This window comes from Stenella coeruleoalba (assembly GCF_951394435.1).
Source record: "Stenella coeruleoalba genome assembly, chromosome: 4".
NCBI lineage: Eukaryota > Metazoa > Chordata > Mammalia > Artiodactyla > Delphinidae > Stenella > Stenella coeruleoalba.
Genome location: NC_137149.1, coordinates 23,981,181 through 24,125,359, shown reverse-complemented (window position 1 = coordinate 24,125,359; position 144,179 = coordinate 23,981,181). Strand labels below are relative to the sequence as shown.

General features: G+C 36.2%; 1 protein-coding gene across 2 annotated transcripts; it reads left to right on the top strand.

Moving 5' to 3' along the window:
* The first annotated feature begins 63,250 nt into the window (after nt 1-63,250).
* Nucleotides 63,251-122,553, top strand: LOC307185984 (uncharacterized protein). Of its 2 annotated transcripts, none has more exons than XM_079920631.1 (4): nt 63,251-63,833; nt 65,668-65,772; nt 99,959-100,092; nt 122,436-122,553. In XM_079920631.1, exons 1-2 carry the CDS (start codon nt 63,411-63,413, stop codon nt 65,695-65,697), a joined length of 453 nt encoding a protein of 150 aa, XP_079776757.1. In that variant the 5' UTR covers nt 63,251-63,410; the 3' UTR covers nt 65,698-65,772; nt 99,959-100,092; nt 122,436-122,553. The 2 variants fall into 2 exon arrangements, with proteins under 2 accessions (XP_079776757.1, XP_079776756.1); XM_079920630.1 differs by having other exon boundaries at nt 99,933-100,092.
* Nucleotides 122,554-144,179: the final 21,626 nt, after the last annotated feature.

Sequence of the window (144,179 nt, the reverse complement as noted above, 5' to 3'; positions counted from 1 at the left end):
AGAAAATAATCTACTACAGTGATCATAATAAAAACATCAACAACAAAAGTCAAGGAGCCACCTTTTTATTCTGTGTATAAACTATATATATTATACATAGCAATGCATTTTGGGCACACTAATTCTAGAATCTTACCATCTCCCTAAAGTATCTGGACTTTCTCCATGGCTGACTGGACATGTGACTTGTAGAAATTCTTGACTTGGTTCTAATAGGTTACACAGCAAGAAGCTAGAGAAGATGGTCAATATGTCAGCCAATGCTGGCTCTTATTATTATTATTTTTTTTTTTCGGTATGCGGGCCTCTCACTGTGTGGCCTCTCCCATTGCGGAGCACAGGCTCCGGACGCGCAGGCTCAGCAGCCATGGCTCACGGGCCCAGCCGCTCCGCGGCATGTGGGATCTTCCCAGACCGGGGCACAAACCTGTGTCCCCTGCATCGGCAGGCGGACTCTCAACCACTGCACCACCAGGGAAGCCCAACTGGCTCTTATTGTGACTGTGGCACTAATGACATTTCTAATTCTTGGTTCCAAAAAAGGAGATATATCTGTGTCAAAGGATTTCATGGGACAAATCATGGTTGAAAAGTATTGATCCTCCCCCTCCCACCCCACAAATCTAGACAGTATAGGAGCAAGACAATAGGTAGCGCAAAGGTTGGGAGGCTGATGAGACCAGAGGTTCAGGAACTTCAGCTCTCTTGCTTTGATCCTGTATGGACATTGTCTCTTAATTCTCTGAAAATCCTCCTTTCTAAGCAGTTAATTGCCATAGAGGTATCAAAGCTAACCAGGGAAGGACCAGAAGTGTAAAGACCTAAGGAAATGTCTGGTTCTGTAGAGGCTGCAGAACCTAAATGTAAATAATTTGTAAATAGTTGCCAAAAAAGCAAAGCTAATTCAAGCTTTGCTTTTTGGAACTTTCTGGATTTTTTTTTTAAAGAAGTATAGTTGATTTACAATTTATGTTACTTTCAAGTGTACAGCAAAGTGATTCAGTTAAATATATATATTTTTTTCAGATTCTTTTCCATTATAGGTTATTACAAGATATTGAATATAGTTCCCTGTGCTAAACAGTAAATCCTTGTTGTTTAGAATGTTTAAAAATATTTTAGATCCACAGTTGGTTGAATCTGTGATTGGAGAACCGGGATTTGAAGGGATGACTGTAGGTTATTTCATTAACCAGTGGGAAGGAGCTTCAGATATTACAAAACTTGGTCTCATTGCTTCAGCCACAATGTAGGACTGAGACAAGTGAAGTCAAAACAGCCACTCCTGGTGCTGGTAAAGGCTCCAACTGGAGTAGGCTGATACTGGGAATCAATAAATCAATAAAAACATGAACAAATATTTGGGCCTTTTGAAAGTCATTTAATGTGACATGGTAACATGAAGGGGCTGAACTTAGATCAAGAAACAAAACTGAAACAGCACCTAAAACACTGATCCGTTTAAACTGGTTTTGCTTTCTTAAAACAGATTGTTGAGTAATGAAACCTGGAGTCATTTTACAGACACAGCACTGCACATGTGCAAGACAGGAACCCTTGTCTCTAGGATGACCCTGGAACCAAGAATCTTCAATCTACGGAACCTAAGAATAGAAATGTTGCCACCGGAGCCCTTTACGAAGGGAGAAGTGCTTCAGTAAGGAAAATCTGGCTTCCACCAACAGGAGTAGCTTATATGGACTGATTGGAGACTAGCCAGTCAACTCCCGAGTTTGAAATTCCTCGAACTCCTTAAATTTTGCCCAGAACCCTGGATCAGGGAGACAGTTTTGAGAGTCCTGCCTTCTATCTCCTTGCTGGTTGACCTCACAATGAAGTTCTCTCTTAGCTCAAAAGCCAATGCGCCTTAGTGTTGGCTTCTATGCACCTCGGACAGTGAGACCTTGCTTGGTGACAACTTTGGTGATCATAAAGGGACTTAGGTCTTGCGACCGCCTGCCCCAGGCACTGTAGCTCCCGGCAAAGTATGGGCCGTCACCACCAACCCTGAATGGCCACCTAGACCAACTTTGTCCAGGGAGTCGGCTGTGAGGTTCCTGCTTCCCTGCTGCTGTGCTCCAGGCTCTTTGTGCTACTTTCACTTTTTAGAGAAGAAACAGCTCCTGGATCAGACGTCTTTTGGTGAGTTAACGTTGTCAAAACGCGACTGTGCCTAAATTGTCTAATAACCTCCTCGGGATTGTGGGTTAGAGTCCCACCCTAAGGGAGACAATGTAAAATGTTGCGGCCGCTGAGGTACTCAGATGATCAGGTTACTGTCCCAAACCCTGGATTAGAGTCTCAGGCCTTTGGGTCTCTTTGTCTGTGTCTCTTTTATTTGTTAGGATTGGATAATAGGGTTGGCTCTTGGATGACTGTAGCGAAATATTATTGGGCCTGATATTCTTGAGGGCTCTCTGACTGAGGAGATAAAAGGCTTTGCTGGAAACCTTGCCTTATGGAGCTGTTGTGGGGGAGAGGTTATCCATGCCTAATATAATTGCCTGGCAGTATTGATGCAGGTGTGTATCCTTAATAAAACCAGCCCTGATTACCTTGCTGGGTGAGAGGGTAAAGGAGAAAAGAGGGAATGTCAAGCAGGAACATTCTCTACCCCAAAAGAACATAGGCTGTGCCTGGGTTAAATGAATTTTGTACAATTGGACACATTTTGGATTTTTCCTCATGGATCATTTTAACTATTCTTTTTATATGAGCCAAACTAGCAGGAAGTTAGCATTGAACTGTTCTCAGGGTGTGTGTGTGTGTGTGTGTGTGTGTGTGTGTGTGTGTGTGTGTGTGTGTGTGTGTGTGTGTGTGTGTGTGTGTGTGTGTGTGTGTGTTTGTGTGTGTGTGTGTGTGATGTTTAAAAGGAAAGTTTGCCAGGAGGAACAAACCCTGGAACATTGGTGGTGCTAAAGGTCATGGGCTGTATGGGGGCCTTAGCCTGGATGTATTCTACCTGGAAGTTGCCCAGACATCTAGATGAGTTTGTCTGTGATCTCTGCTGTGGAGGTAAAATGTTTTGGTCATCTATCAGAAATATTAAATCCCAACATGCTCAGAAAGGAAGTGAGGACTTCAGTATTTCAACCTGTAGACTCCTGAATTCCTTTCTCAAATCCAGTTCTAAGACAGCTTCCTCACTTTGCTTTTGTCCCCTCTTCTACCCTCCTCTTCATCAAGTAAGTTTTTCAAGGTGGTCACTGAGGCAGAGCCTGGACATTCATAGACCCCTCTGCAGTAGGCAAGCCTGCCTTCAGCCCATGACAGGGAAACTATTAAAAGCCTGTGACCAAATTGGCTACAATCTTGGAACTGCTTGGACAGATTCCTTGGAAACTGAGTAGCATGTGTGACTTTCAGGCTACAGTTCTTGACAACCATCTCTAATGGATAGTATTTCAGTGGTCCCTTTGTGAACCCTCAAATCCAGGCTGGGCTAGTCATCTTTGAGACTGTCCATTCTCCACTGTGGCTCCTCCAGGGAATTCTTACAGCCAAGTTGTAAGACGTGTTTACGCTACTGCCTTTGCTTCTTCCCAGAAACCAAACTAGGAGATGGGATTAAGGGTCTTGTTTTCTATTGAGGCTGTTTGGTTTCCCTCTGCCTTTTTTGAGGGAGTGAGGGAAGGCCATTTTCTAGAAATTTGCAATCCATAGACTGTTCTTAGCTCTTGGGTTTGAAACCTCAGATATTGACTAAGCCTTTGACTTAGGGGTTTATGGCTAGGGCTCTCTCTCCCCCTCTCTCTCTCTCTCAACACCTATTCTCACACAGGCCGGAAAACCCCTCACAAACAGCATTGAGGTGGACAGTAGTTGAGGGGACAAGCCACTAGCGTGCCCAGGTGATTCCCACAAAGGAACAAAGTGTGCTCTGAGCCACAGATTTGCAAACCTTGGTTTGCTCTCCTTCATCTTTCACGAATGCTAAAGTTTTCCAGGTGCAGCCAACATTGCAGCATCACACAGACCTCGAGTTTCCAATAAGACTGCTGATTGACGTTGGGCCCAATCCATGAAGGCTGGGAAGAGGTGGCAGGCATTTGCTAAAGGCAATTGTTCAAGTCTCTTCCGTGTTCTAGCTGGCCAAGGAGTAAACCATTTTGAGCACTACAGTGGAAGAAATCCAGTCAGCCAACTGCAGAGCTCAGCTTCACTACTGACTTGTTTTCCTTCAGAGGATGAAGTCCCAGGTGGAGAACTCTTGGCTGGCTTACCATCAGCTCTGCCTTGCACTGTGGTTATCAACTTCCCTTGGATCGAGAGTAGGCAAGTACAAGTAGTGGGCTCACAACATTTGACCTTGACTGGTTTTCCTAAGTTTCTCTGCAGAATAAGAATTTGCAGAAGAGATGTAAAATTATGGTTCAGAGGGAAGACCCTCAGAAAAAGCCTGTCAGGGCTGATTCAGAGCTTAATGATGATCTCAACTTAGTACATTTGGCTTCTCCTTCAGTGCCTCCCATGGTTCTTCTACTGCATGAAGGGGGAATCCCTACAAGTAGTACCAAATCTTATACCAACAATCCTTCTAGGGCTACAGGTCTGGTCCTAGTCCTGTATCCTTACTTATCAGATAGTCAAAAGTGTGCAGTCTCCCTTCCCCAGGGTACTCAATTCAGCCCAAGGGGGACTCTGCTTCAGGAAGGGCAACATCCCTTGAATTAAGTTCCGCAGGTCTAGACGACCACGGTCAACACAGGGGATTTGTATATGTGCACTCTGCGTTTTTTACTTCTCATCTATATAATTGGGAAAAAAGTTAAAGTAAAGCTTTCTGCATGTGCCTGAATGCCCAATTTCCTTGTTGGGGTGAGAGCTAACAAAATTCAATGACTTTCTCACCACAAAAAGTAGACATTAAAGTACTCTCAGATCAAGGCTATACCCTCCAAGCTGGGCTAGTACAATTGGGAGACAAGCCTCAGCCAGAAGTCCCTGATGAAATTTTACAAAAGGTAAGAGCAGATGTTTGGTAAGAGTCAAGACAGCTAACCCAGTAGTAGTAAAACTCCATTCAAGCACCAGGGCTTCAAATTTAAAGCAATACCTTTTAAAGAGGCATTTGAAGGAATGGGTAAAGCCTCTGATAACCACCTTTTTTTTTTTTTTTTTTTCGGTACGCGGGCCTTTCACAGCTGTGGCCTCTCCTGTTGCGGAGCACAGGCTCCGGACGCGCAGGCCCAGCAGCCACGGCTCACGGGCCCAGCCGCTCCGCGGCACACGGGACCTTCCCATGCCCCCTGCAACGGCAGGCAGACTCTCAACCACTGCGCCACCAGGGAAGCCCAACCACCTTTTTTAAATGTCAATTTATCTGACCTTGTCAATCCCTGTAACACTCCAATCCCACCAATACAAACATCTGGGACTTGAGATCATCATTTTGTACAGGATTTGAGAGACATTAACCAAATAGTAGAGGACATACATCCAGTGGTGCCGAATTCTTATACTTTGCTTACAACTTTATCTGGAGATATTTGCTGGTTTACAGTTCAGGACTTAAAAGATCCCCTTTACTGCATGTCTCTAAGTCCTGAGTCCCAGGAACTGTTTGCTTTTGAGTTGGATGATCCAGAAGCTAATATAAAATAACAATATTGTAGAATGGTACTACCCCAAGGATTTAAGAATGCCCCCACTATCTTTGGGGAAGCCTTGGCCAAGGACATAAGGGATCACCAATTAAATGAGGAAGTCTTAATCTAATGTAGATGATACTAATTGCTAGTGAAACTAAGGAAGCCTCAGACCAAAATGCAATCCACACTTTAAACTTTCTGGCACATCAGGGATATAAAGTCTCCAAGGGAAAAAGCACAATTTTTTCAACCAACTGTAAAATATTTAGGATTTGAGTTATCAAAAGGACAAAGAAACTTATTGCTGGATCAAAGGGAAGCATTAGCTAGGGTGACTATACCCACCACCAGGAGACAATTATGAGGATTCTTAAGAACGGCTGAGTTTTGTCATACTTGGATCCCTAACTTTGGACTCATGGCCAAATGCCTGTATGAGGCTCTTAAAGAAATGACAATGAGCCATTAAGCTGAACTGTGGGATGCTATAAGGTATTCCATACCATACAGATAATTGAAGTCTATTCTAGCAGACCTGACCTGACTGATCAGCCTTTAGAAATCCATATGTGGAAATGATTATGGATGGGGACAGCTTCAATGGACCACGGTCTCTGAAAGGCTGAGTATGCAATAGTAACTCATTAGGAAGTCCTAGAAGCAGAAACCCTCCTCCAGGTATATCTGCCCAGAAGGCAGAGCTCATAGTCCTCCTGAGGGCCCTGTACCTTGGAGCTAAGAAAAGGTAAACATCTATATAGATTGTAAGTATGTCTTCTCCGTCGAGCATTTACATGGGGCCATTGTGGGAAGAGGTCTGCTAACATTAAGAATAAAAGATTAAACATTCAAGAGGTGGTATTGGCTTTACTAGACTATTAACAGTGCCAGAAGTAGCCATAGTACATTGCCCAGGCTACCAAAAGACTGATAGCTATATATAGCTAAAGGAAATAATTTGGTTGATCAGGTCACAAAACAGGCACTCAGAACCAAAAACCCAGATCCTAAGGCCCTAGCACTCATTCTGAGTGTGAATCTATCTGTGTTTAAGCCTCGGGATTTAGAGATGGATCTAGAGAGAGCAAACAAATAGGGATTTCATGCTGACTCTTGAGACTTAGATGGTGATCAGTACCAAACAACCAGCTTATAATGAACAAGGACTAGTGCTTATACCCAAGCATTTAATGGAAAGAATTATCAATATTACTCACCTACATCAAGGAACCCATTATGGGAGGCATGCAACCTATTGCTGGCTACAAAAGTTTATGGTTGGCTCACAAAGGCAAAGAACCATGCAAAAGTTAATACCAAGTTGCTTAATCACCAGAAACAATCATAAAACTGGGCCAACCCCAATAACAAAAGGAGTGCAAGCCTGAGGGACAAAATCAGGAGATGATTACTAAATAAACTTTACTGTTATGCCAAGAACCTTAGGAAATTAGGTATTTGATATCTGTAGACACCTTCACAGGATGGGTAAAAAAATTTTCCATGCCAGACAGAGAAGATGTCTGAGGTACCAAAAGCCTTAATTTAAAAATTATCCCTCCTTTTGGCTTGCCTCTTTCAATTAAAAGGAAAAATGGAGATGCCAAGGTAACTCAAGTGGTGTCTGGGGCCCCTAGAATACAATGGAAGTTACATGCTTCATGGGGACCTCAGTCTATGGAGAAGACTGAAAAGATGAATCACACAATAAGGACAATAGTTAAACTATGTCAAGAAACCAACTTAACTGGGAATAAGGTCTTACCAGCTGGCCTGTTTAGGTTAAGAGTAGCCCCTAAACCAAGCGCCAATTGAGCTCTTATGAAATGTTATATGGGAGACCCTACCTTAAATCTACCATTGCAGTCTTAAATGATCATATGCCAAAGGAATTAGATACTATAAAATGTGTACTGTGTCTAGGAGTTTATCTGCTATATATAAATAGGCTTCTAGTTGGTTGATGTTTCCCTCAGACATTCCCCTGAGCTACATAAGCTCAGGGGATTGGGTCCTCCTCAAAACTTGGAAAAATCAACACCCTAAAGATCAATGGCAAGCTAAGTGGAATGGACACTTCCCAAACAGGGTGCACTCTCCATAGACAGGAGGAAATAGGAGAACCCAACATCCTAACACCTGAGGGAAACCCACTACCGACTTCTTGGCCCCCAATTATACTTGTGAATCCTTAACTGACCTTACATTACTTTTCAAAAAGAAACATAACAGCTAAGACTCTCCCCAGCTGGGAAGATAAGATGTAGAAATCTCAAAAGTAGACTGCTTCTGCCCAAGAGTCCAGACCAGGCCAATATAAACCCAAATTCAATGACTACATGTTTTCATGTATTCTGAAAGGAATGAGGTCTGTTTTTTGAAGAAATATTGGAATTTGGACTCCTAGTTCTGTGTATTTTAGGATTAATCTTATTCATAACATTTTGTACTTATTATCCTGTACTTTTAAAAGGGCTTCCCCCACTTGCATGATTGCCCAAGACTTAAGAGTTCAAGATGGGACTCATATATTTACAAGTAAGTGCCAAACAATTTCATTACTCATAAAAATCCACACCTCCTAATCAGCAGGAAGTAGCTAGAGTTGTCAGTGCCTTATTTCCTTCAGCGTTGAGGAAATGTACAAAGTAAGGAGGGAATTGAAACAACACATAACATATGGATCAACTTAAAGTGGTTTTGCTTCCTTAAAACACATTCTTGATTGCTCAAACCTGGACTTATTTTACAGACACAGCACTGAACATGTGCAAGACAGGAATCCTTGTCTCCAGGATTATCCCAGGACTGAGAATCTTCAGTCCACAGAACTTAGTAGAAAGGTCACCCCCAGAGCCCTTTACCTACAAATGGAGACTACCTTCAATAATGAAAATCAGGCTTCCAGCAACATAAGTATCTTATAAGTACTGTTTCAAGACTAGCCAGTCAGCTCCCAAGTTTGCAATTCTCTAACCCCTTAAATTTCACCCCAAACCCTGGATCAAGGAGACAGATTTGAGAGCCTTGCTTCCTGTCTCCTTGCTTGTCGACCTTGCAATAAAGCTATTTATTTTCAAGAGCCAGTACCATAGTATTGGCTTTTGTGAGCATAGGGCAGCGAGCCCTTGCTCATAACAAAAATATTACAAGTACTTCGAAGTGCTAATGGGTGAAATGGAGGCATAGAGAAGGGAGTAATCTATTTTACCTGTCCCAGGCATAAACAAGGTTCCCAGTTTTATAACTTTTGAAAGATGGGAAGAGTTTTAATCATGAAGTGCAGCGATTGGGGGATCAGTCTGAAGTACACTTACTAGGATGTTGGCTCTGTCATAACTGGCTGGGTGACTTTGGGCAGCTTGGTTAAGGATTTTATCAGCTTCCTCTTTATTTATGGGTACAGCAATAGAACTTGCGTTTCAGGTTTCAGCTCACATTAAGCACAATGTACGTGTTAGAGTTACCAGCCACTAAGATGCGGAAGACTGCAGATAGAGCAGGTTTAGGGGGTGAAAAACAAGGGTCTAACTTTACACATACAGAGTATAAGTTGTCTATTATATACTCAAGTTCATAAGTACAGAGTGAGATATATATGAATGAGTCCAGAAAAAGTGGGATGAAAAGAAGAGTCCTGGGGCATTCCAATATTAAGAGATCAGGGAAAAGAATAATTAGTAAAAGAAGCTGAAAAGTAATATTCAATAAGGTAGGGAGAAGTAACAAAAAATTGATTTTAGAAAGTGAAAAAAAATACCTAGGAGGATATTAATGTTAAAGAGTTCTTAGAATTGACAACAGATTTCTGCAATATTATCTTTAACCTTGACATGAGCAGTTTTATTGTAGTGGTGTGAGTGAAAGCCTAGTTGGAGTAATTTTAAAAGAAAAACAGAGTTATTATAAATCTTTTGAGTTTTGCTGGAAGGAAGAACAAAAAAATGGGTTAATAATTGGCAAGAGAAAGAGGACCAAGAGTGTTTTCTTTTTCTTTTTTTCTTTTTTCTTTTTTTTTTTTTTTTTTTGCGTTACGCGGGCCTCTCACTATTGTGGCCTCTCCGATTGCGGAGCACGGGCTCCGGACGCGCAGGCTCCAGATGCACAGGCTTAGCGGCCATGGCTAACGGGCCCAGCCACTCTGCGGCATGCGGGATCCCCACGGACCGGGGCACGAACCCGTGTCCCCTGCATCGGCAGGCGGACTCCCAACCACTGCGCCACCAGGGAAGCCCTTATTTTTCTTTTTATCTCTTATTTTAAAAATGTTTTTAGGTAGGAAAAACAGCAACTTATATGCATGTTGATGAAATTAATTCAGTAGAGAGAAAAGTGATATTATGGAAAATGACTGGGCCGACAGACCAGAGGAGAGCATGGAAACTAATGCTCAAAGGAAAGGACTGACCTTAGGTATAAGCATTGATAATTTACATATAAGCATATGGGTACATATCAGGGAACAAGTTTTCCAAATATCTGTTCTGATTGATTCACCTATTTTGCTGCCAGCTTTTCATTAAGTATTCTAGGCTCCTTAAATACCAGAATCAGTATATAATTGAATCTCCAAATACAGAAATGGGCATCATACTGAGTTAGCAGATTATTCTCACAAAGTGAAACTGAATATATGGAAACCTGAACATATAACTCACTTATAAATGTATTCAGAGTTACGTCTACCACAGTTCTCTAAGCCATTATGAGGTTTATCCATGGGGTCCTGTACTTTCATATACTTCAAGTCAAAGGGTTCTGACAAGTTTTTAGAAAACACTCAGGAAACCAAATGAGTAGCTCCAAGAGCAAGTATAGAAGCCACAGCATGTTGGATAGCAAACAGTGGGCACTCAATAAATATTTGTCAAACAGGATTCTATTTGGGGGTTCTGCTTTGACGTTCCAGGCTCTGGTGTCAGGTTCATAATGTCAGCAAATGTAAAACTGAATACTTCATTTTGCTGACGAGATTTATAACTGCAACTCTAATGCAGCCAAATACCACCTAATGTGCATTAGCTTTTATAGTAAGCATAATAATTACCCTATAGGTGTCCAATTTCTAATCCCAGAACCTGTGAATATCTTGTTGTATATGGTGGAAGAGACTTTGCAAGTATGATTATGATTAAGGATTATAAGAAAAGGTTCATAATTATTCATGTGGGTCTGATGTAATCACATTGAGAGAGCTAGGAGGGTCACGGTCAGAGGACATGTGATGACACAGCAGAGGTAGGAGTGATGTGGCTACAAACCAAGAAATAAAGTGTGTTTATCATTACTGTTTGCAGTGATAGTAACCCTGATCAAGGCAGAGGCAGAGATAGTTTATTCTATGCTGTGACACATCAGTTTTAAAGATTATAGAATAGGGGGTAATGTAGTTCTTCTGTGATAAAATGAAATCATTGATAGAATTCAGTGATGATCATTTGGAGGAAATATGAGAAAGTTTGAAATTAAAAACTCAAGTGCATAGAGTTAAGTCTAATTTAATGCAGAATCACTGGAGAATCACAATTTCACATGAAAAATAAGGAAAATGATAAATTCAGGGAAATTCAGTTTAGAATTACGAAAATCAAGAACCATTGTTAAATATATCACTGTATAATTAGAATCAGTGAAAAATGACAGTTAAGCCTCTTGATTTGTTTTCTGGACTGAAAAAAAAATTCCCCCCCCCTTTTTTTTTTTAAAACCACAGAACTTTATTGTCTCATAGTTTGGGGGGCTATAAATTGTCAGCAGGGCCATGCTCTCCCTGAAACCTGAAGGGGAGAATTTCTTGCCTTTTCCTAGCTTTTGGTGGTAGCCATCAATCCTTGGCATTCTTTGGCTTGCAGCTGCATTACTCCAGTCTGTGCTTCTGTTGTCACATGGCCATCATCCCTCTTAGGTGTGTCTCTTATAGGGACACCAGTTATATTGGATTAAGGGTCCACCTTACTCCAGTATGACCTCATCTTAACTAGTTACATCTGCAATGACCATGTTTCCAAATAAGGTCTCTTTTTCAGGTACTGGGGGTTAGGACTTCAACATATCTTTTTTGGGGGAACTCAATTCAACACATAACACCATCCAATGAGAAAAAGAATAGTCTCTTCAACAAAAGGCATTAGGACAACTGGATATCTACATGCAAAGGAACAAAGTTTTTAATGTAATTTTATACATTATGCTTTTAATGTAATTTTATAAACTGTAAATGAATAGGAATGTTTATTGTAGGAGGATTTTAATATAGGACCAAATTGACAGTTAGTATTTGAATAGTGCTTAGTATAGGTAATCAGTCATAAGAGCAAAATTTCCCAGTTCTTACGATTGTGTATGTCATGAATATTCTTGTTCCATACATGTACTCACAGAAGAGAAAACCTTCTCTTACTGAGGCAAATTGACTTCTCAAAGTGACTTCCATTTCTGCCTTTTCATACAGGAAACAATAGAGCCTCATTACCATTTTAGAATTTATTCTGTAAGCACATTTCTCTGTCAGTTTCTTAAGAGCTTAACTGCACTCAGCTTTCACTGGCTCTTTGAAGTTGGTAAGAATGAAAACAATGTCAAAAATGAGATACAGTTTTTATATAATTAATCCATTTTCAACTGCTTATTATGCTTCATATCAGAAGTACAATTGCTTAGGAGAAGCAGAGCATAGATTTATTTAGATTTTCATTTAAACCAAAAAGCGTTGTGCATTAACAATGACAATATCATTTATTAGAATCAAAAGGTGACAGTGTTTTCCAAAGATTTTTATTCTCATAAAATAGTTAAAATCTCATTATCAAAAGCTACATGAGGGAAATGACATTTAAATACCATTTTTAATAGAGGGGAACGTCCTCAACTTGATAAAGAATGTCTTCAAAAAAGTTAACATCCTATGTAATGTCAAGAAACTCAAAACTTCCCTCTCTAAGATCAGGAATAAGGCAAGGAAGGCTCCTCTCACTGCTCCTATTCAATATGGTACTGTAAGTCCCTGCTGATGCTATGAGACAGGAAAAGGAAATAAAATGTGTGCAGATTAGGGTGGAAGAAATGAAACTGTCTTTGTTTGCAGATGACATAACTGTCTGTGTAGGAAATCTCAAGTGCACACCGCAAAGCAGGGTAACCCTGATTCAAAAGTTGGTTATTTTTGCCTCATTTTATGCCCACTCCACACAGATTTCTCAATTTGCTGACAATGTAAGTATTGAGAACATGAATTTTTAAGGCAAATGCCACCAGACATTTTTCTATGGAGCACTAGGCAGAGTTGTCCAGGAATCCAGTTTCTTCATTATTTCTCAATGCACATTTTCCAGTTTTGTACTATTCTAGTTACATTGAAATGGCTCTGATTTTCTCTTTCTAGGTCAGGACAGTTTTAAAATTTTGCTCTCATGAAAGAAAATGGAAGATGTATTCTATCTTTTTTTATTCCCAAGGTTGAATCATACTAAAATGGAAAATTTTCTCACTCTCTGCAACTTTACAAGTGAGATATAGGTGCTTTGGAATCAAAGAAATGAGAGAACTATTGAAAGAATTATCATAAAGGTTCCCTTTAAGTTTTATCTGGCAGAGCCCAGGCCACAGCGCATGTAGAACAATAATTATCTTCCCTTGAAGAATAGGGCTACTATTGAAGGACAGCAGTGCCAAATCCTCATGGAGTTTTACAGAAATAATATAGCATAGGAACATGAGGATTAAAAATATGCTGACGTCTCCCATTCCTGCTCTGTCAACAAATTTAAGATGTAATGAGAAAGAAAGGCATGAATGAGTCTAAAATATTATACAGAGGTTTGAGGGAAATTTAGAGAATAAGGTCATGGAAACCAAAGGAAAAACTAATTTCTGCAAAGAATGAAAGTTTTGTAAGTAAACTTAAATCAAGGAGAAATATGCTTAAAGGAGATTGTAGACTTGGTCGTTGATAAGGCTTATGTGACAGAATGAAGGGGGATTTCACCAAGGTAAAGGTCAAGAATTGAAGAGTATCATTTAGCATGGATTTTGAACACATGTGCTCTTCTCTGATTTCTCCTAAAACTTGAAATGCCTGTAATGAAATTTTTAAATGTATGAACCCATAAGTATATAGAATAGTAAAGATGACAGCAGGTGAGAAGTATCACGTGTGTTCTGGAGATGGAAAGCAGAACAATAAGGGGTAAATGATTTATTGAACAGATAAAGCTAAGAGTTAAGTGCCTGCAGGGGAGGGTTTCAAGAAGAAGCAAGCTGTATTACAGGAACCATCACTGAACATTTCCTATCCTGGAGACATAAAGAACCTCAGTGAAGTAGGTGTAACAGTTTCTAATAGTCTGTTGAAGGAGGAGTTGGATTGTTCAAGATCCTCCCCAAACCAACAGACATCTGAATAGCCCTTCTTGACAAGGCAATGGATGAATGTTCATTCTCAGAAAAAAAAATGAGTCAAAGTGATCCCAGTCTCAGGAAAATGAGGGATAGCTGAGGGTGAGGGTGAAACAGTTTCCTGACTATCAAGGAAGTAGATGAAACTTCAAATTAAACTGTATAGTTGTTCCCATCCTGTTTCTCTTATCAGTTACCTCTATGAAAGCAGACAGATGTGTAGCACCAAGCAAGAGATTTGGAAGTTCATCTTTGTATAAATGAACTGCCTTAAAAAGACTCAGCAAAAGAGCAAAAACAGCAGACAGTAACCACAGCAAAAAAAAAAAAACTATAGACATAGCAACTTGAGATTCCACAATAAAACTTTATTATGAGAGAAATCCATCATCCAACAAGCCCACTTCTCCACGCATACACAGGAACACACACAGAGCCTCAAAAAGCTTTTTAATGTCTCACTCTAAATTATGAATCAAAAGCCAAATATCAATAGACATTTCATGAAAACCTATAACATAATAAAGTTGAGACAATCTCCCAGAAAGTAGGAAAAAAGGCAGAGATTAGAAAATAGAAAAGCAAAATGAAATATTACGGTAGGGGTTGCAAGTTCAACTAATGTGTGTTTTAGGAAGAGTGAACAGAAAAATGGAAGAGTATTTGAAAATTTCCAAAATAATGAATATATGTGTCCAGATTAAAAGATCCCACCAACTGTCCATCATCACAAGTGAAAAGAAAAGCCTTGTATTAGTAACTATTATTCTAAAATTTCAGAAGAGAGGGATTTTTTTTTTAAATCCTAAAAGTAGCAAAAGGAAAAAAATCCCAAAAAAGTAGATTTCATATAATGGAATAGAAATAAGGTTGTTATTAGCCTACTCAAGAGTATTACTGAGACAGAATACAATAGTTCATGCCTTCAGAGGCTGAGAAGAATTGATTACCAATCTATAACTCTATATCCAAATGTCCGCAAAGGTGAGGAAGACAACATATTTTTCTCACATGAAGATTTACAAAATCTTACTTCCCACGTAAACTTCCTCAAACTACTATGGGGTAAGCAGCCTACTAAAGGAAGAATAAGTCATAGATGATGAAAACGTAAGACTCAGACAACTGGGAACTGAGCCCTGGAGAGAGGTACAGGACAACAGGCAGAGGCGGTGAAGGGAGGTTGTTTTCATGGCTGTGCAGTTGGCTAGAGGTCACCCAGGGTGGACTGGAGTAGCTTCAAACGAAGGATAGGAAACAGATTATTTGATTACTTCAACTGTGATGAGAAGGACTTTTGCAGTTTCTTTCAATATATTGGGAGAATGAATGAAGGTAGGGGCAGAATTACACAGCTATATTTTCATAAGATGGTAGGAAATACATAGATAATTCATGAGAGACATAATAATAGCAGTATAAGCATATTATTTAGCAACATAGAGGAGACTATCAGAAGAAACCAATAAATAATTGAAATGAGTTTGCCTCTGTGCACAATTTGCCCCACTAGGCTGGAGCTTGGAGCAGGCTAGCTAGCGGTTTAGGTTTTAATTATTAGTATTATTAGGCTGTTAGTGTCATTTGATTTTAGAGCATGTATTACATTGATAAAATCATAATTCATTATTTTAAAAGTTATAAGAAAGTAATATCTATTATCATAAATCGCTTTGATAAGATACCTTAATAACTTAGTAGTTAAGGAAGGACAGAGTAACTGGAAATATGGAGCAATGTTAAGAGTTGATATTTTGGTTTCAGGATGGAGTAGATGAAAATGCATTTGTGTCTTTAAAGTAAAAATTTCAGTGGATTAGAATTTGAATTTCAATCGATGATTTGAATAAAAGAAGACATAAATAATGGAGCTAGTTTCTGGAGAAGAGGGAAGAAAATGGGCTCAAAAGTCATGGGTACAGGAGTTATACCCTATAATAGTAACAGCCTTCATTAATGTTTATTTTGTGCTAGTCATAAAATATTTCATTTTATCATCACAATAACTTTACGATCTAGTCATTATGAATCCCATTTTACAACATGAAACCTGAGTCTCAGAGGTTAAGAACAAGGTAGAACAAGGACTTGAACAGTCTCAATCCCAAGTCTGGGAAGCTAAGCTTTTTAAGCCTCGATTTCATCTGTAAAATGTGGGGAATAGTAGTACCTCCTTTACTGGGTTATTTTAAAGATGATTAAAATATGTAAAGTGCCTAGTGCCACAGCTGAGTGACAGTGAACGTTCAGTATTAGCTCTCCTCATCATTTTTATTATTGCCATCAATATCCCAACGTATTTGCAAATTGACAATTACAAAGAACCTTAGTCTGGTGAATTAGAAGTGAACTTGTAGCTACATTCACATTATATTACATGGCTAAAGTAACATTTTCAGGATCATGCCAGAGATAAATTTCAAGTAAGCTCCTGTTCAGTAAAGACACAAAAAGGAAACAAGTACATGCAAACGTTTTCAAGTCAGACATTTTAAGACATTTAAGCAATCACAACTAATCTGATACCTTTGCCAAAAAACACAAAAAATTTTATATAAAACCCATGAATAAGTGAGAAAAGATGGATTTCCAAAATATTGGCCAGTTACAATTGAAAATTAATATATGCATTTAGCATGAATACTTAAAATGATGTGGGTATGCATGTTGCAGTTGGGTATATAACATACAGAAAACGATGCAGTAAGTTAGCATACCAGTATTACTGTCATATGCTCATTGGCCTGTGAGTGGCCTCAGTACCTCAGTACCTCTGAAATCATATCATGGCTCCTCTTTCTAATTCCATCATATGTGTTTAACCTCCCTTCACTTCTTAAATTCTTACTTATGTGTCAATGTCATAAAGAATGAGCCTACACAATATCCCAAACAATAAAGCTATGTAAAACATTAGTACATTACTAATAAGTTACATGATGTGTACCGACAGCGCCTGCTTTGTCTCCAATTCATTTGTTATGTAAATTGCATCCACTTCTACTGATGAATCAACAGCTTTTCAGAGCTACAGTGGAAAACACAGGCTAAATCATAACTACTTGGCTGCAAAAAATAAAGCTGTCAAGGCCAAAATTATTTTGTGAAGTAAATTAAGTTTTCTTTAATTGCAAATACAAATTATATTAGTTATATTATTATAATACAGTATTTGCTGCTGGCTTATCAGTGCATTTAAGTATTTAAGAAGGATTCTTTACAAATTCTTTCTCTCTCCTAGACAATAGGTTGCATTAGCTACTCAGTAAAAGAACATGCCATCAGCTTCACTTTTAATAAATGGTTTTAGTTTCTTTAATACACATTAACTTGTGCCAATGTTATAAAAATTAATACCAGAGAGTCACATTTGGAATGCAAATCCTGGCATTTATCAGGCAATAACCCTTGGCTTAATATTTATAGCCTCAAAAGAAAACTAAAAACGTGTATAAACCATCTGGTCCAACAACAGGTGTACCTAGAAATTAGGAGTTGCTATTCTACCTGTGCAGGAAGAGCCTGCCTTACTGAGCTGAGGTCACTAGTCTGTCTGGCAACATAAAATCAGTAACCTCAGGGGAAGTTAGAACCAACTCAACATGGTGCTTCCTATGGAAAAGAGGCTGAGCTGGAACATCTGATGGCTCTGTGTCAGCTTTTCACTTTACTAAATTACACATTATTTCTCTCCTCTAACATGCTGAAGGAAATGAAAGACGTATGGGGTTGTCAGACATCTGGGACTTGGCCATTCATTAGGCAAGAAGTGTTACATCACATCAGTGATTTTGCCTGCCTGAAATGACCTGCAGCCTGCAATCACCAAGGAGGGTACCACCTATCCCTGTCCTACACCATTTAACATGAGGCCAGGTTTCATCGCTATGAATATTGACTCCTGCACTCAGGACTTTCTGAGTGTGTGTGCACCTCTGTGTGTGTGTGTGTGTGTGTGTGTGTGTGTTCAGTTTTAAAAATCCTAAATTTTAGTAGAGGTGTTCCAGCTGTAACTAAAAATATAGTTTTGGAGCGCAGATGAGTGATCAGGTCTAAAAATGTAGATTTTGTATTTTGTTAACCCTTCTATTGACCGAACACACCCTGTTTACTCTTAAGTGAAACCTGTCAAGAAAAGATGTATAAATTTTGTATGGAGCAGCAAATACATGACAGGGCTCAAGATTTACTTTACTTTTTGAAAATCAAAATACTTTGGAAAAACTGTAAAGCGAAAGAATACATACCTTCTCTTTAGAAATAGAAACAAGTTGAAAGAGAACTAAAAAGGGAAACATGAAGAAGGAGGGAGGATATAAATGGCGTACACGTTCTCTGCTTATCCAGGATAGGATGCATCTTTTAGTTTGAATTGTATGAGTTCTCTGAACATTAGAAATACCCATTTTTAATATAAGCACACAGTTATATTCCGCTTTTAATTACCTTTTTTTTTTTTTGGTTTGTATCACTCTTGCTCTCTATTGCTATATATAAAAACAGAAATTGATTATATTTTAAAGAAGAAAAATATTTCAATCCTCATTGTTTATATGTATGAATGTTTTTAATTATTACTAAAGAATCATCAAAATTATATATTTAATACCATACTCTAGACAGGGCCCCAAAACTCAATCATGGGAAGAAGAAACCCATTACTTTCAGTAAAACTGTTGCTTGAGGAGGTAGCACTAGACTATCCATGAAGAGGTGAGGTTTGAAGGTAAGAAGCTTCCTTTACCACGCTTGTCCCAAAGGGAAAGCTTTAAGGAAACTACAGGAAAAAAGTGAAATAGCAGAATGTTGCACACATTATGTCAAGAAAATGAATACATTATCCAGGAAGTCAGCTGTGATAAAGTACTAAGATTTGGAGTCTAAATAGACATTTAACTGCAGAAATCAAATGGGTTTGTATGGAAAAGTGGTCAAAATTCAACCCGTATACCTTGGGGTAATCAAGAAATAAGTCATTATGATCAAGCTTGCCCTCATGATTTATTAAGATTTCTATAGTATAACAAGGCTTATTAAAGTATTTTTAAACCAGGAGTGGTGTATTTAAAAGGAGTATTCCTATATAAGTTGTTTGTTATAATAATTAGTACTTCAAGGAAAGGAAAAGATACACTTTGGTTAGATAGTTTAGCAATCTAAGTTTAACATAAAAGATATAACTATGCTTTATAAGAAGTTTATGAATGAGTATAAATCAGCAAATGAGTTTTCAATTTAATCAGATACACAACATAACTCAGGAAAGGAAAAAATAGAAAAAAATTTAAATTTCTCATTGCAATGAAAGCAAAAATAAGGAAAAAATTAAATTAATTGTTCATCTTATGACATTTTAAAAAATTGAAGTGTCAGCAAATTCTTTAAGTTTTTATTGTTTCCAAGTTTACTCTGATTTTCCTTATGGTAAATTATATGAGTAGAAATTCTCTAGGGGGCTTCCCTGGTGGTGTAGTGGTTAAGAATCCACCTGCCAATGCAGGGGACACAGGTTCAAGCCCTGGTCCAGGAAGATCCCACATGCCGCAGAGCAACTGATCCTGTAAGCCACAACTACTGAGCCTGCTCTCTAGAGCCCACAAGCCACAACTGCTGAGCCCGTGTGCCACAACTACTGAAGCCCGTGTGCCTACAGACTGTGCTCCACAGTGAGAGAAACCACCACAGTGAGAAGCCTGCACACCGCAACAAAGAGTAGCCCTAGCTTTCCCCAACTAGAGAAAGCCTGTGAGCAGCAATGAAGACCCAACGCAGCCAAAAATAAATAAATAAAATAAATAAATTTATTTTAAAATAAAGAAAGAAATCCTCTAGGAGTGTTGGTTGACATTTCCTATTACCATAGCTATAAATTTTCTATATAAACACTTGAATAGTCTTTCAAAATTGATGTTCTGGAATACCAAGGGAACAATGGTCTCGAGATTGTCTTAGGAATAATGTTAAAGACAGCATTTAAAATAGAAAATTTATAGATTTTCAATTTATAATTTAGAGCTGAAATTAAGATTTATTATTTGTTGATGGGTAATATGAAAATAACTTAGTTCCAACCTGAAGAGTACATAGTGTTTAAACAAAATAACAGCATGTAGATGGAACTTGTCATTCCAGTGGATGACTCAGTGAAAACTGTTCATAAAGTAAATTGGAATCTAAATAGGTAATCCTAGCATAGATTATTTATTATTGAGAAAATGGCTGTCAATTACTATGCAAGGCATACATAGGCTTCACCCATTTGCAGAGATGTTGTACTGAAAGCAAGAGCGTCACTTGCTCCCTCAGTTTTAAAGTAACACAAAGAAAATTTCAGCAGAGGTGTAGGCTGGATCAATTAAAGAGATACTATTCATACACTCCACCATTCCTCAGAAATCTTCTGGTGTTTAGCAAAACGAACAACAGCATCTATACTTACTAGAAAGTTTCTGAAATTCAACACAATCATTGGTTTCCTTCCTTAAAGCTTCATATGACTACAAAAGAGAATGCTGTGTTTCTCCTTTTCATGCTACTATTTTCCACTTAAATTTGTTGGTCTCTTTTACTATCAGTGATACATATTTAAAGAAAGGACAGAGAAAAAAGAACAGTGAAATACTTTGGCACATTTAACATCCTACACAAGGTAATATTGTTCATTCTCAGTCAAGAACCCTTGTCCTTTAAAATAAATACACAACAATATAACACCACAAACATCAGATGAAAAATTTAATAGAGCTTAGAGGCTTTTAATTTCAGTAAAAACATATGATTTCTTTTGAAAGACTATGTTGATAGTTATTCTCATAGCACTTCCTGCTGTCTCACTGTGTAATTTAGCACAGGTCTTCCTAAGCCCTCATTTCCACATAAGTAAAATATAAAACTTTATTTAAAGATGTGAAAAAAATCCTTTGATGCAAAACGATGCTTGTTGAAGTAATAACTTGCTAAAATCATGTAGATATTTTGAGGGATCTCTATAAAGTTGTAGAGAGCACTGAAGTCTATAAGAAAATTGTAGAATGTTCATATTTTTAAGGTATGGTGACATGTTTAAAACTATAATCCTATGTTTTGTTTTAACAGAAAAATATCAACTTGAATAATCCTCATACTGTCTATAAAATTGGGTAAAAATCAGACTGACTTGCTAACGATGCATACATCTTCTTAACTGTCCTACGATTAAATGAGACAATGAAGAATTCAGTAAAAGATTTAAATACTCTAAATTTAGTGCTAAAATATAGAATATAATGCTCATTGCTAGGCTATTTTCTCTCCCTCATCTTCAACTTATTTTTTTCTCTATCTTCCTCTCTTCTGTATGTGTATAGCATTCTTTCTGAACCTAACACAACACTCACCTCTAGGAATTCTTCGTTTAATCATGAGACACTTTCTAAATACCTCAAGCATTTATGAATTTCATAGCATATTATCACATATACTCTGTAGTATATTGATAGATATATACATATTCACATGCCTATATGTATATTAATATGGACATCTAGATCTAGATCCAGACATATATATACACATACACTCTCCAAAAAGGCTTATAAGGTACCATATTATCTCCTAATTACTATTCTAGAATATGCACAAATGGATACATACAAAGACACAACTTAAACAGTGAATTGACTCTGTGATTATTTATTTATTCTTCGTTTCTAACAAAGTGACAGAACTGATATAAAAAGAAGTGATAGAAGTAATCTGTTTTTATTAACCATAAACACATCACCAAACTGAGAATAAACTAAGAGGAAATGGGCTTAAACTACAACAAAAAAGTTTGTTTGCTATTAATAACAATTCTATTTAGAATAAATCATATTTATGAAAAAATCTATACAATGCATGATCAGGCAGATAATTTTCTCTGTATAGTTAATTTATTATACATTACAGCCTGCAAAATTTATACATGTTGAAAAATGGAAATACCTATACAAAGATTGATATAAGGCAACAACTAGAAAAAAGTAATAAATATAGTAGATATTAATGCAACTATATCAATAATCTAATTGGTGAATTTAGACCATTTATGTTCAAATTCAACAATGTAAAAAATACTTATGTACCACAACAAAGCGAGATTTCTCCAAATTATGCAAGTCTGGCTCAACATTCAAAAATCAGTATTGTAATCTATCACATCAACAAGCTAAAAAAGGAAAATCACACAATCATATCAATAGATCAAGAAAAAGCCATTTGACAAAAGCCAACACCCAGTTATGATGAAAACAGTAAAGTATGAATAGACTGGAAACTTTCTAACTTAATGAAGAATATTTACAAAAATCCTACAGCTAACGTCATATTTAATCATTAGAAACTTGAAGTTTTCCCACTAAGATCGGTTACAAAACAAGAATGTCCCCTCTCACCACTTCTTTTCAACATTGTCCTAGAAGTTCTAGCAAATAAGAAAAAGAAGTAAAAATTAGGCAGATTTGGAAGAAGAAATAAAACTGTGTTCACAGACAACATGATTATCCACATAGAAAATCTAAAAGAATCGGGGGGAAAATAAGACTCCTGGAACTAAAAAGTGATTATAGCAAAGTTGTAGGATATAAGATAAATATACAAAAATCAATCACTTTCCTGTATACCAGCAATGAAAAAGTGAAATTTGAAGTTACAAACACAATACGATTTACATTAGCACTCCCCCAAATGAAGTACTTACATATAAATCTAACAAAATATGTACAAGATCTATAAGAGGAAAACTGCAAAACTCTGATGAACAAAATCAGAGAAGAACTAAATGAATGGAGAGCCATTCCATGTCCCTGGAGAGGATGCCTCAATATTGTCTGGATGTCAGTCCTTCCCAACTTGATGCAATCCCAGTCAAAATCCCAGCAAGTTATTTTATGGGTATCGACAAGCTAATTTTAAAGAATGTATATGGAGAGGCAAAAGACCCAGAATAGCCAACATGATATTGAAGGAGAAGAACAATGTTGGAAGATAGACACTACCTAACTTCGAGACTTACTATAAGTAAAAAAGAGTATGGAGTTGGTGAAAAAATAGACAAATAGATCAATGGAACAGAACAGATATTACAAAAATAGACCCACATAAGTATAGTCCACTGATCTTTAATAAAAGAGCAAAGGCAATACAATGGAACAAAGATAGTTTTTTCAACAAATGGTGCTGGAGCAACTGGACGTCCACATGCAAAAAAAAAAAAAAATCTGGACCCAGGCTTTACACCCTTCATAAAAATTAACTCAAAATTTATCACAGACCTAAATGTAAAACAAAAACTGTAAAACTCCTAGAAGATAACGTAGGAGAACACTTAGATGATATTGGATATGATGATAACTCCTTAGGTACAACACCAAAGACACAATCCATGAAAGAAAGAATTGACAAGGTTGAATGCATTAAAGGTAAAAGTTTTTGCTCTACAAAAGGCATTGTCAAAAAAAAAAAAAAAAGGCATTGTCAAGAGAAGGAAAAGACAAGCCACAGACTGGATGAAAGTATTTGCAAAGATATATCTGATAAAGGAGAGTTATGCAAAATATACAACCAACACTTAAAACTCAACAATAAGGAAAAAAACATGATTTAAAAATGGGTCAGAGATCTTAACAGATATTTCAACAAAGAAGATGACAAAATAATAAAGACAGATGGCAAATAATCAGATGAAAATTTGCTTCACCTAATACGTTGTCAGGAAAATAAAAATTAGGACCACAATGACATACCATTATACCACTAGAATGACCAAAATGCAGAATACTGACAACACTAAATGCTAATGAGGATGGGGAAAAACAGAAATTTCATTCATTGCTGGTAGAAATCCAAAATGGTACAGACACTGTGGAAGAGAGTTTTGAATTTCTTACCAAACTAAAAATACCCTTAACATAAAATCCAGTGATCATACTCCTTGATATTTACCCAAATGAGCTAAGCTGAACATTTAAATTCACACAAAAACCTACATATGCATGTTTATAGCAGCAGTCTTACTCATAATTGCCAACACATGAAGCAACCAAGACAACCTTCAGTAGGTGAATGCATAAATACATTGTGATACATCCTAGCAGTGGAATAATATTCAGCACTAAGAACAAATGATCTATCAAGCCATGAAAAGACATGGAGAAAACTCAAATTGATATTATTAAGTAAAATATTATTATATGAAAAGGCTACCTACTGTGTGATTCCAACTATATAACATTCTGGAAAAGGCAAAACTATGGAGATAATAAAGATATTAGTGGTTGCCAGAGGTTAGTGGTAGGGGAGTAAATAGGCAGAACACAGAGGATTACACATTTATCCAAACTCAAAGAATGTACAACGCCAGGAGCGAAACCTAATGTAAACTATGGACTTTGGGTGATAACGATGTGTCATATAAATTTTAACAAATGTGCTGCTGTGGTGTGGGACGCTGATAATGGGGAGTCTATGCATGTGTACAAGCATGGACTGAATGGCAATCTCTGTACCTACCAACATTTTTTGTGAACCTAAATCTTTTCTAAAAAATAAAGTCTATAAAAAAGATTCACATACTTCAAATACTTTTCTTGAGACTGTCAGTATTTCAGTGGGGGAAGCTTTCCTCTAATGATCCTTATTGTTAGGATACATTTTCACTGGAATAGATCTGACTTAGATGTCACCACATAAGTATCAAGGATAGGACAGAAAAGTACACTGTCTTAAATGTTACATCATAACTTTTAGTATATAAATATTTGTTTCCATGCACCCAATTTCTTGTTCATATAAAAATCAAACAGTTGAAGGAAACTATCATGAAGCAATTTTCAAAAATGTTTTAAAAATCAGAGGTCGAGTAAGAAATGATGCAGCTCAAGTAAAATTAACATGCTTTCCCTTTTAAAACTCTTCTACACATGGTCGTTTTGTTGTCCAATATCAAAGAAGCACTCCATGATCAAGGAAGATAGTTAATAAAGTTATAAATTTACACTTTTTTAGTACCTGTACTTTTAAAGATTCTAGTCAATTCAACATTTCCATTCATTCTGAAGTGATCATTTGACGGCCACATATACATAACCAAATCCATACAGGAAATGAATAAGGAAGGAAATTTAATATTGATGGTTTTATTTTCCTGCCATTTCTTCCCCTATAAAGTCCTACTTTTCCTCGTTGTTAGAATTAAGTTGCTTTTCATTTCAAGTGAGAAACATTGACTTTGGCTCTGTAGAATAAAGGAATTCTTTTGAAAGCATACAGTGGTAGAAAACAAGAAACCATTGAACCAGAAAGACTCGAAAATGTCAGCAAACTTGGAATCTTAAAGGACCTTAACAGCAAGAGTTCACCTATGTTTCTCTAGGACATTGCAATTAACGTACCTTGATGCAAAGCATTTCAGTTCAAATCGCAGATTCCTGAGAGAGCAAAGCTGATTGGCCCTGTGTGAATCCGGCAAGCCACTCATACATGGACAGCATGCCTTTGAGTAAATATAGCCTCTGGATACTCATATCTATGTATTGATTGATTGGGATCATTATAAGGGAGGAGATAATTATGGTAAATCAAGTAAAGAGATTAATTGGTGCTTAAGTGGAATAACAACTTTTTCACACTTACTTTATTATAATTTAAGTGAACCTAGATAACTAAATTAATGGTAAGAAATAAAAGCAATAAGTAAAACTAGCAGGGAATTTCAACCCTTCATTCCATCTAAAGCATTTACTGCTCTAAAGTGAGCATATTTTTAAAAATTGATTATATGAACACGTTTAATACTATATTTGCCAAAGACAAAACCCGACAAAACAAAAAGTACAAAATATTTTATGTGAAAATATGTATATATTATGGGCATTACAATTTGTCTAGTAAGCATCCATCTTTTCTCCTTCCTATCTGAATATCTATTTTGTTGTGTTCACACTCTCCTTTATTTAACCCATATTCACCATGAGAAGTTGACATGATCCCCGAACACTGTGAGGCTGAGTGACAAGCCTAAGGATATCTGCACCTTTCTTTTTTTTTTTTTTTACTAGTGATCAGTTTAAAATTGGCATCTATCAAAATTCAGATCACTAGTAAGTCTTCAGGAAAGTTTTCTCAGCTTTCCTGAGAGTAACATGATGATGTTAAATCTGAATTATCACTGTCACCTTACTACATGGAAAAAAAAGCCAAGGGGACTAGAGGGAAATGGACCAAGGATTACCCACTTTGGGGAGTCCACCATCCCTCAGATGACCACTTGTGTAAGCCAACATATTTCCTTTCTGCTTAATTGTTTTTGACTTGAGTATTCAGTTACTTTCTGATGACACACATCTGACATACCTTTTCTCTTTACAGATTATTTGGATAATATAGCTGTATAAAGTCATGGAGGCCATGCAAAGTTATTCTCTTAGTAACAAGTATAATTATTCCTTTTTAGGGAAAGAACAATTTTTGTTGAAAATAGCTTTTGGATTCATGTGGGAAAACGAAGTGACGGTAATTACCAAGGAGTGAGAGAAGGGAGCAAGCCTGAGGGCTGCACGGAGAAACAGGTGAGAGTGTGGTCCAGCCCTGGGAGCCTGAAGGTTCCAGGGAGCAGTTCCCCCATGTATTTTGTGCACTAAATGATATGACACCTCCTTACAATCCCACAGACTTCGGCAATAAAAAAAAAAGGTAAATGCAATATGTTTAGTTATGTTAAAATCCTGTGGCATCATCAGAAAATCCACAAACAACAAATGCTGGAGAGGGTGTGGAGAAAAGGGAACCCTCCTGCACTGTTGGTGGGAATGTAAATTGATACAGCCACTATGGAGAACAGTATGGAGGTTCCTTAAAAAACTACAAATAGAGTTACCGTGTGACCCAGCAGTCCCACTACTGGGCATATACCCAGAGAAAACCATAATTCAAAAAGACATATGCACCCCAATGTTCATTACAGCACTATTTACAATAGCCAGGTCATGGAAGCAACCTAAATGTCCATCGACAGATGAATAGATAAAGATGTGGTACATATATACAATGGAATATTATTCAGCCATAAAAGGAATGAAATTGGGTCATTTGTAGAGACGTGGATGGATCTAGAGATTGTCATACAGAGTGAAAGAAAGAGAAAAACTAATATCGTATATTAACGCATGTATGTGGAACTTAGAAAAATGGTACAGATGAACCGGTTTGCAGGGCAGAAATAGAGACACAGATGTAGAGAACAAACAAATGTACACCAAGGGGGAAAGTGATGGGGGAGGTGGTGGTGGGATGAATTGGGAGACTGGGATTGACATATACACACTAATATGTATAAAATAGATAACTAGGGGCTTCCCTGGTGGCGCAGTGGTTGAGAGTCCGCCTGCCGATGCGGGGGACACAGGTTCGTGTCCCGGTCTGGGAAGATCCCACATGCCGCGGAGCGGCTGGGCCCGTGAGCCATGGCCGCTGAGCCTGCGCGTCCGGAGCCTGTGCTCCGCAACGGGAGAGGCCACAACAGTGAGAGGCCTGCGTACCGCAAAAAAAAAAAAAAAGATAACTAATAAGAACCTGCTGTATAAAAAATAAATAAAATAAAATTCAAAAAAATCCTGTGGAAGTCAGTGGGGATTTTCTCAGAGGTTTGAAAGGATTGTGAAAATTCGCCCGTATGGACAGGGAACAGAAACAACATCTGTACTATTAGTAGACATTGGAATAACACACCAAAAAATATTAATGGTGGGCATTTCTTTGTTGAGTTTTCCTTGTATTTTTTCCCTCTGTTTTTCAACATTGTGTTGTTTTCACTACGGAAGAAGTAAATTTTCATGATCAGAAAATGTACTCAATGTTATAAATAATGTCTATTGACAAAGCCAATGACTACAAGCAGGGCGACACTGGTAAATCTTAGAGAAAGAGAGGTATCTTAGTGATGTTTATCGCAATGCATGTGATGGATTGAAACATCAGGTAGTGTGTGACAAAATGATAAGTCAAATATATCTAATCTGTCTAAAGAATAGAAAGAAACCTCAGAGACACCAAGATGATGAGAGTAGTAAAAAGATCTGATAATTGGATATTATGATAAACTAGCACATAGTTCTATTTTTAGTTTTTTGAAAAACCTTCATACTCTTTTCCGCAGTGTTTTACAGTCCCACCAACAGTATACGAGGGCTTTCTTCTCTCCACATCCTCGTCAACATTTGTTATTTGTGTTCTTTTTGATGATAGCCATTCTGACAAGTGTGAGGTGATATTTCCTTGTGGTTTTGATCTGCATTTCTCTTATGTTAATGATGTTGATGATATTTTTAGGTGCCTGTTGGCCCTCTGTATGTAATCTTTGCAAAAATGTCTATTCAGGTCTTCTGCCCATTTTTTAATTGGGTTGTTTGTTTTGTGATGTTGAGTTGTGCAAGCTGTTTATAGATGTTGTATATTAACCCCTTATTGGTCATATCATTTGCAAATATTTTCTCACAATCAGTAGGTTGTCTTTTTGTTTTGTGGATGGTTTCCTTTGCTATGCCAAAGCTTTTAAGTTTAATAGGTCCTATTTGCTTATTTTTGCTTTTATTTCCTTTACTTTAGGAGACAGATTTTAAAAATATTGCCACAATTTATGTCAGAGTGTTCTGCCTATGTTTTCTTCTAGGAGTTTCATGATTTCCAGCCTTACACTTAGGTCTTTACTTTTTTTTTACTTTATTTTTATATATGGTGTTAGAGAATGTTCCAATTTCATCTAGCCTACAAGGTCTTAATAAGAAAAAATTCTAGTCCTCTAAAAGGTTTCTTGTTAAATAATCAGTAGAGCTTGATGACAAGGAATTACAAAATTTGTACAGCCTTTCTTTTTACTATACAAATTTCACAGAGCTTGAAGTGTTACTATATGTTTAAGATAAATGTTATAATAACTCTTTGCTACCTTGCATAATTCTATTGAAGAAAAAAAGTTTCCATGTTAGAGGCACATGCTAAAGTGTTTTGAGTAAATCTAAACATTGTTAGGGTTTTGCCTTCAAGTGTTCCAGAGACAGAATAGGAGAAAAAGAAATAGATTGAATAATGTGGAGATATAACTAGTGAAGCTGGGAGATTATTATGCTATTACCATTGTTTATTTAATATTTTCATCATAAGAGTTAAAATAGAAAACAAATAAATGATTTTTAAAAGACAAAAAAATCCTGAAAGAAATAATATTTTTCTACTTTAAACTTAAAAAGCATGTTTTACTTAAATGACTTCTATTCTCAGAGATAAGTGTTTTTCAGAGGAAAGGCAAAAGTTGCACTAATAGAGGGGGAAAAAAATGTTCCATTGATATAGTTTGTAGAAATTTAGATTATATCACAAAGGCAAATGGCTTTATAACGATAGCCATTTCAAAAATAGAAAAGAAGCATAAAGTGGTTATATCAAAATACTATCCTGATTTTTAAACTTACGTTTTGTTCATTTAACTCCCATATTGGGATTTTGATAGCAACTCTGGTTCATACCAAAGCAAAAATAAGTACAAAAAAGACAACAAAAAAACACATAAAAAGCATTTGTACTTGCTATAAATCAGATGTAATCTGATGATCCGATGCTGATTGGAGATCCACTGTTTATCCTCCCAGAGAAGAGCAGCACTGGATGTGGAGCAGGGACAGGAGGATTCGGGAGAGCATTGGAGATGAGAGTGTAAGGTGTGGAGGGAGCAGAGTTTTCAGAGTGGGGAGGTGTAGACAACATAGTAGTAACAAGATGGTCTTAATAGTGGAAACGTCCTCCGGCTTCTCCCTGGACAATACACTGTCCAGTATTCTAGGAGACTTGTAAACTCTTACAGAAAGAGGAGTTGAATTCCTTATTTGGGTTTGGAGTAAAGAAAGGAAACTTCTGAACATGGTGGAGTGTAACAGAACCAAGAAGGGAGTTTCCTTGCAGTCCAGTTTCTATAATCAAATATCCATAGTTACTTAAGAAGTTGTTCCAAATCAGCATTGCTGACTTTTCTTTAAGATGGATAAAAATGGACTACTGCATGTTTAATGTTTTCATCTAAAGCAATGTAAAAAATATCCTTAATTAATAAATGTTCTTTAATTTTCATTGATTTTGGGTTTATATGCATTACAATGTAGAATCTGAAGTATACGCACACACACGTGTGTAACAGACACACCTATCAAGATATAAAATATGTTCACTACTACAGAATGTTTCCTCATTTTTTTCTATCTGCCAGACTCCTTTGTTCTGACTTCTGTCATCATATATTAGTGACTTGTTCTTGAAATTTATTTAAATTTGAACAATGCAAGATAGATTCATTTTATATGGTTCCTTTTGGTCAACATACTGTCCCTGAGATTCAGGCAGGTTATTGTGTATAAAAGTGCATTTTAAAAAATTTTGTGGGTCTTCCCTGGTGGTGCAGTGGTTGAGAGCCCGCCTGCCGATGCAGGGGACACGGGTTCATGCTCCGGTCCAGGAAGATCCCACATGCCGCGGAGTGGCTGGGCCCGTGAGCCATGGCCGCTGAGCCTGCGCATCCGGAGCCTGTGCTCCGCAACGAGAGAGGCCACAACAGTGAGAGGTCCACATACCGCAAAAAAAAAAAAAATTTGTGTAAGATAACATTGTATGCATATACCAGAGTTGATTCATCTATTCTTCTTTTCACAGACATTTGGGTTGTTTCCAATTTTAGTTTTTCTTTTGACAGCAAGTAGTTGTTAATAGTTTGGTACTATTAGGAGGAAAGCTGCTATGAATAGTTACATGCCTTTTATAGCCAATGTGTAAATTTATCTTTTGACATATAAATAGAAATGAAATTACCAGCTCATGGAATAGGAAAATGCTTAGTTTTAGTAGGTACTGCCCAAGAGATTTCCGAAAGTGCTTTTTAAAATCAGTTTACAATCCCTCCTTCAAAGTACAAGACTTCCACTGGCTTCACATTCTTGCTAATACTTAAAACTGTCAACTTTTAAATTTTTATCCAAACATTTATCTGGGATGTTTAGTACTATTTCGTTGTGGTTTTCATTTTCATTTATCCAATGAATAATGGTATTAAGACTGACTTTATAAGTTTATTGCCCATTTGGAGATTCTTCTTAGTAAAGTGTATTTTCCAGAGATGTGTGTAAAATATGTAAATTACGTGTTTTCTTTCCTTCTTTGTTTGTGGTGGTTCTTTACATATTCTGGATATTAATCTTTTCTCATATATAAATTTGAAATATCTTCTCCCAGTCTGTGACTTGCCGATTTACTTCTGAGGACTGTATTTTGATGAACTGAAGTTCTTAATTTTAATGAAGCCCAATTTATTAATTTTTATGTCTAATACTCTCTGTGACCTGAATAATGTATTTTGGACTATACAATATCACAAAGGTATCTCCTATGTAAACTTCTATAATATTTATAATCTTTAAATTTTATATCTATAATCTATAATCTTGGTTGTTTTAGCTTTCATGTTTATGTCCATGATACATATAAAATTAATATTGGTATATTGTATGGTAGTTGTCAATTTTGCTCCTGCCAAATTTGCTAAACTGATCATTCTTTCCTTAAATGAACTGCATTGTCTCTTTTGCCATAAACTAAGTGAACATAGTTGAGTGTTTCTTTATTTTTTGCATTTCTCAATTTGCCTAAGCTTGCACTAATTACCACAGCTTTAAAGTAAACCTTGAAATATGGTACAATAATTCCTCCAATACTGTGCTTGTTCTTCAAATTTGTACTACCTATTCTAAGTCTATTGCCTTTATATATAAGTTTTAGGCTTTTGCAGTCCTTAAATTTTAGACTATGACATCTGGCCTTAAAATATTTTACTTTTGGGGGATAGAATAATTACATAATTAATATGCTTAATATGTAGAATACTGTCTAATTTTCTATGTTTTCTCAGATTAGAGTAGTAGCATTGTATTTCAGCTTCTATTTAAATAGGGCTTGAAATATTTCTTAGATTGTATTCACTCTATATATTAATTTAAGGATATTAACAATATACAATATAGATCTCAACATACAATTATTTAATCAGTTAACACGGTATCTATTTCCAATTTTAGGGTTAATTTTTCTTAGAAATATTTTGTAGTTTTAAGTTTAGAGATCTTCTATGACTCCATTTTTTGAGATTTTTGTCTTTATGGCAAATTTTTTCTATTTTAACATCTTTATTGGAGTATAATTGCTTTACAATGGTGTGTTAGTTTCTGCTTTATAACAAAGTGAATCAGTTATACATATACATATGTTCCCATGTCTCTTCCCTCTTGCATCTCCCTCCCTCCCACCCTCCCTATCCCACCCCTCTAGGTGGTCACAAAGCACCAATGTGATCTCCCTTGCTATGCAGCTGCTTCCCACTAGCTATCTATTTTACATTTGGTAGTGTATATATGTCCATGCCACTCTCTCACTTTGTCACAGCTTACCCTTCCCCCTCCCCATATCCTCAAGTCCATTCTCTAGTAGGTCTGTGTCTTTATTCCTGTCTTACCCCTAGGTTCTTCATGACCTTTTTTTTTATTATTATTAGATTCCATATATATATATATGTTAGCATACGGTATTTGTTTTTCTCTTTCTGACTTACTTCACTCTGTATGACAGACTCTAGGTCCATCCACCTCACTACAAATAACTCAATTTCGTTTCTTTTTTATGGCTGAGTAATATTCCATTGTATATATGTGCCACATCTTCTTTATCCATTCATGTGATGATGCGCACTTAAGTTGCTTCCATCTCCTAGCTATTGTAAATAGAGCTGCAATGAACATTTTGGTACATGACTCTTTTTGAATTATGGTTTTCTCAGGGTATATGTATGGCAAACAATTTTGATGCTATTATAAATGGTATTTTCATATTTAATTTCAATTTTTTACTGATGTATAGCAATAAAATTGATTTTGTATGTTGACATTAAGTTTGATGAATTTTCAAAATTTACATCTAAATTCTGATAATTTCTTTATAGAATTTAAAAAAAATCATTTGTGAATAAAGACAAGTCTTACCATTTATTTTCAATGTTTATGCCATTTTTTTCCCCTTGTGCTATTTACTGGCAGTGGTTTTTGAGTACAATATTTCATTCTAACCTCAGAAGACATGCATTAATATTTTGCTATTGACTGTAATATCTGTAATTTATAAAACATAGATAGATTTAGCAATAGGTGTGATAGGTAAATGTAGATATAGATACCCCTCATCTGATTAAGGTAGTTTCTCTCTATTACAAGTTAATTGACAATAGTTATCTTATATGGGTGATGAATTTAATAAAATATATTTCCAGCATCTACAAGAAATAATGTGCTTCTCTTCTTTATCCTTTAAATGTGGTGCATTATACTGATTGATCTTCCAGTGGTAAATCCCACTTGCACTCCTGGAATTGTCTGCTCTTGGTCATAATTAATCTTCCTTTTTATATACTGTTAGATCCTATTTGTTATTATTTAGGGTTCTTACATCTATGTCTATGAGAGTTAGTATGTATTTAATTATAATTTCTTATAATAGCTTTTTTAAGTTTTAGTATCAAAACTTTTGTTGGTCTCATGAACTAAGTTTGAATTTGTGTAAGATTAGCATTATTTCTTCCTTGAATGTTTGGAAAGATTTATCAGTGAAACGCGATCTTGCCATTGAAGGGTTTATTTTGTTTGTGGTGGAGGTGAGTTGTCAATTATGGATTCGATGTCCTTAACAGGTATAGGAATATTCAACATTTTTACTTCTCCTGGTAGTTTTGGTAAATTGTGTAGAAAATTATCCATTTGTCATACTTATGTATTTGGTGTCATAAATATGTTTTTATATCATCTTATTATTAATTTTAATATTGTTATAATTCCACATCCCTGCACAAACCTTCCTGCTCTTCAGGAAATAATAGAGATATAATTAGAGCATGACCTGAAGTATTCATATAATTCATCATTCAAAGCTCTCTAAATAATCAAAATGCCTGTTTGACCTTGGGAGACACTCAAATGAGAAGTGTTGCTAATTTGTGCATAGAAATTGCATATGTTTACGTGTTTAATGCTGGAAGAATCCCAGATACCATTTCACTGTCAGCCCTACTTTCAAGCAGAACCAGTTCTGGCACGTTTCAGAAAAAAAATCTGTCATCTTTTATGTAAATGAGTTTGTAGTTGGCTGTATCATAGTGTATTCAAATATCTCCTTTAAATATATTAAATATGTTTAAATACCTACAATTTTGAATACATACTTTTAAACTAATATTAAACATCTGCACCATAGCAAAAATTCAGGAGTTTAGTAAATGATGTTAAAGCTCAGAAAATTATTACATCACGGTGTTTTAGTTTAATATCTTAAATTATGGAAGATTTTTAGTAAATTCAAGGTATATCCCAGAGAATTCTTTGGATATGGGGAGCTTTGGAACTTGAGATAATAATAGTAAAATAATAATTAACAATAAAAGAACAATATTATTGTCTAACATTTATTAAACACTTTCAATGTACCCAATATTTGCTAAACATTTTATGTAAATCATCAAATTTAATAAATTCTGAACAGAGGTAAATGCTGTTAATATTCACTTTCTGCACATGAGGCAACAGGCTTAAGCAAGTTCATTTGCTCATCTAAAGTCTCAAAGCTAGTATGACAACAGAAACAACAATCACTACTGCCTATCTACTACAGTGGTCATAACTCTTACAGACAAACAGCAGCAGAGCTGGACAGGTGTGCTTTCTAGAGTAATGTATTGCTTAGTCAATTAATTCCTCATAGTGGAAGAATTTATGATCTTTCTGTATCAGTTCCTTGGGAAAAAGAGAGACTAAGTAAGAAATCAGTTATCTATAAAAGAATAGTGACATTCTATAACTGATGAGTGAAAAAGGACCATTAAAGATAATCAGTTAAACAGAATTTAGCAACAGCATCACTCTAGGCATAGGGAGCATTAAGTTTTTAATTGAGTTGGCTAGATATGTTTCCCAATAGAAAATGCACGCAGTAGATGGTTTGGAAGAATGGGAAATAAACCCAGAGCCTCAGATGATTTTTTAAAAATATCCTAGATTGTTCAAGTTAATGTTAGAGCCAGAGACTTCTTACAATTTGATTTCAGAAATAGCTAATAGTTTTCTTAGAATTAAATCTGATGAGTAAGGCAAGGATCAGAAATAGTAATACTATTCAGTCATAAAAAGAAGATAGAATTAAGGAAAGTAGAATGCCATTTAAGGCCACTCAGTAGTGTTTTAATAGATGGCTCCACTTTTAGGATAAATCTATAGTCTCCCAATTCAACTATATTGAAACACAAAACGCATTCTGCAGTATATACAGTTTGATATTACTAGCAAAACTAATTGTACTTACATATAGTAACGTTTAACTTTGCATGTATTCTACTTCTCCTATTCCATGATCATTTTTGAAAATGTTACTTCTCATACATAAATCTCTAAAAGCTAAAAAGAAATCAATAGTATCACATGGTTACATTGTATTTAGTCACAAAAAGAGCCTGTTCTCTTTCTTATAGGCCACAACTTACAAGGCATGTCACTCAGCTAAGAAAAACCATCGAATTTACCATGGTACCAAATCATCCTGTCATTTACAAGGATGTATGTAGAGTGTGTTAGGTAGATTGGGGTGCTAACAAAGATGAAGAAAAAAAGACATCATTGGCATTTCGGTAAAGAAAACTGACAGATCCCTAACTCCATAAGCAAAAGGTCATTCCATGCAAGTACTCAGAAATCTAGAATCTATCTCTTCTCTCAGTTTCTTCCATTTCACTCTTCAACAGAAATAATAATAGTGTAGGAAAAAAGTGTTAGAAGCACAACCACTACTTTTTGTTTGGTATTCTGCTTTAACTTAACCTGTCAGAGCAAAAGACTGTTCTTAGTACATTATCTAATATGAAATCATGGATGGAGCATTTGGCATTGAATTTAAACAACCCTGACTTTGAATTCCAACTTAACAACTTTTGCATTATGAGATTTTGGACCAGTTACATGCTCTCAACAACTTGATTTTCATACCCTGTAAAACTGACATAAAAAACATTACCACAGGTTTATTTTTATAAGATTAAGAAGTGAACTATGTTAAGTAAGTCAAGCAAAGGAGGACCTTAAAAATTGCAAATATCATTATTTTGTTTGAAATTTACTTTATTGATTCTTAAAAACAATTATTATTTGAAAACAATCCTCCCAAATGACAATAATTGAGATCAGTAAGGTCATTTCCTAGACAGTAAACCTTTCTGGAGATGTTTTCCAAAATATAAAAAAGACAATCTTCATTCTTATTTTAGGTTACTTTTGAGCATGCCACCATTTTAAATGGAAAAAAATTAAATTGGTGCTCCTGAAATTGAGAAAATATAAAAAACTTAAAATGGCAAAACCAAAAGCTCCCAATATAACTAATTCCTCCTAGGCCCATACTTTAAAAAATAATGAAATTTTGGGGCTTCCCTGGTGGCGCAGTGGTTGGGAGTCCGCCTGCCGATGCAGGGGACACGGCTTCGTGCCCAGGTCCGGGAGGATCCCACGTGCCGCGGAGCGGCTGGGCCCGTGAGCCATTGCCGCTGGGCCTGTGTGTCCGGAGCCTGTGCTCCGCAGCGGGAGAGGCCATAGCAGTGAGAGGCCCGCGTACCGAAAAAACAAAACAAAAGACATTTTGAGAATAGTACAAGGTGGACAGTGGTGAGCCTTATATTGCCACAAACGTTGGTTGATATTCTATACAGCTTGGAGTCACAGGATGCCTGCTCTGAAATTAGAATCAAATCTTGCTCTTGTGAAAAAAACTCTTGAGTAATGAGTTTCGACTTCAAAATCACATTTGAATGGGAAGGTGAACTTTTAATGGAACTTTGATAATGTGCATGAATATATTGTGTTTACTTGTATTTTGTGTGAAGATTTTTTTAAATATTTATTTATTTATTTATTTATTTATGGCTGCGTTGGGTCTTCGTTGCTGTGCGTGGACTTCCTCCAGTTGCCGAGAGCGGGCGGCTACTCTTCCTTGCAGTGCTCGGGCTTCTCATTGCAGTGGCTTCTCTTTTTGCGGAGCACGGGCTTCAGTAGTTGTGGCTCGCGGACTTAGTTGCCCCGCGGCATGTGGGAACTTCCCGGACCAGGGCTCGAAACCGTGTCCCCTGCATTGGCAGGTGGATTCCCATTGGCAGATAGATTCCCAGCCACTGCGCTACCAGGGAAGCCCTTGTGTGAAGATTTAATCAGAGACGTCGGAATTAAAGAACAGATGGAAGCTTTATTTAAATTTAGAGAGAATGAATACCACATGCTGGGCTCAATAAAGCAATTTAACTAAGTTTTCCATCTTATATAAATTTTATTTAATGATCTGTTCAACTTAGGAATTCTAAAATAGCAAAAATACTACCTGTAAAACCACTGACCCTATATGTTTCTCACATATGTATGAGCATAACAATATGTGCTGAGAAGATAGAAATTTTATGATGTTGTCCAAAGGATTAAACTTTCATTATTGATTGATTAGGTCTACCATAATTTTTTAAGTCTAACCTGCCCCCACAAAAATAAATAAATAAATAATCACTAATGAGTCCAGATAAAGGAAAGCAAGGATTTGAGTTCAATGCAAAGACTAGAATGTATTTTCTTTCTTTTTTCTTTTGAATTTTATTTTATTTATTTTTTTATACAACAGGTTCTTATTAGTAAGAACTAATAGAATGTATTTTCAACAGGTCCCCAGTGGAGTTGTCATGGGCTCCAACAGCCTCAAAGATTTAAATGCCAGATTTCTGTTTAATTACTATCCTTCTTTGCATTCTTAGTATTGCTCTGTGTTCCACTCCCTGGTTTAGTACCAAGAGTTAAACAAAAATCATTTTTACTTTGCCTCACCTTTTAACACCATAAAGATAAAAAATATAAAAATGATTTTTTCTCTTTCAACTTCTTTCTTTATTACAGTGTACATCCCCACATGACATAATACAGGTGAAAGAATCTCAAATACTTACAGAGCTAAATAAATATAAAAAATAATGTATTAGTCATTATTATTATTAATGTTAATAGTTTGGAGTTTAATAAATAACTAAGTTTATCGAAGTCAAAACCAGTAGATAAGGAGGGGGATTTTGATCATAGCAGAAGGTTAATATTAGACCAACCTTTGCAGAGGAAACCATTATATACTCTGAACAATACTTAAAAAGAAATATTTGAAGGCACTAGAAAGTGACAACAAACAGGCAGAAACTTGAAGGTATTAGACCCTTGACAGAAGGGAACTGCACTGAGTGAGATCTACTAATACATGACACCTTCAGAGGGCGCTCCACAGTCCATGTTGCTCAGTGCACATATAACTTAAGCAAAAAACCTCAGACTTTGGCTTGAGTTGTCAGAAGATGGAGTTAGAAGGCAACCAGAGTGGCAGGGAGTTGAGAAGAGAAATCCCATAAAGGAAGGAGCTATAGCAGAAGGAGCCCACAAATATACATACAAGCCCTGCCCATATCCTTAGATTACACCTAAACTGTACATACATAAGGAAAACTTCAAGGTTCTCAGTAAAAAGCCACAGCAGTAGTCTGAAAGAAGTGAATATTTAGAGCTGCTGCACAATGACTGTTTTGGTTTTTGAGTTCAATAAATTATTTAATTACTAAACAAAGATCAGTACAATTAAGAGGAAGATAAGAGAAGCTAGAAAAGTAAACACTTCCAGTTATGCAAAGGAATGGGGAAAAGTCGCCAATAATTAAAAGTAGTTGAGAGACTACGAACCTGAGGTTAACCTTATGTATATAGTGACCAAAGGAAAATATGATAATAAAATTGACTTAATGGGGAATCTATAAAACACAGAGAGCAAAACAAAACAAAAATGGAACTCTAAAACTAAAACATACAAAAAGTGAAATAAAAGTTTACAAGATAGGCTTAGATCAGAGAGAGCAGAAGAAAGCTGAAATTCGAGGCAGATCTATTGAAATAATCCAATCTGAAGAACATAAAGAAAAAACCTGTGTGGCAACATGACTTGAGATGTGGGAGCGTGAGCCAGTTGATGAGGGATCGACATGGGAGAGTGGACCAGTTTAAGTAAGTAGTCAAGCCTGCAGGGTGACGAGGATGCAGACGTAGTAAGAAGCGGCAGGTAGAATGAGTCAATCGTATGCGTATTGTAGAAAGTGTCTGTGTGGGACAGCTGTCCAGCATGAGATATTGAAGCCTAAATGAAGCATGATGGGCATCCTATCTAAAAGACAGCTTAATACAAGGTGTTGGAGCCTGAGTGAGTGATTCTACATGGGAAGCAATCTGACATGGGTTGTCAGAGCCCTGATAGATATGGAAAATACCTTCCTCTGTTGAATACATTTACTTAGGAAAGTGAAAAACAAAAAACTCAAATTTTGTTTTGATTATACTCTGTGAATCATGCTTGTTTAGTGTCCTGGTTACATACATGCAGTTCATCAAATCTTTGCATCGCTATTTACAGAAATGATGAATGTGGGTTTCAAAGAGTAACTTTCCCTGAGTAACACATGAAAAACCCAGGACTAGAACTTACTTCTCTTAAATCACAGTGCAATGCCCTTTTCACTACTACCACACCGTGCTTTAACATCAGCCCTCCAGTTACTAATTATAAAATAACTCACTGTTAATAGACAGTAGATAGTAATAGTAATAGATAGTAAATGACTATTTTATGTTGTTTATGTTAAGTTTATGTTGAATATGTCGACTTTGTATTTTCAGCTCAAAGACTATGACAACTGCCCACTGAAGATCAGAACAAAACCTTTCTTTTGTATGATGCTTTACAAATACGAAAGACTTTTCATGTGCATTGCCAACCTTAATGAAAATTAACATAGGCTAATTACATTTTATTATATTTTTATTAGAGAGATGCTATTTAATTAGATAAGAATTTATAAAATATATATTTCATGACACGTATACAAGAATATTCAGCTAATAGGATGTTTCCACCAGTTTTCTAGATTAGGCTGCTCAAAGTGTGAGTAGTACAGAGGTGAAAAAATATGGACTTTGAAGTCGGGAAGTTTGTTGGATAATTTAGGCATACTAATTTACTAGCTGAAATGAGGTTTGGGTTGTTACTTAAGTTACTAACTACTCCTTTAGTCAGTTTCTCAAAAGAATTAAAAACAGGATTCTAAATATTTTGAAGGTGTCTTGAGAGGGCTATTTTGGAGTGGGAAATTGTTACTCGAAAAGTGTCAGCAATTCTAAATATCTTCTCCCTAGAGATTCACTTTTATAGTATTCCCCATCCACTTTTATAATATCCTCCTATATTCCCATTCTTTCTACACATTTCACAAGTTTCCTACCTTATTGTCTCATCACCCATTTCCCGCCAAGTACTTTTTTGGCTCCATATTATTTTATGGCTTTATGATAAATTTTCAGGTATGTTTATATATCCATGTACTGGACAGCGTGATTCAGACCCATAAAGGTGGGCAGTTTTGCTGCTCATCCTTTGACATGCATCTGCCATGTATCCAGGATTCTCATCCTGCTTTGCAGCTGTTCAGAGATTCTCAATATGGTATATTTCAGTCCCTGTATAGCAAGCTCAACTAAAACATCTTTAATATACAACTAAAGCACATTTATCTCAATTGAATTTATCTACCTCCTTAAGAAAATAGCAATCTGTTGGTCAGTGCTGAATTGTGAGAAACTGACTTGTAACCTGCCCCCAAGGTATCAGCATTATAAATGATGAGTTTATTTGCTCATAATAAATAGTTTGTTTTTGTTTCTGTTTTTGTTTTTGCGGTACGCGGGCCTCTCACTGTTGTGGCCTCTCCCGTTGCGGAGCACAGGCTCTGGACGCGCAGGCTCAGCGGCCATGGCTCACGGGCCCAGGCACTCCGCGGCATGTGGGATCTTCCCAGACCAGGGCACGAACCCGTGTCCCCTGCATCGGCAGGCAGACTCTCAACCACTGTGCCACTAGGGAAGCCCCATAATAAATAGTTTGAAATGGCAAAATTTTATGTAAGATATTAGAAGAAGCATGGTCCTTCCTGGTCAAATGATTGATTAGTAGCCACAATTTTTCTAGCATTGGTTCTGGAGGTGTAGGTGTGAGCACACATTAATTTTTAATAGACTCTAGTAAGATGGACAAGCTTCTTTTCCCAGAGTAACTTTACATTGCCTCTATTAACGTTCTTGAAGTACTTCATCTGAGAAGAAGCATACATCCACTCATCAATGGAAATAAGGCCGATAAGGGGACAAAGTGAAAAAGAGTAGATGGGAGAAGCATGTTAATATGTATGTGACCTAGTGCTTCTCCTTTATTTTTATATTCATGTAGCCAGTTCTGATTTATTTGCATTTCTTTATCTAGAATCATGACGCCTCAGGCCTGGAATAGCTTCCTCCTTGAACTAACATACCTGAGTATTATGTAGTCTTCACTTCTTTCATAATAAACCATCTTCACCCAAACAACCCGTCTGAATGCACTCTTTTTTTTTGTTTGCCCGTGCTTGTGTAAATTAGATTGTAAACTTAAGAAATTCTACACCCTTTTACTTAGACTGCACAACCCACAGCGATAAGATGCTAAGACGCTATTTGAAGTAAATTAGTTGTTAGAAAATATCAGTGAAAACAGTGTAGTGCAATTTCATATGTTTAAAAGCATACACAAGAATATATATTTACATTAAAAGTCATGTGCAATCTTTAATGTTTTCAGAAATACATTTTCTCCATTTTCTGCTTTTTTGTTCATGGGTACTATATCAACATGTTTTAATTCATAAGTATGAAGGTAAGGGATCTGAAAGCAAGACTGCAGTGTGAGCACTTTTTCTTCGCGATGCCAGAGCCGAGTCGGCAGAGAAGAAAGGAGGCTTGTAATGAGTCGTAAGTAGTTGTGATAAAAGACATCACAGGCAGTTTCCTGACAGAAGCCTGAGATTTAATCACCCGAAGCTGCTTTTGCAGCCGCTGCCGAGGCCCGTTGTCTTCGCCGTCAGGGAGCGGAATGCCTGTCAAGCCCGCAGTGAAGCAAACGAATAGCTGGCAACGCGCTGCCTGCGGAAAACGGAAGATGCTCACACGCCGTTTCTTTCCCTTCCGCACATTTTGATCGTGTGTTGTGTTATCTACAGAAAATACCGAGCCTGTGTATCACTACAAAGGGACATCTGGGGGAAAAGTTTGCTATTAAATCTATGGAAAGGAGGAAAATGCTCCTTCAGGGTTTAAGCTGATGGTAAGAATCTTGCCCCTAAGTAAAGCAAAGATCTATATTGATCATACATCAAGAACTTTTAAGCTTTACAGGAATACAATTAAAATATTTTCAATGAGATATCATCTCACACTGGTCAGAATGGCCATCATCAAAAGAGTCCACAAACAATAAAGGCTGGAGAGGGTGTGGAGAAAAGGGAACCCTCTTGCACTGTTGGTGGGAATGTAAATTGATACGGCCACTATGGAGAACAGTATGGAGGTTCCTTAAAAAACTAAAAATAGAGCCACCATATGATGCAGGAATCCCACTCCTGGGCATATATCTGGAGAAAACCATAATTCAAAAAGAGTCATGTACCACAATGTTCATTGCAACTCTATTTACAATAGCCAGGACATGGAAGCACCCTAAGTGTCCATTGATAGATCAATGGATAAAGAAGATGTGGCACATATATGCAATGGAATATTACTCCGCCATAAAAAGGAATGAAATTGAGTTATTTGTAGTGAGGTAGGTGGACCTAGAGACTGTCATACAGAGTGAAGTAAGTCAGAAAGAGAAAAATAAATACTGTATGCTAATACATATATATGGAATCTAAAAAAAATGGTCGTGAAGAACCTAGTGGTAAGACAGGAATAAAGATGCAGACCTAATAGAGAATGGACTTGAGGACATGGAGAGGGGGAAGGGTAAGCTGGGACAAAGTGAGAGAGTGGCATGGACATATATACACTACAAATGTAAAATAGATAGCTAGTGGGAAGCAGCCGCATAGCACAGGGAGATCAGCTCGGTGCTTTGTGACCACCTAGAGGGGTGGTATAGGGAGGGAGGGAGGAAGATGCAAGAGGGAAGAGATATGGGGACATATGTATATGTATAACTGATTCACTGTGTTATAAAGCGGAAACTAACACACCATTGTAAAGCAATTATACTCCAATAAAGATTTTTTTAAAAAATTTCATTTGGTAATGGAGAGGCGATGGTAAGAATTATATAGTCTATGCAACATTGTAATACTTCCAAATATAAGCAAGCCCTTAAGTCACACTGCTTGTGTGACCTTAAATAAGTAATTTCACCTCTTAGCTGGTTTCCCAGTCTAGAAAGTGGGAAAACAACCTCCCTCTCACTGCTTTATAGAAAAGTAAATTAGATCATCTATGTAAAGGCCCTAACATATGAAAGATATTTAAGACAAATGAGGTCCCCTTCCATTTAATAGAATTAAACCCCAGATTATCCATTCCTATACAGGATCTCAACATCTATTTATTATAATCTTCAGAGTCGTTTGATAAGTACTTGCAGGATTCAGGTAATATATGAAAAACTGTGTGCTCCAGTGCTCGCCTCTGCTGGGAAAATGTGGCACTGGAGCCAGAAAACAAAAGAGGGTAGAAGCAGGAGCCCATTTACAGCATTGGAAAGAAGGCCAATTAAATTTAGGATTTTCATTAATATCTCGGTTCATCTTGATAAATGCAGAATTATGTGAAATTTTCAGTATCTAGAATTATCAGAATGGTTATATTTTTTACTTTAAAGGTTTATAAAGTAAAATAATATTCATAATATTAGCTATCAGGCATGAGAATTACAATGTGCTCTGTATAATAGGTACTTTAATATGTTTTACTTTAATATACTATCTCACTTAATTTTCATAACTAAACTTTCACATATAGCTCTCTCTATATGACGTGTGTGTGTGTATTTGTGTGTGTATACATGCTTGCTCACTTGAGAGATGTTTTACTGAGCCAGAGAGTAAACCAGAGTATGTTTATTTTAAGAGTCCATGTTGTTTCTTTTACACTGTACTGCAGAAACATTATAAATTAGATTGAGTGTGGTGACTGAAAGCAGAATAATGCATTAAGCGTGTCTGTACCGATTTTGATACAGAAATTAATTGAGCCCCTCTCCTAGTTTAGTGTGAAAATTTGTTGCTATAGACTCATCTGTACTATCATATTCACAAGCACAAGGAAAATTCATTTATATATATCTAACCATGTACTGTCCTAAAAAAGATTTTCATTTCCATTTAAACATACAAAATCAGGCTATGAAAAACACCATGTTAAGATAGGTGGAAGTGGTACCTACAGAAATAGTCTGCAACTTTCCCAAGAAAGTAAAAGAATAATGATAATGCAGAAAGAAAACTTTTTCTACCTGTAGCTGATGGATTTAGTTAAATTTTATGTGGGCTGGGATTAAAGAAAGTAGAGTGAGATAAAGGAATTTTCTGTAGAATTTAATTGTTTTTCTACTAAACACACCATGAACAGGAACTGTAAAAGTTTGTCATCTGCTAAAATTTTCTCTTTCACTGAAGTATAATCCCAGATTTACAAGACATTATGTGCTAACCTGCTTGCTCAAAAATGTCATAAATCTAAGAAAGTGTATTCAGAGGAACAATGGTGCATATGGTAAAACTGAAGTGGTGCAGTAGCTCTGTGGTTGTCAAAAGCCACCCTCAAGAACTGGCAATGCTTAATTAAGTACAGACTGAAAACATCTGCATCTCCCCTCCTACTGCTTCCTATGACAGAATCAAAGAAAGGCCCATCTTCACGGAAAGGGTCTGTGAAAATGAAAGCTGGTATTTATGAGTCAGGGATTGGCAAATAAGGTTTCATTAAAATGACACGAGTTAGGGCGTCCCTGCTTTTATCTATGAAGAATTAACTGTAGGGAATTACCTTCCTATTGCAATAAAACAAACTAGAAAAACTGGCAAATATATGAAAAAGAGATTTCATGCTTTGTCAACAGGAAGAAAGGACTGTGATAACTGAGAAAACTAAAGCGAAGAATTGAGGGCCACATTTGCCCCACCTGACAATCTGGAGGCAATTTCTGAGCCATACGCTAGGAAGTAGAAACTGAACGTTATGTGATGGTCTTACTCTGTTGAGGAGACGGAGTGGAGTTTCAGAAGGCATTTTTTCCTCTCATGTTTATACCCTTATAAACATGACTGCTCTTCTGGTCCTGAACAAGGTAGAGTATACACAGTCTACCTCACTTCTCCTAGTATTTATAACAAAAATGCTAGATAGCAAGATCTCATCTTTGTTTATGGCATGGATGGACCTTGAGGGTATTATGCTAAGTGAAATAAGTCAGATGGAGAAAGACAGATACTTTATGATTTCTCATATGTGGACTATGGAAAACAAACACAAACTCAAATAAATGAACAAACCAAATGAAAACAAACACGAAGATACAGAGAACAATGTAGTTGTTACCAAGGTGGAGTGGTGGAGGGAGGACAAATGGGTAAAGGGTGTCAACTGTATGGTGATGCATGGAAACTAAATTTTTCATGGCAAGCACACTATAGGGTATTCAGAAGTAGAAATGTAATGTTGTACACGTGAAGTTCATATAGTGTTGTAAACCAATGTTACCTCAGTAAAAGTGGATACAATTAATAAAGCAAGCGAAGTGACAGAAGACTCTGACAGGTAGAGAAAAAAAGGAACCTGGACAGAAAACTTGGGACTTGAGATGCAACACAGTGGGGAGGACAGTTTTGTTTAGTTTTTGTTTGCCTCCAATTAAAGTAGAATTTCAGTCCTCCATAACTTCACCTATTATCTTTATCAATTCATATTATTTCTCTGTGATTTTTACACAAAGAATAACTCCTCACTAATCAAGGGGAGAGAAGAGGGCCCTGGTGCAGGGTATCCTAACGTAGAACATTATTGAATGGAACTTCAGTCAATGAACCTAAGAAAGCCCTCTAGGCCTCAAAGTGCATCAGTTTCATTTATAGCAAACATGCTGTCCAACTCAACAAAACTAAATAGAGTCCTTTTTTTCTCTACTCGCAGATTCATGCTGTAACACTATCCACCCTTCAAACACCCATTTCCCATAGTCAATAGTCAATAGTGATGCATCCCACACCAAGCTGCCAAGCTGCATGACCATGGATATGTAAAGCTTTTTAAATCCCATGACCCAGCTGGGTAGATAACATAGCAGTTCACCACAGATGGGAAAAGCCCAGGCCTGAGAACAAAACTCCCCCACTGAGGAAGTAGCAATGCTTAGGATGCTGACTCAGCCTCTTATGGGTAACGCACTATCCAAAGAAGATGATTGACTTTGGTGGAGGCCTAAATAAATTATGAGGGCACGTTGCACATGATACTTACTGGAGCTATAATGTTGAGTTTCTGAACGGATTCCAGCTAGAGCCAACGTCTGTGGTGTACTTCAACATTACACTGTTTCCTTTGAGTTATTTTCAAATATAGTTCCAAAAACAGGGGGCAGAGATCTGGGGAGAAGGGAAGTCCAGTGAACATGAATGGAGCTCAGTGGTCAATGTTTGGCATTACAGGAGAACCAAAAAACGAAAGGAAAGAACCAGGCAAATTATGAGGGCAGAAAGCACTTAGTATAATCATGGCACTCAAAGACAAAACTATTCTTAGAAACAAGACAAAAGCCTTCTTCCCTGCTGTGGGACACAGCAAGCCTGGCAGAAAGAACACCTGAGTGCTGAAGTCAGTACCTGACTTATTGCAGAGCCTGGGGAGATTACCATCCTAATAACAGAGGTCTGAAGCACCCAGCTATGTAGATTGAACATCCAGGAGGAGGAATTAAAGGAAGTCAGTAAATCACAAGCATCCACTGAATATGCAGCAATTGATTTGTGTTTGTAATTGGATTGTACATTAGGATCTGGAAAATATACTTGCTTTTATGTAAGAGTAAACATATAATATGGCAAGAATATATAAGGGCCCTTGTTTTTATGACTTGATTCATAAAGTTCTATTTTGTCAGTATAGTTAGAAAAGAATGAATTATTCAATTGTATCTCTTTACTTTCACTGATTTAAACAGGAAATATCCATCTAAAGTCAAAGATCATGCCAGAAATCTGACAGTTTTCCAAAAGAATAAATCCTTAGAGAATTCATGGGAGTTATTCAATGCTCTTCTGAGCAAAGGATGCTGTGAACTGAAGAAAAGTTTCATTAACATCAGGAGTTTCATTTTTTTTTTAATTGTTTCTCTCCACGGAAATCTTTAGTAAAAGGCGAAAGATTTATGCGTTCTGAAGAGAAACCAGAGTATAGGAGTTTCATTTTTGCTTAAGTCAGTCATTCTTTCTATTCAGACAGAAGAAATCAGCATGCTCCTTTGTCCCCAAATGGAGAACTAATTGAGTTTTCTTTGAAAAATGACAGCAAAATTTGTTATTTAATTTTTCCTAAGCCCGTGTTTATTTTCAATTCCAATAAAATAATAATTTTGAACACCAAGAAAACTGAATCAAGTGGAACAGAGCGTCCCTGTAAGAACATCTACTGAGTCTCAGAGGATTTATTTGTGGACCAGATGGTAACACATCTCACGCTGACTCAGCGTTCACTTCTGATAAAACAAACTAAATTGTGAAAGTCAGAAACTGCCAAGGTTAGCTTAGCAACACTGCTAAACACGAGGAAGCAATCCTGATGCACCTGAGACACTGAGGGATTAGAAAAAAAAAACACTCTTTTCACTTGTCATTTATCTCAGGAAAAGACTGAAATCTTATTGGGTTTGTTGAAGTCATAATTATTATTTGAAGGCTGAACTCTCTCTTATGAAACTCAAGTAATCTGATTGCATTGGAAAGGTATTAGACAAAAATCTTTTCTGAAATATACATATTTATACTTTAAATGTCAAAGGAGAAATGGGGAAATGTATGGCCATCAGGGCCCAAAATTAAATAGGAATAAATGAAATTGAATCAATATTAATTGTGTTTTCTCGATGTGAGGCACAGCAATAGGAATTTTGAAGGCTACTAAGACTATAAATCATAGTACCTGCTTTAGAAGCAGCTTATACTTTAATCTAGTAGAGAAAGGATATAAAACATCAAATTATAAATACCATACATGCTAGAAATTATAAATAATCTGTGTATAAAATGAAAGGGATAAGATGGGAAGTCCATGGTAAAGTACAAACAAAAGGTACAGTCAATTCAGAAGTAAAGAAATTATTTGAACTGTGAGTATTTCAGAAAAAAACATTTTACAACAATGTAGAATTTGAACTGAGTCTCAGAGGATGGATGGTTGTAGTGGGGGGATCTTACTTTACACATTAGATGTGCAAAAAATGTATAATTAATTATGTTATTCACGTCAATGCAGTCCATCAGCTCCAGGCAATTACTGCTTCTGTGTCAAGTTTGCATAGAAGAATCTTTGCTTCTGGTGAAACCCTATTACCTAAGTTGTCTCCTCTTTGAGGTTTCCAGAAATCAGCTCATTACCCTCTGCTGTGTGGCCACCTATCCTGGGCCCCTCTAGGGAGTTAGTAGTGCTCACCTATATTCTTGTTACCTGCTAATCTCCTTTCCCTCCCACTCATGGGCTTCCTTTCTTTTTCTCTCCCCACCCACCCTGTTCTCCCTTTACTTCCCTTAATAAATAAAAATCCCTCTCAAGGTGTTTTGCCTTCTGGAAAAAAACAAAGCTAGGAAAACCTGTTCTATGACAAGTTTCTTCTTTCCCTCTGGGAAAATAAAATTTTCCTTAGTCAAGATTCTACATGCTTGGAAACCAGCTTAGAATAGTGAGGGGAAATTAAAAGCACAGCAAAATGTAAGCAATGTCTCAACAAATTATCCTGCAATTTGTGAGAAAAGGATGTGCTGGAAAGTCTATGTTGGGGAACAAATACCCAAAGGACTGACTTGGACAGTAAGGTTTGAGAGACAATGAACAAATTAGTCTAATATCTAGAGATGATCAATTTAAATAGAAAAGAGAATTAAAATAGGAAAATATTTTTATAAATATTTTAAATTAATATTAAAGTTAAGTTGGGCAAAATTTAACAAACATTACAAAATTTAAAGAATACAAGGATAAAGGATTTATGTATAGCACTTTAGTGAATTAAGATCATTAGAATTTTAGTAGAATGATTTAATCAAAGCAATGCTTTAATTATTGAAGATAAGAAAACAGACTAGATTGAGGAAGAGAAAGACAGAAAGAAGGAAGGGTGAGTAGACAGCCTACAAAGAAATGAGGTATTTACTTTTTTAGCATATTTCATTTATGATAGTTGTGTGTCGAATGTGAAATCTTATTGTAAATTAAAGTGCCATTGAGTTGATTGGCAAAGTTAGGGGCAGTTAAGTTAACGAGAAAAGGGAGTGAGAAATTAAAAGAAAAAGATAACATTGAGATGGAATTTAGAATGCAAGTGGTGTCTTGGAATTAGTATGAAGAATATGAACAATTATTCATAAGAAAATTTAAAATATAAATGATATTGCAAATCATTCATTATTCTGAGAACTTCAAGAAACACGGAGGTCGTCACACTGAAACCCACTGTTTGGAGGAGACATTTGAAAAATGAACAAGGCAGAATAAAAAGCTCTCTTTAACTAAATTATGTCTCAAATGCCAATGCCATTGGAGTGTTGAATGATGACAGTGTTTCCACATTTTTATGCAAGATGCAAATCAATTGGGCAAAATTTAATTAACTTTAATTTAAAGAAGTCATTTGCTTTAATATTGGCAGAATAAGTCACATTTTGTTGTTGTTGAAACTTTAGGAAGCAAGTGGGGTTTAGGAGATTGCATTAAAAAAGGAGTTTTAGAAGCCTAGTAGTAGAATTAGCACTTGCTCAAAGAAAAGGCAATAAACTTTATGTTCTGTACACCTAAATGTTAAGGGATCTTAAAAGGTTCCTTATTATAATACTCATGTAAAAATTAAAACTTCATTTGCTTTCTAAACTTGGCATAATAAAGAGTTCTTAATTAATAGACAAATATATTGTGTAGGAATGACAGTCCAGAAGCTTTGAGTACCATTGTGGCTCTGCGACCACTCAACTCTGTGATCTTAGCTCTTAGATCTTAGCTTCTTGGATCTTAGCCTCACTTCATAAGCCTTATTTATTAATTTCCAATATTCCAAAATAAAAACATTTAATCTAGAACCAAAGATCATAAGCCAGATATGATGGATCTTATAGTATGTTAGAGCTTCTACAACAAAATACCCAGACTGGGTAGCTTAAAAACAACAGAAATTTATATCTCACATTTGTGGAGGCTGGAAGTTCTAGATCAGGGTTCAAGCATGGTTGAGTGAGGGACGTTGCTGACTTCTTCTATCCTCACATGGTTGAAGGGATGAGGGATCTCAGTGAGGTCTCTTTTATAAGAACACTAATCCTGTTCATTAGGGCTTTGCCCTCATGATCTAATCACCTCCCGAGGGCCCCACCTCCTAATACTATCACTCTTGGGGATTAGGGTCCAACATAGGAATTTTGGGGGAACACATTCAGATCATAAGACATGAAAAAAGTGATATTGTTTTGCCCATGGTGTTAATTTTAAAAAAATTCCAACACCAAAGAAAAATTTTCATGAAAATCTAGAGGTATAGCTCCTTTAGTTGTTATAGTTGTTTTACAATATTGTGTTAGTTTTAGGTGTACAGCACAGCGATTCTGTTATACTAGGTTGGCCAAAAAGTTCATTCAGGTTTTTCCATAGCTGTTAAGGAAAACCCAAACGAACTTTTTGGCCAACCCGATATATATTTATATATCACTGAATATATATATCCTCTTTTAGATTCTTTTCTGTTATAGATTATTACAAAATATTGAGTATAGTTCCCTGTGCTGTATAGTAAGTCCTTATTGGTTATCTATTTTATATATAGTAGTGTATATATTATGTCAATCCCAAACTCCTAATTTATCCCTCCCCCTGCCTTTCCCCTTTGGTAATAAGTTTGATTTCTATGTCTGTCAGTCTTTTTCTGTTTTGTAAGTAGTTTTATCTGTATCATTTTTTTTAGATTCCACATATAAGCGATCTCATGTTATTTTTCTTTCTCTGTCTGGCTTACTTCACTTAGTATGATAATCTGTAGGTCCACCCATGTTTCTGCAAATGGCATTATTTCATTCTTTTTTATGGCTGAGTAATATTCCATGGTATAAATATACCATATCTTCTTTATCCATTCATCTGTCAATGGACATGTAGGTTTCTTCCATGTCTTGGCTATTGTAAATAGTTCTTCAGTGAACATTGGGGTGCATGTATCTTTTCAAATTATGGTTTTCTCTGGATATATGCCCAGAAGTAGTATTGCAGAGTCATATGGTAGCTCTATTTTTTTCATACTGTTCTCCACAGTGGCTGAGCCAATTTACATTCCCAACAAGAGTGTAGGAAAGTTCCTTTTTCTCCACACCCTCTCCAGCATTTGTTCTTTGTAGACTTTTTGATGATGGCCATTCTGACCAGAGTGAGATGATAGCTCATTGTTGAGTTGCATTTCTCTAATAATTAGTGATGTTGAGCATCTTTTCATGTGTCCTTTGGCCATCTGTATGTCTTCTTTGGAGAAATGTCTATTTAGATCATCTGCCAATTTTTTAATTGTTTTTTGATTTGTTTTTTTGACACTGAGCTGTCTGAGCTGTTCGTATATTTTGGAAATTAATACCTAGTTGGTCACATCATTTGTAAATATTTTCTCCCATTCTGTTAGTTGTCTTTTTGTTTTCTCTATGGTTTTCTTTGATGTGCAAAAGTTTTAAGTTCAATTAGGTCGCATTTGTTTGTTTTTGTTTTAATTTCCATTACTCTACGAGACAGATCCAAAAAAATATTGCTGCAATTTATGTCAAAGAGTGTTCAGTTTATGTCAAAGAGTGTTGCTGCAATTTATGTCAAAGAGTGTGTTTTACTCTAGGAGTTTTAAAAGTATCTGGTTTTACATTTAGGTCTTTAAGCCATTTTGAGTTTATTTTTGTGTATGGTGTTAGAGAATGTTCTAATTTCATTCTTTTACATGTAGCTGTCCAGTTTTCCCAGCATCACTTGTTGAAGAGACTGTCTTTTCTCCATTGTATATTCTGGCCTCCTTTGTCATAGATTAATTGACCATAAGTGCATGGGTTTATTTCTGGGCTTTCTATCCTGTTCCATTGATCTATCTATATGTTTGTTTTTGTGACACTACCATACTGTTGCAGCTTTGTGGTATAGTCTGAAGTCAGGGAGCCTGATTCCTCCAGCTCCGTTTTTCTTTCTCAAAATTGCTTTGGCTATTCAGGGTTTTCGTGTTTCCATACAAATTTTAAATTTTTTGTTCTAGTTCTGTGAAAAATGCCATTGGTAATTTGATAGGGATTGCACTGAATCTGTAGATTGCCTTGGGTAGTATAGTCATTTTGAACATTACTGATTCTTCCAGTCTAAGAACATGGTATATCTTTCCATCTGTTATTGTCATCTTCAATTTCTTTCATTAGCATTTTATAGTTTTCGGAGGACAGGTCTTTTGCCTCCTTAGGTAGGTTTATTCCTAAGTATTTTATTCTTTTTGATGGAATGCTAAATTGGATTGTTTCCTAAATTTCTCTTTCTAATCTTTCATTGTTTGTGTATAGAAATGCAATAGATTTCTGTGTATTCATTTTGTATCCTTCAAATTTACTGAATTCATTGATGAGCTCTAGTAGTTTTCTGGTAGCATCTTTAGAATTTTCTATGTATAGTATCACAGCGTCTACAAATAGTGACAGTTATACTTCTTTTTTTCCATTTTGGGTTCATTTTATTTCTTTTTATCCTCCGATTGCCATGGTTAGGACTTCTAAAACTATGTTCAATAAAAGTGGTGAAAGTGGACATCCTTTTCTTGTTCCTGATCTTAGAGGAAATGCTTTCAGCTTTTCACCATTGAGTATGATGTTAGCTGTGGGTTTTCATATATGGCCTTTATTATGTTGAGGTAAGTTCCCTCTATGAGCCTTTCTGGAGTGTCTTTATCATAAATGGATATTGAATTTTATCAAAAGGTTTTTCTGCATCTATTGAAATAATCATATGGTTTTTATTCTTTAATTCGTTAATATGGTGTATCACACTGATTGATTTGCAGATATTGAAAAATCCTTGCATCCCTAGGGTAAATCCCACTTGATCATGGTATGATCCTTTTAATGTATTTTTGGATTCAGTTTTCTAGTATTTTGTTGATGATTTTTGCATCTATGTTCAACAGTGATATTGGCCCATAATTTTCTTTTCTTGTGGCATTTTTGTCTGGTTTTGGTATCAGGGTGATGGTGGCCTCATAGAATCAGTTTGGAACTGTTCCTTCCTCTGTAATTTTTGGAATAGTTTCAGGATGGGTATAACTGTCCTCTAAATGTTTGATAGAGTTTGCCTGTGAAGCCGTCTTGTCCTGGACTTTTGTATGTTGGGAGTTTTTAAATTACAGTTTCAATTTCAGTACTGGTGATTGTTCTACTTATATTTTCTATTTCTTTCTAGTTCAGTCTTGGGAGATTATACCTTTCTAAGAATTTGTCCATTTCTTCTAGGTTGTCTATTTTATTGGCATGTAGTTGCTTAGTCTCTTATGGTCCTTTGTATTTCTGTGGTGTTGGTTTTAACTTCTCCTTTTTTATTTCTAATTTTATTGATTTAGGCCCTCTCCCATTTTTCTTCATAAGTCTGACTAAATGTTTATTAAGTTTGTTTATCTTTTCAAAGAACCAACTTTTAGTTTCATTGATCTCTTCTATTGTTTTCTTCACTTCTATTTCATTTATTTCTGCTCTGATCTTTATGATTTCTTTCCTTCTACTAGGGTTTTATTTGTTCTTCTCTCTTTGGTTGCTTTAGGTGTAAGGTGTAAGGTTAGGTTGTTTACTTGAGATTTTCTTGTTTCCTGAGGTAAGATTGTATTGCTACAGACTTCCCTCTTAGAACTGCTTTTGCTGTATCCCATAGGTTTTGGATCATAGTGTTTTCATTTTCATTTGTCTCTAGGTATTTTTTTATTTCCTCTTTGATTTCTCCAGTGATTCCTTGGTTGCTTAGAAGCACATTGTTTTGCCTCTACCTGTTTGTGTTTTTTGCATTAGAAAATATGCTTGATGTGATTTCAATTTTCTTAAATTTACCAAGGCTCACTTTGTGGCCCAGCTTGTGATCTATCCTGGAGAATGTTCTATGTGTGCTTTAAAAGAATGTGTATTCTGATACTTTTGGAGGGAATGCTCTATAAATATCAATTAAGTCCATCTGGTCTAACTTGCCATTTAAGGTCTGTTTTTCCTTAGTGATTTTCTGTATGGACAATCTGTCCAGTGATGTAAATGTGGTGTTTAAGTCCTCCACTATTATTGTGTTATTGTCAGTTTCTCCTTTTATATCTGTTATCATTTGCTTCTATATGGAGGTGCTCCTATGTTGAGTGCATATAAATTTACAATATCTAAATAATATACAGATTTAATAGAATTCTAATAGAAATTACAGTGGTTATTTTAGAACTTGAATAACTATGAAAAATATGAACATTCTTCAGGAAAAACAATAGGCAAAGTAAATGAAAATTGTTTTGAAAAAAATGAAATAGGAAAGTTTTTTTTACTATATGATAGTCAAGCTTGTTATAAGGCATGGTAAGTGAAACAATGCTGTAGGGATGCATGAAAAGACACTCATATCAGACAAATCAGAAGCAGACCCTAATATGTATAAACATTTCACATATGATAAATGAAATATCACAAGCCAGTAGAAAAGGAGTGGCATTTTCAATAAATTATATGTAGATCATTGGCATTTTGGGGGTGAAATATACAAACAGGAAAGTGTCTCATCTCCCATCACCTATCAAAATTAATTCAAAATAGATTAAAACAACATGAAATAAAAAATTAAGGAGCACCAGTATACATTATAAGGGAACATTTGGATGGGGTACATATAATAAACTTTAAATGAATTACAAAAAAGCATTAAAAAGGTAAAATTGTTACTTTATTCAAATGCACATAAGAATAATAGTAACAATATTAAGATAAAATCAATAGAATAAAATATAGCAAAATATTGGTTGATAATAAAAATATGTAGAATACTTGTGAAATTTGTAAGAAAAATCTCAAAAGGAATAAAACAAACTAATGTACAAGCAATCCATAGAAAACAAAATACAAGCTAATTATTTTTAATCTTCAATAATATTCAGAGAAATACAAGTTAAATGGCATTTTTCACCCATAAAATGTTCTATGATTTAAAGTCATCGCATTCATAGATGGTATGGACAAGTAAAATGAACATTCTCTGAATATTAATTGGTTGAACTAACCTCAAAAACAAGTTTTAAATTATTTAGCAAACATTTTAAATTATTCATCTCCTTTAATGCCACCATTCTAATCCTAGGAATCTATCCAAAGGAAATAATCAGAAATATGAAAAAATTTGTATACACAAGTATGGCATTTTGCTTATTACAGTTTATGATGGCAAAATATTGGAAATAACCAACATATCCTAGCATAGCACCATTCAATTATATTTAAAAAAATGTGTACAAATAGGAAAAATATCTGAATGAATTACATCAAAATGTTCATAGGATACTCCCTATAATGGGATGTACAATGTTTCTAATATTGTTAGAAATATTTCTAATATAGTTCTATAAGTATCACATATTATGATGTATAATTCAATATTTCTAATAAGATTATGGATTACTTTTATCTCATAAAAACAATAAAAGTTACCTAAACTTGAAATAAATTTAAATTTAGTTACATTTTATTTATTCACTTGAGAAAGGATGCAATAATTAAATAAGAAAATTGATCTCCTGTTTGTTCTAAACAATTAAGAAGCCAAATTTCCAGAATATAAAAGCATTGTATTTAGGTTTCTTCTGTTAAAATTTTTGGATTATTTATAATTTCTTTTCACAATCTCTTTAAATCAGAATAATTGAAGTGTTTTAATTTATATAATTCATATATTTAGCAAGTTTGTTAATTTATGCATTTTTGTGTTTCACTGTGTTTTAAATGAGGACAATAATTAGCTAACTGGCCTACAGGTAATTAATAATTTCCTTTCTGTTACAAAGCTGGTAAAAATAATTAAACTGAATTTATTGATCCAGCAAAAATTCCAAGCGTCTATATCTTTTTCTCTGTGTTTACAAATACCATTTTTTGAGCCAGTCATTATCAAATTATGTTAATGGTATATAACATTCTTTAACTCAAATAAATGGATCCTATACACTCTTATACTCTTCCTTGTTTATAAAACAGTTTTATATTTTCTTGTCCAAAGATAGGTTTTGAATCACAGATAAATATGAATCACAGCATACTTTTCTAGAAATGAAATATATTTTATTTAAATTTTGGAATAAATAAGTCTTTCAGCATTCACATTATTAAACTTTCATTACATGTGACCCTTAGCATGAACAAAGGAGAAATTCAAAGGACCCCCATAACCCTAAACTTCAAAGCATCAAGAAACAAACTTTACCCCAAAATTGTCTTGGAGACAAAAGTGCGGCATCACAATCTTTCTTCTGCTTCTTAGAAACACTTAATTTTTGCTTTGTCACTTTTTGATAAAATAGTAAACTATGATTCTCTAATTAAACCACAGGAGAGTATGTCTGTGAATTTATATGACAAATATTCTATTTATTTTTTATTGTTTTGTTCTACTGATTATTATTATTACTGATTCTGAAAAGCCATTCTCATTTCTAAAGTACTTAACACAAAGTTCATTAATAACAAGTTCATTATCTACCATATAAAATTATATACACAAGGAGAAATAAACATTTAGAGAAGTTCAGACACATATAGCATAAACTTGAAAATGAAATATGTCATTGGAAGATGTATATAGGTACAACATTTGAATAAATAATATAAACAGCAGGTTGAAGCCTATAGTTACGGAATTCTATTCATAATCAAATCCAACTGAAGTTTCCCCAGGGCCACTAAGATCATGAATTATATTTCAGACATCAGACCATTGATAAACAGTGACAATATGTTAAAACAGATTTTCAGTGGATCAAGCCCTGGGACTCACCAAAGACTGATTCTAGGGGGATGAATGTGTCATGACAGAGCACTGTAATTCTTCTCCATCTAATAAGATAAAGGGCATACTCAAGAGTGCATAAATCTTTTTGTGGCTGTTTCATTTTTATTATATCTACTAGGATGGGAGTACCTTGGACAGTGTTTTTGTTAACCAAAGGAAATATTACAGTAGTTAAATAACAAAAGGGGATATTTATTTGACAAAAGCAGGGTATTGACTTATATTAAACTATGATCAAGAGCAAACTCCAATGGTTATTGGAATTAGAAAAATCAATGACAAGGTAGAAAATACATTAAAAAATGTACTCTCAGTAAATGCCTAATGTAGCATACAATGTGGCTGAGTAAACATAATAAAATTGTTTCACACTCTAGCTGTTCTAAATGTATCAAGAGTAATATTTTTATCAGATAATGTAACAGCATTGATAAATTCATTTATTTTCTCTGGGGGAAAAGTTTAAATTATATTCTCTGAATTCCATATACAGTCAAAGATCAGAAATTAATAGATTCTTTGATAATTTATTTGGAACTGTAAATTAAGTACCTTTTGCCTTTCTTATTTTTCTTTTACTATACTTCTTGCTTTTGGATAGCATACTCATTGGAGATTTGTTTTGAAGCTATTACGATAACTAGAAGTAGATACACTGTAAAAAGTGTCCTATGTCTGATAAAGAGCTCACATAGATTGATTAGCACTTTAAAAAGGGTATTTGGAAAATCTACCATAACTATGTTGATTCTTTAACCTGTCCTGTGTACTTACAAATAATCGGCATTGTTTGTGTAAAAAATTCCATGATTCTTTTAAAAAATAATTATCCCCCCATCTGTTTACTTTTGACTTTCGGTACTGTAATAACTCTAGAATTATTTGTATTCTTAATATTTGTTTTATAAGCCAACATTTAAGCAGTGAAAAGAATACTTTGAAATATTGTTAGGAATATTCTATATTCAGATTTTAAATCTTTATTATTTTAATAAGAATTTTATCAGGTGATGGAAAAATTTTTTGCCTATATTGGAAGCCGAGAAATAAAGTGCTTTTCTTCTGTACCAAAATCTTGTTCAAAGAAAACCTGATTCTATAATTATTGTAGTATTTTTTGCAGACCATAGGCTAACTTTGTGAGAACAACTCCTTCATCTTCATTATACATCTTTTTCCGAGGATAGATAGTAAGTACTAGCATACTTTTTATGGGAAGCTATTGTTGACAGCAAGTTTAAAAGCCAGGAGCGGGGCTTCCCTGGTGGCACAGTGGGTGAGAGTCCGCCTGCCGATGCAGGGGACACGGGTTCGTGCCCCAGTCCGGGAAGATCCCACATGCTGTGGAGCGGCTGGGTCCATGAGCCATGGCTACTGAGCCTGCGTGTCCGGGGCCTGTGCTCCGCAAAGGGAGAGGCCACAACAGTAAGAGGCCCGTGTACCGCAAAAAAAGAAAAAAAAGCCAGGAGCAAGAGAAATCACATAGCACTAAATTATTCTGATATTTTGTGTCACCTGTGGTGCACTAAATATACAAGTAATGTTTTGTGGCTACATATCTTTACCATAAACAGACTATTATTGTACATAACTCCAGTTTATATGTGTTTAATTTAATAAACTATTTTGAAAGTTTTATGAAACAAATATTGCCCCAATGATAAGATATTTGAAGACTGCTGGAATGATTATAGCTGGAAGAAATTTAAAAGTTTGAAAGATATTACACCCTCATATTGTGAAATATACTGTGAGGCTATGCATGTATCTTGCTTCTGAAATATTTTCATACTAATTTGAGCATTCATCACTGGATCTTGCATTTAGCCATTATTACTGTGGTGTCCTAACGATGCTTTTCTAGCTCCCTTATTTGTTCTATATTTATTGATTAGAATTCTTCTGTGAGGATGATTTATCTCTTCTCCCTTATTTATTTATGTATTTATTTATTTAATCATTTATATTAGTAGGGACTCATGGACGTTTATTTTATTTTTTGTCATTATCCAATACTATTGTTATTCTTTTCCTCACATTGTTTCTGGTTTAGCCATTGGAGGCTCTCCCAGTAGGCTCTGTTGTCCTTTTGCCCTACCTACCCCTTTGTGTCCTCCCTTCTCTTTTCCCACTGTCCCTGTCTCCCTCCCTCTCTTCCTGCCTTCCTTCTATCCTTCTTTTCTTTCTTTCTTTCAGTACTTTCTGTACTTGCTGGCACTACAAGGTGTTTCAGGCATATCTTTTATTTCCCCTGCCAACAGCACTAGAATCAGCAATTTCCCCAAAGATCTCTGGTTCTTTTTATTCAATAATGGTATTTTGAAAGAAATATCTGGGTATGTGTATGTGTCCTTACCACTGGGGTATCACTGCTTCTAGACCCTCTCAGTCAACAGAGCTAGACACCATGTATATGTATACTAGCTCACATACACACATATATTTAAACGTATACCTATCTCTGTATGTATTAAAAATAAACATACATTCATATTGATATGTCTGATTCTAATCCAGAACATTCGTGTCTATTCCAGCACTCCCAACTTGCTTATTTTATTGTACCTTATTGTAAAAGAGAAATCTGGCTCTCATCTATAATATTTTTACCTATTAATTGAAACATACTATACATATAAAGTAGAATCAGAATTGCTAAATGGTAGCCCTGTGACAAATTTTCCAACTAGAGTACAATTTTCGTTCACAGTTCTTTATGATTTTAGCCTTATAAGATCTGAGAAAACTTTAGCCTTATAAGATCTGAGAAAACTTTTCCAGAGTTGAGTAGTTTAGCTCATTTCTTCCCCACCCACTTCTGTGAGCTTATGTCATATATTTGCAATAAGGTTAGATTTGTCACAATCTGCATTCCATCCTGCCTTCCCTACATCCTGATTATTTTTTTTTCAATTTGAATACAGTAAGTCACTGTTTATAGTGTATAGTTCTATGGGTTTTGACTAAAGAATAGTGACACATCTACACAGTAATATAATGGGATAGTCCCATAACCCTACAAATTACATTTTGATGTCCCTTTGCATAGAAATATTCCCTTTCCCCCATCTCTTGGAAAGCCCTGATATATTTCCTTTTCCTACAATTCTGCCTTTTCCAGAAGACCACGTGAATGAAACAATATAATATGTAGCATTGGGGGTCTTTATAATTCTTGTCTAAAATTGCAAAGTTCAGGGAAGTTATACAAAAAGTAAACTGAACATCTAGGGTGCTGTACATGCAGGACATCATCTTGCCTATACCATCTGTTTTTGAACAGATTTTTCTTCCTCCCCGCATTCTATATCTTTTACTTTTTCAACAAAGTTGCAATAGTCAGCATGTTGCACGAAGTCAAGTTTCTGTTTGAAGTTTATGCTGTCTAGATGAGACTAGAGATGATGATAAATGGTATGAATAGGTTAATTTTTTTCCAAGAAATTTTATGCATCTTCTCGGAAATTAAGTCTCAAAACTAGAATTCATTCTTCAAAGTTTTGACAAAATTGGGAATTCTTCCCACTTTTGAAATTCTGATAGTCATGGATGATTTTCTACTAGTAGCAGAGGTCGCATTTTCTTAGCTAATAGTTTGACTCAACCAGAGTTTAAGAGTTTGTAAGATAAGTCCTACTGAGTGATGGTAATATTCTCATTGAGGTAACTGAACAAATGAGCCAAGCTAGGGGGTGCTGCTCAGTTCATGAGGCTTCTTTGTATCTAATTGAACTAGAGGGCATGCTGGCTACAATGGTTTTGAAGAATGCCCTGTTCCTCCACACCCTTCTAAATACGGACCCTCGCCAAGTTCAGGCCTCCAAGTCTGTGGGGAATCCAGAGACCTGGGTCTGAGTGCCAGAAGAAAACCCATAACAGTGTTTCTGAGCTGTTAGCTTCCGGGGAAATAGATTGAGGATCATGTCTTTTTATCTAAGTGACTTCTTTCAGTTATTATTACTTTTTTCTGGTTGTAGATGTTACTTAGCACTATACTGGCTGTTGATATTTTCTGTTCTTAAGAACCATGTTCTTGGGACCTCCCTGGTGGTCCAGTGGTTGAGACTCCGTGCTTCTACTGCAGGGAGCACAGGTTTGATCCCTGGTTGGGGAACTAAGATCCCGCATGCCACGCGGCCAAAAAAGAACCATGTTCTATTCACAGTTTCAACTTCCTGTGTGTCAACCTCTCTTGACTGCCCCTCTGACCTTGGGGGTCTTTATGGTAATTGTAGCTTCCTGCCCTCTGGTGATTAAATACCACCTCCTGGCCTCCTGGCCAGGCCATCATCTTCATGGATATCAATGAGCCCAGCTCTGTGTTCACCTCTCCCGCTCTTAACTCATGTCTGTAGAGGAGAATCTCCAATAAACATCTTAGCGATGCTGAGTGTCCCTCTCACCAGTACATTCCTGATGGCCTTCATTGAATAGTGCTTTGTCTGGCCCTCTGGTGGAACACAATCTATTGGTGGGTGTTCTGGCCTCAAATTCACCCCAGCAGACTTAAATGTTTTGGCCACCCTGATCGAGCACCCGCAGAGCTTCCTACCAGGTAAACTCACCTGGCTTCTGCCTGTAGGTTCTGATCCTTTCAATTCCTCTTTCCTCTCATATCAAGTGCAACATGTCCCCCATCAGGTTATGGTGGGACCTATTCCTAGATAAGGGCCTAATAGCCAAAAGAGTAGGTGGGTGAAACTTCTGAGGGGGATACATGTTCACTTGAGGAAAAACTCTGCAGCATTTTCCAGTACAGAAGTGCTATCTCTTATTTAGAAACAGGTGGTGGTGGGCACCTTTCCAAGATCTGAGGGTCCAGGTGGTTTACAAAGCAAGTATCCTCGGGAGCAACCATCTACATATCAGCATCCATGTTACAGGGTCCCAGGTTTTTTTCCCTCCTGGTGCCCTAACGTTAGCGTAACAGACCTGCAGTGGCTAAGATTTAAACATCTCTGTGTGACTCTAACTTATAGGGTTCACAAAGTTCCAGAACTAAGTTTTTGTATCTAATTGCCCTGACTTGGAGTAGATGAATAACTCTGAAATAATCCCCATTACCAGGAAAGCAAGATATTTCCACTGAACAGGTCAGGGTCATGCACATTGGAGTCACAGCAGGAGTTGGCATCACTTGAAGCACATGTGCAGAGAGTGGGGGACGATTCCTTATTTCCAAGCAAAATCCAGGTACTGTTTCCATAAAAGGAAGGTAGTGCTAAGTAGCAAACCTACAAATATCAAAAGAAAGCATGACCATAGATTGATTCCTATTTATTAAAATATTTATACCTTCTGAGTTATTTGGAATCAAAATGAGCATTAAAAAAAAGAAAGAATACCTTAATAAAACACCAATTTGGGGCAGCCAAACCTCATGTCTTAGATCCAAAAATGTTCTTTCACTTGCAGTCCTTCCACTTGTCTTCCAGAGCCTAGAACACCTGACTCTTCGGGAAACTGGAGAATGGAGGGAAGAGCCTCATTTATAGAAAGACTTTCACCAGTGGTTTATCCATTCGTTCAAGGAAACCAGCGTTGAGCCTACTATGTGATAGCGGCGCTGAGCTGAATATGTAGATCTAGTCTCATAATCTCAGTCCCATTGCTGGCAGAGCTCTCAGGCAGTCCAGAGGGTATGCATGAGGAAAGAAAAGAAACTCCAGGAAGGCAGTGAGAGCGGACAGGTGGCAGTGATTAAGGGCAAATTATGCCGAGGCCAAATGACAGTGTAATACTGTGCTAATAATTATTATCATTACATGAAGCGTTGGAGTAACGGTGACTATTCCCACGCACTGTGCTAAGAAGCTGAGAGTAGATGTCCTTGTGTGTGACTATAATCAACTTTGGATCGCTCCGAAACCCGCCCTCCGTCGTCGCCTCAGACACTCGCACCCACTTCCCAGGCGGCGAGACTGGGTTGTTCCTTAGCGACCGCCACCAACTTGCCCGCAACCTGCCCGGATCCGGCTGACCAGAGTGGGACGCCCAGGACGCCACGCCCAGGCCGAGGGCAGGCCCACCGGTGGGGCCGACCCGGGTGCGAGGCAGGTGGATGGAGGCGCCTCCGGCTCCCGACTCCCGCCCCCTCCTCCTCCTCCCCTTCCCCGTGTGGGCCAGCGCGCGCGGGCCGGGAGCGGGGAGGCGGCCTGAGGGCGGCGACGGCGGCGGCGCGGCCGGGCGGGTCCTGAGGCCACGGAGCGCGTCGGAGCGAGCGCACGAGACCCGCGGCGCGCCTGCGCTCCCGGACGGGAGAGGCGCCCACCGGCCGCAGCGGAGGGAACCAGGGAGCGCCAGGGGTAGGGCCGCCCTCGCGTCGCCCCCAAGAGCCGCCCGAACGGCGGGGCCGCCGCGAGCAGCCGCGGAGGCCGAGGACCCGGGAAGGAGGACCCCGCAGACGCTCGCAGCCCGAGGGAACCAGCAGGGACCGGGCGGTCCTCGGCGACTTGGAATGTTGACTCCAGAGGCGGCGCGCACGGTCAGGGCAAGTTTCTCGCGGTTCGAAAAGAAGGAGTCCTGCAACTGACACTCATTTTATTTAACTAGCTTTTCCTCTCTTATTTAAATAAGTTTATTTAGACCAAGAGGAAATGCTTCCCTGGAGTATTTGGGGTTGAGAACATTGTCCTGAAAGTTTTTGTATGCTGAGGTTATTTTTGTATGTATATTTGTTAACTTCCTATCTAATTAGAAATCCTTAAAATATTCTTAAAGGCGCATTACAGGATCGCTGTGGCGCTTCGGCATCTTGTTATCAAGTTAGTTAGAATCTGTCTTCCAGGTGTGGGATCAAAGCCAGTCCCTCGCGGATGGGTTTTGCTTTTTAGGGTTTTGCGCGCTGAGTCTCACCAGGTTCTTAGATCTTGTGTGGCTGATTTGAGTAACGTGCTACCGCGAGGTTATGGGGCCTCTACCAGTGTACGTGCTTGTGAAGTTTGTTTCCAAAGGGAAACAGGTGGGGATGGATCGTGCAGGTCTCTGCTCTGTCCTGCCTGGCTGAAAATTTTCTCACGTGCCGATATTAGCTGCTTGAAGTTTAACTTCAGGTAAGTGTGTCTATCCAAAAATAATGACTCGTAAACATGTTAACTTTAAAAGAAATGAAACACTTTTCTCTTAAGTTTAGTTACTGAGACAAAGTTGACCAAGTAACTAGTTTTGTTCTCTTAGTTGAAATCATTTAAATTAAATACAGAACAAAACAAACACCTCTTATCACTGTGAGTTATCTGTGTCTCTTTTTGCAGCATTCCAGCGTTGAGAAGTGGGGAGCAACCCCTTTTAATTTTGATCTTCATCAGAAACTTGTTATTGCCTCTTCAGTAGGTTTGTTAAACAAGCTAAGTCTTCCATTGCTTGAGGGACTAGAATTGTGTAACGTATCAGGGATTCCTGCTCGACATAATGTATTTTAATATCTTTTTCAATTAGTTCCTCTTACTGGGAACTTATTTGAATCTCAAATTTAGTTAGGATTGAAGTTTTACTTCTTTTATAAACAATTGTAATATAGCAACATATGCAATCTGGAAGGATTTTGAGGAAAGCACTTTAAAAACCTGGAAATATCTACATTGAAATACTAATACTTAAATACTGAGACAAGTGAAACTGATCAAACACTTAAGCATCCTTTCTTTGCCCTTAGCAAGCCATACTGGAGCAGAATACCTTTTAAGAGGATTTCTCAAAAGTCTACATAAAACATGCATTTTTAACTTTCCTGGACTTCAAATATAAAGTAGAGATCTTTAAAAACAGGACTATACATGCCAAGAGGCTTCTCTAACAAAGCTTATCTCTTTTTCTCCTATTCCCACAGTATCTGCCTTCCCCATGATATGCTAACTAGTTTTACGTAAATGCTCTTAACAGGAAAAATAGGAGGACATCTCCTCACATATGTAAAATCTTGACCCAAAACTGGTCTCAGTTTAAATTTTTATTTAGCATCTTTAAAAAGAAGGGATTTTAAAATAATAAAATCTTAAAACAACACTTGCATTTTTGTGAAGAGATTTGTTATTACTTAATTTTGTTGATTTACAATAAGGCATTTCCTTTTAGCTATTTCTTGGGGGTGGGAAATAGTATTTCTGAAAATTATGGCAAATATCTGAGTAATTTTGATAAAATGAAAGTTATTTTTAATGATAGATGGGAAAGTATTTTAATCTTTTTACTGGACCATATATCATACAGGTGAAGTTTATTATGAGCTGAAATTGAAATATACAATGGTTGAGATGGGTTTGGGGAAATTGTAAGTTTAGATTTTTTTTTAATTCGGGGAATGTTTAACTTTCTTGCAGTCAGGGTGTGCCTTAGCTGCCCTTTGGTGATGAGGGCCAATTCACAATAACTTAAAGCTGCGACTCCTCTGACACCCACTCCACAAACTTCAGGTCTTTCTCAAGGTAAAGTGCCATTTTTATTGTAATCTTTATGTATTTTTCAATTGTTTAACGTGTTTAAAACTGTGCTGTCATATTAATTCGGTTCCTAGCTTTATTTTTATTGATTGATTGATTGATTGCGGTACGTGGGACTCTCACTGCTGTGGCCTCTCCCGTTGCGGAGCACAGGCTCCGGACACGCAGGCTTAGCGGCCATGGCTCACGGGCTTAGCTGCTCTGCGGCATGTGGGATCTTCCTGGACCGGGGCACGAACCCGTGTCCCCTGAGTCGGCAGGTGGACTCTCAACCACTGCGTCACCAGGGAAGCTCCTAGCTTTATTTTTTATGTGTCACTGACAGAGTTTCTGAGTGATGTCTGCCTAACTCCATGTTTCCCATAGGCCTTGTAGTTTATATTGCAAGATTTTTCAGTTTGGTGACTTTTTTTTAGCACTGCATGTGTTAGATTATAGCAGAACTGCCTGTATATGTGCCTGTATATGTTTATATAGCTACTTTATTATGTATGTTCTGAAATGTATCATTTGTGGGATAAATAATGTAATTATAACTATTGTAATGCTGAGATATATCTGTTTCAGTTATCGCTGTATATCAAACAATTCTGGAACTTGGTAACTCAAATTAAAATTAAATGAAAAGCTTAAATGAAAAGCTTAGTAGCTTTTAATATCTCTCATGGTTCCGTGGCTTGACTGGGCTCAGCTGGGCAGTTTGCGGCTGCCCTCACTTGGGGTCTCATGTGGTTATAATCAGATGGCAGCTGGGGCTGGAGACGTCTGAGGTCAGCTGGTAGGCTATGATGACAGTGTGTCCCTCTCTCTCCAAGTAGCCCCAGGGCCTCTTCTCTCCATCTGGTGTCTCCATGTATTATCCCTAACAGAGTAGCCATATTTCTTATATGGAAACTCAGGGTCATCAAGAAGCATAAAAGTGGAAACCGTCGGGCATTCTTAAGCCTTAGACCTGGATCTGCACAGCAACACTTTCCCCACCTCCAGTAGGCTAAGCAGTTACAGGGCATCCCTGACTCTAGAGATGAGAAATCAGCAGTATCTCTTGATGGGGAAAATAGCAAAGCATCTGTGAGTGTCTTTAATCCACTGCAGTATTCTTCACTAACAGTTTTTTAGATGAATATCGTTAAGATTTCAGAGCCAGAAGATTCTTAGCAATCATTTAATCTAACATCATCAATTTACATGAAAGGGTATAGGAGCAAATTATCACAATAAAAGACCTGGAGCTATAACCCTCCCTTATTGTTTTAAATTTCTCATAACCCATGGAAATCTGCTGGGATACGGCAGGTAATAAATATATACTTGCTGAAATAGAAATTATTAGTAAATAAAACCTAAGCTTCTGATAATATTCCACGTAAAGGAGCACCCATGTTTCTAACTAACTTATTAGAAACATGCTTACATTTTCCAAAAGGCACTAAGACTTGAGAATTATTTTAAATGATAGCAGAACAAGATATTTCTGGATATCAAGGAAGATTAACTATTTTTAAATAATTACTGTGCCTTCTTCAAACACACACATACACAAACACAGAGAAATAGAATTTTACAAGACAGTGAATCTAAGATAAATCTTCTGTTCCTAAGGAATATATGGCATCCTTGTGGTCTAATACCAAGTTCATTGTGCCTTAGGTAATGTTTGACCCCTCACATTCATCTCACTCCAAAAGTGTCCTTAAGAGACGTTTTTGTCAATAATGTGTAAATATACATTTACTGTGTAAATGTGCACTTCTTACACAATAAATTAGGATGAGGAAACCTGTTTTTATTAACAAAAGGTTACTCTCCTAATGAAAACAAGAAGGATGATATTCTTTCATGCCTGAATTTAAAAATACATGTACTCAGAAAACTCATTATATGTACAACATAACAGGGAAAAAAAATCTATTGGTTTAAGTGAGGCACATAATGAACTGTTTTCAAACTTTCCTGACCTTCAGTATGTCTATCCATCTCAGTTTAGCTCCCCCCACCCCCTTTCTTTTAAACTGGTGTTATCATCTTCTAATGTTTACGTCAATTACCCCAATTTAAAGACACCAGTGGAATTCTACTCCTCTATGTTTTCTCTTTTAGCTCCCTTCTTTCCCTCCTAGGTGTTTTAATTCTGATAGCAGTTATTCTTTCATCTTCTTTATTTATAAATGTTTTCTGTATTCCATTTGTTTCTCAAAAAACAAGCATATTTATTGCCTTTTATATTTTTGGAACTGCTTAAATGTCCATTTTTCTATTGGGGTTTTTCTTTTTCTTATTGATTTATTAGTCTATTACTTCATGAAGAAGATAATGTGTTAATTGGAAATAATAGTAGTTGCTTACTTTTTCTAGTATTTTTCTTCATTCTTGTAAGTAAAGGAAATAATGAATTTCCTAATGAATTCAGATTCTGCTGTCAACAATAATGTTTCTTTTTTGTTTTATACTGTAAATAGAATGTTATGATTTTGTTAGTAAATGAAGCTCTAATGTCTATGCCTTCAGAGAACTGCATAAAGCTGCTTGTAAACTGGATGTAAGGAAATCTCACTGATGTTATAGAGAAAGACTTATGCAACCGCTTTTAGAAATATTAAGTCTTAGCATCTTATGTTCCTTTTCCATTTTTGTTCCTGTGTGGCGGGAGACCCTTGATGGCAGTTTAATGGTCATGGGACCTTTCAGACACTCATAACGCTGGGACTGATACCTTTGTTAAAATGGGACTGTAAATAGCCGTACCGCCTCCAATCTGCCCTTCATATCCTTGGTTCCACATCTGCAGCATATGGAAAATATTTGAAAAAAATTGAGAAAGTTCCAAAAAGCAAAACAAAGTTATTGCACACAAGTAACTATTTATGTAGCATTTACATTGTATTGGGTTGGCAAAAAGTGCCTTCAGTTTTTAAGTAAAAATGAAAAACACATTTTTCATTTTCAACAAGAACTTTATTAAACAAAGTAGTTACCCTTTTGTTCCACTACCTTCTGCCATTTTTCAGGCAACTTCATAATTCCATCTTCCCAAAACTTATCTTTTTGAGCAAAGAGCTGGTCCAGGTGCCTTTTACAGTCTTCCAGATAATTGAAATTTTTTCCATGAAGAGAATTTTGTAAAGACCAAAATAAATGGAAATCCAAAGCTGCCATGTCTGGTGGATATGGCGGATGAATCAGGACTTCCCAGGCAAGCTGTAACAGTTTTTGCCTGGTCATCAAGGAAACATGCGGTCTTGCATTAACACTTTCCACTTGGAAGGTTATGCGTTTTCTGTTGACTAATTTCAGATGCTTTTCGTTGAGTGCTACTTTCAGTTGGTCTAACTGGGAGCAGTACTTTTTGGAATTAATCGTTTAGTTTTCCAGAAGGAGCTCATAATAGCGGACTCCATTCCAATCCCACCATATACACAGCATCACCTTTGGATGACGACCGGCCTTTGGTGTGGTTGGTCGTAGTTCATTTCACTTATCCCATGATCTCTTCCATTCAGCGTTATTGTACAATATCCACTTTTCATCACCCGTCACAGTTTGTTTTAAAAACGGAAAGTTTTCATTGCGTTTAAGAAAAGAATCACATGCGGAAATACGGTCAGGAAGGTTTTTTTCACTTAACTTATGGGGAACCCAAACTTCAAAACGATGAACTTAACCAATCTAGTGCAAATGATTTTCAGTGCTTGATTTGGATATTTTGAGTATGTAGGCTATTTCCCTTGTGGTATAACGTTGATTGTTCTCAGTTAATGTCTCAATTTGATCACTGTCAACTTCAACTGGTCTACCCGACCTTGGAGCATCATCCAGCGAGAAATCTCCATGACAGAACTTTGCAAACCACTTTTGACACGTTCGATCGGTCACAGCACCTTCTCCATACACCGAACAAATCTTTTTTTTGCGTGTCAGTTGCATTTTTACCTTTCTTGAAATAGTAAAGCATAATATGCAAAAAATGTTGCTTTTTCCCCCATCTTCAATATTAAAATGGCTACACAAAAATTCACCAATTTCGATACATTTTTTTTTTAAAAGCTGTCACAATACAGTCTAACAAAATTGTTTCAAATGAAGTAAAAGACAACTAAGTGCTACTAGAGCCATCTTACGGAAAAACACAAATGAATCTTTTGGCCAACCCAATATTTACAACTATTTACAGGGCACATACATTGTATTAGGTATAAGTAATCTAGAGAGGTAAAGTATATGGGGGGGTTGTGCATAGGTTATATGCAAATACTACACCATTTTATATATGAGACTTGAGCATGTGTGGATTTTAGTATCCTCAGGGCGTCCTGGAACCGATCCCCCGTGGGTACTGAGGAACTACTGTACTTCACCTAGTTACTATAAGAATGTAATGACCCCATGGTTGGGAAAGCATTTTATAAATTATAGGTCATTATTTATCTTGATTTCAATTCCTTTGTTTATTAGATGTGAAAATTCGATTTAATCATTTCTAAAGTCTCTACCAGTTTGCACTGTGTGAAATTCTCTAAACTGTTACTAAGGGAGACCCAACACACATTCATTTGAACTTAGTAATTGTGTGGTAAAAATGAGCGCACAGAACATCCTCTCTGAGGGTTAGAATCCCCATCATCTGTCTACATTTTAAGCTTTGCCTAAACAAAGGGCGTTTTGCCACAAGGTGTGGTTGGCCTCCCTGACTTCAGCCTCTTCATTATGTGATGGACATAATTCTAAGACACTCTGGTTTCCCTGAATAACTTATTATCTATCTGTAATATGACATTTAAAATATTTGAAGATATTTATGTAATTACTCTCTGTCATCTGTTAAAGAAATTCCAAAAGCTTCTGGTATAACATGATCTTACCAGCACCTCACCCTTAACCAAATATAACATCATTCTCCTTGTACCCTTGTAGAACACAACTATTTTCTTCTTGTCTTTCACACTTGCGTACTGAAAAACATTTTTTACCCTTTCCTGGCATGTGGATAGATTTGGCCTGGCATGTGGATAGAAGTGCATTCCTGTGGCAGGGAAGACCCGGAGAGAAGGGATCGTATAGTGCAGTGGATGTGAGAGCATGGGCGCTGGAGACAGAAAGGGTTTGCTTGCTTCCATCTTCATCACATACTGGCCACGGGCAAGTTTCTTAAATTCTGTTCCTTAGTTTCCTCATGTATAAAATGAGAATTATAATACGTGTCTCATCACTTGCTCTAAGGATTGAAGGAGATGCTGCATTAAAATTATTTGGAACAGTGCTTGACGTGGTGAGTTTTATCTCACTGAATGGAGAGCCAAAAAAATTTTTGATATGTGTAGTTTGAGATACCTATTGGACCTCTGAGCAGAGATGCATGTGTATGCCATAGGATGGTGGCAGTGAAGATGCAAAGAAGTGATCCAGTTTGACATTTATGTTGGAGGTAGGTCCGAAGAGATGTGGCAGCAGAGGGTCATGGTTGATTGGATGGACTCTGAAGACAGACTGGGTTTGCAGTTTGCATCCCATCTCCACCACTTACTAGCTAGGGGCATATATGGTAACCTGAGTGCCTCAGTTTCCTCATGTTTGAAATGAGAAGCCTAATGGAAACTATCTCCTAGTTTGGTTCTGAGGATTAAAAGTCTAATACATCAAATGTATGGTATGTGCCAGATATTAAGGATGAAGGATCAGGAGTCACATTTTACTTGCTGAAGTGGGTTTTCAACATACAAGTGAAGATGTGTTGAATAAATGAGTGCAGGGATCACGAAAACTCAATGCTCAAGGTATAAACCGGGCATTTGTCAGCGTACTGATGGTACTTAAAGCTCCAGGACCGAATGAAATCTCACAGATTTAGTCTATGGATTGCACAACTAATGCATGGTGTGTACTGATTATTATTAAAGGGAGAATGATCCAACAAAGTAGGAAAAAGGAAAAGATGAGAAGCACTTCACAATTAAGGTCATTGATCAGGTATACTCAGATGACACAGAAGTAGCAGGGAGTCAGAAATAATTGTATACCTCACTAATTTTTAGGGAAAATCTAATTCCTAAATTAACTCATGAAACAAGTCTCATTGGAAGATCTATACCACAAATTATCCTTCATTTAACATTTCGGTTAATGCCTTCACATTAGATTGTAGGCTTCTGTGGCTCACACGTGTGGTGGATTTCCTTTGGTATGTCATGGCCCCTGGCATGGTGGAATGTAGTAGAAAGTGCTCACTTTAAATACCTGTTAAATGAATCATTTAATTTGGTGACTGACATATCTTTTCCTTAGCTAGTGGGGCCTGAATCATTTTGTCTGAGGAAGGCATTTAAGTGGACAGCTCGCTTTCCTGCCGTGCCCCAACTCCTTACCCCCAGTGACTGACCTTGGAAAACTGATCAAAGCTCAGTGGTCAAGTTTCAGGATACATCTTAATTTATGCATGTAGAATCCAGAAATTGTCTTTTGCCTCCTACAAAAGCCTAGGTGGAAAGTGAAAAGATAATGGGTTTGGGGTTTGAGCAAACCAATGGTGGAATTTCAGATACTCACTAGAGCAGAACCTTTGCCAGTTTCATAACATTCTGAACCATAGTGGTCTCATATAAAAAATAGAGATGAAGACACCTACCTCATAATGCTTGAAGGTGCTGAATGAGATATGTCCTCAAATGATTGTTTTATTTTCTATCCTGCAAAATATGCTTTGTCTCAGGAAGGGTTGTGGGTGTTCATAAATTCCCATTTAACTGTGTGCACCAACTACAGATACACTCTTCATCAATTCATTGTGTGCTTAAAAAAATTCAGCCTATTTTGAAAAGGATGTATACATATATCCTTAAGTAGTGAGTGTATGTGTGTATATGTATTTGTGGCTATAAAATTACAGAGTTACAGAAATGTACCGTTTACTTTTACAGACATAAATTACTTCTCTTATTATTTCTAAATCGTTCTTCAAATGTAAGGAGGGATTTTTTATAATTGTAGTTTTTTTTTTTTTTTTTAAGAGATTTAGCAGCATTCATAGTCAGGGGCTGTCATGGTCTCATTATTTCCTGGCCCCCAGAGGACAGCTGTGTTAATTAAGTACATTTAATGAGGAAAATTAATGCCTCTTTGCCTATGTTCTCCTTAAGCTACTACTGTTTCTTTACTTATTAGTGCTTGTTATAATTTATTAACCATGAATTATACATCTCTGCTCCTTCCTCCCCTCCCCAGACTGAAATTACCAGGTAGAAATTTGCATAAAGTTACAAGCCAGTCAGTTAGCTTCTTGAGAATAAAGTTGCCGTTGAACAGTTTCTTGTAGTGCTGGACGTCAGAAAAATTCGACAGCTTTTCTGGAGCCAATGCTGATTTTCATTTTCAAGCCAGGAGCAAACATATAAATCATGTGCAGCACAGTGTACCTGTCTTTGGAAAGCTGGTTACAGTCACGTATATTTATTAGTTTTCTCCAGTTGAGAGCTGCATGTTTTCTTTGTTCTCCTGTTGTGTATCTTTGTATGTAGCAAACAACACACACACACACACACACACACACACACACACACACAAATTCCTTATTACAAATATGGTGCATTTTTATGACATTTTATAGCATGATTATTTTTCCCACCTTCATCTCCATACTATTGCTTCATTGGTACTTTAAATAAACTGGATTTTTTGCTGTATGTGGCTGTTTACAAGTTGTCATTTTGTCACTGGAGGTTTTTTTTTCTCTTAATACACCAGGTAACAGATTAATACTGTTGTCGATACATGTGAATTGACTTATTCTTTATTTGTGGATTTGTGAAAACATGTATTTCTCTTCTAAAGAGATACCCCAGATTCTCTGGTTTTTGTTTTTTTAATGAAGAGTCAATTTTTTGAGACTTACCCAATTTACTTCATCTCTGTGCCTTGATTTTCTCACCTAAAAAATGGATTGTATGAGTGAATTGAAGGAGGTAATTTGTGCATGATTCTTAGCACAGAGCTTAGTTTAACTCTTGTCCCTGGCTGTGGCAGTTACCTCATGAAAAGATGGGGTCCTTGATACATCTTCTTGAGTCTTGGTGGGCTTCGTTATGGCTTTTGCTAATAGAAATGACTCTTTACCCAGCCCAGGTAGTTTCCTCCCATCTCTTGTTTTGCTGTGTCTGTGAGCTCTGAGTGGACATGTAAATATCTGACTACCCTTGAGCCTGCGACACTGGAAGGGCCATGTGTGGGCTTCATGGTCCACTGCCTTAGCTGAGCCTAGGATTCCAGCCATTTCCATCAAGACAGCAGGCATGTGCATAAATCAGTCTTGAATGTTCCAGATTAGCCCATCTATCACAGAAACCTCTGCTCATGCCCCACACCACAGAAGAATTTCTTTCTCAAGCTCTACCTGAGTTCCTGATCCATACAACCTTGAAATTTAAGAAAATGGTTGTTGCTGTATAAGCCATTCGGTTTTGGGGCAGCAGTAGATAACTGGAACACTGATATATAGAAATAAAATGGTTTTTGTATCCTGTACCATTACTAAAATCACTTAATAATATCTAATGTTTTTGTATATATATTCCGAATATTCTGAGTATACATATGATTTTCTAAATACATTTTTACCTGAGAATAATGCCTTATATTCCTAACTTTCCAATGTTAATTAATTCATTATTATGCTCCGTTGCAGTGACTAGGGTTTGGTTCAATGTTGGGTAAATGTCGTGCTAGCACAAGGATGGTATGTGCTGCTTTTTATTTAAGGGGAAAAGCTGTTAGGAATACAGTATGATGTTCACTTTAGGTATTTTATAGATGCTCTCTATCAGATTAAGGAATTTCCAGTCTATTTCTAGTTTCCTAAGAATTGTTATTTTTTAATCATGTCTGCTATTAAAAACTGTTTTAAGAAATTATTTGTATATTATTTTCTCTTGGGAATTTATAATCAAGTTGTGTACGTGGGGGGGGGGCGCGGGTCGGTGTCAGTTGATGGAAAATTACTAAGTGGAGACATCAAAGTTAGGGGGATTCTTGCTAAACCAACTTACCAGGATTCTTGCTGAAGGCAGGCCAGGGTGATCAGATATTGAGAGGGGGGATAAAGAATTTGGTCAGATATCAAGGTTGATCAGATGCCAAGGGTTGGTGGATTCTCACTTAACGGACTTAGTAGAAATCTTGCTACAACTGGCCTTTGCTGGCCCAGCAAAGACTGAGGCCAAAGGATGAGGCTTAGACAAAAAAGAGCCTCAGAAGAGCCTATCTAAAGTTTGTTCATGGAGAGAGTCTTTGTCACCAGTCAGAATATGCCAGATGCAACTTCAAGACGGTAGAATGCAAGGCAAACCCAGATCACCCAGGCCCTCATTAGCACGGAGGCCCATCTGGCCTGCCAGACTTGACGGGCATTGAAATTGACTCGCTGCGTGTTTCTTGAGTGGGCTGAGCTGCTTTCTGTGGGTCACATGCTGACCATAAGGGGACCAATAGGGCAAAGACATCTGCTAGAAGAAATAGACATGCCAGCTGAGAGTAATCAGCAAGGCAATAAAAGAGACCCCTGAGTCTCTACACAGGGGGCACACAGCATCCACCCCGTCCCCCCCTGCTTGCTCACAGTTGCTGCTTGGCTTGTTAAAGAAAGTAAATAATAAGTGAAATCATGTCGGTGTGCAGTTTCTCTTCATATTACCTGCTCTTCACCATCTCAACTCTAGGTCCTTGTTTTGACTTTGCAGTGTAGTTGCTCAGAAGAAAAAAGTTACAACCCCTTGTATCTCTTAAAATTTCTTGCTTGGAGGATGGTTTTGCCATCTTTGCAGATATTCATACATGAGAGTTTTTCATTTATGCATAATAGTGCTGCCAATGTCCCTGACAAAATTATATCCACAGCACTGCTGGAGTCCCAGCATGGGAATCACCATGACATTGAGGAGTAGAGATTGTCCATAACATCCTCTTAATACTGGCCTAAGCCGGGGTGATTATCATGGATGCCTTCGCGTTCTTTGTGTGCACATGTTGGGGGGAGGTGGTAGATAGAATTACTAAACTGTAAGGAGTCCTGGAGTGCTTGAGGAATGACCTGCACGTGGGTTCTGGACACTTGGACCACTTGTATTTGTGCAGCAGTGGGAGAGAGAGGGGAAATCATGGGAAGACCAGTACAAACAAACCCTTGACTATCTAAAGTTATTCAGGAAACATTTTATGGCAACTGAATTTTTCTGTTCAACTCTAAGTCCTGAGAAATGAAGCCCTCTTTATTTCTTGTTCCCTCATCACAAATATCAGTCTCTCTTCTTCCTTCTTCCAAAGGATCCTTCTTCTGTCTTTCCGAGAGCTCATGATGATAATATTCTTGATCCACCCAGGAGACCTTGGAGCATTGGAGCATGCGGCATTCAGGTGGGGAGGGTCTTGCCTCATAAGATATCCGTATAACATATGCAGCTACCTCAATACCACCAGCATTGTCTGAGAACAGAAAAAATATATATATTGTGGTGAGAATTGTTAGTAAATGTAATAGTGACTCTGAAATTTTTAAAACTGAAAAGTTGTGAAATTTGAAAGTAAAATAAATACTTTTCCTGTTGGAAATGTCATCCATTTAACTCAGAGTGGAGCGAGAAAGATAGCACTGTCAAAACAGTACATTTGATTTTATTTTGTAAGAGTTTTGAGTGTGTTACATAGTGCTTAATTTTTTCTCTTGAATTATGAAAAGTTTGTGTATATTGTGATAAAGATGGGGAAAAAATAATGGCTGCCCTTTGCTGAGTCCTTGCTATGTTCCAGACACTGTGCCGAGTGATTTTCCTGTACTATCTCTTTGGAATCTAGGATAGAGACCATGTCAAGAAACTCTGTATCTAAATAACTGGCTCAAGGATGCCCAAGAACAGTTGAACTGTTGAAGGACAGTCTTAACCCTATTTCATTCTGAGCCTATGGCTGTTGATTTAGGAAATTGATGTTTTTTTCTTTTTGTTATTATTTAGAAGACAATCCATGACTAAGGGAGCTGAAACACAAGAGGTTGCTACCCCTTTGTTTTGTGTTGGTCTCAACCTATTGGCTGAGAATACCTGTGGCACTCACATGGGTCCCTACTACCTATGGCAAGTCCCCACAGACATTTCCTCTTTTGGAGCCAATGCTGTGGCTGGATCAGGCCTTGTCGTTCTTATAATGAATGCAAGACGCACCTCAGCGACAACCATCAGGGAATTTTGAAAAAAATATCTGTTACTCACAAGTCCCAGAGGGTGTACCCGGCACATCAGGGGCCACACGGGGAAGGCTTGGGTGGAGAAAAAGAGAGGGAACACAGACCTGGGGTTCTGACTTGATTGGGGTCATGGGTGAGGTGCCTAGGGTTTCACCGGTTCACTCTTTATTGGCAAGTTTAAAATATAAGAACAGAAATTAGGGCACAGGAGGGGAAAAATGGGGTCTCTCAAGCAGTCAGTTATCTAGGTTACTCAGGACTTTCTAAAAGGGGAACTTCATGGGCTGGGAGGCCTGGTTTATTATCTCATTTGTTAGTAGCTATATCATATGCTGGCAATATGTTTATTCAAGATGGAGGTCTTGGAAATGGATGCCTCATGGTTGTCAGACATGTTACAATCAAAAGAAAAAACTTATTGTCAGACACTTACACTACACTCTTATCTATGGTTTACTTTTAGATTTATACTTTCTCCCAAGCCACTGAGGACCAATAGTACTTGTAAATTCTAAATAGTCATGGAAGCAGTTGAAAATTTGAATAAAATTATAGTTAATTTAAAAATGCAAACATATTTCTAAAGTCTATGGCATATAAAGTACACAGATTTAGAGTTGTTCAAACTAGATTTGAATCTGAGTTCTTCCCCGTAAGCTCTGTTGACTTGGGGCACATTACTTCTGCTTTCTTTGACTCATCTGTCTCATCTGTAAAATGGGGCTAACCATGACTTACCATGTGGGGTGATTTGTATGCATTAAATGAGATAATTTTATAGTGCTTAGCACAATGCTTGAGACTGGTAAATTTACAATCAGTGATAGTTTTTATATAATATCAGAGGAGGAAATACTGAAGAGAGATGTCATAAAATAGTTATGTAATATTAGTAAGTAATAATTTACAATTATATTGAAAACATAGTCTTTTAATAACTCAGGTGAGAGCACTTAAAATTGAGGAATTTGAGTTCTGTCCCTTACGTCTTCCTCTATTTCTGACAAGTATGGGGAAAATGGAGAAATGAAGGGACCACAAGAGACCAGGATAATCCAGCCATGAACAATCAGATTCCAACTTCTTTTTATCATTTATGTGTAAAGTAATAAGCGATAGATACTTGTAAAGATTATAATCAGTTCTGATGTAAATAGAAACAGCCCCAAAGTCAGATTTAAGGAAATCAAATAAGGCAGAGCCATGGAGAATCAAGGAGGGCAGACATAATTTAACTCCTGCATGATTCAAATGAATGGATATTTTTGCCTCGAATTTAACTATGATATTCTGGAAAGGGAAAAAGATGCCTGAATCACATTTTTTTTTTTCTAAAAACAGGCAAACATAAAAGATCTGTGTCTTAATAAATAAAGTTTATGCAAAGGACAACTGGAAAAATGAATGAGGGTGAGATGGGAGGAGAGATGCAGGAAAAGATGAAAGTTTAGTTGACAGGGAATAGAACATCAGAGATGGTGGCTGTTCTTAAATCTCAGCCCATGTTAATCATACTCATATTGCAGGGAAGGGCAAAATCAGAAAAAAGTGATTATAGTACCTGGTTACTGTGGGACCTTTACTATGAGATTTCTGCCTGTTTACAATTTGGGAAAGAAAAATGCAGGAGGTAACTGATTTTCATGCTAGCTGCTGTGTTCTGAGGAAATTAAAAAAAAAAAAGTCCAGCAACAGGAGGATAACATGGATCTAAGTAGAGATATTTAATTATGAGGAAACTAAACACCACCCTCTTGTTACCATGTCTCTAAACATTATCAAGCACATCTACAAAACACATACTTACTAGACCCTTCTTCCTTTATCCCCCAAGGTAGCAAAACCCAAAGCCCTGCCTGGATTCAGCTTTGCAAAGATACTATAAACACTCTTTTGCATTTTCCTTTTACTTGGCATTCCATACTGGGTGGCTTCCCTGAGCTGTAAAATAAACACTGGCAAGTCCCAGGAATGTGAGAGTGGATTACTCATTAATTATAGCATTGGGGTCATCATAATGGTTTGCTCAGTCAATAAACCCATTGTCCCCTCTGCCATATAACACTCAGATTATAACCTCTCACTCTGAGGGGTAGAGGTAGTGATGAAATCAAGGAGATTTGGAATAGACATGAGGAAACGAGTGGTGGAACTTACACATGAGCTACCATTTTTCAATTCCAATAGCTGTATTTTTGCACTACACTGTGGTACCAAGAGCATCTGATGAAGAGGGAAAAGCAAAGGGGAAAACACATTATCTTGAAGACACCCTTTATAATGTTCCTTTTTTTAATAATTTTATTTTTATTGGAATATAACTGACATTTAACATATTAGTTTCAGGTGTCCAATGTAACGATTCCCCCTTTGTATATACTGTGAAATTATCACCACAAAAAGTTTAGTGAACATCCGTCACCACACATAGTTATAATTTTCTTTTTTTCTGATGAGAAAAAAGATTTACTCTCTTAGGGACTTCCCTGGTGGCACAGTGGTTAAGAATCCACCTGCCAATGCAGGGGACACGGATTCGATCCCTGGTCTGGGAAGATCCCACATGCTGTGGAGCAACTAAGCCCATGTGCCACAACTACTGAGCGTGTGCTCTAGAGTCTGCGTGCCACAACTGCTGAGCCCGTGTGCCACAGCTCCTGAAGCCCGTGCACCTAGAGCCTGTACCCCGCCACAGGAGAAACCACTGCAATGAGAAGCCCATGCACCGCAACCAAGTGTAGCCCCCGCTCGCCGCAACTAGAGAAAGCCGGCGCATAGCAAAAAAGACCCAACACAGCCAAAAATAAATAAAATAAATAAATTTTTTAAAAAAAGAAAAAGATCTACTCTCTTAGCAACTTAAATATACAGCTCAGTATTATTAACTACAATCACTATACAGTACATTATATCCCCATGGCTTATTTATTTTATATAGTGTTTTTTTTTGAAGGAATTTCAGTAAGTCCAAAATGGACAGTTCATATTTTCCAGGCAGATCCTATAGATTTAGTCCAGGACTAAATAAATTGAAATATCTTCTGATTTATTTGACCATGACTTGGAAAAACTAAATATGGAAATTTCCTTGATAGACAGAAAATGTTTTACTTGAGATTTAAGTTCTCACACTATACCCTGTTGCTATTTCTTCTAGAAATGACCAATTTGATGTCTGCTCAACTTGATTATTTGTAAAGGAGATTAATTGGAGATACCTCCATGATATATATGCTCTTGCCCCAAATCAAGTACCCAAATTCTAAAATATACCATTTCTTCACAAACCTGCACTTAGTACATTTTACTTTAAAAAATATAGGGGTTTTGCCATGTTAACCCATGGAAATATCAGCAGTGCTTCATTTTGCCCATGTCTGGCTAACTGGCTGTACAGCTGATGCTTTGGGTTTTATTTGTTTGCTGTTTCTGGCTGATCTGAATATTGTAAAGAACACTGATGCCCACTAAAGTGTGATGGTGTTCTGTGTGAAATTGATAGAATTGGAATGTTTGGGCAGTTGACCCTCACTGTACCTTACTCAAACTTATAATAAACACAGTTAGAATTTAAAAAGTTTATTTATTCTTGTAGAAACAGAGAACTGTTACTTTATGGGTAGCACCAGGGGCACTAACTTCACTTTATCCTTAAATATAGACACATAGCTTCAAGTGCACCTTTGCTATGCATTGCCAGACCCTCTGAGACCAAGGAGACCTTTTTTTCCCCCAAAAATAATAGGCATGATCTATAAATATTGGTTCTCTAGATAGTAAATCTGGGTAAATATTGCCCTACATTATAATATGGAGCATTAAAATTTCTACCTAGATCAGAAAACTTTCATACTCCCTCTTCTGAGGTCTAAGACTGCTGCTATAGGCAATGACAACCAATTTGAGGGTGTGGAGAAGAAAATGATTTTGTATTTAACTCTCAAAACTGTGGGAAAGGGGATATATGTATATGTATAGCTGATTCACTTTGTTATAAAGCAGAAACTAACACACCACTGTAAAGCAATTATACTCCAATAAAGATGTTAAAAAAAATGTTGGAAAAAAGAAAGAATTTTGGAGAGAAGAAACTGTAAATACCATAGGAATCAAAATGAGAAGTGAGGGAGGAATTAATGCTATTGGGGTAGGGGGCAGGGGTTGGCCTAGCACTGTAGTGTTTGAAATAAATGATATTTACTGCTATCTCTCCATGGAGTAGAAGAGGGCTTGCAGCATAATAGGCTTTCAAATTACTTGGCAAATGAATTCACAAATGAATAAAGGAATAAAGAGCACCTTTTTGTATTTAGAAGGATTATAAATATTTGAAAACATATATTGGAAAAAAATAATGTTGAGCTGTAACAATTTGAGAAAATCCAACCTCTTTTGTAACTTTACTTTTTTTTCTTCCAGTTTTATTGAGATGTAATAGACATAGAGCGCTGTATAAAGTTCAGGTGTACAACATGATGATTTGATTTACATACATCATGAAATAATTACCATAATAAATTCAGTGAACATCCATCATCACATGCAAATACAAAATAAAAGAAAAACATTTTCCTTGTGATGAGAACACTTAGGATTTACTCCTTTAACAATTTTCACATGTATCATCTCGCAATGTTAATTATATTAATACGTTGTACATTACATCCCTAGTATGTATTTATCTTATAACTGGAAGTTTACCACATTCTTCCCCCTCCCCTCAAACCCTGCCTCTGGTAACCACAAATCTGATCTTTTTTAGTGTGTTTGTTTGTTTGTTTTTGAGGTATAATTGACCAACAACACTTTGTAAGTTCTTGGTGCATAACATAGTTATTGGACATTTCTATGTATTACAAAATTATCACCATGATGAAGCTAGTTACCATCTGTCACTGTACAAAGATATTGCATTATTATTGACTATATTCCCAATCTGTACACTTCATCCCCATGACTCATTTATTTTGTCCCTGGAAGTTTTTACTGTACCTCTTAATCTCCCTTATCCATTTCTCACCTGACTCCCATCACCCTCCCCTCTGGCAACCACCTGTTTGTTCTTTATATCAATGACTGTTTCTGTTCTGCCATGATTGCTCTTTTTTTTGTTTGTTGGTTTCTTAGATTCCACATATAACTGAAATCATACAGTATTTTTCTTTCCCTATATGACTTATTTTACTTAGCATAATGCCCTCCAGGTCCATCCATGTGGTCACAAATGACAAGATTTCATTATTTTTAATGGCTGGGTAGCATTCCATTGTACTATATACCACATCTTTTTCATCCATTCCTCTATCCATGAGCATTCAAATTCCTTCCATATATTGGCTATTGTAAATAATGATGTGATGAACATAGGGGTATGTGTATCTTTTTGAATTAGTGTTTTCATTTTCTTTGGATAAATACCCAGGAGTGGAATTGCTGGATCATATAATAGTTCTGTTTTTATTTTTTTGAGGCACCTCCATACTGTTTTCCATAGTGGCTGCGCTGATTTACATTCCCACCAATAGTGAATGAAGGTTCCTTTTTCTCCATATCCTCACCAACATTTGCTATTTATTGTCCTTTTGTTAAAAGCCATTCTGATGTGTGAGGTTATATCTCATTGCAGTTTTAATTTGCATTTCCCCCATGACTTAGTGATGATAAGCATCTTTTCATACTATTGGCCATCTGTATATCTTGTCTGGAAAAATGTCTATTCAGGTCCTCTACGCATTTTTTAATCAGGTTTGTTTTTTTGATACTTAGTTGTGTGAGTTCTCTTTGAATACTAACTCGTTATTGAATATGTCATTTGCAAATGTCTTCTATTTAGTAGGTTGCCTTTTCACTTTATTAATGACTTCCTTCACTGCAAAAGCTTTTTAGCTTGGTATAGCCCTGCTTATTTTTGCTTTTTTTCCCTTTGCCTGAAGAGGAAATATTAAGATTGACATCAAAGAGTGTACTGCCCATGTTTTCTTTTAGGAGTTTTATGGTTTCAGGTCTTACATTTAAGTATTTAATCCATTTTGAGTTTATTTTTGTGTATAATGTAAGAAAGTAGTCCAGTTTGATTCTTTAACATGTAGCTGTTTGGTTTTCCCAACACCATTTATTGAAGAAGTTGTCTCTTCCCCATGGTATATTCTTGCCTTCTTTGTTATAGATTAATTGACCATATAAGTGTGGGTTTATTTCTGAGCTCTCTATTCTGTTCCACTGATTTTTTGTCTGTTTTTGTGCCAGTGCCATACTGTTTTTATTACTGTAGCTTTGTAGTATAGTTTGAAAGCAAAGTGTGATACCTCCAGCTTTGTTGTTTTTTCTCAAGGTTGTTTTTCATATCTGGGGTCTTATGTGTGTCCATACAAATTTTAGATTTATTTGTTCTAATTCTGTGAAAAATGCCATTGGTATTTTGATAAGGATTGTATTAAACCTGCAGATTGCCTTAGGTAGTATGGTCATTTTAACAATATTAATTCTTCCAATCCATGAATATGGTTCTCTTTCCATTTGTTTGTGTGGTCTTCAATTTCGTTCATCACTGTCTTATAGTTTCCCAAATACAGGTCTTTTACCTCCTTAGTTAGATTTCTTCCTAGATATTTTATTCTTTTTGATGTAACTATAAATGGTATTGTTTTCTTAATTTTTCTTTCTAATAGTTGTTCTTAGTGTGTAGAAACACAGCCGATTTCAGTATATTAATTTTTCACCCTGCAACTTAATTGAATTCATTTATTCTAATTGTTTTTTGGTGGCATCTTGAGGTAGGCATAGTATCATTTCATCTGCAAACAATGATAGTTTTACTTCTTCCCTTCCAATTTGGATTCTTTTTATTTTTCTTGCTTGATTGCTATAGCTAAGACTTCCAATACTATGTTGCATAAAAGTTGTGAGAGTGAGCATCTTTGTCTTCTTCCTGATCTTAGAGGAAATGCTTTTAGCTTTTCACCATTGAGTATGATGTTGGCTGTAGGTTTGTCATATATGGCCTTTATTATGTCTGTAAAACTCTTTATTTCTTCTTCAAATCTGAATAATAGCCTTGCTGAATAGTGTTTTTTAAATTTATTTTATTGAGGAAACTTTGATTTATAACATTATATAAGTTTCTTGTGTGCAACATTATATTTTACTACTATATACCCTGAAATGTGCCCACCACCAAAAATTGAGTTTCCATTCATCATCATATGGTTGATCGCCTTTACCCATTTCACTCTCCCACCCCAATCCTTACCAGTCTGGTAACCACTACTCTATTCTCTCTACCTATGTGTTTGTGTTTGTTTGGTTTGGTTTGTTCATATATTTTTTTTTGTTTATTAGTTGTTTATATTTCCCATGAGTGAAATCATATGGTATTTGATACCATAATCATCTTTCTTCATCTGATTTATTTCACTTAGCATAATACCCTTGAGGTCCATGCATGTTGTCACATATTGCAAGATTTCATCTTGTAGTATTATTATTGTAGTAGTATTTCAAAATATATATACCACATTTTCTTTATCCATTCATCTGGTAATGGGCACTTACGTTGTTCTATATATTGACTGTTATAAATAATGATGTGATGAACATGAGGATCCATATATCTTTTCAGATTAGTGTTTCTATAATATTTGGATAGATACTCAGAAGTGGGATAGCTGATATTTCTATTCTTAATTTTTTGAGGACTCTCCGTACTGTCTTCCATAGTGGCTGCACCAATTTACATTCCTACCAACAGTGCATGAGGGTTCTCATTTTTTGACATCATCACCAACACTTGTTTTTTTTCTTCTGATAATTTTTGGTTTTATTATTATTTTTTTAAATAACATTAACATCTTTATTGGAGTATACTTGCTTTACAATGTTGTGTTAGTTTCTGCTGTACAACAAAGTGAATCAGCTATATGTATACATATATCCCCATATCCACTCCCTCTTGCGTCTCCTTCCCACCCTCCCTATCCCACCCCTCTAGGTGGTCACAAAGCACGGAGCTGATCTCCCTGTGCTATGCAGCTACATCCCGCTAGCTTACTGTTTTACATTTAGTAGTGTATATATGTCAGTGCCACTCTCTCACTTCATCCCAGCTTACCTTTCCCCCTCCCTGAGTACTCAAGTCCATTCTCTACATCTGCATCTTTATTCCTGTCCTACCCCTAGGTGCTTCAGAACCAGTTTGTTTTTTCTGGATTCCATATATATGTGTTAATATATGATATTTGTTTTTCTCTTTCTGACTTCACTCTGTATGACAGAGTCTAGGTCCATCCACCTCAGTACAGATAACTCAATTTCGTTTCTTTTTATGGCTGAGTACTATTCCATTGTATATATGTGCCACATCTTCTTTATCCCTTCATCTGTTGATGGACACTTAGGTTGCTTCCATGTCCTGGCTATTGTAAATAGTGCTGCAATGAACATTGCTGTATATGACTTTTTTTGAATTATGGATTTCTCTGGGTATATGCCCAGTAGTTGGATTTCTGGGTCACATGGTAATTCTATTTTTAGTTTCTTAAGAAACCTCCATACTGTTCTCCATAGTGGCTGTATCAACTTACATTCCCACCAACAGTGCAAGAGGGTTCCCTTTTCTCCACATCCTCTCCAGCATTTATTGTTTGTAGATTTTTTGATGATGGCCATTCTGACCAGTGTGAGGTGATACCTCATTGTAGTTTTGATTTGCATTTCTCTAATGATTAGTGATGTTGAGCATCCTTTTATGTGTTTGTTGGCAATCTGTCTGTCTTCTTTGGAGAAATGTCTATTTAGGCCCATTTTTCAACTGAGTTGTTTTGTTTTTTTGATATTGAGCTGCATGAACTACTTGTATATTTTGGAAATTAAATCTTTGTCAGTTGGTTCGTTTGCAAATATTTTCTCGTATTCTGAGGGCTGTCTTTTCGTCTTATTTATGGTTTACTTTTCTGTGCAAAAGCTTTTAAGTTTCATTAGGTCCCATTTGTTTATTTTTATTTCCATTTCTCTAGGAGACGGGTCAAAAAGGATCTTGCTTTGATTTACATCATAGAGTGTTCTGCCTATGTTTTCTTTTAAGAATTTTATAGTGTCTGGCCTTATATTTAAGTCTTTAATCCATTTTGAGCTTATTTTTGTTTTTGATGTTAGGAAGTGTTCTAATTTCATTCTTTTACATTTAGCTGTCCAGTTTTCCCAGCACCAGTTACTGAAAAGGCTGTCTTTTCTCCATTGTATATTCTTGCCTCCTTTATCAAAAATCAGGTGACCATATGTGCGTGGGTTTATCTCTGGGCTTTTTATCCTGTTCCATTGATGTATATTTCTGTTTTTGTGCCAGTACCTTACTGTCTTGATTACTATACCTTCAACACTTGTTATTTATTGTCTTTTTGATAATAGCCATTCTGACAGCTGTGAGGTAATATCACACTGGTTTTAATTTGATTTACCTAATAATTAGTGATGGTGAATGCCTTTTCATATGCCTGTTGACCATCTCTATGTCTTTTTTGAAAAATTGTCTATTCAGGCCCTCCACTCAAGTTTTAATCGCATTGTTTGTTTTCTTTTTTCTTGTTGTTTGAGTTCTTTATATATTTTATATATTGTATATATCATGTGTATATATAATATTGTATATATCATTTGCAAATATCTTCTCTCATTAAGTGGGTTGTCTTTTTGTTTTATTGATTCTTTCCTTTGCTGTGCAGAACGTTTAGTTTAATATAATCCCATTTGTTTATCTTTACTTGTGTTCCCCTTGCCTGAGGAGACATATTTAGAAAGATATTACTAAGTGCCTACTGTATGTTTTCTTCTAGGAGTTTTATGGTTTCAGATCTTAGTCTTTAATCCATTTTGAGTTAATTTTCGTGTATGGTTTGAGATAGTAGTCTAATTCCATTTTTCTGCATGTGGCTGTCCAGTTTTCTCAATGCCATTTATTTTTTTTTTTTTTACAGATTTTTTTTTTCATGTGGACCATCAAAATTCTTTATTGAATTTGTTACAGTATTGCTTCTGTTTTATGTTTTGGTTTTTTGGCTGCAAGCCATGTGGGATCTTAGCTCCCTAACCAGGGATCAAACCCATGCCCTCTGCATTGGAAGGCGAAGTCTTAACCACTGGACCACCAGGGAAGTTCCCTGAATGCCATTTATTGAAGAGACTATCCTTTATATTTTATGTTCTTTGCTTCCTTCTTACAATTGTCCATATATGTTTGGGTGTACTTCTGGGCTTTTAATTCTGTTCCATTGATGTATGTATTTATTTTTCTGCCAATACCATGCTGTTTTGATTACTATGCTTTGTAATATAGTTTGAAATCAGGGAGTGTGATACCTACAGCTTTGTTCTTTTTTCTCAGGATTGCTTTGGCTATTCAGTATCTTTTGTGGCTTCATATACATTTTAGAATTTTTTGTTTCAGCTATGTAAAAAATGTCCTTGGAATTTTGTTAGGGATTACACTGAGTCAGTAGATTGCTTTAGATAACATGGACATTTTGACAATGTTAAATCTTCTAATCCACGAGCATGGAATATCTTTCCATTTATTTATATCTTCTTTAATTTCTTACACCAATGTCTTATAGTTTTTAGTGTACTGGTGTTTCATCTTGATTAAATTTATTCCTAGGTATTTTATTCTTTTTGTTGAGATTGTAATTGGAATGGTTTTTTAATTTCTCTTTCTCCCATCTCATTGTTAGTATTGGTTTGGCCCAAAAAGTTCATTTGGGTTTTTCTGTAAGATGTTATGGAAAAACCCAAATGAACTTCTTTGGCCAACCCAGTACATAGAAACGCAACAGATTTTTCTATATTGATTTTGTATCCTACAACTTTTCTGTATGCATTTATTAGTTCTAAGAGTTTTTGGTGTAGTCTTTAGTGCTTTCATACATAGTATTATGTCATCTATAAATAGTAACAGTTTTACTTCTTCCTTTCCAATTTGGATGACTTTTCTTTCTTTTTCTTGCCTAATTGCTCTGGCTAGGACTTCCAATACTATAAGAGTGGAGATAGTGGGCATCCTTGTCTTGTTGCTGTACTTAGAGGGATAGCTTTCATTTTTTTACTTTTGAATATGATGTTAGCTCTGGGTTTGTCATATATGGCCTTTTTTATGTTGGATACCTCCCTTCTATACCCACTTCATTGAGTTATTATAAATAAGTGTTGAATCTTGTCAGATGCTTTTTCTGCTTCTATTAAGATGATCATATAGTTTTCAACCTTCATTTTGTTAATGTGGTGTATCACATTGATTGATTTGTGGATGTTGGAACATTCTTGCATCCCTGGAATAAATCTCACTTGATCATGGTGTATGATCCTTTTGATATATTGTTGAATTCAGTTTGCTAATATTTTCTTGAGGAATTTTAAATCTGTGTTCATCAGAGATATTGGCCTATGGTTTTCTTTTTTGTGTGTGTTCTCTTTGTCTGCTTTTGGTATCAGGGTGATGTTGGCCTCATAAATGACTTAGGAAGTATTCCCTCCCCTTCAATTTTTGGAATAGTTTGAGAAGGATATATATTAAATCTTCTTTGACTGTTTGGTAAAATTCACCTGTGTAGCCATCTGGTCCTGTACTTCTGTTCTTTGGGAGCTCTTTGATTACTGTTTCAGTCTCTGTACTAGTGATTGGTCTGTCAGATTTTCTTTTTGTTCATGATTCTGTCTTGGAAGGTTACATGATGCTAAGAATTTGTCCATTTATTCCAGGTTGTCCAGTTTGTTCACATAGAGTTGTTTTTAATATTCTCTTATAATCCTTTGTGTTTATATGGTATCCCTTATTAGTCCTCCTCTTCTATTTTTGATTTTATTTATCTTTTTTTTTTATGAGGCTATCTAACAGTTTGTCAGTTTTGTTTATGTTTATAAGGAACCAGATCTTAATTTCATTGATATTTTCTATTTTAGTCTCTATTGCATTTATTTCTGCTCTGATCTTTATTATTTCCTTTCTTCTACTAACTTGGGGCTTCATTTATTCTTCTTTCTCTAGTTCCTTTGGAGGTAATTTAGATTTTTTTTTTAAATTTTGTTTCTTGAGGTGTTGCTATAGATTTGCCTGTTAGTACTGCTTTTGCTCTGTCCCGTAGATTTTGGTATGTTGTATTTTCATTTTCATTCATCTTCAGGTAACCTTTTTTTGTCTCCCCTGATTTGTTCATTGACCCAGTAGTTCTTCAGTAGCATGTTGTTTTGTCTCCACGTGTTTGTGATTTTTCCAATTGTTTTCTTGTACTTGATTTCTAGTTTCATACCACTGTGATCGGAAAAGATGCTTTGTATGACTTTAGTCTTCTTAAATTTACTGAGACTTGTTTTATGTCCCAGCATATGGTCTGCCCTTGGCAAAGTTCCATGTGCACTTGAGAAGAATGTATATTTTGCTGCATTTGGATGGAATATTGTATAAAATTTATCAAATTCATCTGGTCTTATATTTCATTTAAAGCTGATGTTTCCTTGTTGATTTCCTGCCTGAATGATCTATCCATTGATGTAAGTGGGATGTTAAAGTCCCCTACTATTATGTGTTGCTGTCAATTTCTCACTTTAGATCTATTAATAATTATTTTTTATATGTTGGTTCTCCTAAACTAGTGCATATATATTAACCATTTTTGCCTTTTACTACCTTTTTTAGCTTGAAGTCTATTTTGCATGATATAAGTATAGTTACACTTTCTTTTGGCTGCCGTTTGCTTGGACTATCATCCTTTATCCCTTCACTTTCAGCCTATGGTTGTCTTCAGAGCTGAGTTGTGTAGGCAGCATAGAGTTGGGTCATGTTTTTTAATTTGTCCAGCCACTCTGTGTCTTTTGATTGGTCATTTAGTTAGGGTGATTACTGATAGATGAGGACTTAGTACTGCAGTATTATCTTTTGTTTTCTGATTGTTCTATATCTTCATTGTTTCTTTTTCCTTGTGTTTCTGTCTGCCATTTTGGTTTGGTTGTTTTATATGACATTTTTCTAAGTTTCCTCTTTTTGTATGTTTCATGTTTTTGCTCTGTGCTTATGTTTTGTGGTTACCTTTTGGTTTGTGTAAAACTTGCCACAGATTCAATAGTCTTTTTTTTGCTGATGGCATCTTATCTTCATCAACCTCTATGAGTTTTTTTTCCTATTCCTCTTCCAATTTTATGTTTTTGTTGTCTCAAATTATTCCTTTTTATATTGTTTTTACCAAACTGCAATAGCTATAGTTATTTTTCTGCTTTCTTTTTTTCTCCCTTTAACCTTTTTTTTTTTTCTTTGAGGTATGTGGGCCTCTCACTGTTGTGGCCTCTCCCGTTGCAGAGCACAGGCTCTGGACACACAGGCTCAGTGGCCATGGCTCATGGGCCCAGCCACTCCGCGGCATGTGGGATCTTCCCAGACCGGGGCACGAACCCATGTCCCCTGCATTGGCAGACGGACTCTCAACCAGTGCACCACCAGGGAAGCCCTCCCTTTAACCTTTAGGCTATAATAAAGTGTTTGAAAAGCTGTTCTTGTAAAGAGTTGCAGTTTTCTGGTTCTGTTTATCACCTTACTCAAAGTTTTGTGTACTTTTGCCTATTTGTTCCTGGTAGAAGAGCTACTTTCAACATTTCTTGTAGGGCAAGTCTAGTATTGATGAACTCTTTCAGTTTTTATTTGTCTTTATTTCTCCTTCATATCTTAATGGTAACTTTCTTGGATAGAGTATTCTTGCTTGACAGTTTTTATCTTTAATCTTTAATAAGAATGTCATTCCATTCTCTCCTGGTCTGTAGGATTTCTGATGAGAACTCTGCTGAGAGCCTAATGGAGGTTCCTTTGTAGGTTACCATCCATTTTTTCCCTGGCAGCCTTTATAATTCTTTCTTTGTCATTGACTTTTGACAGTGCTAATATAAAGTTTCTTGGATAAGATATTTTTGCATTGAGGTAATTAGGTGTTCACTTATCTTCATGGATTTGTATATCCAATTCCTTCCTCATTTCTCAGCTATTATTTCTTTAAATACACTCTCTGCTTCCTTCTTCTTCTCTTCTCCTTCTGGAATATCCATTACCCTAACATTGCCTTTTCTAAAAGAGTAAGGTAGCTCTCATAGCATTTTCTCATTTTTTTATATCTTATTTCTCTTTCCTCTTCTACTTGTATCATTTCTAGATTTTGATCTTCAAGCCTGCTAATTCTCTCTTCCATGTGGTTTTCTCAATGTCCATTGCTTTCTAAAATATTCTTCCTCTCATTTATTGAGTTCTTCAGCTCCTGAATTTCTGTTTGGTTCTGTTTTAAAGTTTCAGTCTCTTTGGTAAAGTATTCCTCTGTTCATTAATTTTATTCCTGAGGTCTTTAAATTGCCTTTCTGAGTTTTCTTGTTGCTCATTGAGTTTATTTCTGACAGTTATTTTGAATTCTTTATCAGCTATGTTGGTTTCTGGAGGATTGTCATTTTCTTCCTGTAGTATAGCGTTACTGTGGTTCTTCACGATACTTGATGAATTGTTCCTCTGTCTCTGCATTTGAAGTTAAATGACGTTAGATATTGAGTCTTTCTTTTGTTTTCTGGTAGGTGGAGCTATAACACAAACTTCTGGTTTCTTCTACCTGAGCTGCCTCTGGCTGTATTTGAGACTTGGCACATTCCAGCCTCCACAGCCTCTATATGAACTGTGGCACTGTGCCTTCATTATAGCTTCTTTTGCCTCTGAGGTCGTTTCTGCCTTGCTTCTGCCATCCCTGTTGTCACTGGGATGGTGGGCTCTTTCCTTGTGTCCAGGATCCCCTGAGTCATAGACTCTGCAGCTGTAGCAGGAGGAGGATGGTCAGAGGGAGCCATATTACATAGCCGCCTCTTCTGTGTCTCATGTTATAAGGTTCACAGGATCTGCCACTGCAAGTGACGGGGCAGGGGCTGGGTTCATGGTCATCTCAGCATTGGAGGGACTGGGTCCCAGTCCCCACTGCCTCTGCTGCCCAGTTACCTATGGCCATGGGTGCTGCTGTGAAGGGGACGCTGGTCATGTGTGCCACCTTCCTTACTGGTACTGGGTTCTCTGTGCCATGGTCAGAGTGCTGGGATTACAGACACTGACTCTGCTGGTCCCTTATTTCCACCTCCTCTATGTGTTCCAGTCCACCCACCTTTAAATGTATAGATTTGTGGAATTCTCTGGCATCCTGTTGTTTCGGGTAGAGGCACCTTTTAGAGTTTTGGGTGTTTTACTGGTTATAGATTGAAGGGGATATGGAAAGGTACTGTCTTACTCTGCCATGTTGCTGACGTCCCTGGATAGAGTATTCTTGGTTATAAGTTTTTTCCTTTCATCGCTTTAAATATATGGTGCCATTCTCTTCTGACCTGCAAAGTTTCTGCTGAAAAGTCTGCTGACCGTCTTGTGGGAGTTCCCTTTTCCCTTGTTGCTTTTAAGATTGTCTCTTTATTTTTAATTTTTGCTAATTACAATGTGTCTTGGTATAGCCCTATTAGTGTTGATGTTGTTGTGACTCTCTGTACTTCCTGGTCCTGAATATCCATTTTTTTCCCCCAGGTTAGGGAAGTTTTCAGCTATTATTGCTTCAAATAATTTTTCTGCTCCTTTCTCTCTCCTCCTCCTTTGACCTCTATAATCTGAATGCTTGATGTTGTCCCAGAAGTCTCTTAATCTGTCCTCATTTTTTAAATTCTTTTTTTTTGTTCTTCAGCTTTCATGATTTCCACTACTCTGTCTTCCAGTTCACTGATCTATTTCTTTGTGTCTTCTAATCTGCTGTTGATTCCTTCTAGTGTATTTTTTATTTCAGTTATTGTTTTCTTCAGCTCTGTTTTGTTCTTCTTTATATTTTCTAACTCTTTGTTAAACTTTCCACTGTGTTCATACGTTCTTCTCCAGTGTTCTTCTCCCACGTTTGTTGAGTATCTTTATGATTATTACCTTGAGCTCCTTATTAGGTAGATTGCTTATCTCCACTTCACTTAGTTCTTCTAGAGCTTTATATTGTTCCTTCATTTGGAACGTATTCCTCTTTTGCCTTATTTTGCCTGAGTCTCTGTTTTTATTTCTATTAGGTAGGTTGGATACATTTCTCGATCTTGGAGATGTGGCCTTATGTAGGAGATGTCCTGTGAGGCCCAGCAGCACACTCGCCTCTGGTCATCAGAGCGTTATGATCTAGGGGTGCCCCTATGTGGGATGCTGCTGGCCTGCTGGTATGTGGGACTGGGTCCTGGCACCGCTGGCTATGGGACCATGGGGTCCTGGGTCTGGTCCTGGTGCACTGATGGACATGGCCATGTCCTGGGCAGCTGGCTGTGGCATCTGGGGCATCCTGGTACTGGCCTGCTAGTGGTTGGGGCCAAGTCCTGGGCAGCTAGCTCTAGGACCTGGGGCTGGTGCCAGTCCACTGGTGCCTGGAGTCATCCCAGCACAGCAGACTGCAAGGCCAGGGGAGTCTGGGCCAGTCCCTGCCCACTGGTAGGCAGTGTCAGGTCATGAGGCTGCTTACTGGGGGACCTGTGGGAGCCCAAGTGTAGAGTCAGCCTCCTGGTGGGTGGGACTGGGTTCCCACATAGCTGGCTGCTGAGCCTAGGGTGTCCAGGGACTTGTGCTTATTGGCTGGTGGGCAAGTAAACTCCTTGTTAATAGGCTAGAGGGAGAACTGCAGAGTGGTGCTTGTAAGCACCAGTGTCCTCATGGTAGAAAGAGCTCCCCAAGATGGCTGCTGCCAGCATCTGTGCCCCCATGGGGACTCCTAGTTGCCTCTTGCTTCTTTGGAGGTTCTCCACGATCAGCAGGTATGTTTGATGCGTGTTCCTTTCATATTATTCCCTCTGCACCTGGTCTCAGGGTGTGTGAGATTTTGTGTGTGCCTTTTAAGAGCAGAATCTCTGTTTCCTACAGCCGTCAGGCTCTCCTGTATGCAAGCCCTGGTGGACTTCAAAGCCAGATGTTCTAGGAGCTCATCTTCCTGGTCCAGTACCCCAGTCAGGAAAGCCTGATGTGGCGCTTGGACCCCTTACCCCCTGGGGAGAACCTCTGCAATTATGATTATCCTCCCATTTATGGGTCGCCTTTCCCAGAAGTTTGGATCTTGACTATAATACGTCTCTGTACCTCCTACCCATCCCATTGTGGTTCCTTTTTATATCTATAGTTGTGCAAAAAGTTTTCTGTTAGTATTCACGTTTTTCTCATTGATGTTTGCTCTGTAAATAATTGGAATTTTAATGTGACAGTGAGAGGAGGTGAGCTCAGGGTCTTCCAACTAAACTATCTTGGACACATCCCCTTAATTCCTCAGAAGTCTAAAACCAAGGTGTTGTTCAGGGCTGCATGCCTCCTGGAGGCTCTGGGGACATAGTCCTTCTGAGTTTTTATTCAGAGTCTTGAGGCTGCCCGCATTCCTTGGTTCATGACCCTTTCTTCACATCACTTCAACCTCTTGCTTCAAGAATCCTATCTCTTACTGTCTTTTGTAACTTTATATAAGAGGGAATATCAATGGGGAAATAAAATAACATTAGATTTAAACAACAAGTAATATCATCTGTAAAGTGTATTCTCGATTGAAACACTACCTAAATTTTGGCAAATAGTAGAGTTTTTAAAATCATAAAAACTTTGCAGATATCAAGTGATAAACTTTAATAACAACACTATTAAGTTATTAGTAGAAATAAAGCAATGTTTCTAAAAAAAAAAGCTTACTCTTTGATGGCTTTATCATCATTCTTTCAAATAATGTTCTTTCTTGCTCTTTTCCAAGTTCAGCAGAACGTGATAATATATAATAGCTGGAATGTCTGTTTTCAGTTTTTTTTTTAGATTACTGAGCACATTCACTTTTCTAACATAGAACCAAAAGATTATAGCAACAAAATGCCATTTGAAATATGCTGAACGACTTGCTGACATTAAGGACTTTATGATAATATTTTAATTACTTTGTTTACCAGCTAGAGAGTTTTAGGTAAATGAATCCTATCGGTTTCAGTTTTGTAAAGCTCTTTTCATAAAGGCATGTTAGATTTACTTGAAATTAATGACCAAGTTATTAAGGTGGATTCAATGAAAATTGCACACACTCGTCCCTAAACAATTTTTCCTTAGAAGTTACAAATTAAAATAAAGGCTAAAGGATAGTAATGTCTGAATATCTCTAATAGTTTATAGATCTTTTGTAATATTTTCAAATTTGAAGTAAATGAGTGTTCCATGAAATATATTACTGTATATATACTACACAGTATAGTATTATGTAATATTGGGTATTTGAATATAATATTATAGTCAAATGAATAGAAATATGATTAGCTTTGTGACTTTAAAATTTTACGACTGTTTACCATTTTAAAAAAGAAAATTTTATGTGTATTGGATTCAACTATTTAATCAAAGAGAAAGAAGAAAATTATTTTACTCTTTATGGCCATACCAAGATCTTCAGTCACTCAGTTTTTTCTCCCTCACCCAGTCTTGTGTTTGCATCAGATTCCTTCCACGGTCAGATACTCAATGTTTCATTTTTCACTAGCCTAGATTTCCAAGCCCTTTGCTGTCCCTGTATGTCCATGCCAATCTTCAGCTCTGCATCCTTCCCAAGAGGATGGCGTTCAGTAATAACTAGAGAGGCAAGCAGAGGTCCCATCTCTATGCAGCTGAGGCCACTTGGCTCCATCTCTAGTTTCTGCCTCTTTTCAGGCTCTCGAGGCAGGCTGCACTGAAGGAGTTTTAATTCCCTACATATAAGGTTTAGTAATGTGTCATTCTTGCTTTGTGACCCAGTTGGACCTTATGCCCTGGGTCTAGTCATTAAGTTTCGATCTTGTCCCATTTTTCTCAAATTGTTTTGGTACCCTGTTAGAAACCTCTGCTCCGTTCTTTATGTCTTTCCCAGCTTTGTGTCCCATGCCATATTCTAGTCTTGACTGGCGTCCTGCTCTCTGCCGAAAGAATTGTATATTTTCCCCACTTGTACATCCTCTAACTTCTATTTCAGTATCAGTGCCAGATTTTTAACTAACCTTGTACTTTTTTTTGATTTCTAAAGAATTTGTCCAATAGGATTTCTCTCATTTTATTTAAATAATTCAACTGTTATCTCCTAAAGTAATAATTTTATTATTGCATTTACATAAGACAACCATTTTGTTATCAAATTTATAGTACCTTTATAGATTAAAAACCTATTTTTCCGTTTTGTTCTGGACGAAGATTAGCCTCTTTTGTATGACGACTCTATATCTAGTTACCTTGCTGGGCGCTCACCGCCATACCTCACCTTCCCAGATCACAACCGTTGTTTCAGGGCTCCTCCCTCCCCAGGTGTCAGAGTTACCACATTTTCCCATAAAGTGAAATGTGTATGACCAATCACAGTTTCCCCTTAGGAAACACATTGTCTTAAAACATGCTTTCATGAGTTGATTATTTCCCTCATGTACTGTTTGCATTCACACATACACAAGCATGCACACACATGGATGTATATATGTGTTTATGTGTGTATTATGTTCTAAAGGCTCTAATTTAATTTGTCAAACATGCATTCCACATCCCCACCCCATGCAGCCAGTCTCTGGAGAAATGTATTTTCTTACATATGTAGTTCTTTAATATGAAGTATTGATTCAAATGCCATCGCTTTTGGAGAAGCCGCATTGAAAATCAAAGCAAAATTACTTGTATCTGTATTTAACTCCAAATTGTATCAAAATATGCAAATATTTAGAAAATCTGTTTGGTGTTCATGTAAATGTAAATTGTCAATACTGTGAGATTGTTAACAAGACATGAATTTCAATTTCCCCTATTCTTAGGAAATGGGGCAGTCTAACCAAAGTGATTATTTTAGATTTGTTTTCATTTTATATAGTTCAGTGAATCTGCTAAACTTTCTATCATTGTAGGGATTTTCAAATTACATTTTTTTGCAGACTGTCCTGTATACAAAATACTGAAATATTCAATAGGTGTTAAATTCATCAGTAAAAATTGAAAACGTATTTCTTGTTCAAAAGTATGAAATGAAAAAAATTGTTAAAGTGCTAATCTTATTACTAACATGAATTCAAGCCACCACCCCCCAAAGTTTTTAAGGATAGTGACAAAAATTATTTATTTAACAATGAGGCTTAATGTGTTGCTTGTAAAAGGTGAACATTGATTCTTTTTTCTTTTGTGGAATATTAATAAACATTAACAGAAAACAGCATCTTACTTTATTTCATAAAATTGTATTGGTCATGTATCCTCTATTTAGAAGCTATTGATACTTGATGCATAATCTAGAAAAATTTTATGCAATGTTTAATTTTGTATATTAGTTTATGCATTTATAAACTTATAAATGCATAAAAACTAATTATAATTTATGTGATAAAATGAAAAATTCAGCTACTGGGTTAAAGGTATTCTCCACATACTCATTATACAAATATTAAAATTCCTCTGTGAGTTATCGAGTATCCATCCTGGAGACTGACAGTTTATTTTTACTGACAAAATTGAATAAAGGAACAATAGAACAAGGGATGGCAGCTATGGTATCAGTTTGTTCAAAAATGTTTACTTATTGCTCACTATTGGCTAGGAACTGGGGTTGTAGGAACATACAAAACAAATGCACACTGTCAGCTTACTGTTTAGTGGGAAAATCAAATAATTATGCAAATAAATATTCATAGGCTGTACTACATACTTGAAAGATAAATGACAAATGACAAGTTGTGACAAGTTGTAAGGCATTGGGTTAATTTAGAATGGGGTTGGTTTCAGAGATGTAGGAAGATTTAAAAACTCATCACCACAGCTACTTTCATAAAAATCTTTCAGGATTAACTCTTTAAATACACTTATATTTTATACTATCCTAATATTATATAACATATTTGTATTTTATATATAATAATTTATATTTTCCTATTAAAAATAAGCATTTGTTCTCAAATTGGAGTCAGAAATATATATATATACACATATATATGCCTCATAAAACCTGGTAATCAGTATTGTAGAATGGTCAACCTTAATTTAGTTCAGGTTCTTCTAATGAGGTGGTATTTCAGGTAATTCTGTTTGGTACTGTGTGCAAGTTTTGGACTGATTTTTGCAATTATTACCAAAACTCATGTAAAAGTGGCTTCCTCTTAACATCGTATTTTGACATGCTGGGTCCCCATGTTACCAGTGGAGGGTTTGGGATCAGAGCAAGGAGGTAGCAAACCTAGGGAATGGCCAGGGGAGTAGGGAAAGACATGCATCTTATAAAGAGAGTGGATCGGTAATGTTGAAATACTCTCCTCGTTAGTGGAGTGCTAACACTTTTATAGGATATTAGTGGAAAGAAGCAATGGAGCAAGGATGGAAATGACAACAAGAGGCAATATTTATTGATATTTAACATGTGTCAAGAACTGTGTCTAATGCTTTATATTCTTTATTTTTTTAGTCATCTCTATAAGGTAACTACTTTGATTTTTAGCACTTCAAGGAGAAAAACGCTAAGATTTAGAAAGTTTGGGTAACTTTCCAAAGGTGATATAGGTAATTAGTGGATGCGGAGGCTGCAACCATTTTAGATGAATCCTGCACTCATCTTTTTCTGAAACTGATTGTGTGTTTGTGCAGTTCTGAACTCAGTTTATTTTTTGTGTTTTTTAACAAATCTTAGCCTAACCTGATTCTAATAGATTTTCTCCTAGGCTTTTACCTTCCACAGTGATGGCTATACATGAGAATAAAGGTACTGGTAGGTTTAAAGAACAAACAAACCAAAACCCAAAAAACAACAACAACAAAAAAAACACCTCCTTTTTATGTTGAGCTTTTTCTATTTTAGAAATTTTTAGGTAAGTCCAAAACACTTTAAGTAGAATCATCTTAGGAAAAGGCAGTGTATTGAATTAAATATATTGCCAATAATTCTAATCAGAGGTGGCCATTTTTGCATGTTATTTTTCTTAAAGTAAGTGTTGACCATTCATGGTCTCATAATTGCAAGAAATATGTATTCCAGTATAGTGCCCTTTGGGAATAATGTTAGCCAAATAAAATCATGAGAACTATAATAATGTAGAGAGATTAGTAATGATGTAAAATTACTTAGAATTAATTTACCTGGAAAAATAGCATTAATAAAACTGTAAGAGTTGGTGCACACTATCTAGTTTGTAATTTCTTTTTTCCAGAGATTTTCTATAGTGCTGTCATATTTTCTTAAAGGTCTCTTTGTAAGTAAACTCTAATTTATAGAAAATAATGCATACCATTATATCACAACTATGATGTTATATGAGACATTTGTCACTGGGAATTTATTTGATAGTTTCTTTTTCCTACATTTATTGTGATTTAGATCTTTTAAAAATCCTATCTTACTTTTCTTCCAAATGCATTTGTGATCCCTACATAGATGTGATAGTACATCTCACAATAAGATTGCTTACAGGTTTTTTCAATACCATCATTTTCATATCAATGAAAGCTGAAATTTCTTGAAATTAGCTATTTATTCCTAAAATATGAACATTTTATCATTAAGTCTTATAAATACCTACATATTCCTTATAGATACATGGTTTTGTATATAGGAAATTTTTAAATTAATTGTTTGTGAATACCTAACAACAGAGGATGAAGAAACGAGAACAAGGACACGAAGAGTTTCCTCCTTCTCGCTGGTGAATGGTAAACTCACGTCCATATTTGTAGTAGATTGCACTTTTCAGAGATGGCAACATATCATTTCTCTTATGCTGTTCTTACAGAGTGACTGACACTCTTCCACCCAGGAGGTGGGATCTGTATTCCCTCCTGTAGAATCTGTGTTGGGATGGGGTCTGCTTGACTCCATAGGATATAGTGGAAGCAAATTCTATGTAATTTTAATGCTAGGTCTTAAAAATGTTACAGGTTCTGTCTGGCTATCTCTCTGTCAGGCTACATGACTGTAGAACCCAGTTGCTGTGATGTCACAAAGCCTGGACCAGCCCATCTGGAGAGACTACGTGGACAGGCACAGTGGAAAAGAACTGAGACCCTTAGATGACAGCCAGTATCAATCACCAGATTTGTGAGTAAATTACTCTTCAAAAGATTCCAGGCCCCAGTCTCTGGGATTTCGCCAACATTGTGAAACAGAGACAAGCTATCATTGCTGTGCCCTGTCTGAAATCCTGACCACAGAATCAATGGCTGTTTTGTGCCAGTAAGTTTTATAGTAATATACTATAGAGCATTGGATAATTGGAATAATATTTAATATTTTTAAAGAAGTGGGTATATCTTGGAATAAGATACATAAGAGATCAGAGATTTTTTTTTTTTTTTTTTTTTTACTGTTCATGAGACTTGGCCATAAAATTAATTTATGTCTATGTATTAGGCTTTGTCTCACTAAATAAACCATTTAATTCAATTTTATTAAGTTAACAATTGTTCTAAATTGGTCTTAGTAGTAGAGTTACCAATGGGAAATCAGATCCAACATGTTGGGTTTAGAACCACCAAGAGTTTGCCCATCCTTGATCACATGAGCTGGTAAGTGGGACCACAGTTGAAGGTCTTAGCCCTTGTCATAGGTTATAGCTGTTTGGTTGGCACATCCTTCCTATTTCAGTGTTTTTACTGAGATCACCAATCCCCTCTGATTTGATTAGTAGGAATCAGTGGCAGTAAAGTCAAAGTCCAGGAGTCCAAAATCATGACTTTCCTGGGAGAAAATGGCTACTCTGTGAAAGAAAATTCCCTGTAGCCAGAAAGAGGGAAGAAAGAAATGGGGAGTTGATTCTGCTTTCTTCTTTCAGTGGGTAGACTTATTTTGTTCTTAATGTACCTCAAGTGGGAAAGTAAAAATATGCACAGACTAGTTCAAAATCTGTCTTTCACAACGAGCACAGTGGAAAAAACATGAATTTTTGAAGCCACAGAGAAACAATCTTTCTTTTCATGTTAATAGTTTTGTCACTCAGGGCCATTTATTTCCCATATCTGAAAGTGCATATTTATTTAATGTGGTTAGTAAACCCATCATACAGAGGTAGATGTTGTTGAATAATAAATGAGATTGTAAACGTAAAATGTCTAGCACAGTACAAAACTGAAATATGTATATGTATAAATATATATATATATATATATATAAGATTGAATGAAATAGAAATAGCTGCAAATGGTAACCAAGGTGCACATATTCTCTCTTCTCTTTGCATCTTCCCCTTTCTCTGGGAGATCTCAACTAGTCCCTTATCTTCAAGTATCATCTATGTGGTAACTTTATATCTGCATCCCAGAATTATCAGACAAAAAAGAGAGTATGCTGGCAACAAGGATGATATAGCTCAGCTGAACAGGAAAAGGGGTCAAGAGAAAGAGAAACTTGGACATAAAAGTGATAGAGGACTCCGTTGTCTTGCGAATGGAGCTTTGGAAAGACAAAATTCTGGACATGAAAAAGAGGGTGTTGTAAGTTAACAGAGCAGGAGTTTTAAAGGGCACAGGTTTGTGTTAGAAAAGAGAAGCATTATGTTAGGGTAGGAAGAAGACACAGAGCACCATAAATAGGAGAATGCAAGGGGGAAAATTCTCGGCGAGGGGAAACGGCGCTGAAGTAAAACAGATGTGAAGCCCGATGAATGTAGTACTTTGGTCACCTGGAGGCTGGTGAGCATTCATGACTCGCGGTGCTCAGCCAGGGACTGGGGGCTTCGGATGATTCTGTAGTGTAGGTTAGTGTTCCTTTTCGCTCTGTTCGTAGTGGTGGGTACTCACAGCAGCAGGCAGCAGCCGGAGTCTGGCCATAAGAGCTCTGTGGCTTGGCACACAGAGTTCAGGTGCTATTATGCGGAAGCTGTGTTGTGTGCCACATGTGGACGAGTGGCAGAGTACAGTGGTCTTACTTGAGAATCGTAACAATTTAGCACAGTATTTAGCTTGAATGTGTAGTTTGTTTTGCAGACAGAATAAATGCAATTGTCCTTTACGGTTTGATTTCTGGGTAGAACTGAAGCACAGCCATGGAAGATGGCAGAATTTGACATCACACTCATTAACATGAGTTGCTTCATCTTCCTATTATTGAGAGTTAACGTGGGAAAGGGAGCTAATGACAGCTGCAGTTTGAACACTGGGTGGATTACATCGCTCGTCATACCTAGTAACAGTTGGTGGTGAGGTGGGAGAAAAAGAGGTGGGGAAGGACACGAGGATGACATTGAAGTGTGGAGCTTTAGATCTTACAGGAGAGCGTGAGTCAAGAACCTTAAAAATATTGTCACTTTTTAAAAAAATCTTAGGCTGGTATGGAGCAGAAATATGGATAACATCAACAAATATTTGAGCTTCCAGTTTATTCTTAGGATTTTACAACCCATCTTACAGTTTCTGTTTATGTGTTTTTTTTCCCTTCTGTAATCCTTTTTCCATTAATCTATGTGTACAATAGAAGATAAAACATTTTCCTTTTGCAGTGAATGTTAGTTTTCTTTTTATTTAAAAGCTTTCTTGAAATTCTCCCATTCTAATTATGTACCCAATTTGCATTTTAATCTGTTTCCTTTAAATTATTCATAGCTAATATTTTAGGTTTTAAATTATTCTCAAAAAATTCCTACATTGTGTGTGTGTGTGTGTGTGTGTGTGTGTGTGTGTGTGTGTGTGTGTGTGTGTTTTATACAGCAGTAATTTCTCAACTCTGGCTATATATTTGAGGGGAATATCTGTGAGCGGTATTTAACCCCATCCTCAGATATATGATTTATTTAGGAGATCTAATTTCTGACAGTTTTTAAAGCTCCACTAAGTGGCTTTAATATCATTTTAATGTACAGACAGTGATGAGAATCATAGAATTAGACTATTTTCATTTCTGAGAGTTTTTACAGGCCCCCTAAGTGATTTTAATACGGCTTTAATGTACAGATAGGGATAAAAATCATTCAATTAGAATATTTAAATTAGAATACTTGATTAAAAATTAGACATTATCATGATTTACTGCTCCCTCTTTAGCTACAATTTTTATACAAATGAAAATTCCTACACTGGGATTTGGTTAGCACTACTGCAAGTTTCACTGCAGGAGGTGTGAGGATGCCAACATCTGGTCATGCTTGTCTACAACTCAGCATTTCATACATAAGCCACTTGGCAACAACATGTCAGTATGGTCTCTGGCATTTTGAAAATTCTTTTCTGCATTAGTCAATTCATCTGTGTATTTTGAGTGATGAGTCATAAGCAGCTTCTTCATGATCTCTTTCATCAGGTTCTTTTCTCAAAAAAATTCCTGGGAGTAAAATGAATCTCATGCACTTGGGCACCTGCTAGGGCTGATGAAAATCCTGGTTGTTTTGTTTATATGTAGTTATTGAAATGGTCTTTGTATATAAACAGTCACAGGTGGCCACATTTATTCTGTTTAAACATCTGCAGAGGTTGCTAGGAAAATTTCAGTTATAATGATTTATTTCCGGATTTATTTTATGTACCATCTGCTGATTGATAACATTAATAGAATTTTTCCTTATAATGTTGTTTCAGAAAAATTAAATCTGTTTACTCTTCCCAGCAAAGGCAACCCTGAAAAATCGAATGTTGTTGCTTTTGATTGTTTGTTTAAAAAAGTTACAATATATGTTCATTCATTCAAGGTTATAATTCCTGGTTGTTTTGTTACTGCTTCATTTCTCCCTTTAATGATTCCTTGCTTAAATTACTTATTCATTCAATACTCACTCTACAGACAGAGCCATGCAAGGTGCTGTGAAGCATTTCTCTGATAGCTCAAAGACATCAGATCTGTTCTGCGAGTACAGTGTTTGCAGATTCCACCCCAACCCTCCCAGAATGACAAACTTCCAGGTGCAGGTTCATTTACTACAGAAAGATGACATTTGTGTTGATGACAGGCTGCTATGCCTTGAGTTGACGTCTAGACACTAAAGTTGTGGTTAGTGATTGAGATATAGTTGATACCCAAGGGAAGTTGTGTGGAGGAAACTGTACAAACTTTGTAGTCAGATAAATATGGGAGAATTCTGTTGCTGGCTTTAATATGCTGAATGGCAGTAGATGTGGCATTAGTTCTACCTAAACCTACAGGTAGAGTTGTTTTGAGGATTAGACCTAGTAGTTTATTGAAATTTCCCAGTACAATGCTCAAAAATATCAAATGGTGTTAGTACTATCTCTTGGTGTGATTACTGGCATTAAATATTAAAGGATAATCTAGGTACTTTTTTCCTTTGGATGTTTCTGTCCACACACAGTAAATATCCAGTCCTCTGTCTTGGTGAACTGAGCTGGACATTTGTTTTGTTTCTTCCTTCACCGTGGACAGAGTAGTGTAAACTTGCACTCCAATCCCTGTCCTCCTCTCTCCAGGGTCAACATTGATCGCATCTCCTTGATTTTCAGATTTTGACTCTAGATTTGGGAGAGAAAAGGAAAAGAGTCACCTCATATCTGCTACTATTATTGAACTTTTTTTTCTTCATTTCAACTACATTTAGATCTTCCATCCAAATCGTGTTCCTCTGTGGCTCCAAATCTATCCTTCAGTTTGCTCTTAACTCACTAAATAGGAAGATGACTTAGGTCATATTTCCCCTTTCTGAGTAAAGAGGTTCTACAGAGTTATTCACTCCATAGTTGGTAGGACTTCTGCAGACCACAAACAGTGGAAAAAGCATGGGAACCACAAAGGAGACTGGTCCTGAAAAGCATCCATAAAATAAGTGAATTAAATGAAAGAAAGACCAGTTCTCAGTTTAAGGTTTTGGCCTGATCTCTGCTCACAGGGGTGAAATATATTGTTTGGCAGCAATGTAATTGAAATCCTCTTTTTGGGGAAATAAAACTGTTTGGGGAGAAAAAAAATAGAATAGTTTATCTGAGCTTGACTCATAATCTACTCAATACTGGACTATTTTTACAAGTTTCTGTGGTGACTCCTCTATAGTCAAGATTTGGAGGCTGTCAGATCCTTACTGACACCTTATCTCAAAGTATTCTACCTTCAATGTAGTAGTCTGGAAGAAATTTCCCCAGTATAAAGGCTTACTTTTAACGTGAAAAGCCTCTGCAATAAACAGAGACTATATGGAAAGAGAAGCTAGGAGGTGCTTTCTTTAGGTTTGAGTTTTAACTATTGCTTAAATAACCAAGAATTCAGAAGCAATGCTAGACATGTAAAGATAAAATTTTAAATGTATGGGCCCTGTTCTCATGAGCTTAACAATTAATAGACATTAAACCCAAAAATAAACATAAAATGTAAATATAATTTTTTTAAAACCCCAAAATAAACATAAAATGTAAATATAATTTTTTGTTTGTTTGTTTTGTTTTTTGTGGTTCGTGGGCCTCTCACTGCTGTGGCCTCTCCCGTTGCAGAGCACAGGCTCTGGACGCGCAGGCTCAGCGGCCACGGCTCATGGGCCCAGCTGCTCTGCGGCATGTGGGATCCTCCCAGACCGGGACACGAACCCGTGTCCCCTGCATCGGCAGGCGGACTCTCAACCACTGCGCCACCAGGGAAGCCCTGTAAATATAATTTTTAAGGTCATAGTAAACTGACATTAAATAAAAGGAAAGGTGTTATTAAATAATCACAAATGGCTAAAGCTAAGCTAGGAAGCTATTTATGGAATGCTTTCCTTAGGAAATGACATTTATGACAATTTCTGAATGATCTGGTAATTTAGTAGTTGTGAGAGTACAGGGACGTGGTTAAGCTAATCTGGATCTTGGTGGTGGGCTTTTTTTTTTTTTTTTACTGTGAAAAATCACGTTTTAGAAGAATAATACTGTTTTCCAGATTTGTTGAGATATAACTTGAATTAGGAAATTCATCAGTTTAAAGGGTGCCTTTTGATGAATTTTGGTCATTATATAGTCCTGTGAACACTGCCATAATAAAATATAGAACAATATCATCACCTTTAAAAGACACCTCATGCCTATTTTCAGTTGTTCCCTTCTTTTAACAAATGGATCCAGAGCCATAATCTTTCTGTTACTATAGAAATTTTGTTTCCTAGCCTTTCACATAAAGGTAATTAAAAATAACATGGCCTTTCATTTCTTCTTTAACTTAGCCTAAGGTTTTGAGATCCTTACATGTTGTTACGTTTGTTATTTGATTCATTTTATTAATTAGTATTGCATAGTAGGATAAAATCCTATCCATCGTCAGTGGTGTTCTCAACCAAGTGGTCATTTTCATTATTATCTAGGAATATATCAATCCACAAAATAGTCCAAGCAGCTGAATGAGATTAAATTTCCTAGGCTCCTGTTTGGAAAGATTGCTATTCAGAAAGCATGCCAGTCAGGCAGACCCATTAAGGGAAAGAGAAAAACATGCCAAGGAATAATCAGTGAAGAGTCCGGAATATTCCAATGAGGATTATATAACGCTTCACCACTGTCATCCTGATAATGACCCAGGAACTGGCAAGAGGAGATAATTTTTTTCTGGAGACAACTACATTCAGTGACTAAACTGTCTTTCTGAGGAGTATGTTCCAGGAAGAGGGGAGGGAGGTATGTCAGTAATATTTTGAGTTAATTTTTGAGCAAGCTGTTCCAATGCTCAACAGTAGCAGATGACTGGATTATAGATAGCATGGAAAGTACATGGAATCCACTGAGCATGAGTCCATTTTTGAGTGCTTTCTGCAATAAAAAAATGCACCATTGTCAGACTACAAATGGTCTAAAAAGCCAAAAACATAACACAGATTAGCTTTAAGGACCACAGTAGTGGGACCACAGTCAGTTTTCTGTGTTAGAGCAACAATAGCGTAACCCAAAATGTATCGACAGCAGTGAGGCGCCACCAATGGGGGTCAAAGATCTGAGGTAGTCAGATTGCTGGTAGTGGTAGCAGGCAGGGAGAGGGCAAGGGGACCATGCGGTATAGTCTCCTTCACCTAAAGACAAGTAAGTCAGGTTTTGACAGGAACAGCAGTCTGGAGTGCAGTGGTAGCCTCTGCAACAGAGATAGAGTCTTTACTTTGTACATAGAATTTTGACTGGTAGATGGCGTTGTTATATCAGATATGATGATGGATCTACGGAGCGACGGTGGTGATCTAGTTCTCTCATCAGAGAATTGCCCTTCTTCTGAGCATCTATATCAGTGACCCAAACAGTTTGATCAGCAGCAATGATTTATTTCCATAGTCCAGAGCCCTGGTAGATTGATCTTTAATCTGCCAGTCTGTAGTTTTCAAAGTGGCTGTCCCAATAGCTAGGTCAATGGCAACAGTCCAAGGGTCAGTAAAAATGTAATGAGGTTCATCAAGGAGAGTATTGGTCAAAACCAATTGAGAACGGCCTTGATTTCTGCCCACTTATTGTAACAGTCATTGTCTATTGTCAGTTCTGGTTTGCTGCCACTCAAGTTGACCAGCCATAGCAGCCCAGTGGACACCACTGTTTTCCAGGTTAGCTGAACCATGAGTAAACCAGACCCAGCTGTTTAGGGAATCTTCTGAGTCAAGGGCCCCAGTGCGCCAGCAGCGTTCCTTCAGATAGCTGAGTGGAAATGAAATTTCTTTTCGAAAGATAGACTTAACATTTTAATCTAAACCCTAGATGCTGTGAGATACCTGTCAGCTCTGTTCTTTTAATGTTTTTTTCTTTAATAAGGTAAAATTGGTATATAACATTATATGCATTTCAGGTATACAACGTTATAAATCAATATTCGTATACACTACAAAGTGATCACCATTATCAGCTCTCATCTTAAAGGTACTATTTTCATTTAATTAGTGAGGGTTTGGGGGCACTTCCAATCTTGTTAGTTGTTGAGTCTGAGTTGACCCACTCCCAAAATGGGAAGGTCAGGAGCGAGAATCACATGGTTTCCCTGGGTGAGACATTAAGTTTTAGTTAGAGTTCATTAGCAATCTGCTGTTCCAATGGGTTTTCCTGGTATCTGTATCAGAGACGTGATGAGTACAATACCCCAAGGGGCTCTTCTGGGTTAAGCTGCCTCTCTTTCCCAGAGAGGATGTTTGTTTCCAAACATTAAATCATTAAGCACAGAGACTTTTAGCTCAAAGGAATATTAAAATTCTGTGGACCCCAAAGTCCTAACACTTCTCTACCTGCAGCTCCTTCCAATCTGTAGATTCCCCCCCAGTATTTGTGGGACAGTGATATATAAGCATATAACAAATATAGCCCAACTATACATGTAGATGTGAAATCTACAACAACAGTACCTTGAATTGGCCTAAAAGGCGGCTAGGTCATGTTAGCATCCTTTTCCTAATATGAACTTTGCCCAAACCCATCAGTTTATGGTCATTAGGAAAGTAAAAAAAAAAAAAAAAAAAAGACTAAAACTTTTGAGAATGGACCCTAAGAAACCTTGTAGTTGCTATTGAAGTCCCTTGAAATGCTCTTTCTTAGGGTGTTCTTGGAATGTTCCCTCTCAAAGCTTAGCTGCCATGCTGTAGAAACCCATGAAGAAATTGTAAATGAAGAAACCCTTCATAGAAACCCATGAAGAAATTGTATATAGGTGTTCCTTTGGAAATCTCCAGCTGAACCCCTAGCCGATTTCCAGCATCGACTGCCAGCCATGCCTGTGAGAGTGAAACAGTTTGGAAGACTTTGTTATTTGAGACAACTGATATTTTCTTATACTTAAATTCAGGAAATTATATTAGAAAATTACTTTTTAAAATAAAATGACTAATTTTCACATAACATATACAAATAGGTTAAATATAAGCAAGGCTTAGAGAAAGAATTCTAAGAGAAAGAATTCTAAGGGAAAGAATTCTAAGTTTTGCAAATTGCTATTTTTAAAAACAGCACTCTTTTTTTACTCCAAGGGAACTTTGAAATGTTAAAAGAATCCACACCATGCACATTATAAAGAATGTTATAATATACTAAATCTACAGATAACTTGGAATTTTAGCTGTTTCTTCTGGTCCTTATCACCATGTTAGTTTTCTTTCTTAACTTGTGTGGGAAAAAAGGAGAACTTTGATAATAAAGTCCAAATTGGTAGGGGAAATAGAAAATAAAAAAAGGTAATTATTTTCTAGAATTTTAGAGATAATAGCAATTTCGTCATAGATCTTTCCTATTCTTTGAATATTCATTTCACATGGTTTATAAGACATTTTCAGTATTACTCAGTTATTCTTTTTTAATATTTAACCACTTTCTCCAATATGAGGTATAAAAAAATAATTCTCAAGTTCTCATATTTAATATTTGAGGCTCTATATAGAGGGTTTTTAGGCCAAACATTAAAGGCTGACTAATAATGTGTGGTACCTGTGAAATTATTTTTCATTCAAAGTAAGCAAATTATTTGTAATCTCTCTGCAAATGTTAACTTAATAAGTAAGATCTAAACTTACAATGTGCTAATGTTTATTTTTTTATAATTAAAAAATCTGTAAGACTTAGTTTACTAGTTTAGTTAAAATTTTCAATTAGGAGTTTAAGTATATAGTTAAAATTAACCAGCAGTGCAAAGCATAAATTCATACAAAGAGCCTGCATTAATATAACAATTCTATTCAGAACAAGAGATTATTTCTCTGTCCCTCTAATTTCCTACTGAAGAAAAAAAAAAAAAAAGGTGCTCCAAACTTAAAGGCTTAAAACAATTCATCCTTACCTTTCATGATCCTGTTGGTTGACAGTTTCAGCTAGGGTTTCCTTGCCTCAAGTTCTTTATATGATTGCATCAGATGGCATTGAGGCTGTAGTTATTTAATGACCCAGCCAGGCTAGAATTCCAAGTTGTTTCATTCTCACAGGCATGGCTGCCAGTTGATGCTGGAAATTGGCTAGGGGTTCAGCTGGAGATTTCAGAAGGAATACCTATATGTAATTTCTTCATGCGGTTTGGGTTTCTGCAACACGGAAGCTAAGTTTTGAGAGGAAACATTCCAAGAAGGAATACCCTAAGAAAGAGCATTTCAAGGAACTTCAATAGGAACTACAAGGTTTCTTAGGATCCATTCTCAAAAGTTCCAGAATATCACTTCTGTACAGTATCATACGTCAAGAAAATTGCTAAGGATAGCCAAAGTTCAAAGGGAATTAACCTCCACTTCTTGGGAGGAATAGCAAGGGATGCGCAGACATCTTGATTTCTTATAACTCCTAGCGCTTTTTCCAACCATGTTTTCAGTACTGATTCTGCTAAGTTTATCTTCTGAGAGCTCAACAGGAGCACATGAAAGGAAGACTTTACAATTCTTGGGTTTATGTTATTTATTAGTTCATTTACATGAGAGAAATGTAAGTGTAGTATTTTCATTATATTCACCATGTGAGGTTCTTCTATGCAGGAAAAGTAATATTATGTTTTATTCTAGAATTCAGACAGGAACTAACATATAAATTCCAAAGAAGTAGACTTCATTTAGGCAAAGAAAATATAATAATTAGAGCTTTCCAAAGATGGAACAAACTGTCTCAGGAATTGTCTTTTATTGATATTTATACTCATAGGTATCCAAGTAAAATTTGGGTTACCATCTGTTTATGAGATAATAGAAGTTTGGATTAGATGACTTTATGAATTCATTTCATCCATATTACTCATGACTACAGTAAGATGATAAATTACAGCAACATCATATATACCATGTGTTTTCATTTAGACTTGTTTTATATAAAGTTAGGCATTTTGAAGCCATTAAAATATTTTGCCAATTTTCTTCGATACATTTTGAGACACAGAAATTGTAGTATTCTCTCTGGATAATTTTACATTTAGTTAACAGCAGATAATCTAATTTGAAATTAATGCAAAAAATCCGGTATGTAACAGAAGAGTATCGATGTTTATAATTAAAGTAATTACTTCTTAGAAGTATGTGATTTTGTCTTGGGAATTTTATAAACTCATTTTGCTATTAAAAAAGACTTTAGAATGTGAATTAAATAGCTAATATGACAGAAACTGGACCCTTAAAAAATCATAACAGATAAATTAATTGCTGGTGTAGGTTCACTTGTGCTCTTTTAAATTAATAGTTGGAACTATGAAGCTGTAACCAAGTTAGTTATTAAGAAAGTTCTAATATGTCAATCAAAAATGGTCCAGGGCTTCCCTGGTGGCGCAGTAGTTGAGAGTCCACCTGCTGATGCAGGGGACACGGGTTCATGCCCCGGTCTCTGGGCCCGTGAGCCATGGCCGCTGAGCCTGTGCGTCCGGAGCCTGTGCTCCGCAACTGGAGAGGCCACAACAGTGAGAGGCCCATGTACCGCAAAAAAAAACAAAAAAATGGTCCAAAGGGATGACATCAGAGAGAATAGCAGAATAAGGCCCTCCAAAAACCCTAATTTCCATAAAAAGAATGAGAACACTGGCCAAAAAAAAAAAAGGCAAAATCAACCTTTTCAGAGCTCTGTAAATTAACCAAAGGCTTGCAACAATCTAGTGAGCATTTATTCAAGGAAAACAAAAAAAATTTTAAAGGTATACTAGCAAATACCTGTTTAACACAAAAGAAGTCAATAATAGAAAATATAGGAACCAAAAAAGTAAGAAAAATAGAAAATAAATTGCAAAATGGCAGACATAACTCTACCATATGAGTAATTATGCTCAATATAAATGGATTAGACATTCCATTCAAAAGGGAGAGATTGATAGAAAGGATAAAAAATGTGATCTGTGTGCTGTCTATAAGAGATACTTTAGGTTCAAACACAAATTGGTTGAAGTAAACAGAAAAATAATGGAAAAAATGAATTGATTCTATTGTAATGGAATGGAAAGATATACATGCAAACAGTAATCAAAAGAGAGCTGGATTGGATATACTAATTTCAGGCAAAACAAACTTTAGTACAAAAATTGTAACTAGAAACAAATAGGACATTTTATAATGATGAAAATGTTAATGTATCAGGAAGACAAAAAAATTAGAAATATATATGCACTAACAACATATATATAAAGCAAAAATTAACAGAATGGAAAAATAGGCAGTACAGTAATAGAAGAATTCAGTGCCTCACTTTCCATATTGATTAGAACAACTAATTAGGAGATGAATAAAGAAATAGAGGTTTTGAACAATACTATAGACCATTTGGGAGTACAACTATAGAACACTCCACCTATAACACAACTAACTCACAACTATAGAACATTCTACCCATAACAACAAAAGACAGACTCATTTCAAGTGCATGTGGAATGTTTCCAGGATAGACCACATGCTAGACTATAAAACAAGCCTCAATATGTTTTAAAGCATTTAAATCATACAAAGTATGTTCTCCAACCATAAGAGAATAAAATCAGTAAACAATAACAAATTTGGGAAAGTATATATAGGAGGAAATAAAAAATCTACTCCTAAATAACCAATGCATCAAAGAATAAATCTCAAGAGAATTTAAATAATACTTAGAGATAAATGAAAACAAAATACAGTATACCAAAACTTATGGGGTACAGCTTTAAACACATTATTTGTAAAAGTCTATATGAAAAAAAGGAAAAAAATCAAATCAGCAATTCAAGTTTCCACCTTGAGAAACTAGGAAAAGAAGAACAAACTAAAACCAAGGCAAGCAGAAGGAAGTAAATTGTAAAGGTTAGAACAGAAACAAATAAAATAGAGCTAAGGAAAGAAAACAATAGAGAAACCCAACGAAACCAACAGTTGATTCCTTGAAAAGATCAACACAATTGACAAACTTTTAGCTGGACTGGCCAAGAGGAAAAATAGAGAAAAATTGAATTACTGAAGTCAAGTTTGAAAGAGAGGACATTATTATAGATTTTACAGAAATATAAAAATAATTATGAGAACATCATAAATAAATTAATGCAAAAATTAGATAACCTTAATGAAATGGACAAATGCCTGTTAAGACACAAACTACCAAAACTGATTCAAAAATAAATTGAAAATATGAATACACCTATAACAACAAAATAGGTTGAATTTGTAATAAAAAAAAAAGTTTTTTGGAAAAAAGTAGCCCAGAACCAGATGACTTCACTGGGATTTTTATAAATGTTTAAAGAAGAATTAACACCAACCTTTCACAAAACTTTCCAAAAAGTAGAATAGGAAGAAACATTTTTCAGTGACTTCTGTGAAGCCGGTATTATATTATGCTGATACCAAAACCAAAGACACCACAAGAAAAAAATGTATGTCTGTGTGTATGTGTGTGTGTGTAGAAAGAGAGCATCCATCAACAAGGTGATGAATACTTCATAAATGTTTTGTTCCTACAAGAATCTTACCTACTCCAGTCTATCTGTTGGCATTTATTTCACCTACCTTATAACCCTTTGATACTGTTTATGTATTTATTATTTTATGCTATTTTCCCAGCCTTTCCTGAAGTTGGAGTACAGTAGAAGCTTTCAAGAAATAAAACATATTTAAATTCAGATACCACTAAGTTTATCCTAGTGATTTCTTCTAATTTCAGTGTCTGTTTATCATACAATTTAGATATCAATTTCTGAATATCTATACACAGTGATAACATTTATAGTAGCTTTCATTTACTGAATTTGGTTGCTGTAGTCAGCTTAAGACCTGAGGAATCAAAGTAAAATGTTAGGGTATTTAGATGAGAAATTATTATTATCTCCTTTGAAGTCAGACAGAACTGAGTTGTATCCTGGCTTTATTCCTTAATATTTATGTGACTTTGGCTAATTATTTAATACTTTTACACCACAGTTTCTACACTTGGAGCATAGGTATGAGAATATCTACATCATATGCTTGTTTTGAGCAGTAAAATAAATGAGATTGAGAGGCATTTGCATACAATGCATGTCAAAGGTGGATACTTACTAAGCAGTAGATGGTATATCAACATAAAAATATTCATTAGTAAGTGCTCTATTTTAAGAATTACTTTAAGAAGCACTTATTCAATCAACTTCTGGGCTTGATTCCTTGGGCTTTGATTTCTAAAATTCTGATTCATATGGGAAGGAGTAGAATAGGATTTTGTATTTTGAACAAATATCTTTGAGACTATTTTATGTTTATGGTAACCCAGTTCTTATCATTTCTTTAAGACTAAAAAAGATAGACATAGAAAAAAATGTTATTTCAAAGTGTTTCATTTTTCTGTTATATGGAAAAGGATCACTGGTATGTTTTCTTATACTATCTAATATATTCACTTAGGTGATTCTATTATCAGTGAATTCCTTTAGAATTACAGTTCACAAATCCTGGAGCTCCTAGCTTTTATTAGCAATACAACATTACCAACATGATTCTTTGGCCATCTGAATTTTTTTTTTTAAGAAATACATTTATTTATTTATTTATTTTTGTCTGCGCGTTGGGTCTTCGTTGCTGCACACGGGCCTTCTCTAGTTGCGGTAAGCAGGGGACCACTTCGTTGCGGTGCGCTGGCATCTCATTGCCGTGGCTTCTCCTCCTGCGGCATGGGTTCTAGGTGCACAGGCTTCAGTAGTTGTGGCTCGCAGGCTCTAGAGCACAGGCTCAGTAGCTGTGGCACACGGATTTAGTTGCTCTGTGGCATGTGGGATCTTCCTGGACCAGGGCTTGAACATGTGTCCCCTCATTGGCAGGTGGATTCTTAACCACTGCGCCACCAGGGAATTCCCGCCATCTGAATTTTAATGAATTGCCCACTGATTTTTTTTAACCCATCAATATTTACAAACAACATGCTTAGGTATGACACCACCTAGGCAATATTTATAAATGTGGTCGTATTCACCTCCTACAATTATAGGGTATCTATACTTGAATAGATATCTATATTTGAATAGAATCTAAACATTCTACCAAACTTATTCTTCACAAATTAAACAAAAGAATTAGCAAATTTTCAAATCAAGAATAATCAGATTAATGTTATTTTGTTGCCAAGAAATTGATGAACACAGAACCTGGCATTGATATTTTAAGGTCCTAAGATAGAAAAGATATTATCGTTTAAAAGTAGCATAAGAAACTCAGCAATATATTACCGTTCTTTATAAGCAATTTCAAGGAGATTACTGTCAAAATTCAATTTTAAAATGATTCTGTTAACATATTAATGAAAGGATTTCAACTTATTTCCCCTAACTGGGTCAGAAACTGACTCACCCAACATGTAGTGTTGAGAGAGGGGTTACTTACACTGGACACTTCTTTTCCCATAAGAGCAGCTGCTCCTTAGCATTCTGAAACCCAGCTCTCTGGTGACAGAGAATGTACCTTCATTATACCTAGATTTTGCACCCTGGAAGTGGCTCCTCTGTCATTCTTTCTCTGATACGCTGTGGGAATTCCTCCCCCATTCAACGTTCTTTGAGTCTCTTGGCTCTGCCCTCCAAATTATTTACTCTTTTTTCCAAGACTTCCTTTATTTTTCTTAAGAAATGGTCCATGTTTGCAGCTTAATAGTTCTGCCCGTGTGCTTTCTGTTTGTAGACAGTTGGGGGCCCAGAGGCCCCTTCACAGTTTAAGTAACTCGTACCCCTTTAGTCCAAGTTGTTGGTCCTTTTGCTAGTTTGAATTTCATTCAAATCAGTGAATCACTACTGCCTGTTCCTTTTTTTTAATTTTTATTTTATATTGGAGTATAGTTGATTAACAATGTTGTGTTAGTTTCAGGTGTACAGCAAAGTGATTCAGTTATACGTATACATGTATCTATTCTTTTTCAAATTCTTTTCCCATTTAGGTTATTACAGAGTATTGAGCAGAGCTCCCTGTGCTATACAGTAGGTCCTTCTTGGTTATCTGTTTTAAGTACAGCAGTGTGTACATGTCAATCCCAAACTCCCAATTGTTCAGCAGTCCTTCAGTTTTGGGTGTCAAAAGTTTTTTAATGTTACCTTTCCTCTGTGCTAAACCACTACAAAACTAAGTGTTTTAAAACAAAAACCATCAATCCCATCGCAAACTGCTAGCCTGTACCACGGTTGGGCTCAGCTGAGTGAGTCTCCTGCTTATCTCAGCTGGGCTCACTCCCGTGTCTTTAATCTGTTAACCAGTTGGCTACTGTTTGGTTGGTTCAGTGGAGCCTCTGCTGGAATAGCTCATCTATTCTCTGCATGTTATCTCTTCTTCTAGCAGACTAATCCAGGCTTCTTTACATGGTGATGGAGTTCTGTCTCAGGACAGATTTTTCAGGATCAAATTTGGAGATGGACTGTGGGATGCATGATGTTTATTTGTGACCAACATCTATAAAAAGAAACAAAAACAAGCATATTTAGGGAGAGAGAGAAGTCAAACTGTGCAATAGCTCCAGTGAATCCTCACTCCAGCCCATCTGGGAGCTCTAGATTGAGTAGTGACTGTCAGAAAGGCTTCACCTCCAGCAACATGAATCTTTGAGGTAGACTCTGAGGGAGGTGATCACTGTAGGTAGTCTGCTAACCGCACTCCCTGAAGCTGGAAAATACATCCTCCCATAAAGGAGGATCTGAGAGATGCTTCTCCAAGTCCATTACATTTCCTGAAGCAACCAATAAACAAGCCCCACTATGTCAAATTCGCTAATATCCCATTGGTCAAAGGAAATCGTATGGCAAAGTGATGCACTAACAAAGGATATGGGCACAAAGAAAGGATGGATTTGTGGCAAATTTTGCAATCTACCATATTATGATTCCAATATAGTGATGACTCTGCAAGTTGCAACATAAGTACAAAACAACAAACAAGCAAGCATATATTTCTACCTCTTCATGATGACAATTAACTTTATCCTCCCTTCAACATCAATTTAAAAGAAGTCTAGAAACAAGGAACCCAGGTGAAAAAAGTAGAAGAGTAAACCGTAAAGAACAAAAAAAGAGCCAGGTTACTCATAACACTGCTTTGGCAAAGCAGGAAAGTAATATGATACTTTCTCACAGACTTTACAGAGCTCAGAATACGCCTCACTAATATATAATTTAGATATTCAAATATTTTGGATTAGAAATTACAATTTCTTATGATGTTAAGACCATTTGGAGTTGACTATGACCTAAATGTTATTTTCTTGGTAAGGATTGACATTTTCAATTTGGCTTCGATTTAATTTTGTCTTTCCAACATGAGAGCTTCTAAATTCTTGACAGAAGGCTCTGAAGACAGAAGCAGCTTAGACTCCTGTCTGTTTATGGAACTTTTTGAAAAATATATTCATGAGTTGGCAGAGACAGAGCCCACACAGCCTGGCATAGCTTATTATCATGTCATAGCACATGAAGAGAGCTCTAAGGCATTAGGAATTCTCGAACATTAGTAGTGGTTTTCCCACAAGGTAGTTATATAAGCTGACAGTTTGGCAAAGGTAACACAGCTTGCTTATCCTTCCACTGATTGACTGAAATCTCATTACAAGCACAAAGTATTCTCACTTCCTCACTGTTAGAGTTAAAGTTACAGGCTTTCACTTTATATATAAAAATATAAATAGTTTGAATTGATGATAACATGTTTTTCATTACACCTCACATCACAAAATTGTGTTCTTTGGTTTCTAGTTGTGAAAATATTGTGAAATGTGTGATTTTATTTCTTGAAACTATCAGCTATTCCAATGACTGTAATTTCACTTGTAAGCACATCCTGTAACTAACACAAAGGACATTTTAACATTCATCAGTTTTATAAGACAGTTACTCCAAATTGTCTACAACCTCATAGTGTAGTGACTGCAGATATTTTTGAGTGATTGTATTTGTGATTTTCACAGAAAATGAAACCATTGCATGAGAATGACTATGATGACTGATAGAGGAACTGGGATTTGAGTAGTAGTCAGTGTAGGGAAACTCCATTACAGGGTTTTGGTGACATATCCTCTTTCAGTTATTTGACTCAGAAGCATTTTAGACAGACCTAATATTCTTACAAATGGTCTCAGACATGTGAACATATCCCAACACATTTATCCATCATGTTTTTTTTATAAGTTCAAACTTTTTAACAATGGCTTTGGACATACAAACCACAGACATTGATCAAATCATTCCCAGAGTAGGTTGGGTAGGTTGGATAACAGAATCGTTTCAAATCAATGTCTCTTGGTTAGGATAAAGACTGGTACAGGGGCTTCCCTGGTGGCGCAGTGGTTGAGATTCCGCCTGCTGATGCAGGGGACACGGGTTCATGCCCCAGTCTGGGAAGATCCCACATGCTGCGGAGCGGCTGGGCCCGTGAGCCATGGCCGCTGAGCCTGCGCGTCCGGAGCCTGTGCTCCGTAAAGGGAGAGGCCACAGCAGTGAGAGGCCCGCGTACCGCAACAAAAAAAAAAAAGACTGGTACAAAACATAATATACCTGTGTACAAGATGGGAGAAGCAGTGCATATGATAGCAGATATAAAATAGGTACACTTGGTGTATTGAAATAGTCTATGTATTAACTGAAATGTGGAAGAAAACAATAAGGTGGAAACAAGAAAACTTTCTTTGCTTTCATTTTCCATTTAAATTATTCCTGTAGATCCTTTAATCCTAGGTGGAAACATAAGAAATTTCCTTAGGATTCTATCCAGGTAATATGGTGTCCACATATGCCACCCTGACTCTCCTGTGGAATGCAACAATGAGATCTAGACAGAATGCATGGGGAAAGTATTTGAGGATTGAAAAGTAGACAGAAACTGCCTGACCAGATTCAAAGCACCACTGAACCTACATGATCTTACTTTTTATTTTCCTCTCTGATGCCTCTAGCCCCCTCATGTGAACTTAGCTTAGCTGGAAACCTGGGTAGAATGTGATGGTGCAGACAGAGAGCTCCAGGAGAAGCTTTCTACTTCTGGCTTAAGGAGCAGGAAACTCAACTTCTAAAGCTCAGAGTGAGTCGAGAAAAACCCCTGTAACTTTTTTTTCTTCTACCTTTTTCTGTTTCCTCATGCCCCGGATCATAGACAGTGCCATGGCATTGGTAACTGCCCTGGCAGCAGAGAGAGAAACAAAGTATTACCTTCAGGGTAACGATAATTCAGATAATTAGAGATTTCTCATCAGAAACCATGGAGTTGCACAACATATTTAAAGTATTGAGAGAAAAGAACTGTCAATGCTAAATTCTATAGCCAGTGAAAATACATTCTCAGATGATGAAAAACTAAAAAATTCATAGCCAGCAAATAAGCTCTAAAATTGTTACTAAAGAAAGTTCTTCAGAAAGAAAGGAAATGGTACCAGAAGGAAACCTAGAAGACTGGAATATCAGGAAGGAAGGATGAGCAGCAGAAATGATGAATATTTAAGTCAGTATTTGCAAATGTTTGGCAATTGCATAATATATATACATACACACGCTTCAATTGCTAAACATGCTTTAAGAACTCTAGAGGAGAATATATTCATAGTATATATGTATAGTTTATATATATATATATGTGTGTATGTATATATATATATATATGTATATAATTTCACTTGAAGTAGAAAAATGATTTTAAATCGTCTGTATGCATTTGAAGTCCTAGGATAACAACTAAAAAAATTATACAAAGAGATATACGCAAAATTACAAATGATAAATTAAGCGGGAACATAATATTCAAATAACCCAAAATAAAACAGAAAAGGGGAAACAAAGGAACAGAAAAGAAAGAACATCAATAACAAAAAATAGTAGTCCAGGGACTTCCCTGGCAGTCCAGTGGTTAAAATTGCATGCTTCCAATGCAGGGAGTGTGGTTTCAATCCCTGGTTGGGGAACTAGGATCCCACATAGCGTGTGGTGCAGCCAAAAAAAAAAAAAAAAAAGTCCAAATCAATCAATAATTACATTTGTGTAAATTATTTTAAAACATCTATTAAAAGACATAGATTGTCAAAGCGTATTAAGAAAATATGACCCAACTATATGCTGTCTATAAGAAACTCACTTCAAAAATGATGATATAGATAGTTTAAGGTCAAACAGATAGAAAAAAATTATACTCTGCAACAGCTAATCAAGGAAGGCTTGAGTAGCTATATTACTATCAGAAGTAAATCTCAAAGCAAAGAAAATTACCAGGGAAAAAAGATGTTATATATTGATAAAAGGGTCTGTTCACCAAGGAGAAATAACAATCTTAAATGTTTATACACTAAAAATAGAACCTCAAATTAGCCAAAGCAGAAACTGAAAGAACTGAAAGTACGCTGGAAGCCCATCCATTCTTAATTGCATCTGCCACCTCTCTCTCTTGCAGTGTCACATCTTGCTTTAAAATTTCACTTTCTACTGGATCATTCCCATTGTTACCCACATATGCTATATTATCCCCATCTCAATTAAAACAATGTTTTCTTGACCTCACATCACTGTAGAAACTATGGGTTTTTTTTTCTTTTACACTAAAAACCTGGAAAGGGTTGTCTGTGTTCCCTGTCTTCATTTGCACTCCTCTAATTGCACATTGAACGCACTTTAATCAGGCTAATATACCCATAATTCCACAAAAAAGGCCGTTCTCAAGGTCATCAAAGCCTTTATATTGCCTAATCCAATATTCACTCTTTCTTCCTCATCTTCCTGAACTTTTGGCAGCATTTGACAGCGCTGATCATTCCCTCCTTGAAATATTTTCTAACTCCATCCTCCAGCCTCACTGGATGTTTCTTTTTCCCCTTTTCTTTATTTTCTCCATTTTATTTTCAAGATTTTGGATCATCTTTACTATGATTATTCTGAATTCTTTTTCAGGTAGACTGCCTATTTCCTCTTCATTTGTTAGGTCTGGTGGGTTTTTATCTTGCTCCTTCATCTGCTGTGTGTTTCTCTGTCTTCTCATTTTGCTTAACTTACTGTGTTTGGGGTCTCCTTTTCTCAGGCTGCAGGTTCATAGTTCCCGTTGTTTTTGGTGTCTGTCCCCAGTGGCTAAGGTTGGTTCAGTGGGTTGTGTAGGCTTCCTGGTGGAGGGGACTAGTGCCTGTGTTCTAGTGGATGAGGCTGGATCTTGTCTTTCTGTTGGGCAGGTCCACGTCTGGTGGTGTGTTTTGGGGTGTCTGTGGCCTTATTATGATTTTAGGCAGCCTCTCTGCTAATGGATGGGGTTGTGTTCCTGTCTTGCTAGTTGTTTGGCATAGGGTGTCCTGTACTGTAGCTTGCTGGTTGTTGAGTGGAGCTGGGTCTTGGCGTTGACATGGAGATCTCTGGGAGATTTTCACTGTTTGATATTACGTGGAGCTGGGAGGTCTCTTGTGGACCAATGTCCTGAACTTGGCTCTCCCACCTCAGAGGCACAGCCCTGACGCCTGGCTGCAGCACCAAGAGCCTGCCGCAGGCCCAGCGCGGGCAGAGACAAGGGGCGCCAGCCCTTTTTCCCCTTTTCTGGATCCACCTTACTTAACTGACCTGTGAACAGGGCAAGACACCACCCCCCAATAGCTGCTTTTTCTAAAATTGGTCAGTTTGCTGCATCTTCTAATTGCTTAAGCTAAAAACAAACAACAACAAAAAATGCACAGTTCCATCCTGGATGCCTCTATTTCATCTTTCACATGAAATTCTTTAGCAAATCTAGTTTGAAATACATTCTGAATCAGATAACTTTTGAATAACTCCACTGTTTAGCCTGTGTTCAGGGCACCATCACCTTTACTTAGATTTTTGCATTGGCCTCCAAAAAGTCTCCCTCTTTTTATCCTTGTTTCCATATCCACCCACTGTATTTCCACATTACCCTGAGAGTGATCTTTCCAAAACTGAAGTTAGATCGTGTCATATTTCTGTGGTTCTACTCTCACAATGAAAGCCAAAGAACTTTCATATCAAACAAGGCTCTACATAATCTTACCCTCCTGATAAACTATCCTCAATTCCTTCTCCTTGCTCACTCACCTATACCGTTCCAGCCACATTGGTCACATTCTTCTTTCAATGCACAGAAAATATTCCTGCTTCAGGTCCTTTGTAAATGCTCCTCTTTCTTCCTACTGTTCTGTTCCTCAGTTATAGCTATGGCTTTTACTAGCAACCCTATTGTAAATACTGCATCTCTCATCACTTTATGACCCTTAACCTTAACCTGTTTATTTTTTCCTCATTCTTAGTACTTTCTACCACTGCCATATTATGTATTTATTTGTGTTTTATTTCCTGTTTTCCTCTGAAAATAATTAAGCATTATAAAAACAGGGATTTTTCCATTTAAAAAAGTTTCTAATTGAGATATAATTGACATAATGTTATATTAGGCTCAGGTGTACAACATAATGATTCATTATTTGTATATATTATGAAATGATCAGCACAGTCTAGCTACATTCATTACCATACATAGTTACAATTGTTTGCTTCATTGTGATGAGAACTTTTAAGATCTACTCTCATAGCAACTTTCAAATACACAATATGCTATTGTTAACTACAGTCACAGGCTGTACATTACATCCTCATGACTTATTTATTTATAGCCAGAAGTTTGTACCTTTTGACTACCTCCCATTTTTTATCAGCAGTGTTCCTGTCAGTGAAGGTAAAGACTGGCACATAATAGTTGTTCAATAAATATTTGACAAATGAATCATAGAATGTAAAGGTGACCATTGTGCCTGACAGAGAATGATGATCAGGAAGAAGAATGGATGACATAAGAAAGGAAAGCAAGAACAGTGAGCAGCCACTCCATGGCTTGAAGAAGAGAAGTGACAGTACCTGCATTAGCATGGTAAGTGATCACTGTGTCTGCTGTGGGAAGAATGGATTTTCAGGGGAACAAGACTCAAGAAAAGTTAGGAGCCTAGTGAATATTATAGCTAAGAGAGAATTTTGGCCTAGACATGCATATTAGTAATGCATTCCAGCATTTGCAACAGAGTGGGTAGTGGTGGTGTGATGCACTTAAAACTGGGATGTTTTCAGGCATCCAGGAAGGCAGTTTAACATAAACATCTAAAGATCAGTGCTGAAGGTATGTCTGTGGGAAGGCACAGCATGGTAAGTGTAAACAAAGGACCAGATGAGATTATTTAGATAAGTATAGATGAGTCCATGAGGCACTCCAACAAATACATTTAGGTATTTGAACAAGGCCCAGAGAACAACAGCAAAAAAATGAAAAAGAGAAGCCAGTAGCATAAGAGGTTAAGCCAGTAGTATAAAGGTATAAGCTAGGAGAGAGCGGGAAGCCAAAAGAAGCCAATAGTATAAATGTATAAGCTAGGAGAGAGTGGTAAGCCAAAAGAAGCCAATAGTATAAAATGTTTCAAAATGGAAAAAACAGTTAATGATGCCAAGTGTTCCAGAGAGAGAGTATGTAGCTTAAGGATATATAGGCAGCTCTTAGATAAGCAACCTGTCATTTCATAATGTCCATAGAATTCATTCATTCAATAACAGCAACAAGGACACGATGCAAAACAGTGTTATTACACTTTGGAGTGGCACTAAATTTTATCAGAGACAGAGTTACAGAGCTAATATTCTAGTGGTTGTCACAGACATTAAGTAATTAATAGCAAAGAAATCACTTTAAAACTATATTTTCAAAGATGCCATTCTACAGTCATTTTCCCTGGTAATTTTCATTCAAGTAGTTGATTCTACAGATATATTTGTACATACAAAAAATAACATATGCAGGGTTATTTATTGCACTATTGCTGATTGCACCATTATATCTGATGGCAAAATAATGTTGAAACAAGATGCTCATCCATTTATTGCTGGGTAAATAAGTTATGTCAGTCAAGTTTCTTTGTAGCTGAAATGTGAATGAGGAATGGGTATATGCACTGGTATGAATTGACCACTAAGAACACAGACATAAATATATGAAATAGATGTAAATATAAGAAAGTAAATTACTGAATATTGTTAATACTGTAATGCCATTAGTGTAAAAAATGCAGAAAAACAATATATGTGTTGTTTTGAATATGCATACAGTATTTTCAGAATTTTCTTCAAGACACTATTTTTTTTTATCTGCGTTTAGATTCAGGACTACTTATTTGGGGCACAAGGATGGAGACTAGACTTTTACAGTGTATTGTTTTGAGAATTTTAAGTTTGGAAACAAGAAATGTATTACTATTTATTACTATACAAAATAAACATTTAAAAAATATACTTTTGAGAAGGGGTTCAGAATGCTTGGCTTTCACTTCTTTTTGTTGTTGTTGATTTTGTTTTTATTTGTTTTATCAGTGTTCTAAAACGTTGGTGACAGTATGTGGCAGGAAACCCTAGTGGGAGGTGGAAGAGAACCCCTTGTCATGAATCCTTCTAATTATATCCTTTTCCCCTGCCTCATCATTACAGATTATTTATAGTGAATCTCTGGTCACTGATATTGATGCAAGTGCATCATACCCTTAGGAGAAAAAACAATTGCAATAGATAGGCTCAGAAACATCTTTAGAATAAAATACAAATCACTTCATAAAGAGAGGTCAGTATCAGTAATTGTTTCATAAATTGTGTATTCTGGAGCTCATTACTTTTGTATTGAACTCTATCCATGGGCAACATAAGTATTAGATTTTGTTTCTCCTGTGAGTAATACCTAACATCACTCAGTTCTTATTAAATATGAGATAATAAATTCAAATGTATTTAGTGAAGCACAAACCTAGTAGCAGTACACATTTAGCAAATCTTAAATGTCATTGGCAGAATTCAGTAAAACATGTCTTATATTTAAAGCATGTAATTTTCTACATGAGTATCAGATTTTCTCTTTGATATATTGGGATTAATAGTTGATCAACTGTCTTCACAGAGTGGTTGGGAGAAACATAAGATTAAGTTTTGAACTGCTGGGTGTCGAAGTGGTCAGTTAGGACAAGGAGCCAAACTGAAATGAAAATCAAGCCTTTATTCATTTACCGCAACAGAGTAGGCAGGAAGCCAAAAAGAGAGGCAGGAATGTTCTATTTTTCCCCTGGACTGGTATTGGGAAGTGTCAGTCTGACGACACATAGCACAAGTGGGGGTAATACTCTCACTGCTGAGAAGACTTGAATAAAAGACTCCTGACATTTTGTGGACCCAGGGAGCTTGGGGGTGGGAGAGAGGGAAGGGCTAGGAGTAGAAGAGTACTGAGTTAGAGTGGAGAAGTATCTTAGTCAAGGCTCCCCTACCCCAAAAGGAGGTCTAAGCAGGAGCTCCTGAACAGTGCTTCAGCCTAAACTTCCATCCCCTCCACCAGGAGGCCTCTGAATGAAGGCACCTGGGCTAAGAATAGAAAGAGCCTTCAGAGCATGGCTGGCCAGGGAGGGACTCGGAGGAGGCCAGTGGATCTGGGTTTACATCTCTCTCCAGAAAACTGTAATGCCTTAGATGTGCACTCAGTCTGGTGCACAGAGGGCTACTTTCCCCTTTGAGACTTGCCAGATGAAGCCTTGTGATGGCCTACAGTCAGAATTGAAAGATCACACATAGGATCTGGGCCTGGAGCTAGACTTTTTAATATATTCCCTGGCAGTCCAGTGGTTAAGATTCCACACTTCCACTGCATCGGGCGCGGGTTTGATCCCTGTCAGGGAACTTAAGATCCTGCATGCCCTGTGGAGAAACCAAAAAAAAAAAAAAAAGTTATGTAAACATGTTTCTAAAACTATAAAGCATTATTTATGTTTGTCATACATATTATTAATGCAAATAAAAGCATGAGTATACATGCAATATTTCCTTATACAGAGAAAATGATTCTATATAATATTTAAATTTAAGAAAAATGTCATGTTACTTTACCCTTGCTTTAACCTCCTGTTATAGATGACTATTGGGAAGATTTTAATATTAACCAGAAAAGAAACTGTTAGTATGATAATGTAAAATAGTTTGAGAAGTAACAATTATACTGATTAAAATGCAAAGGAAACTTTTCTTCGTTGGGAGCAATGGGTATTGGATTATGAAAGTATGATTTAATGTCCAAATATCCTATGAAATTTAAAGTGACTTCATGCACATAATGATATTGTATGACTGTATTACCATTTTAAATATTTCTAATAGAATTTGGTTTTATCTTTGATTTTATCTTTCCTGTATTATGAATTTCTGAGTCTAGTTGGAGAAAGTATTTGGCCTCCTTATACAACAACAGATGCACTATTTGCATAAGTAGGATGTTATATGGGCGCTTGTATTTTTGGCTAGATTTATGACACCAAATTATGTTTTATGCATATGGAAGAAAACCTGATGATGTAATGGATGTCAATATAAAGAAAAGTTAATTTAGTTCCTTTTACAAATAGTAAATGTTTTTACAGTACTCTGGTATAATTTTGGATATATGAATTAATTGTTTCATTCATGGATCTATACATTTTACATAGAAAATTTTTGAAGTAAAAAAGTATCTTTCATATTTAGAAATCAGCTTCTTTATTTCTAATTGTATTCAATTTTAATAATATGTTTGAACTCTTTCACTAAGATTATGGATAATATCTGCCAACTCCATAATTGTATATCAGTTTAAATAATTTAAATTAAGCATAATGACATTTAATAATTTTTGGAATGTATAATAATTATGTATTTTGGGTATCAAAATACTTTCAGAGGAAAAAAAATTGAAAAACAAATTTCTTGTTTAAAATATGATACTGAGCCATTTATCTTATGATGATTCACTTCATTTAATTCTGATACATCAATTAGAAACATGTAGCAGTGTGAAATAAGCACTAGCTTATTTAGCTCAGGTATTCTTGGGTTCAAATCTATCCTCTCTATTATATAGCTAAACAGAGACAGTGTGGCCTCAGTGGCATTTAAATGGGTAATAAAACCACCACACATTAATATTGAAACATTTTAAATTATATATTCATGTAGATATGTGTATACATTTATGTGCAGTTATATATACACATACATATGTGCATATATGTTTATAATATTGTATATATGTACATATGTATGTGAATATATTTGTATATTGTAATTTGTATATTTAATAACTGGGATATATATAAATTACCTACCCTTCGGAGATAGTGACAAGTATATAGAAATGTAGGGTATTACAGAGAACAGATGAGAGGCAATCTGAGCTGAGTGAAGGATGTATTTGGAAAAAAATACACGGATTGGATATGGCTAGGCTTTTTAGGAACAGGTGAGAACTTAAGAATAAAATGAAAAATAAAAACTATGGTAAAAAGGAATATGGTCATTCATGTAGGAAGCATAAAGAAAGACACAGAAGAGTGAAATTAGATTGTGTAAATGAGAAAGCACTTTTTCTTTATTGTTGATGATGATTAAGCAAGAAGGGAACAGGTTAGTTGAGGGTGTTAAATGAGTGGCAGATTTTGTGTGTTATGGAAGAGACTTCAGACTTTATCTATTGGGACAATGTATTTATCAAATAATTAAATTATTCTTTAAAAGATACTTGTTATAGATAGGTAGATAATGGATTTGCTGAGTTATGTTTAGAAATAGGAAGATGAATTAGGTGATTATTGCCGTTTTTTACCACATATGGTGGAATTCTGAACAAAATATATAATATAGATAGAAAAAATAGAAAGCATAAGAAATATTTATAAATTATCTTAAAATTTTAGAAAATGCATCTCTTAGTACATTTTAAAATCTCACATTCTTTTAATTTTATTAGATATTTCAAAGTAGATAGGACCAAACAAATTGAAACAATGCTAATTTTAAAAGTGTGACATGCAGATAGGTAGGTAGGTGGGAAGATAGATAGATATAGATGCACATGCACACATGAAGCATTCATTTGTATTATAGATGTGGGTATCAATTTCCATCTGGACTAGATTGAATGTGCATGCTAGAATAAAAATTTACTTTCAAAGTTGAGCCTGAAGTGCAGAAAAATAATGAAAATGGGGAAATTTACATCAGAGTTACTCAGATGTTTGATGTTAAAGAGACATTTTATTCAAAGTTATCGTTGGAGCATAAGTATAGCTTCAGGTTTTAATTTATGTTTTGAAAAGTTCCAAGGCACCTTTAATTCTAAGCTGCATAAGCTGCTTTCAGGAGAAAACAGACAGAGCTACTGTTACATAAGATAGAAAGCACATTAACATTTTGATCTTGGTGTAGGGAGCAAAGTTTTAGCTCTAGGTGAAAAACGCATGCAGTTAATCATGACTTCAGAGACATTTGAACAATAAGTACAATTTATGAGCTGGCACTCTCCCCATAGTAACTATGTTTCCCTGACTCCTGTGACCATTTAAAAATACTTGTCATTCCATGATGTCTATATAAACTTAAAGGTGTGTAATTCTGAAGCGTAAAAATTTTCTGTATTTAAAACATTTTAGTGGAGAAAAAGTCCTTACATCGTTTGATTGAATGACAGAAAAATTCAGCAGAAATGTTTATGATTTATGATAGAGAGCTAAGCCAAATATACATTTTTATTCATCTAATAATTTATTATAAAACATTTCAAAGACACACAAGGAAAAATACTAAGGGAATTCTATGGTGGTACAGTGGTTAGGACTCTGCGTTTCCACCGTAGGGGGCATGGGTTTGATCCCTGGTCGGAACTAAGATCCTGCATGCCGCGCCACATGGCCAAAAAACCCAAAAAACAAAAAAAATATATATTAAAAAAATAAAAAAACATTAAAAAACTATTAAAAAGGGCATCTATAAATCCACTCCTTAGATATAGCCAGTTTCAATACTACATCATATTTGTTTCATGTATTTTAATTACTAAAAAAACCATAAACAGAGAAATAGGTGACAGAGATTAAGAGGTACAAACTTCCAGTTACAAAATAAATGAGTCATGGGTATGAAATGTACAGTGTGGGGAATATAATCAAAATAATGTAATATCTTTGTATGGTGACAGATGGTAACTAGATTTATCCTGTTGATCATTTTATAATATATAAAATATTAAATCACTTTGTTGTGCACCAGGAACTAACATAGTGTTTTAGGTCAATTATACATCAAAAACAAACAGATTCATAGAGAGCAGATTTGTGGGTATCAGAGGCCGGGGGTGGAGGGAGAGAGAATAAGGTACAGAAGGTACTTTATTCTTTGTACCTTCTGTGGTCAGAAGGTACAAACTTACAGTTATAAGGCAAATAAGTACGAGGGATGCAATGTACAACCTGATAAAGATAACTAACACTGCTCTACATTATCTATGCACATTGTTAAGAGAGTAAATCCTGAGAGTTCTCATCACAAGGAAGAGTTTTTCCTTAATTTTGCATCTACATGAGATGATGAATATTCACTGAACCTATTATTCATTGTGGTAATCATTCCGTGATGTAAGTAAGTCAAACCATTATGCTGTACACCTTAAACTTATACAGTGCTGTATGTCAATCATATCTCAAGAAAACTGGAAGGAAAAAATAAATGTTAAAAAAAAAACCACATACACAGAGAAAGTGGAAGCACTCTTGTCCCTGTTTACTATTTCCTTGCTATTTTCTATTTTCTTCAGGCTTATTTTGTTATTACTTTTTTTTTCACTTCTTGATTTGAAAACAATATGTTTTTGCAATATTGTTTTCTTTTTAATTACTCAAAGCTATAAGATTTCATCTCAGCACTCAGAGGCCTTGACACAGCTTTTTACTGTTGTTATTAATACTTTTCATGTTTCACTTAAAGCCCTGTATAGAGTATAATAATGGAGTTGTATATTTATTAACAGCCAGTAGACATTTGTATTATCTTTTAAGCAAAGTTTTATCAGTATATTAGTGTACCAGGAGAAAATTTTAAAAAACGAAATTATGCATCTCAATTTTTATATACTAAATAAACCCATAAAACCAGCACACAGATAAAGAGATAGAACTTAAGCACACCCTCAAAGGCCCCGTTTGTTTCTCCTTCTGGTTGCTGTTCACTCCAGTATAACTACTATCCTGATTCTTAATAATTTTCCTTGTTATTTAATTTTTGATAAAAGGAATTATATAATCTATATTCTTTTATGACTGGCTTCTTGTAATGCTGTGTTTTTCATACCTATCCACTTTGTTGTGTATTGATATAATTTGCTCATTTTAATTGCTGTATAAAGTATGAATATATCTCAGTTACATTTATTGAAATACTTATCAATGGACACGTGACTTTACTTCTACATTTTTTGGCTATTAGGATTAGTGCTACTATGAATAGCTTCAACATGTGTTTTAGTGTGCTCATGAATATATTGCCCCCTTAAGGTGGAGATACTGTACCATTTTGTTTGCAGATGTTTGGTCTGGGTTAATTATTGCTAAATGGTTTTGTAAAGGATGTATGTCAAGTTACCCTTCCATCAGCTGTGTATAAGAATTCTATTTTTACCATATTCTATCAACGTGTAATATTGTCTGTATTTCTCACTTTAACCACTCAAATGGGCTGTAGTGATGCTGAATTGAGGTTTTAATTTATATTTCCATAATTATTAGTGAATTTAAACACATCTTCACATATTTACCTGCTATTTGGGGATATTTCAGGTAGAGCCTACCCAATTCTTACTTTTTTTTTTTTTTTAAGAAGATGTTGGGGGTAGGAGTTTATTAATTTATTTATTTATTTTCGCTGTGTTGGGTCTTCGTTTCTGTGCGAGGGCTTTCTCTAGTTGTGGCAAGCAGGGGCCACTCTTCATCGTGGTGCGCGGGCCTCTCACTATCGTGGCCTCTCTTGCTGCGGAGCACAGGCTCCAGACGCACAGGCTCAGTAGTTGTGGCTCACGGGCCCAGTTGCTCCGCGGCATGTGGGATCCTCCCAGACCAGGGCTCGAACCCGTGTCCCCTGCATTGGCAGGTGGATTCTCAACCACTGCACCACCAGGGAAGCCCCTTACTTATTTTCTTACTTTTAATTTTAAAAGTATACAGGCCTTTTTTTGATATATATATATTATAATATTGTCTCTCACTCTATCGTTTGCCTTTTCATTCTCTTATAGTTTCTTTTTGAATAAAAAACTTGTAATCTTGTCAAATTTATCAATATATTTTCTTTATGATTAGCACTTTTGTGTCCTGTTTAAAAAATCTTTGCTTACAAGTTAATAGAAATATTTTATTATTTTTAAGTAATTTGTTAACTTTCATAGTTTAATATATAGTTCATTAAGAATTAATATTTGTGTGTCAGTTAAAATAATATTTAATTTTTCCATATTCACAATTAGGTAACCCAACAGAATTTATTGCAAAGACCATCTTCTCCTCGCTACACTGAAATGTTATCAGTTAACTGTACATGTAGGTTGGTTTTGAGACTGTCTATTCTGTTCCAATCTGCTACCCTAGCATCTATACCACCCTCTCTTGGTTTCTGTAGATTTTTTGACGGCTTTTCTTTTAGTAGCTCTTCATAACTGGTAGATGAAATCATGCATCTTTATGCTCTTTCAAAGTTGATTTTGCTATTTTAATCAGAGCGAGTGCGCACTATTGGTATTTTGGCAGAGAATGTGTTAACAGGATTGACATCTTTAAAATGTGAAATGTTCCAAACAAAGAATATCCCTCCACTTATTTAGTTTTCTGTTAACTGTTCTCAAAAATGTTTTGTAGTTTTGGTGTGTTGGTTTTGTATGTGACCCTTAGTTTTATCCTGGGTATTTCTTACAGCAGGGTCTAATTTAGTCTGACATAAGAATATTGATTCAATCTGACTAGAATTAACTCATATCAGTCCTTAGTATACTGTAGGATAAATTCTGCTATCTTACTTTTCAGTGCTTTATCAAATAATACTTCAGTAAGCTGGTGGGCAATAGGTACCATAGCTTTCCTTTATTTCATTCTTAAAAGTCATCTAGTATTTCCAGCGTTTTTTGTGGGGGGGGCGGTGGTAACTTCTATGTTATTTTTTGACACATGGGGCTTATTTATTTTGTTGAGATTTCCACTTTTGTTTTTGGCCAATGGCTACTAAAGTTAAGTTGAGTTTGGAAAATATTTTTTTTTAAGTAAAATTTGCCAACACGAGCTAGAAAATATTTATATAAGTTTACAAATCCATTTTGTTAGTTAACACTTCAAGACAGTAACATGCTAATTCATCCTTAGTACATACAGATCACAAAAGTACACATAGATACATAATTTATATTTAGTCAATTTTATTATTTTATGGAAACATTTGAGATTATACATTATAAAATAATCGACAGGTTATATTGTAACTCTTTCATTGTCTAATTCTACATTCAAGCATATCATATAAAGGGAAATACAAGATAGTTATTATTGCAAAATGTAGCATTTTTTTCCAAATGTACACCTTCACATGCATAAAAAACTTCAATTCTACTTAAGTTTGCTAGGTTCTGAAACACAGTATATCTTCATAACAACTTGATATAGTTTTATCACAGGAAGACTGTTTTAATTTCAAGGAAGAATAATGAAGCTAGTCAAAGTTGCATTTTTGCTGTATAAACGAAATAGTTTGCTTCTAAGTAATACATGACATACCAATGAAATATGAATTTTTAAACTTTCAGAAAGGAAATGAAAAGAATGTTAACCCTTATTTTATTATAGACTACCTTTAAGCCACACTGCATAATCATGTTACTTCAGTCCATGAAATGCCAATTATAATATCCAAATAAACTTATAGATTTTAAGCTGCAGTCACATTTGCTGTTGGGATTTTCACATTCCATTGGTGGCAAGTTTACAACTGTTAAAATTACTTCAGTTTCAATATAATATTATGCACTTAAATATTCATACATTTTTTTAAATTAATTAATTAATTAATTAATTAATTTATTTATTTATTTATTTTGCGGTACATGGGCCTCGCACTACTGTGGCCTCTCCCGTTGCGGAGCACAGGCTCCAGATGCGCAGGCTCAGCGGCCATGGCTCACGGGGCCCAGCCGCTCCACGGCGTGCGGGATCCTCCTGGACCGGGGCACGAACCCGTGTCCCCTGCATCGGCAGGTGGACTCTCAACCACTGCACCACCAGAGAAGCCCTTCATACATTTTTAATCAAACATGAATACTTGCTTTCATAAAATGGCTTGAGACCTACTTGAAATACCTGCATATAAAAGATCTGAAGTTTTGAGAAAATAATTGAAACATCCCAGGCAAATGACATTTATTTTCAAAGCATGAATATTTAAAGTCTTTATAGTCTACAACTAAATGACTTTATATTCAAGAATAAAGATAATTGTATATAATCAATAGAAAATTTAAATTTTGATACATTTATGTGTTCTGTTTTGAAGATTTTTCTCTAATTCAGTAGACACTTGGACTGGAATTGTAAGGGACTATTGAATCTCCACTTCTGTCTTCTGCATTAAGTACTTCTTAGCTAGTACTAGTCTTTTTCATGCGTGATTCAAAGTCAGAAATTGATTGTATACCTTTTAGGTTGCCTAATGGAGAGACCAAAATAATCAGTCACTCATAACCCAATTAACCCTGGATAATCACCCAATATGGCTGTAGAAGCTAAAAATATTAACAAAGCGCACCTATTTTTTAAAAAAATTGGAAAGTAGTTTCAGGATTAAAGGAATAAACCTTTCAAAGCAAAAGAATCAAATTTATCTCATGTTCCTTTAGTGTGATACACTGATGCTGATGTATTTTAAAACTCTCAGCATGACTGTGAGGCCAGTACCAGTGACAACTTTTGTTTGTAGTGTAACCTCTATTTCTCCTACAATTTTGGAGTTTTAATACCTATAATATTACTCCTGACTCTATCCATCTAGTGGTAAATTAAATGACAAATGAAAGAAATTTAATAACATCACCAAATATTCTCAGTAGTGAACTGTTTGCTTTCCTAAAACATGACATTCTGCATTCAAATAAAATGTAAGTTACATAGTTGTTTTTACTAAATTAAAAGTTGAAATAATAAATATTATGAAATACTATTAAAACATTCTCATGCGTCTGAGAAAAATTTTTAGGAGTTTTAAAATTTACTGTATCCCTTCCAAACACAAGATGCAAGTGGTAAATTTTCAGAGTAGAACATTTACTCTAACCATCTACAGTTAGTAAACTAGAATGTCTGAAAAGACAAGAAAGTGTATTCTAAATACAGCATTACCATATTCACATACGATACCTAATCAGAGTAAGAAACCATAGTTTCTGTTTCAACTTTGATATGGCTTAATAATTCAAGTCTCAAGTTTCATGCTGAGCATGGGACAGGGTTATATTATCTGCATCTGGAAGAGAAGTTGATAGTTATTGAAGCCTACCTCAGCAAACAAACAAAAATCTCAAAAATCTCATCTTACACATAAAGAAACTAGAAAAGAAAACAAAGCTCATGGTTAGTAGAAGCAAGGAAATAACAAAGATCATAGTGCAAGTAAATGAAATACAGACTAAAAAAGCAATAGAAAAGATCAGTGAAACTGGGAGCTGGTTCTTTGAAAAGATAAACAAAATTGATAAACCTTAGCCAGACTCATGAAGAAAAAGAGAGAGTACCCAACTCAATAAAAACAGAAATGAAAGAGGAAAAGTTACAACTGACGCCACAGAAATACAAAGGATCATATGAGATTACTACAAACTATTATATGCAAACAAATTGCACAACTTAGAGGAAATAGATAAATTCCTAGAAACATAATTTTCCAACACTGAATCAGGAAGAGATAGCAAATCTGACCAGACTGGTCATTAGTAATGAAATTGAATCAGTAATCAAAATTCTCCCAACAGACAAAAGCCCAGGACAAGACAGCTTTATAGGGAAGTTTTGTCCTTTTCTTCAGGACAAAACAGACCACTAACTGTAAACATGTATTGTCAGAAGTTACACCTGCATTTATCTCAGACCTAGACTTTGCAAGGAGTATAATTTCTTGAGGCCTTTTTGAAAGTTTTAATGGACTTTAGTAGGAATGGTAAAGAATAAATATTTCTTGCTAGGATACAAACAGTCTGCCTGGGTTTGAATGAAATATAAACATAGAAGCTGAGTCTTACTACTTAAAAAAATTCACTCAAAAACTATAACCCTAAATTAAGTTATTAATCTATACATTGGGTATTAAGCTGTACCCAACTACTGTATGGCTGAAGGTCTGTAACAGTGACCCATGATGGGCCCATATGTGACGAGCATTTCCACAGTCTCCATTAGCTCAGAGGGATACGTTGCAAAGCCTGCCTGCATTTGGCCCACTTTTTTAGCAGTAACTTGATTTTTTTGTTGGAAAAGTGCATCTCCATATGTACCATCTCCTCCCTCTCAGGAAGAAGATGGCATCGTTTTTAGATAAGTACATGGTTATGGATATTGGTGATTGAAGGGAAGAAGGAAGCAATGATGATCACCCATGATGTTAAGGTAGGTATCTATTACCTCAAAATTTCAAATTTTATTTTATTTTCTGCCTCAGATAAAAGAAGTATATTATATACTTCTCTCTGAATTATGAAAAATGAAGGCAGTATCAAAGCATACAGTCATTAACATTTTTCTCTATGTGGAGTCACAATTACAAATTGACACCATGTTTTAAAATGCCTTTGAAGAAACTATCTTCTATTAAAGCATGTTACTCATCTGCTCAGCTTAGCTATGAAATCAAGATATCAACATATCTTAATAACTTAAATCAGTTTTTATCAAGTAAAATTCATATATATGGCAATTCAGATATTTTTGGAAAGCCAAGTATGCTATTTATTTTTGTTACATTATTTTAGAACTCTGAAAATCAGCTTAAGTAAGGAGAGATAGGCACACAAAAACATTTGTACAACTATAAACATGAAGGTTTAAATTGACTTTCCAAATTTATGAAACACTCTCCATGTACCCATATGAAGACCATTGTACTGTGTTTAAATTACACTGTATTTCTCATCATGTAAAACTGCTGCATGTAAATACACGAAGACAATTATTTGAAGATTTTTAATTTTTGAATTGATTGCATAATGACTCATAGTTTATTATTAGTAAAATATAAATAAAAGTGACCTACAATTATTTTACTTTTAAATCAAATTCCCTGATGATCTTATCTCTTTTACATTATATACTGATTACTCTCAAATGAAAACAGATATTTGATTCCTAATCTTTATTGTGTATAGCTTTGTCAGTTTTGAAGAATATCTAGGATCAAACTGTAGAGCAAAATTATATCTTGCTAAAGATGCATATTTTTGCTCTAGGTAATATCTCCCAAATATTAGCGATATGAATTCTCTTGTCAAATAAGTTAAGAATACATTAAATACTATGAATTTCATGTACAAAGACTGAAAAAGAAAAACCACTCCATGTACTCTGCAATACTTTAGTCTCTCCCCTTTAACATAATAGAAAATAATTAATGAAGTTATATTCAAGTTTCTGTTTAGTTACTTTTGAAATCCATTATTACATATGCAGGTAAGTTAAAGGTGCAGATGCATTACATGTTGGGAAAAACTGAATATACATAATTATTCTGTCTAATATTTCCATTTCAAAATGTTATGTTGAAAACTTAAAAAATTTTTATTCAAATGCTATTATTTGCTGAAATTTTAGAATATGGTATTTTGGTCATTAATGAGTTTTTATGCAAATGCAGTTTTATTCAAAGTAGGCAGTGCTTTTGTGATCTTGAAGTGAAGCCCTTTCCTAAGAGCGTGCAGTGGGAAAAGCCACCAAACACATTAAGGAGAAATTGAAGAAGTGTAACTTAGTTGATCACCTGCTCATCATTAGCTAGAAATATATTTTCTAAATTACATAAAGACTGAAAATGTGTTTTGAATTATTTGAGCTTTGATCTCATTCTTAATTAAAATAATTCTAATTATTTAATGTAATTCTAAATCTCAGATTGTATCAAAGAAATGTAATTCCATGGATAGGGAGCCTTCAATGATGATTGGGTCTGTGGTCCTGAGCCCCAAATGTTCACATGTTCAGCAGTTGTTATTATCATTCCCTCTGCCAGACACAGAGGTGATTAACATGATACAGTAACTAGTAGACATGGCTCCCATTTAAAGAACTTATTGAAGGAGGTAGATTGATGGATGATAGATAAAAGAAGAAAAATAAACAAATAGATCAATCAAATTGCATGTACAATGGTAAAGATGTCCTTTAGTTTTGTTTAAGGACAAAAGGTTTTTGGAGGAGGTAATGCTTTGGGGAAAAAGGTATAATTCTTGCTGTGTTCTAGAAACTCTATGTGTGAAGGATAGAATTTGAATACAAAATTACAGTAATCTGATGTGTCAGAAATATATCACATATATTTGGAAAAGAGGATAACTTAAAACTAAAATGAGATAGTAAGAGAGGAAAGAAAACTTTAAGAAAAATTTGTGTAGTAACATTGGAAGAACATGTTGGTGATTATGTGGATGAGGTTTGTAATAAAGCGTTAAACTCTATTTTGATACTTGACTGCAAATAGCTTTTAAGCCTCACACTGCCTCTTCCTGTGCCTCTCACCTGGGCACTAGGATAAGGAAGCCCAGGTGTTCCTCCTTTAGCACGTGTAGGAGATTCAAACCGCCCAATCCCTGCCTTCTGTTGGGAATCCCCACCCAGGCCCGCCCCTTGACCACAATAAAAGCCTCAACTCAGTCTGCTTTCCTTCTTCTCTCATGCCGTTTTGGATTTGCTCGTGACAGCTCTGCTTGTCCTGGAGAGCTCAGTTATGTAAGTCATAAATCTTTTCATACCTTGTTGGTGTATGTGTGTCATCATCTGTCGCCACATTCAAACCAAGTTTTGGGTGGAGTTTCCTCCCGTTTTTACAAAGTGGCCTGGGTACAACAATGTTGAAAGGAGTTTAATGGAGAAGGACTTCCAGATTTTTACTGTAGGTAGGTTACTAGGCATTGATTCTTTTTTTTTTTTTTATTCTCCAAAAAACCCCACAAAAAATCAAAAACCAGAAGGGCTGGGTCATAATGAAGTTCATTAGGGGTCATGATTTTTCACTTTTATGTTTATTGAATTTAAGGTGCCTGTTGAGATGTTTAGTTGTCTAGCACATTTTTGGCTTAGGAAATCAAAAGAGAATATAGAAATCAGAGTCATTTTAATGTAAGGAATAGTTGAAAGCATGCGAAATGAAAATGCCATTTAGTGATAGCTTAAAAGAAATTGTAGGGGAGACGCAAGGGGGAAGAGATATGGGGACATATGTATATGTATAACTGATTCACTTTGTTATAAAGCAGAAACTAACACACCATTGTAAAGCAATTATACTCCAATAAAGATGTAAAAAAAAGAAATCGTAGCAACAGATGAGTTCTCTCATATATATAGCACTTTTCATGCCTTTTAAGTTTTAAGACTTCAGAACTAAATTAGCAGCTTCTAGTAGTTTCAGAAGCTGACTTCTACCACATACGTGCTAATTATAAGTACTCTTTTTCATTTAAAATGTCTTAGTAGCATGGATTTATGCACAGCTAGATATTAGTTTCCTCAGAAATTCGTGTAAAGATGCACCCATTGTTGACATACACTAAGAAAAAAAGAAAAATCATTGGAGACTGTTTCCTGATTCATGCCTTCTGGGCTCTTATTTCACCAAACCATACTAAATGGTAGAAAAAACACAAAATCTTAAAAATCTCAGGTAAAACTTTTTTTCCAGACATTGCTTTGCTGTGTAAGACTAAATACATTTAGAATAGATAGCCTTCCTCAATGTTTAGTAAACCTCTGCTCAGCTGATTTGATTCTCCTTTAATTCTGTTGGTCACTGATTTCAGTTACCATTATTTCAGCTGTTCTATATCAGAGCACATCATCCTTTAGACATTATTATAGTCTATCTGAGTAACCCAAAATTCTGTGCTCTAAGTAAGTTATTCAGATGGATAGGTAATTAAATTTCTTTGGGCAATAAGGTCATTTCTGTCAACCAGCGAAGCACAACCAGCAATCAAAAGTTAACTTTTAATTTTGTTACTTAGTATGAATGTTTCTAAAGAGCACAAAAGTGTAAAATTAGTTTTCTCTGGGGGAGAAACATAAAACTTTTTAAACTTAATTCCTGTCAATTATCATAAAACATTTAGATTTATTAAACTTCTTTTATGATTAAATGACTGTCACTTTTCCTGTACTTAACATGTTAACATTAATATTTCTCTACTTCTTGTATGAAATTGTCTTGAAGTTCAGAAATTATACTCCCTATTCTTTCTTGCTCCTTAAACTCACTTTCTTAATTTTTATAAACCCACCACCACTATTTTTTTTAATCTGAAATATTTAGGATCAAAGTTTTACAAATTGTGTATAAAAGTTAAGCCAGCTGACAAGAACACAATCCTTCACTATTTTTCACCTGGAGTTGCATAATCTCTGTGACACAAAAACACTCCATACCTAAGCCATTACTCACTTTGGTATATGAGATTAAAGGTACTTGAGTTCAGTTACTAAGACCATGTTATCTGTTAACTCAGAAGAAATGAACAGAGTTAGTGTATCGGTTGCTGTCCCAGGGAAGCTGGCACATGTATTCTGTCTGAATTGGATTTTAAAAAACAACAACTTTAGGAAACGTATAATATTTTAACTAAAATCATCTGCCAATATATTCAGGAAAAAACATCATAATAAAAACATAGCTTAAATATATTTGCTTTCTTCTAGTTAATTAGATTCTCCTCAATTCAGACTTGCTGAGAGTGTTGTTCTCCTGTATTTCAAAAGGCTTCCTTTCCCCCTCTCCCTGCTGGAGGCATGAGGTGATTTTAATCTAACATTTACTGTGAGAACATGGTGGCAGGCACTCCTGGAGATAAACCTCAGAAACTAGTGCAGGCTCCCCTGTGACTGGGTGCCCTTGGGGTTTTAAACTGAATTGTCCACACTGAGCTACCAGCAGTTTGTCAGTTATAGTTCAGGTTTTCCTACCCTGGCACTGGTTACCTCCATGAGCTCCACCAGGCTCTCAGGAAATAACAGAAAATAACCCCTCATGCTTCCAGCAGGGGGTGAAAAAAGAAACCCTTTTGGAAATATACCAGAACACTCTGTTCTCTTTAACAAGGCCTGACCTCAGGAGAAACTAACCAGAGCTTAACTTTTTGAGTTTTATCAGAGTCTAATGGAACTGGGGGAAGGAATATCCCTAACTCCAGCCCACTCTAGCTATGTCATCCCACCTGAGGGAGGAGGGAAAAAAATGAGAAACACTTGTGGAGCTTTCAGACCAGAGGCATAGACTTGCTGACAGACTGAGACCTAGTCATAGAACTATAGTGTGCTTCCCCTCCCCCAACACCTCAGCACCCCATTACTAAAGACCTATTTACCGCAGTTCCTTTTACCTAGTAGATCATGTCTGGCTATCAAGAAGTAATTATAAGGCATACTGAAAGGCAAAAAAAAAAATACCGCCCCCCCCCCCCCCAAAACAAAGTTTGAAAAAGTTTGAAGAGATAGGGCATCAGAACCAGACCTGGCAGGGATGTTAAGATTATCAATATAGGGCATTTAAAACTACTATCATTAATTTGCTCTATGATAGAGGGCTCTAATGGATAAAGTACATAGCATGCAAAAACAAAAGGGCAGTATAAACAGAGATGGAAATCCTTAAAAAAAATTACTAGACGCAAAACACTGTAACAGCAATGAAGAATTACTTTGGTTTTAATAACACACTAGACATAACTGTTGAAAGAAGCTCTGAATTTGAAGATACATCATTAGAGAACTCCTATACTGAAAAGCAAAGAAAACAAATCCCAAAAATAAGGAACAGAATATCCCAGGACTATGGGTAAATTGTAACATGTATGTAATAGAAATACCAGAAGGAAAAGAGAAACAGAAGAAATATTTGAAACAATAACTGAGAATTTTCCCTAATTTAATGTCAGATACCAAACTACAGGTCCAGGAGGATCAAAGAAAACCAAGCCATATAAATGCCAACGAATCTACACCTAGGCATATCACTTTTTAACTACTGATAATGAAAAATAAAATACTGGAGAAAATAAAAAGCCAGAATTTGGTGTGGGGGGAATACTTTACCTATACAGAAACAGATGAGAATTAAAGTCTGACTTCTCTTTGGAAACCATAAAAGCAAGAGAGTGGAGTGAACTATTTTAAATGGTCAGACAAAGACCATCAACCTATCTGTACCCTGGAAATTATCCTTCAAAAATGAGGGGAAGGAGAGTCTTTCAGACAAACAAAAATTGAGGGAATTTGTCGTCAATAGACCTGCCTTGCAAGAAATGTTAAAAGCAGTCCTTTAAAGAGAAGGGAAATAATATAGGTCAGAAACTTAGATCTCTATAATAAGGGAAGAACATCAGAGAAGGAATAAGTGAAAGTAAAATACACGTATATTTCTTATTGATCAAACATGTAAGTTCAAAATAATAGCAATGTACTTGATTATGTATGCTTACGTATACATCTTATATGTGTATATGTGCTTGGGTATGAATATGTAAGTGAATTGAATGACAGCAATGCTACAAGGGATGGGAGGAAGGAATTAAGGGGATTTTTTGGTGGTGTTACTTTAAGGTACTCCTCACTACTCCTGAAGTAGTGTAGTGTTTTCTGAAAGTGGACTAGGATTGGCTGTAAATGTGTACTTTCAAACTCTAGGGCAACCATTTAAAAAGTAAATATATGTGTATGTGTGCATATGTGTGTGTATGTATATACAATATACTTAAAAAAGAATATGGGATCATATATATCCCTTTAAAAACACTAAAGGTAGGGGCTTCCCTGGTGGTGCAGTGGTTGAGAGTCTGCCTGCCAATGCAGGGGACACAGGTTCGTGCCCCGGTCCAGGAAGATCCCACATGCCGCGGAGCGGCTGGGCCCGTGAGCTATGGCCGCTGAGCCTGCGCATCCGGAGCCTGTGCTCCACAACGGGAGAGGAACGCGTACCGCAAAAAAAAACCAAAAAACACTAAAGGTAAAAAGAGTGGAAGAAAAAAATAGAAACAAAGATAGAAAACAGTAATGGATATGTGACATAGTATTCTAGCTGTACCAATAATGATTTTGAACATCAGTGTTCTAAATGTACCAATTAAAAGCAGGGATTGTCAGAGTGAGTAAGCAAGACCCAAGTATACGCTGCTTACAAGAAACCCATTTTATACACACACAGGATGCAGAGACAGACACACGCAGAGAGACAGAGACACGCAGAGACACAGAGACAGACACATGCAGAGACACTGACAGACACGCAGAGACAGTCACAGAGAGATAGATACAGACAGAGACGCACACAGAGACAGACACAGAAACACAAAGAGACAGAGACACAGAGACAGAGAGAGACACGCAGAGACACAGAGACACACACAGAGGCATGCACGCACACAGGCACACCCCCACACCCCCAGGGACATGCCCCCCCAGGGACACAAGGCACCCCCCCAGACACCCCCAGAGACACACATCTTCCCAGACACCCCCAGAGACATATTCCCTCCCAGACATCCCCACAGACACCCCCAGTGACACAGACACACTCTCCCAGGCACCCCCAGGGGCTCAGAGACACACCCCCCCAGGTACCCCCCAGAGGCAAAGAGACACACCCACAGACACCCACACAGATTACAGTTAAATGGATTGTGACATATACCATGCTAAGTGTAATTATAAATTGCAAGAGTAGCTATATTAATTTCAGACAGAGCCAATTTACAATAAGGAAACTTGTCAGCAATAAAGAAGGGCAATACATAATGATTAATGGGCCAGTTCTCCAAGAAGACATCACAATCCTTAATATGTATGCACCAAATAACAGTGTCAAACTATGTGAGGGAAAAACTAATAGAGCTGCAAGAAGAAATAGATGAATCCACTATCCTTTTGGATATTTCAACACCTTCTATCCAAAATGAACATACCTGGCAGGCAGAAAGTCAGTGGGACTTGACTTTTATTATCCAAAATATACAAAGAACTCTTAACAGCAATAGGAAAACAAGCAACCTAACAAAAAAATAGGCCAAAGACTTCACTAAAGAGACATACAGATGTACCACTGGGATGTTGATAATGAGGGCGGCTCTGTTTGTGTGGGGTTAGGGTCTATATGGAAAAATCTCTGTACCTTCCTCTCCACTTTGCTGTGAACATAAAACTGGCCTAAAAAGTCTTAATATTTAGAAGAAAGATTTTTTTAATGCCTACTCGTATTTTAAACCAACTTAATTTTTTGTGGAATCAAAGTAAACACACCAAAGTAGGATATGCCACTCAAGAAATAGCAGATAAAATTATGGCTTAGACAAAAACTGCCATTTCAGAGTAGCGAGAATTTTTTTCCCCCAAATATTGTTCCTTGATGTTATTTGAAGAAACTTTGAGACAGGCTGTTCCTATGTTTTGGGGGGAAAAGTCATGAGAATTTATCCCTTTTGTTAAGCATTGTAAGCCTGATACCTTTGATAATTGGGCTGCCAAGAGCTACATTGCACAGTGGGACAGTGAGAAAGGTCATTCAAGACAGAGAAGCATCTTGCCAGACAATGTCACCATGAAGGGACTGTTTCATTGCTGAGTGGGAACTACTGCTTCCTTGTTGAGTGGTACAAGAGGGGTTAACTTTTTTTCCTCAAGGTATATAAGTTCAGTTTTAGTGCTGCCTTAATAGCACCAACACCAAGATTCAGAGTTGGCAGTGGAAATGTTTTATATTAAATAATATAATATATATCCAGTAGAAGTCTCTACTGGATAAGGGTCAGAAGTAAATACTGATCTTACTCAGGGTATGAAGAAGTTGTTGCAGATACGTGGGCCAACCCAGTGAACTGTGTGGCTGGTGAGCAGCCTTGAACTTTATGAGTAAAGGGAATTAAAAGTTCAGAATCAAACTTACTGAAAGAGAATATTTGAGGGCCAGGAATTTATATTGTGAGACAACCCATATTTTGAGTTAGTAGAGAGAGAATTTCCTTCTGTCTTCTGGAACTTCTATGTGTGGGGGACAAAAGAAAGGCTAACTCTGGTGTGCCGCTGAGTACAGAGTTGATTAGAATATTTACTAGGAATTTTACTACATTTGTATATGTATTTAGATAATTGTTGTTGTGCTGTAATCACACATTTGCATAGGTTTTAATGATCCCTAATCCTGTTTTCATACATGTATAGTTTTATAGAAACTTATATATCTATGATTAAAATGCTGACTTGCAAAAAAAGAATTTATTGAACAAATATGGCAACTTTTAAATGGACTTTCTTGTGTAGGAAAGATAA

What these genes read in the sequence shown, in the direction of transcription:
- LOC307185984 (XM_079920631.1), top strand. Translation starts at nt 63,411, where the DNA reads ATGGAGGCGCCTCCGGCTCCCGACTCCCGCCCCCTCCTCCTCCTCCCC. An exon ending in CTCCAGAGGCGGCGCGCACG is followed by an intron (nt 63,834 to 65,667) that starts GTCAGGGCAAGT and finishes ACTTTCTTGCAG; the next exon opens with TCAGGGTGTGCCTTAGCTGC.